Source organism: Mytilus trossulus, chromosome 11 (genome assembly GCF_036588685.1).
Source record: "Mytilus trossulus isolate FHL-02 chromosome 11, PNRI_Mtr1.1.1.hap1, whole genome shotgun sequence".
NCBI classification, from domain to species: domain Eukaryota; kingdom Metazoa; phylum Mollusca; class Bivalvia; order Mytilida; family Mytilidae; genus Mytilus; species Mytilus trossulus.
Window position 1 is genome coordinate 5,418,562 of NC_086383.1, and position 144,179 is coordinate 5,562,740.

General features: G+C 33.2%; 4 protein-coding genes across 7 annotated transcripts; 3 read left to right on the forward strand and 1 right to left on the reverse strand.

Moving 5' to 3' along the window:
- The first annotated feature begins 6,529 nt into the window (after window positions 1-6,529).
- Window positions 6,530-13,830, forward strand: LOC134690668 (uncharacterized). The gene is made up of 2 exons (XM_063550660.1): window positions 6,530-6,598; window positions 11,486-13,830. The coding sequence occupies exon 2, from the start codon at window positions 11,518-11,520 to the stop codon at window positions 12,862-12,864; it is 1,347 nt and encodes a 448-aa protein (XP_063406730.1). The 5' UTR covers window positions 6,530-6,598; window positions 11,486-11,517; the 3' UTR covers window positions 12,865-13,830.
- A 2,701-nt stretch (window positions 13,831-16,531) lies between these two features.
- LOC134690669 (tudor domain-containing protein 7-like) lies at window positions 16,532-90,696 on the reverse strand. The gene is made up of 27 exons (XM_063550661.1): window positions 90,588-90,696; window positions 88,930-89,083; window positions 88,155-88,260; window positions 87,382-87,487; window positions 86,527-86,823; window positions 85,596-85,692; window positions 83,062-83,151; window positions 82,521-82,676; window positions 79,069-79,143; window positions 73,034-73,122; window positions 53,584-53,717; window positions 52,324-52,459; window positions 51,732-51,775; window positions 50,871-50,982; window positions 49,800-49,910; window positions 48,977-49,117; window positions 44,566-44,656; window positions 42,881-43,030; window positions 42,308-42,411; window positions 41,268-41,417; window positions 40,690-40,788; window positions 40,123-40,235; window positions 30,603-31,263; window positions 29,868-29,951; window positions 28,924-29,025; window positions 21,759-21,876; window positions 16,532-19,685 (listed from the first exon to the last, which is right to left on the reverse strand). The coding sequence occupies exons 2-27, from the start codon at window positions 89,024-89,026 to the stop codon at window positions 19,465-19,467; spliced, it is 3,684 nt and encodes a 1,227-aa protein (XP_063406731.1). The 5' UTR covers window positions 89,027-89,083; window positions 90,588-90,696; the 3' UTR covers window positions 16,532-19,464.
- LOC134690670 (E3 ubiquitin-protein ligase TRIM71-like) lies at window positions 36,130-38,654 on the forward strand. Its single transcript, XM_063550662.1, has one exon. It carries the CDS (start codon window positions 36,150-36,152, stop codon window positions 38,247-38,249), a length of 2,100 nt encoding a protein of 699 aa, XP_063406732.1. The 5' UTR covers window positions 36,130-36,149; the 3' UTR covers window positions 38,250-38,654.
- Window positions 54,612-70,303, forward strand: LOC134690671 (BTB and MATH domain-containing protein 38-like). Of its 4 annotated transcripts, none has more exons than XM_063550665.1 (3): window positions 54,612-54,710; window positions 64,976-65,250; window positions 69,758-70,303. In XM_063550665.1, exons 2-3 carry the CDS (start codon window positions 65,001-65,003, stop codon window positions 70,300-70,302), a joined length of 795 nt encoding a protein of 264 aa, XP_063406735.1. In that variant the 5' UTR covers window positions 54,612-54,710; window positions 64,976-65,000; the 3' UTR covers window position 70,303. The 4 variants fall into 4 exon arrangements, with proteins under 4 accessions (XP_063406735.1, XP_063406734.1, XP_063406733.1 ...); XM_063550664.1 differs by lacking the exon at window positions 54,612-54,710 and adding an exon at window positions 56,810-56,902; XM_063550663.1 differs by lacking the exon at window positions 54,612-54,710 and adding an exon at window positions 63,355-63,684.
- Window positions 90,697-144,179: the final 53,483 nt, after the last annotated feature.

Below are 144,179 nucleotides of genomic sequence, written 5' to 3' on the forward strand. Positions count from 1 at the left end.
AACTTTGTAACATAAATGAACCAAAATTTTAAAAAAAACCAAAAAAAACAAGAGTAAGCAAGGCCTGAGGCTCTGGACATAGGACATGCGCAAACATGGAGCTGGTTTAGCATGTTTTGTGAGTTATCAAACCTCCCTTATTCCTCTAGCCCATGAAGAATAAACAAACACACAGTAATACGCACACTTAAACTCAGTCCAAAAGAAGTCTGATGTCAGAATAGATAACCGAAGAAACTAAGCAAAATGACAATTATAAAGTGCTGTTGTGTAATTCTTGTTGTAACATAAATTGTATTTTTTCTTTTGATGTTTTAATGAAATAATTCGCTTTAAAAGTGCGTTTATGGAAAACCATGGTATATTATATGCAAATTGATATTGTACCATACTTTGCTAATTAAATATGCAACTCAACTAGAATCTAAAGGAAAGGAAAGAAGGCGGAGCTTAGCTATGGTACAAAATATTCATGTTTATGTTATTCCATGGTTGAAGCTCCACCTTTTTATTTAAAGGTATCTGCCTCTTAAACATTTTGGAAACCGAAAAACGTAAAAGGTCAAAAGATCTTCATTTGTTTTCATTTATAACAAAGATCAATAAATCATGTGTACCACATCTTAAGAACCTTTTTCCAACTATATTGGATTGTTACGAGTTGCCTTAATTTTGGAAAAAATACTAAAAGTTTATTATTTCAGTTCTGAAAAAATTTAAAATGTAGTACTACTATGTAGTAACATTTTCTTTACGAAAATTCAATTTAATTGTGAATAAAAAAAGTGAGTGATTTGGGGGAGGGGGGTAACTATAGAAAAGGGAATAAATACAGGCTACACAAATTTGTGAAAAAAACATGTTTCTTTTTCCGATCATATTAGGGTACACTTTCTACGCTCCCTAGATCCACCACTGTTTAGTGTTTTATCGTTAAAATTGTGTTTGAATAAATAATCTAACAATCCATTTAATAAAATAACGGAAGAAAAGCAGTTTGTACGAAAACTTTAAATGAATAAACATGATAAATATGCAATTTCAATGAGATAAACAACCTGTAAAATATGATTACTTTGTATGATACCTTGAAAACCAAGAAAGAAAAAAACAATTCTTACCGTCATTAGAATAATTATTTAATCCTTGTTGCAGAATCCGACATTTTTGTTCACTTTAATGATATATATAATGATATTACCTGCGTATACGATTATACACGGGGCGCAAAATTTAAAAATGGGGAAAATCAGACATTTTCTTTATTTTCTGCAAATTCTGGGGATTTATTAGATAAATGGCATACAAGCAAGAAGCGCAAAAGTGACTTGCGCGAGCTTCCATTTTATTGGATAAAACTGTAACGTGATCAATTTCCAATAAAAGTTCAAGGTCTTCAAGCTGTCAATCATTTTATTTATATTACATTTTGTATACCATGTGTCTTACTCATTAACATATTTAAACAAACTCATCCTTCGGATTCGTTTGTTTAAATATGTTAACTCGTAGGAACTATGGTATATATAGTACTTGCCAGGTTATAAAATGTTTATTAATTTACAATTTAAAGGTGTCCGCTCTTTTGTCCGTAAAAATCTCCGCTATATACACGTTTGTAACGTCTACATGAAGCCATCATTGGATTTTTGTTTCGCTGTACAGGTAACCAAGAATGGCGAAGTGAATATTGTCATGAATTACAGATGATCTTATATAATATTGTTCTTATCTTATAGTGGGGTGACAGATCAGGAAAAAGAAGCTTGTTAACAACTTTAATGGACCTGCAGGCTAAAAACTATTTTTTTTGCAGAGTCAATATTTACCTTAAGGTAACTTTTTTACCCGGTCGTAGACATTTAATGTTGTGCAGTTTTTTTATAAAATGGAAAAGAAAGACATTCCGATCTTTTTTTTTTAATGTCGAGATGGAAAAAATATTGAATTTGGTAATTTTTTTTCTGTCTTTTGACATATGATTTTGCATTTTATACAGAGTTTTAATTGTTTATTCATAAGGTAAACCTGAAATTCCGTTTTTTCTATTTTGTTACCAATTTCACTCAGAGTAGCGAAAACACACTCTGTATTATTTTAAAGAAGTGGTTACAACATTTGTAAATTTAAATTAGATTGAATAATTCACGATTTTCCAAATTAAGATGTTTTTAACTTCCTATTGTAAAGTTTGGAAGCCATTCCAAGTCAGTATTTCTTATATAAATTAACTTTAATGAGAATTTTTAACTTTGCATTATAGCTCAATGAATATGATATGGACCACCTCGTTTTTTTGATGTTCATTGACAGCTTGTAGTAATGTTTCTAATTTTCCTGTCGACAAACTCCGAAAAGTCCTGGCAGTAACAGAATGCATACTTGCTTTAAACATAAACCTGTTAACCCCCATTTCATCTTGTTTTGGTATTACAATTACACCATGAATTTGGCTCTAATTTTTTTTTATCGAATATCTAAACTCTCAAGGTTTTTTTAACGGGGACTATAAAAATCTTTCATGTTGAATGATTCGAATACCAATCTTATGGAATGTTTACCTTTTGACAAGCCAACAGAACGGTATGGACTTCCTCGTTATTATAATGTTTATGGGAAGAGTATGTCTTGTTTCAACGAAAACCGGGATGAATCTGTCCTGTCTTTGGTATTTCTGCGACTTTTTCGAGAGAAAAGTTCGATTCGCTTCCTTTTTCTGCAGAAAGCGCTGAACAAATTGCTCCATTTTGGACCAGTTCTTACAAAAGGCTAAATCTGAAATTTCGTATGTAGCCTTTGCTCCGGTTATAGATGCAAAGCCTCGACATGGCAATTGTATTGACAACTATGAAACAATGTTTAGATATATCAAAACGTGCTGGTCAACAATATGCTGTGCAAACATTTGACAATTAATTGTATGCTGTTGCCCAAATGTAAAATGGTATATTTTAAACGTTTTTTTCTAGGATGAACTTTGGTATATGAGACTAGGTCTCAAGGCTGTTTTGTTTAATTTAAAAGCATTCTTCAATTGGTGTTAAGATGAAAATCTTTAGTTAATATTGGACCAAATGTAAGTAACAGTTCATTTGCTGAAACACCCAAAAGCACTGAAGGTATTGCACAGGTTTTTATTTAACATATGTTGCCATTGTTTGAAGAATTCAGGATACACTCTTGTAATCTGCTTATATAACCCTCTTTAAAATATATTATTTTTATCACATATCATTTATTTTTTTACGTCATACTTAATTTTGTCATTTCTCTTTTTAAAAGATATGTTTTTTTAATTACTTATTCTATTTTTTTTTATGATGTGAAACATTCGGATAATTTTAAACATTTTTAATATTTTACTATGTTTTTCAATTTGTATTTGTTAAATTTATTTGTATATATAGTGTCTCATAAGCCTTTGTAGGCTGGATATTTGTCTTATTTTATTATTGTCCAATGTATATTATTTAATCTGTATACAAATCTGTAGACAAGTATGTGAAAAATAAATTAGTATTATTTATTATATAAACTATGCCCGCAAAGTGAATATCGGTGATGATTACAAGGCGTTACGGAAAGCCCGTTAGCAACGTTTTAGTAAGAAGGATGAACCCATTTCAGCTATCACGGCTAGAAAAAGAATGTTGGTGTAAAATGCATGCGCAGTTGTTGGCTTATATCTCAAAAACCAATGCATTTAGAGAAAATTTGACACAGTTAAAAGTGTTCATTAGATAAAGATTTAGCAGCCCTGAAATTTTCAGACTAATCTAATAACCCTTTGTTGGGTTGCTACCACTAAAGTGATAATTTTAAAGAAATTTTGTAGTTTTTGGTTAATATCTTGAATATTATTAATGATAAAGATTTACTGTAAACCAGAAAAAAATTCAGAAAAGTAATACCCACAAATAAGTTTTATATGACCAAAACTGTCAATTGACCCCACAAGGAGTTACTGTAAATTCAGAAATTATTGCGTGCATTTATTATTGCGATTTTGTAATTTTACACTTGAATGCGATTTTGATTTTTACGATTTTGAGAAAAGTCATGCTTAACTCAGTTAAAATATTACAAAATGCGAGTTTTAATTATTGCGTTTACAACTCAGTCGCATTATTCGCAATAATAAAAACCTCGCAATAATTTCTGAATTTACAGTATTGAATTATCAATTTAAAAAATACCATGGTTTTGTTACAATTCGCCATAGGTACTTTTACTTTTCCTCGATTGCAGGAACAGACAAAGTTAAAGTGCAAACCAAATCTTTGTATCTATGGAAGAATTTTGTAAAAGACTTTGGTAATTTGTGTTAACGTAATAATTGACAAAACAATTCGAAACGAAACGTCACTGCGGACATGGGCATAGCGAATGAAGCATGGTGATATATAAACACTGTAACAAGATGTCAAAGTAACATATCATCATCCAAAAAAGGGAAATAACAATATGGAAAGAAAAATCGTGCCTTATGTAGAGTTTTTCGTGTGAAACTGAAATAGCTAAATCTATAAAATGATAGCTAGCGTGTTGCAAATTACTTCCTTTAAACGCAGTAATAGGCAGTAAAAGTTCAGATTTATAAATTAAAATCCTTGCCTACTGTATGTACTTTTTTCTTGTAACAGATTTGTAATATGTATTTTACTTTAACTCGTCGATGCATTCCTGATCGGAGCAAAACCACTAAGTTTCGATAATGTGACGCACATTATTACTATAAAAAGCAAGCAAGAAGGTTATAAATGTGGCAGTGGATATTTTGCCGGCACCGGGAATTAGGCTATTTAGCCGACTCTGATTAAAAATATCTTTATTCAAGCCGTCAAAATAGTCTATATAAATGCCTATTTGCCGGCACCAGCATTTCATAAACTAAGTAGTGAATTTGTTATTTTCTAGTTCCTAATAAGTGAAATTTGATATTTACTTTTGAAAAGTATTTCGAGAATGTTTACTGTGAACATAAACGAATAAAATACATGATTACTGATATACCAGTATATGATCGTTTTAAAACATTTGTTAGTCAAAAATAAATAACTAAGGTAAGAATTTATTACAAGAAATAAACAAAATGAAATTATTAAGCATCCATTTGTTGCAATGGAATTATATCTTAACATGAGCTGAAATTATTTCTTAAATCAGAATAAAAAATTCTGATTTTTTAACTGTATGTTTTATATAATTTTTTTTAGATAAAACAGTATACAATATAACAAAGTCAATCACATATAGCTTAAAAAACCTTGCTTTTGAAATATAAACTATAATGCTGGTGCCGGCAAAATAGCCATTCCTATAGAATATTGACCCATATTGTAATCCATGGCTTTTCCTAATATTCATGAATGATTGTCTTCGGAGTAAATAAATATTTTTGTTTCAGATCATTCTGAAAGAAAAACAGATTGTTTCAGCACTATGATGCAATTATTTTAATATCACTTTATGTTCTTCGTTCTAGGTATGATTACAGGATTTTTTCAATTCCTCAAGCATACATTTCAGATCACAATATGGATGATGGTCACATTAGTAACATGTCACAGGCCCTGTTGAAGCAGGTGTCCCCCCTAATATAAAGTCCTCTCCGCTTACACTAGAATGATATGTCTCAAACTAACGTTGGACCTTTTACTTCTTAGAACGGCGTTCATGCTTACTTTGGTTTTTCTGAACCGCTAATTGTTTTGGAGGTTTCAAACATTTTACTGCCCGCTGTCTATTGTGATGTCGATTTTTAAGTTTCAGTTAATGTTTTTTACAAATTACAGTTACAATATTATCATGGCAGGACACATCATTTTTAGTCTTTGAGTATGTTTGTTTTGTTAACGCATCGTTTACAATGTAATGGAATTTGATGCGACTGGCATACAAGTGAGAGATTTAGCTAGCTATAAAACTAGGTTCAATCCACCATTTTCTACATTAGAAAATGCCTGTACCAAGTCAGGAATATGACAGTAGTTATCCATTCGTTTGATGTGTTTGGACGTTTGATTTTGCCTTTTGATTTTGGACTTTCCTTTTTGAATTTTCCTCGGAGTTCAGTATTTTTTGTGTTTTTACTTTCTATTAACTCTGTACAAACAATCAAAACTGATAATAATAGTGTCAACTTGCCTCAATGCATTTATTTTACGCTAAAAGAAAAAAAACTCCAATGAGTATTAACATGATACATGTATTCAGGAAAATAGTTTCACACAAGACAGCTGTCAACAGTTTGCAACAAGTGCAGGAAAAGGTTGATTTTATCTTTTGATGTTTCTTCGTGAAAGTATTTATGGTGTATATATTATTTGTGTTGGAACAGATGGAACCATTTTATTGATATACTAAAAGTGTATGATGGATTGGACATAATATTCTCAAATTAAGCTAGATTGCATGTTGTGAAATACATAATTTTATTCAACGGAATTATACAGATACAGAAGGGGCCTCTTGTTTGAAAACACAATAATAAATTAGAATTGTTGCCCTTTGTTTATACTGCAGAATATTTCGAAATAGGTCATATAGATGTGAAATTTGTACGGAGAGAATGAGTGTCAACATTTAATGTAATATGGTATGTTATTATATAAATAAATACACAAACAATCTACACTATCCTTACAATTAAATACTTCTTTATAGTTTATATCAATATATAGATCGATGTAGATTTATATTGTGTATTAATAGATCAGCTATTTATAAATACAATGATTCAGGTCATCGGCAGGGTATAGGATTTCTACGTAGTATTTAACTTTGTTTGCATTCGATGTTTTTTCCATTTTTTTTGTATACAACATTATACGTATTATTATTTTTTAATATGTGGCATTAGGCTGAATTAACTGCAATGATCATTGAAGTTTCTTCATAAGGCATTGACCTCTTACAATGTACTAGGTTAGGAGTGAGCCACTTGAATAATAACTTTTTTAAGCTTCACTAGTTCGTGTAATTATACTAGTCCAAATAAATAAAATAGCCTTGCCAGACGTCATAATTAGTTGGACTTAGATTTAATCTATGATAAGGTTGCTGATTCAAACATAAATATCTAAAACTATTGATCGATCATAACTAGCATGACTAGATGTTAATATTTATTAAAGATGTTATAAAATTCGTAAGTGTATCAGGTATTAGCAGAGGCCGATTTAGGGGGTCAGGGGGACCGGGCCCCCCTTTTTAAGAAAAAAAATTGGTCCTTATATCGGAAATCATTGAAGCGTGACTGGAGCGGACGCCCTCTTAGGTCAGTCAGTGGGCCCCCACTTATGTAAATTTCGGGATCCGCCACTGATTAGCATTAAATATCGTTATATATAGCAACAAGTTTATATTTCATGAAAAAATTAGGATAGGGTACATGCATTTGAGTTGTTTAAATAAATAAATCCGTGGCGGATCCAGAAATGGTCCCACATACTGCCTTAGAGTGAGCCCACTCCAGTCATGCTTCAGTGATTACCTATATAATCAACCAACTTTTCCAAGTAAAACAAAAGGGGGGAGGCTCTAACGACAGGTAAACGTTTTCTTTTTAACGATATCGATAACAAATATTTTTATACAATCATTTCCTGATACATAAATACCTGAGTAACCCAGGTCTCACAGGTAAACTATTGAGAAAATGTAATATCTATTTCACATCTACAATGATACCAGATATTAACCTATAATGTAATGTAAAATTGAGAATAGAAATGGGGAATGTGTCAAAGAGACAACAACCCAACCATAGAAAAAAACAACAGCAGAAGGTCACCATCAGGTCTTCAATGTAGCGAGAAATTCCCGCACCCGGAGACGTCCTTTAGCTGGCCCCTAAACAAATATATTCTAGTTCAGTGATAATGAACGCCATACTAATTTCCAAATTGTACACAAGAAACTAAAATTAAAATAATACAAGACTAAAAAAGGCCAGAGGCTCCTGACTTGGGACAGGCGCAAAACTGCGGCGGGGTTAAACATGTTTGTGAGATCTCAACCCTTACCCTATACCTCTAGCTATATATATACAATGAACAAAAGTAAACGCATAACAATACGCACATTAAAATTCAGTTCAAGAGAAGTCCGAGTCTGATGTCAGAAGATGTAACCAAAGAATATAAACAAAATGAAAATAATACATAAATTACAACAGACTACTAGCCGTTAACTAACATGCCAGCTCCAGACTTCAATTAAACTGACTGAAATATTATGATTTCATCATATGAACATCATGCACAATCCTTCCCGTTAGGGGTTTAGTATCACACCATCATAACATATATGAGAAGAACATAACCCGTGTCATGCCAACAACTGGTTTTTGATTAAATGTGTTTAGTTCCTATGCAAAGACCCTATAAGTGAATCAATAATAACGCCAAAATATACAATCTTAAATGACCTGACAACAGTATCGTAACTATATCCCTTCTTAATAAGTCTATTCAAAGGTTTTGTTAGTTTTTGAGGTGAATACTGACACCTTTGTGCTTGATAAAGAATATTTCCATAAAAAATTGGATGCGAAATACCTGAACGTATAAGAAGTCTGCATGTTGAGCTATATTTACGAATGATGTCCTTATACCGATGATAAAATTTAGTAAATGTTTTGACTAGTTTGTGATATCGAAAACCCTGGTGTAATATTTTTTCAGTAATACATAAATTTCTCTCGTTAAAATTTAAAACATTGTTACATACACGAGCGAATCGTACAAGTTGAGATATATAAACACCGTAAGATGTTGACAAGGGAACGTCACCATCTAAAATGGATAATTAACGATAGAAAATGAAAAATCATCTCTTTTGTATTAAATTTTAGTAATCAGCTTTCCGTTAGTGATATAGATATCAAGATCTAGGAAAGGGCAGTGGTCATTGTTAGTAGTAGCTTTATTTAAAGTGAGTTCAACAGGATAAATTTCTTTTATATACATACTGAAGTCGTCATTTTTGAGAGCCAACATAACATCCAAATATCTAAAAGTATTATTAAATTTGTTTATCAGATGTTGTTTCGATGTGTCTTTGTGTATGTTTGCCATAATCTATATCAATGATTTGTTTCATTAACAATTTATATTTGTTTTAAATAAAGAAATACTTGGCATTTGTAAAGTTGAATCCTGTTCAGTACTAAAAACAAAACGTCATACAATCTTATAATAAGTAACCATGTAGCCTCTTGTTTCCAAAATATTTATAAAAACACAAAAAACATAATGGTACTTTGAAACACCAAAGATATTATGTTTATGCCTTTTTATTTTAATGCAGTGCAATGAAATGCAATGGATGTGTTTCCTACAACTGTCTATTTCTAAGGGAATATTTTTTCTACCTTTTTTCGTATGCACGGATGTGACGGACTATGATTTGTTGGTATTACACCATAATGTACTTTGTGCAAATATAAAGAAAAATGAATAAAATTGTATATCTTAACACAGAAACCGGAAAGTGTAAACTATTGTATGATCTTCAACATAAGATATTTTAGATGATAATACACTATTTACAGGTGGAGGGATGGAAAACGGGGTTCTGTCTTTCTATCCTTTTGTAGTAGGTGAGAAAAATGCATACTAAATCATACATAGTTGTGACATATTAGGCCATAGCAAAGTTAAAATAGATTTGATAAATATCGGATGCATTAACGACTGTAAATTTTATCACATGTTGGATAAAAGCAGCAACAGCGATTGTCTCAGAAAATCATTCCTATATACCTTAGTAAAACCTTGTTAAAATAAGGTATATATAGAAAAAATATTCGGAGGCATGTGTGAGAGTAGCATCTGAGTCAAGAGATTTTGATACTGATGACATAGTCAGCAATGCTCTGAATACAGTTCATTAAACATTAAAGAATCACAAAGTAATGGAAGATTAAACGGTACAAAATTAATTTGACATCTCAGAAACGATAAAATTATGTAGTTCAACACATTAGTACATCTAACATAAACTATAATATGCAACTATAGACAGACAACACGATAAAATTCAATCATGTAGCTTTGAAATCAAAAACAAATATTGTATAACACTACCAGTGAGTGATTTTCTTTTTTTTTAATTCTTAGCTTTATGTAAAACCTATCGAATTATGGGTCCTCAATACTCTTTAACTTCATTTTTTTGTCCTTTTATCTTTTTTGATTGGTGCGTCACTAAATATTTTTGTATGATGAAAATTGATTATCGCTTTGATTAATTGATTATCTTTTGTAGATGAAATGCGCGTCTGGCGTTCATATTTGAATCATGGTATCTATGATAATTTTATTTTCTAAACAACTCTGGAAAACAGATATGGCACTGTTCCCTTGACTTTTTTAATTTTGGAAATCATATTATTTATATTTTTTTTTAGGGGGTGGGGGTTCAGCACCTGAGATATATACTTTATGTCGCTGTCCGTACATTTATAAAAAAAAAGCATAGTTAGCGAGATACGGAGTTTTGAAATACTTTGTCTTCGGTACAGCAGAATCACAGGCACTCGTCTCAGAAAAAAATCCTATAGTAAAGTATATATATGGAGTAAAATTCTGAGACAAGTTCCTGTGAGCGGAGTACAGCTTGATTTTGAAATTTGCACATTCGAGAATAAATGCATAGTCAAGGATCAGAAATAGGTTTTCCTTTTTTTGCACTCAACTATAGCGCTAGGTCTCAGGTAGACTCAGAAAGGCACTTTGTGTCTCTTATCTACCATCGGAATACACATACATGTATAGTGGCGGACTCGGATACTGGACTCGAGAGCAATCCTTGGTAAAAAAAATCCTAATTTAGGTGTATCTGTCAACATTTAACTTGCAAGTCTTACCGAAAAGCTACCATTGACAGTTTGTACACGATAATTTCCTGAAGACAACCAAATTATACACATTTGTATGCCTCCACCGTAGCGGAGGGGGTATAACGTTTTACCCTTGTCCGTTTGTACATATGTACGGACGTACGTTCCTAGTTTTTTTTCAGTTCTCTACTTTAGCTTGCTTCAATTAAATGTTATAAACTTAAACAAAATGCTTATAACCACAAAATAAAGTTTGAATTTTTGGTAATGTCACTTCAACCTTTCTAGAGTTCTGCTTTTTTACCAATCGAAAAATAGAAATAATATATTCGATCTAAAAGTATTAATGATGTAATTATTAAATTTTATTTTTAAGATTGAGGTTATATTCCTTTTTCGATAATTGTAATTGATTCAACAATTGTACATATTTGTAGGTGATTCAACTACAATTATTGACAAATGAAGATAACTCCAATTTAAAAAAAAAATTAACTAACTACAATTTTTGACAAAGGACGACAATTATTAACCAATCGAAAATAACTTCAATTTTATAAAAATGATTTTAATTAACTACAATTATGGACAAAGGAAGATTACTCCAATTATTAAAATGAATTTCATTTTATATTACAGATGTTAATTGTGGTTTGATCAGCACATAACAGATGTCAAGTAATAGGAGAAACTGTTGCAGAAAATGCTGTGGATTTTTTGGATCAATTATCTGCCCAGGTCAAGTACCAGAAGAACATAAAACTAAAATAACTAATACAAACAGAGTCTATATTCTTTGGATAGTACTGATAGCTATATTTTTGACAGCTGGTTTAGTTCAGCTCCTTCATAAAAACAATCAATTTAACGTTATAACAGTCCAGGATCAAATGTACTATGTAGACTGGTTTTCTAATAAATGGTGCAGCGGTGTAAATATAACCAGTAAGGGGTATCCAGTCGAAGTGAATGCCTATCTGTTACCCAAACTAACATCTAGTAAGGACGTATGTCAACATTCTACAGATACAGTCAGTCGAATTAATAAAACACCTGTTCCGGGAAATGATATTTACTACCGAAAGGTGTCCCTTAAACAAGGAGACAGGATTTCTGGAAAAATTTGTGCACCTTCAATTGAAAAGATATACATATTTACAAGGTTTATGGACTTTAAGTCATGTATTCTGACTGATTCCTGGACGAGATGTGGAATAAATGGACCCACTCGTTACGTCCTAAATTCATCATGTACAGACTACAATACTTTTGACAACGCGTTTCAATTACCACCTAAAACAATGACTAAATCTGGAGATTTGTATTACGTTTTCTACAACAAGCTTGCAACCATATCTTTTGTGTCTGCCATTTTTACAAAACCTTTACCAAACACAATACTTTTAAATCGAGCCCAGAGAATTTGTCTGGATCAGACACTTTGTCAGCTCGACTACGGTTCTATTTATGATTCGTATGCTGTTTGTTTTGAGGCCGTTCGTAAAAGTCCGTTTTCATGGCACCCAGATGTTGACAACAATGTGAAAGTAGCATGCAGACGTCGTCAATGGTTTTATGTTTTACTATTTTTTGTCGTTCCTTTCATTATAGGGATATTAGGTAGTGTGTTAATCTGTTTATGTTGTAAACATAATTCATCAGTTGTTGATCGACATCGAATGAACTCTGCAGGTATAGGGTATTCCGATAGACATATAGAACGTTATACGGTAACGAACAATAACAACCGATTCTCGAATATACAAGATAATTATAGAAATACATTTAACAGACAGGAAGTAACAAATGATACCATTGGAGGTATCAGAGATCAAGAAACTATAGATCTAGACAGGGAATCAGCTGATCGACACGTGAATCATTTACCGCCAAGTTTACATAACCCGCCCCCATCTTACGACAGAGAATCAGCTGATCGACACGGGAATCATTTACCGCCAACTGTACATGACCCACCCCCATCTTACGATGAGGTAATGAAAGGAACCCCTGTCTAGCAATTTAACGCGGGGGAAAAGTAAGCAGGCGTTGAAACAGCTGGAAATGATTATCAGTCTGTGGGAAATTCCCACTACGTCTTCCAAGGGGAACCCTCTCTAAATCTGCCTCTGACCTGCATTATCGTGTCCGACTGAAACATCGACGGGACAGTATGTAAATGATCTATTAAGGAAGGTTTTTAGAAAAATAACTTTGCCTGTGACAAACTCAAATTAATACACTGAATACAACTGAGATACAAATTAATATTCTGCAATACAAAATCGGCAAACACATGTGTACAACAGGAAAAAAGATTTTAAGCATTGAAATTTCCGAATTATAGAATTAAGCATGGTTCAGTTGTTGATGTGTATTACCTTCAAGATTGATTTTTAGTAAAATCAGAAGGGATTGATATGATCACAACATGATACAGATCAAGGATATATGTTATTGGAAATAATTTATTCTTTCCGTTTTTAACATTGGTGTTGTTTTTTACACTTATAAAGCGTATACATAATAATATTTAAGTACATCTTTTTTTATTTCTTTTATTTTGTAATTTTCAAGAAACGCCTCCCTAGTTTAAATTCCGGCACTTGACTTCCCTTTTTTAAAGGGAATGACCATACAATTTCAAAGGGGGTTAGTTTTCCCCAAAAAAATATGAACGATATATTTACTTCTTTGTTCAAAACAGCTGCATATGTACTGATTCGATTGGGTCTATAATTTTAAACTACAATAATCTCGCACAAATTGAAGAATATAGCCGCTTGCTGTTATACGGATGGTATAATAAATAGGCGTGAGTGGTGTGCGGATGCTATTACAAATATGTGTGAATGTTGTACAAGTAGTCTGAATGTCAACATGTTATGTTATAGTATATTATTATAAAGTAATAAAAATGCTATTTTTTTACATTTTTACCTATTGTGTCTGTTTGTTTCATTGTCAATAAAATTTGAACTTGATGCTACTGTCATACAAGTGAGAGGTTTAGCTAGCTATAAAACCAGGTTCAATCCAACGTTTTCTACATTATAAAATGCATGTACCAAGTCTGGAATATGATAGTTGTTTTCCATTCGTTTGATCTCTTGATTTAGCCATTTGATAAGCATGATAAGGGACTTTCAATTTTGAATTTTCCTCTGAGTCAATATTTTTGTGATTTTACTTTTTTCGCATTTCTTTATAATTTTATAATACAGTAATATTTTAAATTTTACATATTACTTTTTATGAATACAGTAATATGAATATCAAACTGTCGAAGTAATATGCATATTGAGCAACACAAATTCGCGTAGGTACCGGATTTCTGAATTGTATTTTCAAAATATTAATCTGTTAATCAGAGAGGTTAATTTCATTCATAGCAATCATGTCAATAGATTGACTCAAACATCACATACAATTTACCTTCACAAATCAAAGGGGTTCATTTCATTCATAGCAGTCATGGTAATAGATTAACACAAACATAACATACAACTTCTATTTACAATAAACTCATCATAGATACCAGGACTAAATTTAGTATATACGCCAGACGCGTTTCGTCTACAAAAGACTCATCAGTGACGCTCGAACTCAAAAAGGTTAAAAGGCCAAATAAAGTACGAAGTTGAAGAGCATTGAGAACCAAAATTCATAAAAGTGTTGCCAAATAAAGCTAAGGTAATCTATGCCTGAGGTAGAAAAGCCTTAGTATTTCAAAAAATTCAAAAATTTGTAAACAGTAAATTTATAAATATAACCGTATCAATGACAATTCATGTCAGCACAAAAAGTGCTGACTACTGGGCTTGTGATACCCTCGGGGAAATAAATCTCCACCAGCAGTGGCATCGACCCAGTGGTTGTAAATAAACTCATCATAGATACCAGGACTAAATTTAGTATATACGCCAGACGCTTTTCGTCTACAAAAGACTCATCAGTGACGCTCGAATTCAAAAAGGTTAAAAGGCCAAATGGAGTACGAAGTTGAAGAGCATTGAGAACCAAAATTCATAAAAGTGTTGCCAAATAAAGCTAAGGTAATCTATGCCTGAGGTAGAATAGCCTTAGTATTTCAAAAAAATCAAAAATTTGTAAACAGTAAATTTTATAAATATAACCATATCAATGACAATTCATGTCAAAGTGGTTCATTTCATCCATAGTAATATTAAAAAATTGATACAAACATCACATACAACTTACATTTACAAATCAAAGGGGTCCATTTCTTTCATAGCAATCTTTATAAATTGATCCAAACATCGCATACAACTTACCATCCACAAATCAAAGGGGTCAATTTCATTCATAGCAATCTTGTCAATAGAGTGACTCAAACATCGCATACAACTTCTATTCACAAATCAAAGAGGTCCATTTCATTTATAGCAATCATGTCAATAGATTGACTCAAACATCACATACAACTTCTATTCACAAATCAAAGAGGTCCATTTCATTTATAGCAATCATGTCAATAGATTGACTCAAACATCACATACAACTTCTATTCACAAATCAAAGAGGTCCATTTCATTTATAGCAATCATTATAAAAGATTGATAAAACAAGAATGTGTCCCAAATACACGGACGCCCCATCCGCACTTTATTTTTTTTATGTCAGTGGACCGTGAAAACGTGATCAAATTTCTTATTTGGCATTAAAATAAGAAAGATCATATCATAGAAAACATGTTTACTAAGTTTTAAGTTGATTGGGCTTCAATTTCATCAAAAACGAGCTCGACCTAAAACTGTAACCTAAAGTAGGACGAAGGGACGGATGAATGAAGGAAGGAAGGGACGGACAAAAAGCAGACCAGAAAACATAATGGTCAATAAATGGGGCATAAAAATCACACACAACTTCAATTTACAAATTAAAGAGCTTCATTTCATTCATAGCAATCATATTAATAGCTTGTGCTGTTGTTTTGAATAATTTTTAATTTGAAAGATGGTTTCGTGCTTTTTTGTAAAAGTGTTTATTTTAAGATTGTAACTCAGTGATAACTGCTGTACCCATAATTTGACTATTTTATTTATTATGTCTGTTTTGTTCAAACATCGTTGTAAATATAAAGGAATTTGATGAGACTGTTGTACAAGTGAGAGGTTTAGTGCTATAAAACCAGGTTCAATCCACCATTTTCTACATTTGAAAATGCATGTACCAAGTCAGGAATATGACATTTGTCCATTAGTTTGGTGTGTTTTTTCTCAAATAATTTTGCCATTTGATAAGGGACTTTCCGATTGAATTTCCTCAGAGTTCAGTACTTTTGTGATTTTACTTTTTGGATACACATACCTCCCATTAATGTTTACCTAAAACTCTAAATAGCACATACAACAGGGAAAAAAACCAACAATAAGTGAAACTGTGAGCTTCTGGTTCTGGTAACTGGAGGTTGTTGAGTGATTAATCTAAAAATCCATCACACAGTGTAGCTGACTTATATAAACCCTGAAATCAAATTTCAGAAATCCTTATCTAATTATGATACAGTTTCTGAGAAAGATGCCAAGAAAAATATTCATGGGGAGATGGACAGACAGATAAACAGAGGTAAAACAGTATATCCTCACTATCACTATTTTAAAGCATGGGTATAAAAACATGTTCAAGATTTCAATACAAAGACACTAGATTAAAACCTGAACACACAATAGTAATTCATTTTATTGAAGCATTTATTGAAGTGATAGGTTTATAACAATATAACTGAACAAATAAAAAATCAAAACAAATAGTGTTCATACTCAAACAAATAGCCATCTTATAGCAATTCTGTACATATTTTAAACTCTACACATGTAGAACAGTTTATGTCTTGTTAATGAAAAATGACAACAGCAATTTATACAATATGAAAATGTTCACTATGAAAATTGATGATATATCATGTAGAGGAATTCAATGTCTCGGAATAGAACTTACTTTTGGATAATGTTTTTCAAGAGTTCCACATACATGTTTTTATCGGTTAACATCCTTGAAAACAAAAGGTATTTCAGTAAACGCAAAATATTACTGTAAATTCAGAAATTATTGAGATGTTTTTAATTTATTATTGGCGAAAAAATGCGATATGGTTATAATCGCAATAATTGAAACTCACATATTGAAATTTTTCATTTGAATAAAACAGGATAATTTAAAATTTTGCAAAAAATAAAATTGGATTTCAGTCTAAATTAACAAAATTGCATTAATAAATGCATGCAATAATTTCTGAATTGACAATATTTTCCCTTTCTGTATAACAACACTAAAATTAGTGATCTTTGATCATATGATGATTCTGAAATGGTGAATATAAGGTATATATACACCAATAAATTATTGTAGACCATTAGATAATGCAAAAAGCTAATTAAAAGAACTGTTGGGTATTTCCTATACATGCTTATCAATGTAAATCAAGGTTTATGATTAGAAAATTATTTTTCTTTTAGTCTGATTATCTGTATACAATCAAGTCATAATTTGAGTTTTATTTAATTAAATCCAATATCCAATGCAGTGGAAGTGGTAAGGTGATGCATAATTGGTTTTGAAAATGGGTGAATATTTACTGAAATGTATTTTGGATTTTATAAGAAAACATGATAAATATTCCATAAAAAAGGGGGCACCCTGTATGCCCCTACTATACACACCAATAAGTGTTGTATTGATTATTCATCGTTTGGTAGAAATTATATTCATGGTTCAGCAATATCTCATATTTTAATTATTGTAAGTTGAATATCAAGACTTGAATCAATTTCTCTTTTCATCTTAAAAAAAACACAGAGTAGATCATTTCTTTATGGAATTCTTTTTGGTATAAGTTTTGATAATTGTAGATTTACATTCTTTAAACAGAAATAAACTTATCATGTAAGCTTGCTGCCAGAGATATTCTAACATTTCTAACATATATATATAAGTCTATTGAGTTGAACATTTTTACCACTTTTATGCTTTTTTTTCTAAAACTGAAGTTCAAAGCATAAAAATGGAAACTTCTGACTTTACTTCAATGCCCATAAGATGCCCCAAAAAATCAATTAGTTGTGGAACAGACATTTTTGTATTGTATTTACATTAATAATCAAATGTACACCATCCCTTGTGCTTTGTACACTTATGCCCATTCAATGACCACTCCCCTTGTGGACAGATTAATAAACATTTAATGACCACTCCCCTTGTGGACAGATTAATAGACTTTCAGTGACCACTTCCCTTGTGGACAAATTAATAAACATTTAATGACCACTCCCCTTGTGGACAGATTAATAAACATTCAATGACCACTCCCCTTGTGGACAGATTAATAAACATTCAATGAACACTCCCCTTGTGGACAGATTAATAAACATTCAATGACCAATCACTTTGTGGACAAATTAATAAACATTCAATGACCAATCACTTTGTGGACAAATTAATAGACTTTCAGTGACCACTTCCCTTGTGGACAGATTAATAATCATTCATTGACCAATCACTTTCTGGACAAATTAATAGACTTTCAGTGACCACTCACTTTTAGACAGATTAATAGACTTTCAATGACCACTCACCTTGTGGACAGATTAATAGACTTTCATTGACCACTCACTTTGTGGACAGATTAATAGACTTTCAGTGACCACTCACCTTGTGGACAGATTAATAAACATTGAGTGGTGTCTTACTTGGTGGACAGATTGGTAAAGCAAATCTAACCTAAGCTGTAAAGATTAGGTAAAAGCAATTGTAAAATTCAGAATTAACAAGATGCTTCAGAAAGCTGCCTTCAACAATAAACTTTTCACATACTGTAACAAACATAAATACTGGCCATAACGAAAGGGACATTTTGTAAGTTAAGCTCTTAAGTAGGTGAACTTCTCTAAATTATCTTTTCAAGATATTATAAATAGAATTTTCCAGTGACTCCTTTGGTACTGCCCAATCTTTTTTTTTACTTTTTAAATTAGTTATGGACTCTTGTTATTAGGAAAAAGTATTAAGAAAAAAAACCAAAAAAACCAACACATCCTTTATTAACTACTCATGGCACATATGAAATCACTCAAATTATGCAATACATAGATATACTAATATTGACAAATGACCTGTGTTGGATCGTAATCGACTTTCTGCAAGAATATTTATACATGTACTTACTTAAGATTTTGGTTGATTTTGGAACTTTCAAAAACAGAATAAAGATGAATTTTACACTGTTTTGTAGGGTTTTTGGTTGATTTTGGAATATGAATGGTAGAATGTTTTGAAGGGTTCTTATAACATTTCAAACACTTACAGACTTTCTATACAGTGTTTTAACCAGAAATAGGTTAACAGAAGTTTAATATTTATTTGCATAAGGTCAATTTGTAACATACAAAAAAATGGCATTGGAAAAAAATGTTCTAATATTAAACTACATAATCTCAGTCAGGATTCTTAAAAAGGACTTATATTTTTATGTGTAACCCTCAAACAAAATCAGCATTAACGCAGAATATTGTGTTGATTTACTTCATTATCTCATTAAAAAAGGTCATTAAAATAAACGTTTCAAATATTCTACTCAATAACTCCAATCACGTGGCATATCATGAAGCTGGTTCAATTATTTGAGCCATTGCCAGGTCCAACAGAATTTCGTCTAAACACACATCTTTTTCACTTGTGGTATCTACAAGTCTAAGGGAGACAACTCCATTATCTTCTTTACCACAAACTAGTCCAACTAAATCTTTTTCCTCGGCCATCTGTTTCATTTTCAGTTTAGCACCTTCTGACCAAACCTGAGTTCCTTTCACTGGTTTTATTCCTGTAAAAAAAAGTTTATAAAATTGAATATTGAAATAAAATTATTCTAAACAAAACAAGCACAACATGAATAGCTGTCACACTGTCCCTACAACTACCTAGAGTGCATGCTAAAATAACTCAGTTTCTAAAGATTCAATAATTCATTGTGGGTGTTTAAACGCCACTTTTAAGCGCCACTTTTTGGCTACTTACTGCTGGTCTTTTTTAATTGGTGGTTGTCCATCATTTTTTGCAGAGGAGTGCTACTGGTAGACATAGTTACTGTGCAATATTTAAGGTTCTAAATGGTGTGGTCAGTTGTATACATCAGGTTATTCCTGCCATCCATTCTATGTATTAATGATAATAAGTGTCGCTCACCTGATTCTCCTTGGGATTTTGAAATAATATTAAATTAGATGTGTCAAAGCGACAAGAATGGCCCCATCTCAAAAAGTTGAAAAATCTGCAATTTCAATATAAACACATGTGGACACAAACAAAATGGTAATCTCACATCTCAAATCCAATTAACTGTGATTTTCAATAATTTATCAAAGTCCAAAGCTCGTAATTTCTGCAAAAATTAGTAGAGTAGAACGAAACTTAAACCTAATCTGTAACTCATCATGGTTAACTCACATACCAAAAATCAGCCCAATATCTGAAAGCGTTTAGAAAAAAAGTCTGTATAACTGTGATTTTCAACAATTTCTCTAAGTCCAAAGGTTGTAATTTCAGCAAAAATTAATGGAGCCGAAGGAAACTTAAAAACATGATTTGTAACTCATCATAGTTAACTCACAAACCAAAAAATCAGCCCCATATCTGAATGCATTTAGAAAAAGAGTCTGTATAACTGTTAATTTAACAATTTCTCAAAGTCTGAAGTCCGTAATTTAGGCAAAAATTAGTGGAATGATACGAAACTTAAACTTGATCTGTAACTCATCATGGTTAACTCATATACCAAAAATCAGCCAAATATCTGAAGGCATTTAGAAAAAAGTCTATAACTGATTTTCAACAATTTCTCAAAGTCCAAAGCCCGTAATTTCAACAAATATTAGTTGAGTGGAACGAAACTTAAGCTTGATATGTAACTCATCATGGTTAACTGATCACATACCAAAAATCAGCCCAATATCTGAAGGCATTTGGAATGAAGGAATGACGGAATTTCGGAATCACTGACAAGGTTAAAACTCTTTGCGGGGCCATAAAAATGTAAAAAATTGTAACAGATACTGATAATGATGTTTTAGGACAAATTTGGTTTAATATTGTTATGTTTGGTTTCATTTCATTCAGTAGTTTTCTTAAAGAAGACATTTGTATGTTTTTCTCATAGGGTCCTATGTTAAACTAAGTCCCCATTGGCATCCATCTTGGATTATGGATCGGCTACAAAGTAACAACACATGGTCAGCACCTCATAAAAAACATTCATGCAATGTTTGGTTTAATTCCATTTAGTGGTTCTCTAAAACAGAAGACATTTGTATGTATTTCCCATAGGGTCCTATGTAAAATTAAGTACCCTGCTGGCGGCATTCCTGGATAATGGATTGGCTACAAAGTTACAACACTTGGTCAGCACCTCATAAGGAACATTCATGCTATTTTTGGTTTCATTCCATTCAGTGGGTCTCTAAAAGAAGACATTTGTATGTGTTTCCTATAGGGTCTATGTAAAACTAAGTCCCCCGCTGGCGGCCACCTTGGATGCTGGATCGGCTACAAAGTAACAACACTTGGTCAGCACCTCATAAGGAACATTCATGCTATGTTTGGTTTCATTCCATTCAGTGGTTCTCTAAGAGAAGACATTTGTATGTATTTCCCATAGGGTCCTATGTTAAACTAAGTCCCCCCTGGCAGCCACCTTGGATGATGGATCGGTTATATGTAACAACACTTGGTCAGCACCTCTTTAGGAACAGTTATGCTATGTTTGGTTTCATTCCATTCAGTGGTTCTCTAAAGAAGTTCAAAATGTAAATAGTTTTTGCCAACGACGGACAACAGACGCTAAGTGATGAGAAAAGCTGATTTAGGGCCAGGTGAGCTAAAAATAAGATGAAAACCTTACCATGTAATTTACATTTAAAGGCTTGAAAAGGTAACTTCCAAAATCTCCATGGTAACGGTTTTATTTCTTCTACAGTCATAGCATTATATTCTCCAAAATCAACAATATAAACAGAAACCTGTTGAAAGAAACAATTATATAGTGTTATGATAATATAGACTAATATCACAATGTTTAGTCTCTGGTAATGGTTTGTTAATGTATATCATATTTGTACATTAGGCCTTTAGTTTTCTTCTTTGAATAGTTTTACATCTGTCATTTCTGGTTTATTAGCTTGCGACGCAGTAGTGATTTATGGATACATGTACCAACTTATTCTCAGTTTGAGAGTTGTTTCATTGGCAATTATATCGCATATAGAGGTTTAAAAAAAATTTCAAATATCTTTTTTAATCTTTGAATTGTTCATTTGAGCGTCATATAATTATAAGACAGCTAGGGAATACATGACATAAAATTTAATAAAGATAATTATGGTATTTGGTTTACACTTTACTATAGGACAGTACCTTCAAAATATCGGATGTAACAAGTCAATCCCTGTCTAACGGAACCCGAATTAACTGAATCAACTGTCTTAACCAGCACTTTTTCATAGTCCCATAGCTGGTCCGTTTTTAGAGCTTTTACTGTAGTAGACCATAGTATGATAAACTAACCAATCCAGGACCTACTCTCTTATTTATCCCCACCATGTACCAGGCCCCTGATGTAAACTTACTAATCCAGGACCTACTCTCTTATTTATCCCCACCCTGAACCAGGCCCCTGATTTAAACTTACCAATCCAGGACCTACTCTCTTATTAATCATCACCCTGTACCAGGCCCCTGATTTAAACTTACCAATCCAGGACCTACTCTCTTATTAATCATCACCCTGTACCAGGCCCCTGATTTAAACTTACCAATCCAGGACCTACTCTCTTATTTATCAGCACCCTGTACCAGGCCCCTGATGTAAACTTACCAATCCAGGACCTACTCTCTTATTTATCAGCACCCTGTACCAGGCCCCTGATGTAAACTTACCAATCCAGGACCTACTCTCTTATTTATCATCACCCTGTACCAGGCCCCTGATGTAAACTTACTAATCCAGGACCTACTCTCTTATTAATCATCACCCTGTACCAGGCCCCTGATTTAAACTTACCAATCCAGGACCTACTCTCTTATTTATCAGCACCCTGTACCAGGCCCCTGATTTAAACTTACCAATCCAGGACCTACTTTCTTATTTATCAACACCCTGTACCAGGCCTCTGATTTAAACTTACCAATCCAGGACCTACTCTCTTATTTATCACCACCCTGTACCAGGCCCCTGATTTAAACTTACTAATCCAGGACCTACTCTCTTATTTATCAGCACCCTGTACCAGGCCCCTGATTTAAACTTACCAATCCAGGACCTACTCTCTTATTTATCCCCACCCTGTACCAGGCCCCTGATGTAAACTTACCAATCCAGGACCTACTCTCTTATTTATCCCCACCCTGTACCAGGCCCCTGATGTAAACTTACCAATCCAGGACCTACTCTCTTATTTATCAGCACCCTGTACCAGGCCCCTGATTTAAACTTACCAATCCAGGACCTACTCTCTTATTTATCCCCACCCTGTACCAGGCCCCTGATGTAAACTTACCAATCCAGGACCTACTCTCTTATTTATCCCCACCCTGTACCAGGCCCCTGATGTAAACTTACCAATCCAGGACCTACTCTCTTATTTATCAGCACCCTGTACCAGGCCCCTGATTTAAACTTACCAATCCAGGACCTACTCTCTTATTTATCAACACCCTGTACCAGGCCCCTGATGTAAACTTACCAATCCAGGACCTACTCTCTTATTTATCAACACCCTGTACCAGGCCCCTGATGTAAACTTACCAATCCAGGACCTACTCTCTTATTTATCAGCACCCTGTACCAGGCCCCTGATATAAACTTACCAATCCAGGACCTACTCTCTTATTTATCAGCACCCTGTACCAGGCCCCTGATGTAAACTTACCAATCCAGGACCTACTCTCTTATTTATCAACACCCTGTACCAGGCCCCTGATTTAAACTTACCGATCCAGGACCTACTCTCTTATTTATCAGCACCCTGTACCAGGCCCCTGATTTAAACTTACCAATCCAGGACCTACTCTCTTATTTATCAGCACCCTGTACCAGGCCCCTGATGTAAACTTACCAATCCAGGACCTACTCTCTTATTTATCAGCACCCTGTACCAGGCCCCTGATGTAAACTTACCAATCCAGGACCTACTCTCTTATTTATCAACACCCTGTACCAGGCCCCTGATGTAAACTTACCAATCCAGGACCTACTCTCTTATTTATCAACACCCTGTACCAGGCCCCTGATGTAAACTTACCAATCCAGGACCTACTCTCTTATTTATCCCCACCCTGAACCAGGCCTCTGATTTAAACTTACCAATCCAGGACCTACTCTCTTATTTATCCCCACCCTGAACCAGGCCTCTGATTTAAACTTACCAATCCAGGACCTACTCTCTTATTTATCCCCACCCTGTACCAGGCCCCTGATATAAACTTACCAATCCAGGACCTACTCTCTTATTTATCAACACCCTGTACCAGGCCCCTGATGTAAACTTACCAATCCAGGACCTACTCTCTTATTTATCGTCACCCTGTACCAGGCCCCTGATGTAAACTTACCAATCCAGGACCTACTCTCTTATTTATCGTCACCCTGTACCAGGCCCCTGATATAAACTTACCAATCCAGGACCTACTCTCTTATTTATCGTCACCCTGTACCAGGCCCCTGATATAAACTTACCAATCCAGGACCTACTCTCTTATTTATCAGCACCCTGTACCAGGCCCCTGATTTAAACTTACCAATCCAGGACCTACTCTCTTATTTATCACCACCCTGTACCAGGCCCCTGATGTAAACTTACCAATCCAGGACCTACTCTCTTATTTATCAGCACCCTGTACCAGACCCCTGATTTAAACTTACCAATCCAGGACCTACTCTCTTATTTATCACCACCCTGTACCAGGCCCCTGATTTAAACTTACCAATCCAGGACCTACTCTCTTATTTATCCCCACCCTGTACCAGGCCCCTGATTTAAACTTACCAATCCAGGACCTACTCTCTTATTTATCAACACCCTGTACCAGGCCCCTGATTTAAACTTATCAATCCAGAACCTACTCTCTTATTTATCAACACCCTGTACCAGGCCCCTGATTTAAACTTACCAATCCAGGACCTACTCTCTAATTATCCCCACCCTGTACCAGGCCCCTGATGTAAACTTACCAATCCAGGACCTACTCTCTTATTTATCCCCACCCTGTACCAGGCCCCTGATATAAACTTACCAATCCAGGACCTACTCTCTTATTTATCCCCACCCTGTACCAGGCCCCTGATTTAAACTTACCAATCCAGAACCTACTCTCTTATTTATCAACACCCTGTACCAGGCCCCTGATTTAAACTTACCAATCCAGAACCTACTCTCTTATTTATCCCCACCCTGAACCAGGCCTCTGATTTAAACTTACCAATCCAGGACCTACTCTCTTATTTATCCCCACCCTGTACCAGGCCCCTGATGTAAACTTACTAATCCAGGACCTACTCTCTTATTTATCCCCACCCTGTACCAGGCCCCTGATGTAAACTTACCAATCCAGGACCTACTCTCTTATTTATCATCACCCTGTACCAGGCCCCTGATTTAAACTTACCAATCCAGGACCTACTCTCTTATTTATCGTCACCCTGTACGAGGCCCCTGATGTAAACTTACCAATCCAGGACCTACTCTCTTATTTATCCCCACCCTGTACCAGGCCCCTGATGTAAACTTACCAATCCAGGACCTACTCTCTTATTTATCAACACCCTGTACCAGGCCCCTGATTTAAACTTACCAATCCAGGACCTACTCTCTTATTTATCCCCACCCTGTACCAGGCCCCTGATATAAACTTACCAATCCAGGACCTACTCTCTTATTTATCCCCACCCTGTACCAGGCCCCTGATTTAAACTTACCAATCCAGAACCTACTCTCTTATTTATCAACACCCTGTACCAGGCCCCTGATTTAAACTTACCAATCCAGAACCTACTCTCTTATTTATCCCCACCCTGAACCAGGCCTCTGATTTAAACTTACCAATCCAGGACCTACTCTCTTATTTATCAGCACCCTGTACCAGGCCCCTGATGTAAACTTACCAATCCAGGACCTACTCTCTTATTTATCCCCACCCTGTACCAGGCCCCTGATGTAAACTTACCAATCCAGGACCTACTCTCTTATTAATCATCACCCTGTACCAGACCCCTGATGTAAACTTACCAATCCAGGACCTACTCTCTTATTTATCAACACCCTGTACCAGACCCCTGATGTAAACTTACCAATCCAGGACCTACTCTCTTATTTATCAACACCCTGTACCAGGCCCCTGATGTAAACTTACCAATCCAGGACCTACTCTCTTATTTATCAGCACCCTGTACCAGGCCCCTGATTTAAACTTACCAATCCAGGACCTACTCTTATTTATCCCCACCCTGTACCAGGCCCCTGATTTAAACTTACCAATCCAGGACATACTCTCTTATTTATCAGCACCCTGTACCAGGCCCCTGATTTAAACTTTCCAATCCAGGACCTATTCTCTTATTTATCATCACCCTGTACCAAGCCCCTGATTTAAACTTACCAATCCAGGACCTACTCTCTTATTTATCAGCACCCTGTACGAGGCCCCTGATTTAAACTTACCAATCCAGGACCTACTCTCTTATTTATCCCCACCCTGTACCAGGCCCCTGATGTAAACTTACCAATCCAGGACCTACTCTCTTATTTATCAGCACCCTGTACCAGGCCCCTGATGTAAACTTACCAATCCAGGACCTACTCTCTTATTTATCAGCACCCTGTACGAGGCCCCTGATTTAAACTTACCAATCCAGGACCTACTCTCTTATTTATCAACACCCTGTACCAGGCCCCTGATTTAAACTTACCAATCCAGGACCTACTCTCTTATTTATCCCCACCCTGTACCAGACCCCTGATGTAAACTTACCAATCCAGAACCTACTCTCTTATTTATCAACACCCTGTACCAGGCCCCTGATTTAAACTTACCAATCCAGGACCTACTTTCTTATTTATCATCACCCTGTACCAGGCCCCTGATTTAAACTTACCAATCCAGGACCTACTCTCTTATTTATCAGCACCCTGTACGAGGCCCCTGATTTAAACTTACCAATCCAGGACCTTCTCTCTTATTTATACCCACCCTGTACCAGGCCCCTGATTTAAACTTACCAATCCAGGACCTACTCTCTTATTTATCCCCACCCTGTACCAGGCCCCTGATTTAAACTTACCAATCCAGGACCTACTCTCTTATTTATCAACACCCTGTACCAGGCCCCTGATTTAAACTTACCAATCCAGGACCTACTCTCTTATTTATCCCCACCCTGTACCAGGCCCCTGATGTAAACTTACCAATCCAGGGCCTACTCTCTTATTTATCAGCACCCTGTACCAGGCCCCTGATGTAAACTTACCAATCATGGAACTACTCTCTTATTTATCCCCACCCTGTACCAGGCCCCTGATTTAAACTTACCAATCCAGGACCTTCTCTCTTATTTATCAACACCCTGTACCAGGCCCCTGATGTAAACTTACCAATCCAGGACCTACTCTCTTATTTATCCCCACCCTGTACCAGGCCCCTGATTTAAACTTACCAATCCAGGACCTACTCTTATTTATCCCCACCCTGTACCAGGCCCCTGATTTAAACTTACCAATCCAGGACCTACTCTCTTATTTATCAACACCCTGTACCAGGCCCCTGATTTAAACTTACCAATCCAGGACCTACTCTCTTATTTATCAGCACCCTGTACCAGGCCCCTGATGTAAACTTACCAATCCAGGACCTACTCTCTTATTTATCAGCACCCTGTACGAGGCCCCTGATTTAAACTTACCAATCCAGGACCTACTCTCTTATTTATCAACACCCTGTACCAGGCCCCTGATTTAAACTTACCAATCCAGGACCTACTCTCTTATTTATCCCCACCCTGTACCAGACCCCTGATGTAAACTTACCAATCCAGAACCTACTCTCTTATTTATCAACACCCTGTACCAGGCCCCTGATTTAAACTTACCAATCCAGGACCTACTTTCTTATTTATCATCACCCTGTACCAGGCCCCTGATTTAAACTTACCAATCCAGGACCTACTCTCTTATTTATCAGCACCCTGTACGAGGCCCCTGATTTAAACTTACCAATCCAGGACCTTCTCTCTTATTTATACCCACCCTGTACCAGGCCCCTGATTTAAACTTACCAATCCAGGACCTACTCTCTTATTTATCCCCACCCTGTACCAGGCCCCTGATTTAAACTTACCAATCCAGGACCTACTCTCTTATTTATCAACACCCTGTACCAGGCCCCTGATTTAAACTTACCAATCCAGGACCTACTCTCTTATTTATCCCCACCCTGTACCAGGCCCCTGATGTAAACTTACCAATCCAGGGCCTACTCTCTTATTTATCAGCACCCTGTACCAGGCCCCTGATGTAAACTTACCAATCATGGAACTACTCTCTTATTTATCCCCACCCTGTACCAGGCCCCTGATTTAAACTTACCAATCCAGGACCTTCTCTCTTATTTATCAACACCCTGTACCAGGCCCCTGATGTAAACTTACCAATCCAGGACCTACTCTCTTATTTATCCCCACCCTGTACCAGGCCCCTGATTTAAACTTACCAATCCAGGACCTACTCTTATTTATCCCCACCCTGTACCAGGCCCCTGATTTAAACTTACCAATCCAGGACCTACTCTCTTATTTATCAACACCCTGTACCAGGCCCCTGATTTAAACTTACCAATCCAGGACCTACTCTCTTATTTATCAGCACCCTGTACGAGGCCCCTGATGTAAACTTACCAATCATGGAACTACTCTCTTATTTATCCCCACCCTGTACCAGGCCCCTGATTTAAACTTACCAATCCAGGACCTACTCTCTTATTTATCAACACCCTGTACCAGGCCCCTGATGTAAACTTACCAATCCAGGACCTACTCTCTTATTTATCACCACTCTGTACCAGGCCCCTCCTTGATGACCTGCATATAAATGGCCGACTTTGATTTCATCTTGTTTTAATATCTACAAAGACAAATGGACACATAAAAACTGTATCTGCCAAGAGACGTGTGCAAATTTGGAGGCAGTGAAATAATATACCCATCTAATTATGTTTTAACTGATAATATAGGGTTTTGTCTAATATAGCAAGTATAACTGTGAGCTAATGCTTACCTATGATACCCTTGCTTTAAGAAATCGGTAAACAGGAAGTTGTTGATTGATGAATCTGAACTGCATTACACGTCACAGCATGCATGTTCAAAGAAGATTGATAATAAATGTCTGGAAGCTCTTATTTGTAGCTTATATTTAGATCCTCATCTTTCATTTTGAACAATTTATCAGTATAACATGAAAATGGAATACCAGCAGTGTATTTGATGTAATGGAATACCAGTAGTGTATTTGATGAAATGTCTCTGTCAAGTCAAGTTTCAAAAGAATCAAGACTAAGACAATGTGTTTTTCACCAGCTTTGCTCTTGTGTTGTCAGTAATATGATTTTTTTTTGGACAGTCAAGTCCTTAATTAAGGTGGTACCTAACACTACAGGGAGATAACTCTGTAAAATCAGTTTTACGTTTAAACTATGTTGCCTTGTGAAGGCAATATTAAGCTTCTAAATGATCAAAGTTAGTGTTTGTCAAACTGCTATATAACTAGTTTAATTTTTCTGATAAAATGAATGGTTCAAATTTTTTCAAATGGTCAAAGTTAATACTTTTTCAAAATGTTATGGAAATTAAAGGAGCCAAATTAATTTTAGTGAAGGTGTTGGGTATCACCTTAAAGACTGAAAATCTTCAAACACAATACTCCTATTTCTAATCGCTTAAAATTTAAATCATCAACCATCTTACCTTATTTTCACAGTGTAGATTAAAATATTCTATACAATCTTTCAACAACTGGTCCAAATCAGCCATGGATCCATATGGAATACACTAAAATTATAAAAAAGAACTTTGGTTTTCCTGTTTGAATGGTTTTACCAGAGTTATCAAAATCTTTTTATATCTGCTGGTCCCTGAAGAAAAACCGCTGGACCTCACTATAATATTTCCATTACAAAATACCAAAATTATGTCCGTCCTTATTGTCATTATTGAACTTAAATTCCATTTTGTCATCAGTAACAACATCTTAAAATTTAAAAAGCTTTGGTTGAACTGTTCATGAGTAAATGGAAGGACACGTCTGGAAACCCCCTTTTTTATTCTTTCAAGAGCCATAACTCCTGAACAGTAAAAGTCAAATTCATCATTATTGAACTTGTCCTCAATTTTGTCATCAGTCTGACAACAACATGTTAAAATTTTAAAATGAAGAACAACAAATATGGCAAACAAAAACCATTAGCACCACATATATTATATTACAAGGTTTGTTTCCTTTAAAATCTGAATATCATTTCATATCTCATATTTTATTGACCAACTGACAATAATTATAAAGCAGTAAGAGAAACTACAATACAAAACATTTGTGTGCTTAAAAAATGAGAAAAAAGTTCCTGGTATATATTCTGGTTAATTACTATTTGAGGATTTCAGTAGAAAACTAAATCTTATAAAGAATTGTTCTGATATACTTACCACAAAATTTGTAGGATCAAATACTTTAGATACATGACAATCGATATAATCTCCCCTCTCTGGAATATCCAGGGGCTGAGGAAGTGGGCGTTTCCAATACTCCTCATGATCCCACAAAGATGTCTCATCATCAAATTCCACTTCTGGAGCCCCACCCCCTTGACTAGATTTCTTCCAGGTATACAAGTTTTTACCTTCTGAATCAGGGGATTGTGATTGTGATGTTAACTTGATATTATCACTTAATTCATCAGAAGAAGTCACATTTTTCTTTGTGCTAATTTTAACCATGTTACTATTTTTATCCTTCCTTTTTTTCATTGCTCCTTTGACAGGAACAACCTCTTCCTCTTCCTCAGTTTCCCATGATCCTTCAGAATCACCATTTTCTTCTTCTACTTCCTCCTCTTCATTAATGTTCGAATTAAGTTTTTTATCTTGAAATATTTTTAGCGAGTTTAAAGCTTGTTCTAAATTTTTGGATTTATTTGATAACCCTTTCACTGGTGAAGTTTCCGTTGATATTGAGGCTGGTTGATAGTCACCCTGAGCCATCATTCTGGCTTCTGTTTCCTCCATTACTGCTGTTGCTATGACTTCATTGATATTGACATCCTCGTCATTGCCAGTGTCATAAAGTATCACAGATAAACCTTCATCTCTGAAAATACAATAATGAACATGGTATAAATAAATGATAGTCATTACCAATGTCATAAAGTATCACAGATAATTTTGCCGTGAAAAACTAAGTCCATTTATAAGTAAACTATGGAAAAACAGATACAAAATTTTAACAAAATTTCCATCTAAATACTAGCTTATGATCATAAACAAGCTTCTGTCCAAGTGTGGTACAAATCCAGGATAGTTTAAGAAAATTATTGAAATTTTAAAATCTTTAACCACAGAGTCAATGTAATGTTTCCTGGCAGAAACTAAATCTATTTATAAGTCAAGTACAGAAAAACAGGATTTTGTTTTACCAAATTAACTTCTGGATACTATCTTATTATAATAAACAAGCTCATGAAGCTTCTGTCCAAGTTTGGTATACATCAGGGATAGTTTAAAAAAGTAATTAAAAATTCAAAAAATTAACCACAGAGTGGATAATTGTGGATGCCGCTGCCGCCGCTGACAGTTTATAATCAAATTTACTATCAGACAGAACTTTAACAGAGCAATATATCTGACGTCATAAGTCATAAACTTCCAGTCAAAACAGAAACCGTATTACACCAACCCACTGTCCAACCGGTTGTTTTTCATGGTCCCGTTGCCGTCCTGTTTATACAGGTTTTACTGTACTAATATTTTAACAAGGAACAAAGAAAATAGATAAGAATTTTTATGATGAAAACATTGCTTAAGGTTCATGTTATTTTTCCTTATTATTTCAGTATACAACTTACTTACTCTCCTTACACATTCATTGGCTTAGTTTTAAGCACACATTAATTTCTTATCAATTTTTAAAAATTTAAATCTATACAAGATTCAAATAATCCTTGTTTTTTTCTAATTAATAATTGATTAAATTTATTTCCAGTAGGGATGTGCGACACCAGCAAGCCACAAGTTTTTATTTCCATACAATTATATAGATTATATCTGAAAAGACATATTCTATATCAGGTCTAAATAAACTATGATTTCACAAACCTATTGACAATACTATGTAACAGCTGTTTCTTACACAACCTATTTCATTAATTGTATTATTGAATTACAATAGTATTAAATACACTTTTTATTGAAATATATCATATCATTCTTTGATAGCATGATTTAGCATCCATTAAAGTACTGTAAATTCAGAAATTATTGCGAAAAATGCGACAGGGTTTTGATTGCAATAATTTAAACATGCATTTCAAAATTGGTCATATGAATTAAACAGGATTATTCTCAATATCGCAAAAATTATAAACGCATTTAAGTCTCAAATGTCTAAATCGCAATAATAAATGCACGCCATAATTTCTGAATTTACAGTAATTCATTTTGAACAACTATAACTGCTATTTCATTTCTTTTGCAACATTGATTTTTGATTTAAAAATGGAATCTGTTAACATTTTTTCAGTTTGAAACCATCTACAATTAATTCAGAAATAATTGAATTGACATGTATTTATTGTCGCAAAATATGTAACAGGTATATAATTGCATTAATTTAAACTTCCCTTTTGAAATTAAACATGATTTTTCTCAATATTGCAAAAATTAAATCGCTTGCATTTTAGTCTAAAATGACAAAATGGCAATTATAAATGCATAAAATAATTTCTGAATTGGCTGTATCCAGTTGACTAGATCCTCAATATAAAGAAGATATTATCTTATATTGCTGTAAAATTCAGAAAATATTGCTATGTTTTTATCAATGCGAAAAATTCCACAAAGTTGCAATATTAAAAATTTCAGTAGTGATTTTTATGCCCCACCTACGATAGTAGGGGGGCATTATGTTTTCTGGTCTGTGTGTCCGTTCGTCTGTTCGTCCGTTCGTCCGTTCGTCCGTCTGTTCGTCCTTTTGTCTGTCTGTCCCGCTTCAGGTTAAAGTTCTTGGTCAAGGTAGTTTTTGAGGAAGTTGAAGTCCAATCGACTTCAAACTTAGTACACATGTTCCCTATTATATCATCTTTCTAATTTTAATGCCAAATGAGAGTTTTTACACCAATGCCACGGTCCACTGAACATGGAAAATGATAGTGCGAGTGGGGACACATTCTTGTTCTTTACAAATTTTGCTGGTGGCATCTCACATTTGAACCAAGAATTGATGATTAGCAAGTTAATTCATGTATTTAGTTCTGAATTTTCAGTATATATACCAAAGGTATATGAGGGTCACCTCAGCCATAATCTATCATTTTCATAACACCTGGATAAGATTATTGCACTTTGACCAGGTATATAAAGGTAAATATTAGCTGCCCTTTGATCATATTTATCTATTGCAAATACATGTTCTTACAAATCTTGTTGATTACAGATACAAAAATATGTCCTTCGTTATCGATAGCAGGAAATTTGCTTATTTAAACCAATCATGTTTTGTTTGTTTCTCCTTCATTAATGAAGTAAGATTAATAAGGTACAAATGTATATGTAATACATGTATCATTACAAACAAGAATGTGTCCATAGTATGTGGATGCCCCATGCATATAAATATTGCATGCTCAAGAAATTAATTGAGTTTGGAACAGTAGATTCAGACTACCGTAATATATTTTCTTTCATAAAGATCTTTACTTTGAATAAACAATAATTAGACCGTTAGTTTTCCTGTTTGAATAGTTTTACATTAGTAATTTTGGGCCCTTTATAGCTTGTTTTTCAGTGTGAGCCAAGGCTTTGTGTTGAAGGCCGAACATTGACCTATAATGTTTTACTTCTATAAATTGTTATTTGGATGGAGAGTTGTCTCTTATTTATGATAAATGGTCGATTGTCATGTTTGATTAATGTCCAGTGGCAAACCTAGATACCCTTTGATTAAATTTATCATTTAAATACACACCCATTCAAATATTGTGTATTATAGATACACAGTTATGTCAATGAATACAAATAGCAGGAAACTGATGTATAAAACTTTAAACTATGTTAATAGTAAATACTAGTCTATTATTTAAATGTTTCTCTACATGGTGTGTTAAATATAACTGCTATCTACTAGCTAACTGTAAACCAACTTATTTACGCTGATACTTTATTTCATGTTTAGAACTTTCGAGTCCATTTCGTGGTGATTTTATTTTATGTTAATTTCTTATTAACTTGATGTAGTTAAATAAGGGAAGATCCATTAGTTATACATATCACAACAATTTAAATTGGCGTTATTTTTCTAGAAAGTAGCAAAAATATAATTTGCTTGCAAAAATGAGTTGGTTTACAGTATGTATAGGGCAACCATACAGCCTTCATTAATGAGAAGAAAACCCCATACCATAAGTCTGATATAAAAAAAACAACGTTGTGGGACAGTTTGAATTTCACAATGATATTGCTGTGTGACGTAGAGATAAAGATCAGCAATTAGTTAAATAAACTCATCATACATGTCATAGATACCAGGACTAAATTTTGTATATATGCCAGATGCGCATTTCGTCTACAAAAGACTCATCAGTGACGCTCGAACCCAAAGCCCTGTTTCTTCTCTTTTTGTTTGTTAAGTGCAATATGGAATTTGTTTCATGAATTCATACTCCTTGTTCATGTTGTTGATTCTAAGAACTTAATATTTTCCATTAGAATACAATGGTCTTTCTAGTTTAATGCTGGATTATATACAGCTATTTTGAAGAATAAATTCAAATAATTTTACAAGTTTGAATAAATATTTTTATTTATCAATTGTATCATACTTTATATTGATAATTGTGACATATGTTAGTAGGATACAAAACAATACTGTATTAAAATTATGCTTAATCCAATGTATCGAGTTTTCATCAATCCGAATAATTTAGTTAAAAAAATTTGGGTTTTATGTATAGAAAAAATTAACATACTAAAATTTCTATATTTATCAATAACTGCAATTGATGTAAAATTATTGATAAGTATATTTGATGTTAGGTCGACCAGAGTCCAGCTGACACACTCAGGTAAGTAACATCAGGTATAGATTACTTATCCTCATATACATCTGGGGTTCAATAAAGGGAAATATAAAGGGAAATAATTATCTGTCATCAACAAAAACCTTAAAATATTTCCTTCTGATATCAAAACAATTTACATATCATGAATCTATACCAATCAAATAATATTTAAAACATATATATAATAAACTTTTTTAAATTGCTAGATATAAGACCCTTATTATTGCCCCATTGAACTATCATCAGCAGAAAAATGTTGTCCTCAGTATTGACTAATACATACTGATGTAGCAGGCATGTTATCATATGTACTGAGGAAATTAACTTGTGTAAGTCCACGTCTTCATAAAGTTTACAATTTTTCATAACATCTGAGACTTTAAATTGTGGATAGAAAAAACTTGAAAAAGGCGCTAAATGTGAACTTACAAAAACTTTTCTCAGGTGCCGCTTCAGTGGGTAGCAGAAAAATTTAACAGAAATGTTCAAATAGGCAACAGAAATGTGCAACATAAAAACTTTTAGGATTCATTCTGTGTGAAGATGCTACCAAAAATATATGACAAAATTCTCTTTTTCAATTTGACCAAAATAGCAGAAGTTTGAACAGGGCTACTAGATAGTCTTTATTGAATTGTACACCATTCTGATTAGAAAAAATCCTGAAGAATTCAACATATTAACTCAGAGTTCAGAGAAAAGACATTTCGGATCTATAAGGACCCTTTCTGACAAAGAACATCTCAGGAAGTATACTATATACCTATAAACTATCACAAATGTTTAAATGTGAAACTAAGGCTTACAAGTGATTCTTCTGAGGCATAATATTAGAACAATTAGCCGGTGCCTGTAATGGGGTTAGTGCTGACAAGGGATATATTCTGAAGCATAATATTTGAACAATTAACCGGTACCAGTAATGGCTAGTGCTGACAAGGGGTATCTTCTGAAGTGTAATATTTGCCTAGATACATTACTATCACCTAGAGCTCTCCCATGTTTACATTCGTTCTGTGAGGAATGTCTTAAGAAGCATATACATACTGTCAAAGTTTCTAAGGGTACATCTAAAGTCCAGATACCTTGTCCAACATGCAGAACACCAACATTAATACCCAAGGACGGTGTCAGGGGATTTCCAAAAGATTTCCGTATAAATCAACTGAACGATATTTTAACGGCCACAGAACAGGAACAAAAAACACAAAAATTTACTTGTGAGTTATGTGAAATGATTGCCCTAGCAACCAAATATTGTTTTGAATGTAAAAAGTATTTCTGTAACACTTGTAGCATGAAACACTGTATGTCTAAAGTTTTAAATTCTCACATTCTTAGTGATGTCTTTAACAGAGATGAAAATATAGGGGTCTGTGAAAAACATAAGAATGAACCAATCAAATTCTTCTGTAGATCATGTGACTTTGGCATCTGTCTCCATTGTGTATTAGGGGACCATGAACAACATCTAATTTCATCGCTTGATGATGTAAATGTGGACGAGAGGGAAGAGCTTACATTTTGTTTGAAACATGTGGAGAACCAAATATCTTTTCTTAAAGATCAAATTTTCAATATAACCTGCTTGGAAGGTAAAAACAGGAGTAGCTATGTGGATGAAATCTACTCTGATAGGACAAAGCAATTGAGACTGAACAAAACACAACTTTGTCATCCACAAATAAAACAAAACCAAAGTTTACAGAAAGAGAAAGATAGATGTCACATGTATTTACAACAGTTTGAAACAATTCAAAACAATCTGCAAAATATAATAAGAAATGGGAATTCAAAATATCTCAATATTTCTCATTCTCAAATTTTGCATGAAATATTGAATATAAATGTGAAGATAGAACCTGTTATGCCTGGTGATGAAATCAAAGCAGTTGCACACAACAATTGGAGACCTGGAAATTTTCAAGACAGTAAACTTGGAGTCAGCTACAGTAGCAAACGCCCCTTTTTTCCCCGAAAAGTACAAATTCCAGGAGCAAATAACTCTTTACAATCTTCCTTTGTGAGGGGAAATAACTCTTTACAATCTTCCTTTGTAAGGGGACATAACTCATCATATACCTGTCAGGTGAAACCTAAATATAAAAGTTCTTTTGCTGACCAGAATCCATTAAATAGATGCATTTATCGTTTATCAGCACTGTCATTACCAAGGCAACCATATGATCCAGCAAAATACCAAAATGAAAAAACAAAGAAGGTAAAATTCCTGTTTAAGATTGGAGGCTATGGACAAGCTCCTGGATGTCTCAATCTACCATTTGGGATTTCATTTCTTAAGAACGATATTCTTGTGGTAGCAGAAAATGGATCAGGACGCATTCAAAAATTTGATTCATTTGGAAAATCTTTTGAATGCATTCAGTTGAAATCTGGATATCCAAGGTGTATAACCACTGGACGCAACAATGAAATTTACATAACCGATGAATTTAATAAATGTGTCAAAATGGTCAGCAAAGAAAAAGAAACAATTATAACTCGTTCTATTGACAGCTTACACTTTCCTTACGGCATTGTGGCCCTTGACGATGGGACACTTGCCGTTTCTGATATGATATATGAACGACTTAGTATTCTCAAACCTTCAGGAGAAATAGTTTCACAGTTTGGTTGCTATGGAAACAACAACTCATCCCTTAACAACCCTTCATATTTAGAAACTGACAGAGAGAATATATTTGTTTCAGATTCAGGTCACCATCAGATTAAGATGTTCAATAAACATGGAAAATTTTTGCAAAAACTGGGAGACTTTGGATCAAATATTGGCGAACTGAAATATCCAAAAGGTATAGCAATAACAAGAAAGGGAGAAATCATTGTTGCTGATTCTGGAAATAATCGAGTGGTAATGTTCTCAAAGACAGGAGATACTGTTACAACTCTATTAGACATAAACGACATTATAGATCGGCCAATCGATGTCGCCTGTACACCGTCAGGATTATTGGCTGTGGCTATCACAGACAGACATGAAGTGAACGTTTATAAACTGTGATCAGGAATTCTATGACATTAAAGATCGTCCAATCGATGTCGCCTGTACATCATCGGGATTAATGGCTGTGGCTAATACAGACAGACATGTAGTGTATGTGTATAAACTGTGAACAGGAATTCTATGACATTATAGATCGACCAATCAATGTCGCCTGTACACCGTCGGGATTATTGGCTTTGGCCATAACAGACAGACATGAAGTGTACGTGTATAAACTGTACTAATAAATATGTACAGGAACTCTATGATATTCAATGCAAAAGAGGATACAAAAAGATGCATAGAAAGTATAATACATTTAGACATATCATGAACAGTGGAAATATATACCTGCACACATGTTATAATAAAAAGCAACAAAAAAATAAGATGAAATTGCAAATAAATACATGTAGGTTAATGTTTTATGCAATCGCTTTAAGAATTGCAAATAAATAGGTTAATGTTTTATGCAATCGCTTTAAGAATTGCAAATAAATTGGTTAATGTTTTATGCAATTGCTTTAAGAATTGCAAATAAATAGGTTAATGTTTTATGCAATTGCTTTAAGAATTGCAAATAAATAGGTTAATGTTTTATGCAATTGCTTTAAGAATTGCAAATAAATAGGTTGATGTTTTATGCAATTGCTTTAAGAATTGCAAATAAATAGGTTAATGTTTTATGCAATGGCTTTTAGATAGTTACGTGATCTAATATTGTTAAGGGAAGTTATTGTTAACTCTTATAACTTGACATTATTTAATAAAAAACTTTTTAGCTTCTTGCTATAAAGGAACCCACAGAACCATGAGGAAATCTTTTTTTTTTTAATTGCAGATTTTCACATTTTTGCTTTTGAGATCTATCTAGGTCACTTAACATGCTTAAAGAGGTGCTACGTTTTGCATTTACATATATCTATAAACTTCATTAGATTTGTAAAATGGGTATATTTATCTATTATACATAGTTGTTCATAATTTTAAATCATTTTGTGATTTTGTACAACTGGAAGCAAATTTGTTTCTAATAAAACTTTTTGTTTTGTTTGTGTCATTGAATTTAATTGGTAAACAAATTGCTAGATTGTTTGTCTCTGCATTGTCAGAATCTATAACGAATCAAAGTATCGTGGGACAAATTATTGATAAACAGGAGGAAAGTTAATATGATGATGATCACATGTAGAATAATAGGTTGTTAAGTTTTTGATACTGACTATATCATGTGGAATATATAGACGAGCCCGATAGGGCGTGTTAAGATATTCAACATGATATAGTCAGTATCAAAAACTCAACTACCTATTATTCTGTTTATCTGTAATTATGACGTCACACAATGTTATGACGTCACGCAATGTATTGCCTAATATTTTCAGTGATACAGCGAGTACGTTGATACTCAAAAATATTAGGCAGTAAGATCAAAGGAAAAATATATGAATTACCGATAAATTATTATCATAGTTAAATATGAATGTACAGTCAACCTGGCTTAAGAGACAACATGTATTAGGCAAAAACCTGTGTTATAAGAATCATGAATTTTAGCTGTAGTGCATTTCATATAGATTAAACCTGTATTAAAAGATCACTTTTTTGCTCTCCCTGGGGTGGTCTCCTAACACAGGTTTCACTGTATATCTAACTACATGTACCAATAACACAGTGGCGAATCCAGGGGGAGGGTTCTGGGGGTTGAACCCCCCCCTTTTTTTTGGACAATCAATGCATTTGAATTGGGACATATAGTTGGAACCCCTCCCTTGTCCTGGGTTGGAAACCCCCCTTTTTTAAATGGCTGGATCCACCCCTGACACATTAGAGTGTAGAAGCTACAAATATACATGCAACTTTAAGCAAAACAAGTAAACACAACACATACCTTGAGATGATTTCAGCCACACAAGTTTTAGCCAGAGCTAAATCTAACAGTTTGTCTACAGTTGTTGGGTTGGTGGCTATTTCCTCTAAACCATACAAAGAGACTTCTATTGCCTACAACCAAAAAAGATACATACATTATTATATGTCAATGACAATAAAAAAATAAATACCATCAAGAGGTCAACAGGTGCCTGCACCAAGCCAGACAGGTGTTCAGTATTCGAGGGGCCGTGGTTTTAGAAAATTGTTATTCAATCTTAATCATTACCTTTGACTTAACACAGCAATTTTGTTAAAATATTGTCTTTTAGAATTAATCCATTCTGGGTAATATTTTCAAACGTTTACATCAACGTGTGGTTATATCTATAATTGAGAATATATTTGAACCTAATATAAAAATCAGAAAGCTGTGATGTGATTGCTAATATAACAGCTATCCATAAAACTCCAAATGATGTATATTCATTCAACTATGGGTCACCATAAGGCCTTAAACAATAAGCAATTAACGTTTCTGTATCATGACAGTATGGTATGGTATGGCATGGCAGACATGGCTTACCTGGTATGGCAGAAGTTTGTTGACTGCAGGATCTAGAGTCTTCAGTTGACCTTTGTTGACCTTCTCTGTATCACCATGGTCTAAGAAGTAGACTTCTATCTGTATACAAAAAAAACCATGATCAAATATAAACACAAAAAAACTCATACCATATACCATAATGTGGCATAGAAAAAACTTAAAATTAGTCTTTTAAAAAAACAAGAATGTGTCTATAAACAGACATCCTATCCACACTTTAATATTCTATGTTCAGTGGACCATAAAATTGGAGTAAAAACTCTAAATTTGGCATCAAATCATATCATAGGGAACATAAGTTTAAAGTTGATTAGACTTCAACTCCATCAAAAACTAAGCTACCTTGACCAAAGAGTTCAATCTGAGTCCAAATGGATAAAGGAACAAACGGAAACACAGACCATAAAGCACAATGCCCCATGCTAAGTGGGGTAAAAAAATTATATGCATTCATAGAAATGAACTCATAACCTATAAATAACATCACAATTAGCAAGTGACACTGTAAACTGCACGAAATATCTACAGATAGCAAATATATCTAAAACAATACCTACCGTAGTGTCATCCATGATAGATAATACTCTGACTCTGTGGTATAATTCATCTATCAGTGCTATGTATAGACCGTCTACCTCCACAGAACATACTGTTGAACAGGTTTGGTAACTCTTTTCTAATTCATTGTCAAATTCATCAAGTTTTTCCTATAAATCATAAATCAAACACTGAATAAAATGTTTACAATCAAAGTGCTTGTAAGCACTGAGGGTAAAGATTGCTTCAATTTATCAGTAGGAAGTAAAATTAAGTACTGTAAACTCAGAAATTATTGCATGCATTTAATATTGCGATTTTGTCATTTTAAACTAAAATGCGTTTTTCATTTTTGCGATTATGAGATAAATAATGTTGAAATCATATAAAAAATTTCAAAATGCGATTTTTAATTATTGCGATTATAACCCTGTCGCATTTTTCGCAATAATAAAAACATCCCAATAATTTCTGAATTTACAGTATTGCATTGGTTGTAATTGATTAAACAGCAATTCTATACAAAGGAGGATAATTCTAAGTCTTAAAGATGTCATGCAAGAGTTCTTTACGTGTAGAGAGCTTGACACTCATTCCACTTGAGGCATCAGATTTAACATCCCCATTCTGACCTGACGTGGTTGCTTACTTGATACATCCAGCACCTCCAAATGGAAGCCTCACTTTGACAAGGGTTTAAATACTGTAGTGACCATATTTCTATTTCCTAGTCGATCTTTGGGATCACAGAGATAAAGGATTGGTTTATAAAGTAGTTCATATACAATTTGGAAATTAGTATGGCGTTCATTATCACTGAACCTGTATATATTTGTTTAGGGGCCAGCTGAAGGACGCCTCCTGGTGCGGGAATTTCTCGCTATATTGAAGACCTGTTGGTGACCTTCTACTGTTGTTTTTCCTGTGGTCCAGTTATTGTCTCTTTGACACATTCCCCATTTCCATTCTCAATTTTATCATTTGTACAGAATAATTTCTCCAACTACTCAGAGCATCACAAAGTTATAGGTTTTGTTTATAAAGAATAATTCATACGTACAGAATAATTTTCTCCTACAAGCCGGAGCACCACAGAATTAGAGGATTGGTTTATGAAAGATATGTAAACATCCCATTCATTCTCTTCTGGTAATTTAAGTTGCTCTAAAATGAAATAAAGTTATAACTAATAACTAAAAATATCTTATTCATACACATCAGTAGCAGATCCAGAACTTTTAATAAGGGGGACCTGCTCCAGTCATGATTCAGTGATTCACTAATTTTTCTCACAAAAAGGGAGGCCTGTTGAAACTGTACTTTGACCTATAATGGTTCACTTTTACAAATTATGACTTGGATGGAGAGTTGTCTCATTGGTACGCATACCACGTCTTCTTATATCTATTAAGAAAATGCCAGTCAGGAATATAATTTTGCAATTTGACCAGGCACTTTCTGTTTTGAATTTTCCTTGGAGTTTGGTATTTTTGTGATTTTACTTTTTTCCAATGTTAAAGATATCAGGCTTTTCAATTAATATAATGCGATTTCGATGCTTAAGATCTGTCTTAGCACCAAAAGCAAGGCAGCATTCAATAATATTTCTGTGAGTTGTTGTTTTAGTATTTACCTGGTTCTATGTCAGACCCTGCCTCTGAGATGCTGTCTTCTATCACGATTTCTTCCAGAGGTCGTACCAGTCCCAGTTCTATCAACTTTTGGTTAATAGAGATTTCACTGTCTTCTTTTAAGTAAAGGTCTACTTCACAAATCCCATCATCTAAAAATATACATAATCTATGTGCAAACTTCTTTTGTTTAAGACTGATTTATATTAAAATTAATCAAAATGTTTCAAAAAAATAATATATTGTTATCCTGTGTTAATTTGTTTGTTCTTTCAATTATTGTGTTAATTTTTCTTCACTTTGTTTGATTTATTTTGATATTGTGACTCTATAATGTAAGTTTAATCTTATATAATATAATTCTTTAGATAAGATCACTTAATCTTGTGAAAAAACATAATTCTCTACTAGCAATTTTTTTTTTTAATTAAAAAATCCTCAACAAGGAGTAAAATAATAGAATCTATATTTCTCCAAAGGAAATAATCATATAAATAGACAGGGTGACTGATGGAATTTTATAAAATACATCATGCCTATTCATGATAATAACAATTTAGCAAAAATCGAGCAACTTAATAAGGATTGTCTCTTTTTCAGTCAGGCAAATATACTTTTTAGGTAAATTTTTTTTGACCAAGTATCATACAAAATTTAATACGTGAAATTTAGAGATTCAAAACTATCAAAAAATTGTTAAAATTTTCAACAAAAAAAACACATTTCAAATCAAGGGCAGATAATTATATAACAATATTTTTTCAATTTTATTTTTCAAGAAAGTAAAAACCTGTGATCACATATCTTTTTTTTCTAGGAAAAGATTAGGTAAAGCAATTCTCTCATTGGACTCAACTAAACTATGGAGAAATTCAGTTTCCACGATAAAGGCTATATAACACATATAAAGTATTTGTAATTTACTTAATTTCTATATATTTTACAAAAAAAATAGGTCTATAAAACCCAGTTTTGAAACAGAAATTTGAAAGTACATTTACCCAGAAGTCCTCAGCAGAACTTTTAGAAAATATTTATCTTCAAACATCTAGACAATGATTAAAACATTAAAAACATTTCTGAATTACAATGTATAGAAGATAAAATTATTGGAAAATAAAATGTTCGGTTTTTTTCTTCCAGGAGATGTATACCAGAATTGATGTGAAAATATTTCTATTGCTTTTATTGAACTAGATATGATGGGTAAAATGAAAGCCAAACTTTATATATACAAAAAGAAAGCTTTAAAATATTTTTTCTCTAAAGTAATTATATATGAAGATCCAGTTTTAAAGCAGAATAACTCAAGGTATCTGAATTTTAAAAAAAAAGAAGGTCCCAGTAAAATCCAGGAGAGGTACTGTAGATTTATTATTATTAGTGGATACAAAATTTGTGGATTTCATTTGTTCGGGTTGTTCAAGAAAGTAATGATTTTCTAGAGGCTTGTATGCAGACCTTGGCAAAAATCAGGATATCAAACATCTATGGAAATACAATGTTTCTTCAAATCTATTAAAAATTGGTAACCACCTAAAATAAATGAATTCACTGTATAAAACATTTGAGAAACTATGTACAGCAAACAGCCTTTAATACAATTCAAATAGTTATTTGTCATAACATAGAAAAGGCAATCAAATAGAGAATTGAAATGGGGAAAGTGTCATAGTATTTTTTGTACCTGTATAACTTTGGGTAACAGCAATCAAAGCTTCTTCTTTGACAATATCTCCAAATTTTGTTTGCACATTTTTCGACCAATCATCTTCTCCCTTTAAAATAAATATTTATACATTTAATATATTTTTGACTTATACTGAAACCCATACCTATGTAGCAATAATATTCATATCAAATAAAATGTATGCTGTATGGGCTTTGCTCATTATTGAAGGCTGCACAGTGAACTTTAGTTGTTTAATTTCTGTGTCATATTGTCTCTGGTGGAGAATAGTCTTATTTGCAATCATACCACATCTTCTTTTTTTATATTATGGTTGTTTAATTGATACTTCCATATGACAACTCAGAGGATGATATCTTGGACATGGAATAGTGAGATTTGAAAATTCTGGTATTTCTAGATTTAGATTGCCATAGATATATTTGGCAAAATGATCAAGAAATTTTTTGTTCTTAAATTCTCTAGAACTTCTTACTTTATTTGGTGTTTTAAACTTTTTTTATTGAAGTTCACTGATGGGTCTAATGAAGGTGTATCCTTCTGGCGTACACAATATACATCCTGGTTTATATGAGGAGTTTCTATACCTCATGGTACGTTGTAATGTCAAATATAATTTGAATGTCCTTAGGTGGGGCAAAAAAAAATATTTTGCAGTTAAAGTATCAGACTTTGCAAAAATCACAGTTTTTGTATAAAAACATTTCTTATGTCATATTTTAAAATACCTGAAGTGGCTGTATACCATATACACAGTGTACAAGCGGACAGTGACACAAAATGGAAGTTGCTGATCTGTCCGACGGCGATCAGCTCGTTGTTTTTCAAAAAAATATAGAATATCAACACAAAGTGTCCCATAATGGATTGTTCAGCAGCTCAAGGTAAGTGAATAACTACAATGATGTATTTTTGACCATTTAAAGCTTATTTTATGCTTTTAGCATCAACCGTCTTTTTAAAATAACTCCTGATCATGAAGAGGGGTCAAAATTTTGCGATTTTTCGAGTCATAAATCTTAACAAAACTCCGAAAATTCAAACATTTTCAAGATTTTTAATCGATACATAGTTGAATAATCATATTCCGCATACACACACAAAAGTTTGGTTCATTTTTTTAGCTCACCTGGCCCGAAGGGCCAAGTGAGCTTTTCTCATCACTTTGCGTCCGGCGTCTGTCGTCGTCCGTCGTCGTCGTCGTCCGTCGTCGTCCGTCGTCGTCCTGCGTTAACTTTTACAAAAATCTTCTCCTCTGAAACTACCAGGCCAAATTAAACCAAACTTGGCCACAATCATCATTGGGGTATCTAGTTTAAAAATTGTGTCCGGTGACCCGGTCAACCAACCAAGATGGCCGCCATGGCTAAAAATAGAACATAGGGGTAAAATGCAGTTTTTGGCTTATAACTCAAAAACCAAAGCATTTAGAGCAATTCTGACATGGGGGGTAAATTGTTTATCAGGTCAAGATCTATCTGCCCTGAAAATTTCAGATGAATCGAACAACCTGTTGTTGGGTTGCTACCCCTAAATTGGTAATTTTAAGGAAATTTTGCTGTTTTTGGTTATTATCTTGAAAAATATTATAGATAGAGATAAACTGTAAACAGCAATAATGTTCAGCAAAATAAGATTTACAAATAAGTCAACATTACCGAAATGGTCAAATGACCCCTTTAGGAGTTATTGCCCTTTATAGTCAATTTTTAACCATTTTTTGTAAATCTTAATTATCTTTTACAAAAATCTTCTCCTCTGAAACTACTGCGCCATATTAAACCAAACTTGGCCACAATCATCATTGGGGTATCTAGTTTAAAAATTGTGTCCGGTGACCCGGTCAACCTACCAAGATGGCCACCATGGCTAAAAATAGAACATAGGGGTAAAATGCATTTTTTGGCTTATAACTCAAAAACCAAAGCATTTAGAGCAATTCTGACATGGGGTAAAATTGTTTATCAGGTTAAGATCTATCTGCCCTGAAAATTTCAGATGAATCGAACAACCTGTTGTTGGGTTGCTACCCCTAAATTGGTAATTTTAAGGAAATTTTGCTGTTTTTGGTTATTATCTTGAAAAATATTATAGATAGAGATAAACTGTAAACAGCAATAATGTTCAGCAAAATAAGATTTACAAATAAGTCAACATTACCGAAATGGTCAAATGACCCCTTTAGGAGTTATTGCCCTTTATAGTCAATTTTTAACCATTTTTCGTAAATCTTAGTTATCTGTTACAAAAATCTTCTCCTCTGAAACTACTGCGCCATATTAAACCAAACTTGGCCACAATCATCATTGGGGTATCTAGTTTAAAAATTGTGTCTGTTGACCTGGTCAACCTACCAAGATGGCTGCCATGGCTAAAAATAGAACATGGGATAAAATGCAGTTTTTGGCTTATAACTCAAAAACAAAAGCATTAAGAGGAAAACTGGCATGGGTTAAATTGTTTATCAGGTCAAGATCTATCTGAAAATTTCAGACGAATCGATAGTCAATTTTTAACAATTTTCATAAAATTTGTAAATTTTTACTAACACTTTTAACTGAAACTACTAGTGGGCCAATCATTATAGATGGGGATATATGTACGCAGCAAGAATGTTCAGTAAAGTTAGATCTACAAACATATCACCATCACCAAAACACAATTTTGTCACGAATCCATCTGTGTCCTTTGTTGAATATTCACATATACAAATGTACCAAGGTGAGCGACACAGGCTCTTTAGAGCCTCTAGTTTTATTATATTGTCACAATTGAATCTTTTCTATTCAAAGTGTACTGTCCCCCTCGTTGCCACCGTATGTTTTCATACTGTCCGATTCGTTGGTCATATTCATGATCGATATCTTAAGCAAAAGTAAGATTGAAACATGCAATTTATCCACATTCATGACCGATTTCCTAGGAAATATCAACATTTATAAAATGTTACTGATTATTACATATAAAAAGCATTGTTAATGCATGCACATGAAAATTTAATATACGTTTCTCTAGTTTGTTTTAGGAAAATGGGGCATGTAGGTGATTTTTATGGTATATTTATTCATACATTCATGTGGAACATTGTTATTTTTATCACTTAAAAACATAAATAGGGGTAATAACTTTTCATGAAAAATACAACCATGCAACAAAAGTTATTTCTAGGCCTTTTATAGCTGACTATGCGGTATGGGCTTTGCTCATTGTTGAAGGCCGTACGGTGACCTATAGTTGTTCATTTCTGTGTCATTTAATTTGTTCTCTTGTTGAGTTGTCTCATTGGCAATTACACCAAATCTTCTTTTTTATATTTATAAACGTTTGACACAGAAAATCAAAACAATAGTTTTTTACACCCAGTTTGCGTCTTATTTCACCAATAATCAAAAAAATCTCATGGCTTGGAATTCAAGTCAAAAAGAATCAATTGCTTTTGCTTAAGATATCGATCATGAATATGACCAACGAATCGGAGAGTATGAAAACATACGGTGGCAACGAGGCGGACAAGGTCCGCAAACGATGAAAACGAGCAGCAGACATGAGTAAAGGTTCTGGAAGAGTGACCAATGTCCCCCTTTAATTGACACGAGATCCAAGCTGAATATATAATCTATAAATATTTTCCATATATAATCATAGACAGTATCTGTGTTGAATAAAGTTTAAATGTGGATAAATTGCATGTTTCAATCTTACTTTTGCTTAAGATATCGATCATGAATATGACCAACGAATCGGACAGTATGAAAACATACGGTGGCAACGAGGGGGACAGTACACTTTGAATAGAAAAGATTCAATTGTGACAATATAATAAAAAAAAATGAACCAAACTTTTGTGTGTGTATGCGGAATATGATTATTCAACTATGTATCGATTAAAAATCTTGAAAATGTTTGAATTTTCGGAGTTTTGTTAAGATTTATGACTCAAAAAATCGCAAAATGTTGACCCCTCTTCATGATCAGGAGTTATTTTAAAAAGACGGTTGATGCTAAAAGCATAAAATAAGCTTTAAATGGTCAAAAATACATCATTGTAGTTATTCACTTACCTTGAGCTGCTGAACAATCCATTATGGGACACTTTGTGTTGATATTCTATATTTTTTTGAAAAACAACGAGCCGATCGCCGTCGGACAGATCAGCAACTTCCGTTTTGTGTCACTGTCCGCTTGTACACTGTGATATAATGTGCAGTAAATAGCTTGGACGGGGTATTTATACCTGAAGTGGCTGTATACCATATAATGTGCAGTAAATAGCTTGGACGGGGTATTTATACCTGAAGTGGCTGTATACCATATAATGTGCAGTAAATAGCTTGGACGGGGTATTTATACCTGAAGTGGCTGTATACCATATAATGTGCAGTAAATAGCTTGGACAGGATATTTATACCTGAAGTGGCTGTATACCATATAATGTACAGTAAATAGCTTGGACAGGATAGGTTGATATTTTCTCTGACAGCCATCGTGTATTACAGGACTCACACTTCTCATCATTACCAAAATCAACATATAAAACATTTATCACAGACTGAAAAGAGAAAAAGTAATTAAATTCACACAATAACCTATATTTCATACTGTGAAATGTAAATTCGTTATTATTCATGGAATACCAACTTTTTGTGGATTTGGTGGATAAAGGTAAATTCAAATGTTCAACAAAATATAAATTTTCTATAGGCTTGTATCAGGGGTCCTGATCCCCAAATCCTGGAATTTAAAAAACATGAAATCCTGAAGTCCAGAATTTAAATAAATGTAAATCCCGACATCCTGAAATTTGAAAATAGAATTCCTGGATCCCGAAAGGGTCAATCCCAAAATCCTGAGCTTAAAAACAACCGATTCCCGAGTCTTGATAAAGGTCCTATCCCCCCTCATGTATGCAGACTTTTGGCAAAACCATAAAATTAAATATCCACAAAAATGCAATATGTACAGAAACCATGAAAATAAATGAATCCCCAGTAAAATAAAATAAATTTGCTTTTAATGTGTGTATTATCATCAGAAGATACCAAAACCTTGATCACTTGATAAATATTCTGTATCAACTTCACAAATAACACATGATGGTCTTTAAAAATTATATAGATTCTTGATATAATAGGTAAAATGTCCATAAATTTTATTATTGTGGCTTGTTCGACAAAATAGTTTTCTACATATTAAAATAAGCTTGATGCAGTATATAGTGAAGATGTGCTTACATTTTCAGGAGAATCAGACAAGATTTCTGCTCTACTCCAGCTACCATCAGTACTGTACATAGCTGCCACAAATTTACCTTTAATTAAATCACTTTTTAAGGGGACTGGTTCCTTAAAAGAAAAATATATTATATTTATTCAGAAACTCCCTTTAAAACACATAATATTATCTATTTCAGGGCCTAATATTGTTAAATACCAATTCTAAAATTGCTAAAAATCTACATGATTCTTACATACAAGTCGTCATTCAGTAATTACAATGGATAAGCATTTTTTTTTTTTTTTTCCAAAACTCATCTTTACTACAAACATTTATTAACCACAGACAGGAAATTTTAGATTTTGATGCAAATTACTAAGTTTTATGAATTCTCTGCCTTTTGATACTTTTTCCATTAACCAAAAAATAGTTGATCTGTTGCTTATTGTACCTGATAAACAATGTGAATAAAAAAAAAAAAATTAACCAATTAACCATGAAATTTAGGTCAAGGTCAAATGAAACCTGACATTCAGACATGGTGTGTTAATTTACATTTTTTTATTGAGCTAAGTCTTACAATTTTATTGATAATTTATCATGTTTTTTTCTATGTTGTACTATTGTTTCAGAAAAAGGGAGAAGGTTTGGTACCATTAAAATGTTTAATCCTGCTGCAAATGTTTGCACCTGTCCTAAGTCAGGAATCTGTACAGTAGTTGTCGTTTGTTTATGTAATTTATTCGTGTTTCTCATTTCTCATTTTGTTATATATAGATTAGGCCTTTGGTTTTCCTGTTTGAATAGTTTTACACTAGTAATTTTGGGGCCCTTTATAGCTTGCTGTTCAGTGTGAGTCAAGGCTTTGTGTTGAAAACCGTACCTTGGTTTACTTTTATAAATTGTTATTTGAACATGTTGCATGGAGAGTTGTCTCATTGGCACTCATACCACATCTTCCTATATCTATGGTACAAGCATTTTTGAATACACCAATCTAATTCCATGGTTCATTTTGCAAAAGGTGGACCTAAGTCTTCATGCAGCAATTGTCAGCAACCATAGCACTAATACTCTATCATAAATACCTTTTCTATATCGGCTAAACCTTCAACAATCTCATCTATGGGACTATCTTCCAACTGGACACAAAAACACCCAATACTGTGTATATAGGTTATGTAGACAACAACCCTCTCTCTGTAAAATATAAAACTTATATAAAGCATGTTGTTTATAAAAGTCTGACAATCAAAATTTGAGGTGTTTCAATTTGACTAATCTGTAAGATCTAGGTGATTAAGTGTTGTACCAATATGACAACTATCTAACCTAGTCAAGATTCAGACAATTTTTCAAATGCTTGTCATAAAAGATTTTTGCGCAGAAAGTAAATTGTATTGCGTGATAAAAAACATGTAATATAACAATAGTTTGGTTTAACTGAGATGGCCATGGCACATATGATTCAGATTCAAATATTTTACATCCTTCAGCTTTGAAAAAAAATCAAAGGCATTTATCCTCTAATTCAAAAAAAAATGAACAACTTTGACTGGTCTATATTATTCACATTTTTGGAGTTCTTTTTTTACATTATACACCAAATTTCAGACTCCATTTTAAAGAAGAGATATTACTTCTCATTAACATGACAAACGTAGAGGGTCCAAAATGAAGAAAGGATTTCCTCAATTGATTGAGTGTGGAACTTTTGTGATTGTTTTCCTTCTGTAAAGAGTTTTATTTAGAAACAAACATAAGATAGATCTCAAGATTAAAATAACAGATGTAAAAAAAGTCCCACTTTTGATTTTTATTAAAATGCCTCAGAGGAAAGAGTAAATATTTAAATAAGACTATGTATTGAACTTCCCTTCGGATTTTTTTATAACAAAATAGCAATCCATTTATTAGATTTTTTTCCTTCTCAACCTCGTTAAACTTACCCCAGTGGAAGTGTTTTCCCTTGTGGAATTCTGAAGTCTTTTCTCTGCAATCATAAGACAGTAGAAATATTTGTATTCATTTACAAAAATATCAATACGTTGTGTTCTGTTTATATTTCTAAATACTCTACAATCATCACCAACCTAACAACACCAAGGTTGTGAGTCCAACTCAGCTTGTCTGTGACTTATATCTATTTAATTTACTAAGATCATGGGTTTTTCTTCTGGACATTAAGCAGCCATCCTGTTTTCTGCTGAAGTTCATTGACACTCTCTTTAGGGTTTTTCAACCAATAAAAACTTTTGTGGATTTATTCGTTTTCATGAATATCCATTTTCGTTGATTGAGGTCAGAGGAAAAATTGCATTTTCCTGGATATTTGATTTCATGGTTTTGCCAATCTTTGGAACTGATAATTTAAGATAAAAGAACTATCTTAGAATTAAGCTTCATACTTTATTTGACCTTTTTAACTTTTTTGGAATCGAGCGTAACTGATGAGTCTTTTGCACACACTATGTGCATCTGGAGTAAATACAAAATTTAATTCTGGTATCTCTGATGAGTTTAGACAGGAAGTAGAATTACCTGAGAGCTTTGTTGGACAGGAAATGGAATTTGTGTAAGAACTGGAACATCTTTCTTTGGAGATGGAATGGTTTGTACAGGAGGTGGCCATGTTTCTTTTACAGGATAGAATACTTCTGTATTTGTTAATGTGTTACTGTAAATAGAAAATACTGTTACAATAAACTGTGTTTTTGTAAAAAAATACATGTACATAAAATGTGCTTTCTGTCCATTAATATAAAATCTAAAAATGTTGTCTGTACCCTTCTGGAATTTTTTATTATTATTGAAATTACAGATTGTGTAATCTGACTTTTTATAGGTTGTCAGGTATATGTTAGGTGTTATTGACAATTCTTACCCCTTCATAATATAATATGCAAATATGTATAGCAGGTTTTGTTCAGGTTGCTTTCAGAAGCTGAGCATTATAGTATTGTGTACTGTTGATTTGTTTGTACATGTTGTCAACTTTCATACTGTTTTACAGGCTACTTTGAGACCTTGCACATAGGTATGTGGCTGACCCAAGTCAGAAACCTCTTTATGGTTTGATTTTGTAAGATCTGCAATGTTTTTGTTATGTGTAAATCTGTGATAGTCTCTGTATAGGTGATACCTAACACTACAGGGAGATAACTCTGTAAAGTCAGCTAAATGTTTTAATTTTGTTGTGTTGTAAAAGGAATATTAAGCTTCTCAATGATCAAAATTTATGGTTGTCAAATTGCTATATAACAAGTGTAATTTTTTTGACAAAACAGTTGGTTCAAAGTTTTTCAAATTTTTATATTTTTGTTAAAGTGTCAAAAAAAATACCTTGACAAAATTTTATGAAAATTAAACGAGCCAAATAAATTGTAGTGAAAGTGTTGGGTACCACCTTAAAACAATGTTTAACACTTTGAGCATGCAATGTTGAAGGGACATCTGTCACTTTTAAAAATTCATAAGTTGACACAAATCAGTCCAGTTGCTAGTGATGAACCGATTATCAGGTTGTCTGCATGTTGATATTGTAAAAGTTTAGTTCAAACATTATGGCGTCACTGATAAACCCTTGTCAAAGTTATTAAAGCTGAGTTAACATATTTGACGTCACAAAGCCGTGATATGCTTTTTTATTAAGAGAGCTGAACAGAGTGATATAGACAGTGGGACGACCAATAAAGAAAATAATCACATCACAACGTAAGTTTAAATATAAATTATGAAATTATTGATAATCTTTCATCATTATGACCATGTTGACAGGATCATTACCACTACCAAACTTACAATTCTACTCGAGACAAATCTTTCCAAGCCTTCACTAAATCTAGTAAGTTTCCTGGAGGATCTTCTTGGAATCTTTCTTTATATTCTACAGGAAATCTAGTGCTCCACAAACCATTGGGTTTGGATTCAAGAATCTGTGAATAGAAAAAAAGATTGTGCAATGGTGATTATTATAAAAGGTACATGTCAGACTTAATTAATACAATATGTAAGGCACATGTTTTGTCAACCAAATCGGTGTCTATCAGAAGTCTGGCAAACCGATAACTGTATGAAGCATTGGAAATCAAATATCCTGAATTGTACAACTGTATAAACAAGAATGTGTTCATTTATTCAGTACACGGATGCCCTCTTGCACTTTCATGTTCTTTGTTCAGTGGACCGTGAAAATGTGGTAAAATCTCTAATTTGGCATCAAAATTAGAATCAAATCAGAAAGAACAATTGTGTACTAAATTTTAAGTTGATTGGAGTCATAGGACTTAAACTTCAACTTCATTAAACTACCTTGACCAAAAACTTTAACCTGAATTTCACAGAATTGAAAATAACACTTCTGCACAGTACATCAACTGATACACGATTACAACTAGAAAAAAAGCTTTTTTAAATGTCATATAGAGAAGTTAGGATGTTTTTATATGAAATACTCTTCTTGTGTTGTGATTTGAATAAAAAGAGATGAGGGGAATTACTTTTGGTTTAAATACCATCTTATCATATTAACTACAGTTTATCTTTAGTGTCACGAAGTTGTGTTATACAGCTGAAGACCAAAAATACTAAACGGCAAGGAACGATTTGTCAAACAATAAATCATATCCCGTTGAAACCTATTATCTATTGCAAACTAATTCCATGTTACAAGTGAAATGTGAACAAAAGTCATTATCAAAGATCAAATACGTCTAAGGGGTTTTGATCTCAGATTAATATGTAATCTAAATATATTAAATAAAAATTGATTAGGAATTTCTGTCAAAATGCCAACCATATAAGTATAATAAATTGTAACTAAAAGTTGACTTTTATTCTGTTTATAATGACCTTTGTGTTAGTATTTAAATAAAGGTGATTTTATTAAGAAGAAACAATTCATCCCTTGTTTGTAACACATATTAAAGGTAAGTCACCCTCAATGTATTAATTGTATTTTTAAATGTCCTATTTTCTCTCACAGGGGGGTCTCAACAAAGAATTATAGGTATAAATGTGTAGAAAAAAATCCTCACCCATTCATACATTGAGGTCCTGTGGAAATCTAATTAATCACACATACAATTTATTACTTTTTTTTTCATCCATTTGAATGAAATAAATGATATGTTTGTTTGTTTGTTAGTATCTAATGCCATCTTCAGCCACCATATAGCTATATCATGGTTGCTAGTTCTTTTTGAGTGTAAGATGCCAAAGTTCCCAAAGAGAACTATCATTACTATCATTAGGTATGTGCCTGTCCCAAGTCAGGAGCCAGTAATTCAGTGGTTGTTGATTGTTTATCTGTTACACATTTGTTTTTTCGTTTATTTTTATATATAAATTAAAGGCTGTTAGGTTTCTCGTTTGAATTGTTTTACATTGTCATTTTGAAGTCTTTTATAGCTGACTTTGCGGTATGGGCTTTACTCATTGTTGACGGCCATACAGTAACCTATAGCTGTTAATGTCTGTGTCATTTTGGTCATGTGTTACATATTTGTTTTTCGTTTCTTTTTTATATATAAATAAGGCCGTTAGTTTTCTGGTTTGAATTGTTTTACATTGCCATTTTGAAGCCTTATATAGCAGCCTTTGCGGTATGGACTCTACTCATTGTTGACGGCCATACAGTAACCTATAGTTGTTAATGTCTGTATCATTTTGGTCTCTTGTGGAGAGTTGTCTCAGGCAATCATACTACATCTTCTTTTTTCAAATCATCTATGACAGGAGAAATAGCTTTCATTTTCAACTAAATTTAGAGTGAACTACTCAGATTACTAAGCCACTAAATTGATAGAGAAAACACAATTAAGTGAAGATTATAGAGTATATAATGAAGACCTTTGAAATTCTGTTTGCAAAGATTGTAACACAATATTTTTATCATTAGGGAGGACATCAAAAAATCAATGAAGGATAAAAAAGTTAATTCAAATAGTTTGGGGGTGGGGGTCAAAATTGCTGCAAGTTTTGTTTTGTTTAATTGACATTGATTTTATATAGAAACCTTATTGGTCAACCAAATCAAGTTAAGAGGTAGGTAGGGGGAAAAACTATATGAATGAAGTTTTTTTTATCCTACATCGACCTTTTGATGTCGTCCCTTAGAAAAGTACATGTTTTCTGTGACATAATATAAGTTTAACCCCATAAAATCTGGATGAAGAGATCATAAAGATAAAATAATTCAACAACAAGTAAATAAACAAATGATTCCAGTTTATTTACATTGAAGGTAAATCAGATAAAACCTAAAATCTTCAATACACATAACTTATATAACTTCTGATAAATAAATAAACAATAAATCACAGTGTGGAAAGACAGACTGGGGGAACCCAGGCAGATGATTTTATCATGTACAGTTGATTGCTTAGAAAGCTACATAATGAAGCAAAACACCTTCTAGGTAAAAGATAATTGAAAATCAAATTTGAAGAAAAAATGAAGTCTTATTGTTACACATATGGTCATCTTTGGCATAAACATTCTAAAAACAAACAAAAATAACATGGTTTCAAAAATAGTCATATTTTTTTAAAGAACCCTTAACCAAGAGCTAGATACTGACAGCTTATGATAAGTTTTGTTATAAGAATTAATCAAACCCAATTTGTTTTCATAGTTTGAGAATAATGCTGCTGAAGAAGTTTTTCCTATATATCATGCATATATGACAACATTTTCATACTTAGTTTTCTTATTCACCACTCATAATATAACATTCTACAAGAGAAGCATTTTTACCCTCCTCCCTGAAATTAGGTCCAGAAAAATTCATGGCTCAGCATTCCAAACTTTTTTCATATGTATCAATTTTACTATTTTTAACATCCAGATAAATTTAATGGACCCATAATTAAACAAATATTAAAAAATAATTGTAATAAATTTACTTTTCTCACACTATGCTGTCAACAAAAAAATATTTATAGACCTAATTCAATAAATGTTATAAATTTAAATTTCTGACTTATATTTATACAGTATACATTTGTACTTATTCTGTAATGTATACCTGGGTAAAATCTTTCAGCATAAAGTAATTAAATTTCTCACCTGGTACTTACCTGGGAAATATATTTATATATGGATGTTCAATAATTCAAAGGTAAGAATGAAAATTGTTGATGCTGCAAAATTTATTTTGTTTAATTATATTTAAGGTCATGAATTTTAGTCATATAGATATACCTTAATTTTATCCATAAATATCTATAAATGGTTAATCTTATTCACAATGTTCATGCTTCGAGTTTTATGTACATTAATAATCATGATTATTCTAATTGACTCTAGAAGGGATAAGGACTGGCAATACATTGTTTTAGAATTTAAACAAGTCAATCATTTTACAAAGGGACCCTGTATTTATCAACATCTATTTAACTTTTGAATAGCAATTCCATCTAACTTGAAGATTTAGTAGATATATATATATAGAATACTTATTGACTTAAAACAGGATACAGCAGATTGACAATTTTCTTTCAATTTTTAAGACTTAATAATCCTACTCAAGGATAAATATTTGGAGAATTTTCCAGGGAATACAAAGTAATCACCAGTAAAATATTCAAATTATACAAAAAGACAATCTTTTCAGGAAAACTGCAGGTTTCTATCTACACTCTATTTTGTTATAAAATCATATTTTTAACTAACTTACTAAATTTTCAAGTGTGAAAAGAAGGTTTAATACATTGCATAGAACGAGGCTGAAATTTCAATTTTTCTTCATAATTTCGGCAGTAGTCCTTTTGCGCCAATTACTGTTTTTCAGGGGTATCATTTGCGCCAAATTTTAGTTTTCAAATGTATCATTTGCGCCAATAATCGGAACTTATTTGCGCCAATTTACCTGTACACATATCTATCATAAATATTAATGATTAATATTTATTCTTATTTTTGGCTTAAAAAGTATCATATGATCCGATAGATTTCACCATGAAGATAAGCATCTGGAGAGAAATGACTTGAAATGCAGTAGACAGTCCATGTACAGAGAGAGAAGAAAACTTATTGTTTTGCTGAATATTTTATACAAGATATGCCCAAAAGAGAAGAAAATATAAGCTTTTGCTGATTATGTTTTAGCCAGATACGTTGATGACACACTACTATGCTCTCACCATCCGTATGGGATGAAACTCTATCTACCGCAAGCCGTATTAGTAATGGAGCAGAAGCCTTCCACGGGGAATTATGAACTGCATGTTTTATACATTTCATCCTTCAATGTTTGTCTTTTTAGACAATAAAGTGAACTTACAAGCTGCCCTTGCAGAAATAAATCCTGACATTTTTTTTAATCAGGATATCTCAAGATTATCCTGGGATATCCTGAAAATATCCTGTGAAGCATTTAGCCCTTTTTCTAGGGAAAAAAATCATGGGAGAATTTCAGGAAATGTCAGGACTTTCAAATCAAGCAGCTTTAAACTAGGGGAATTCTCAGGACATCTCAAGACTTTAAAAAATAAATATAATATAGACCAGGATATGTCAGGACTTTTCCTTCAATATTCATCCAACTTTCAGATACTTTACAAATTCTTTCTGAATGCAAAAAAAATTAAAGTCCTGGATGATTCCTGGTATTGAGACTTAAGAAATAATATAATCTATATCACAAATTCAACTAAATAAGAAAGAAAATCTTTGGGATTAAAATTATCTGTTGTTTGTTAAAAAGTAAATATTCACATGAAAATAGTGTTTTAGCCAGGATTTGTGTAGGGTAAGGGAATAGTCATTAGTGGGAAGAAACTAAAACTATTTTGTCAAACATTTTTGAAATACACAAGTTATTAATGGCATAGTGCAAAGATTATTGGTGTTAATTAAAGATATTAAACATATTTTGACAGTTAACTTATTTACACAGTTACTGCTATTCTTCATGTTCTTCCTGTTCATGGAAGCATAACGAGGACAGTATTCCAAAGTAATAGATTTTTGCAATAAAAACAGCAGGGTGTCCGAGAAACTCCAAAGCTTGTCTATCATAACAGCCAATTTACTTCAGAGTAATCATTGGTCTATTAGCCTAAGCAGGTCACGGGGAGGTCTCTTCCTATATAAAGGTATATACATATGTGCCGCTGGAATGGGTCCCTTTTTTGATCCATCAAATATATCAATGGGGTGCAATTTTACCGAGGAAATATATCAATAGGTAGTAATTGACCGATTGTGATATATCAATGGGTCATAAATATATGAATGGGTTATGATTTCGCTGTGAAATATATGTATAGGTAGGGAATTCACAATTATTCAATATATGAATGGGGGGTGTTTTTAAAATCCCAGCTGCACACCTGTACCCAAAATCCCATGTTGAGACCCCCCCCCCCCCCCCCCCCCCCCCCCCCCCCGTGAAGCAGGTTAAGATTATAATTTAAATGACACATCAATAAAAAATCACATTCCGAACTATTTTGGAAGTGTTGAAAAACACATAATTTAGTCATTGCCGTATATATGCAAAGTGTTGGGTTTTATTTACAATACTGGTGGTACATTTTATTGTTTTAAAACTGGTAACACTGCGTGTGGGACTGTCACTGTCGTTACTGGTTTGCTGCAAGAAGTTTTTTTTACTCTTCCTTTCCCTAAAGATGTAAATTCTGATTTTCTCCAAGTTCACATATGTGCCTTTCTATTAATTGTCGTCCGGCATATAAATAACTTAGAAAAATATCAGATCAATGATAGATAGGCCCACGACAGACGTTTCTCAACGTATGTACAATGTAAACAAACATTGACCTCGTGGTTTTAATCGTACTGAACAGTTCGGCCCTAAAATACCTTCCAAGTGAGTCCACTTGTTTATTCACATGCACCATGTGCCGTTTAAACTAAAGGTTATTTTTTTATTATACTTAATAAAACTGCATATTAATAAATATTTGTTTTGACACCCTTGATTTATTTTCATACTTCCGTTACGGCACAGATCAACTTCTGGCCGATATTATCTGGGGCGAGATTGTCACAGTCTCAACGTCAGCGTAAGTGCACTCTTGGGTAATACGTCACCAAAATGGAGATTACGCTGATGGAAACACGGAAAAGACATTTCCAGGCAGAAAGATTTCAGATAAGTGCATTACAAATTTAATTTAACATGACAGACATGTGTATATTATTATAAAATATAATTTGTTGAGGAACTATGATTTTTTTTATGGTTTCTTTGAGCAAAGCAACATCAGAAAGTCTGAAAGCATATTTGAAAATTTATTTTTAATTATATAAACAAAATGAATAATTGTTTCCACATATGCTTATTGGTAGTTACCTAAAATTTATAGTTTTTGAATTGTTTGAATTGTTCTTTTGTGAAAATAATAAGTAGCCAGTTTTTTTAATCTTCAGGGGATAAAAAGGGGGAGGGTTTTGAAATGAATTTGATTCCTTAACAGCTTCCGATGTAGTGTAGAAACAGGCAACAACATTTCAATTGAATTTTATTGCTTTAAAACATCTAGAACAATTGATTCTTTGTGGAATTTTTTTTATACTTTTCATGCTTTTAGGGGATTGGAATGATTAAATATCAAAATGGAGCTGCCAGTTTTGATAGTAAAACAGATTCCGTGGAGATTTAAGTTACATTTATCCAGCGATTCTACTTGGAAGAACAGAGACAACAAAATATTACAGAAAGAAGCAGAAACTTTACATGTATCCTTTTATATTATTATATCTGATGCATAGTTACTTTAGTTTTAATATTGGGTGGGTACAGGTGCAGATCCAGCCATTTTAAAAAAGGGGTGGGGTTCAAACTATGTACTATAAACCCTTTCATATGCATTGATCTTGCTAAAAAAGGGTGGGTTCCAACCCCCCCAGAATCCTCTCGTTGATCCTCCACTGGCGTACCATTTTTATGCCCCACCTACGATAGTAGAGGGGCATTATGTTTTCTGGTCTGTAGCTCCGTTCGTTTGTCCGTCTGTGCGTCCGTTCGTTCAGGTTAAAGTTTTTGATCAAGGTAGTTTTTGATGAAGCTGAAGTCCAATCAACTTGAAACTTAGTACACATGTTACTTATTATATGATCTTTCTAAGACTTTTGACTTCGATTTCACGGTCCACTGAACATAGAAAATGAAAGTGGAAGTTTCAGGTTAAAGTTTTGGGTCAAGGTAGTTTTTGATGAAATTGAATTCCAATCAACTTGAAACTTAGTACATATGTTCCCTATAGTATAATCTTTCTAATTTTAATGCCAAATTAGATTATTACCCAATTTCACGGTCCATGGAACATGCAAAAGGATAGCGCGAGTGGGGCATCCGTGTACTTTGGACACATTCTTGTTATTGGTAATTTAAGATAACAATATGGGCATTAAGCAATTAAATATGACCAACAAGTTTGCTTATTAGTACTAGAATCTAATTTAATAGTTAAATAATCATTAAATACAAGGCATTTTTTTTAATCTGAACTTCAACAGCCTTTGAGATAAGCTATTTAACATGGCCAATACAAATACTCATTTGTACTTATTTTTCATACAACTACAATTCTTGCTTTAAGGTGGATAAGGATATTTTGTTAAAAAAAAATCCTCCAATAGATTTCTACAATATTTATCATTTTGCAAGATTAGGGTGTCCTCAGCAAAATATGAAAGTATTATGACCACTTTCTTGGTAAATAAGGGAGATAACCCACCATGAGTTACCCCCCCTAATGATGATTTCCCCAATTTCCCAATAAAACACTAATTTCATGTTAATTTTTTATTTTTTTACAATTAAAACATTTTTTTTCTACATAATTATAAAAAATACATTTGTTTCATATAATAATAATTGGATGTGTGCTTTACTTTCAGTTACAATCTGTGAACGGGGTAAAAATAACACATTTTGATGAAAATTTGCACTTCTGATATCTTGCATTAAATAGGATAGTGACCGCCATTGACAGTAAAACCTCGTTCGACTCACTAAACAAGCCCCTGTGTACCAAGGCAAACATCTATCTTATCAGTGGCATAATCAGGGGAGGGTTCTAATTTTTTTTTGATAATCAACGCATTTGGATAGGGACATATAGCTGGATTCCCCTTTATCATGGGTTTTGAACCCCCCTTTTTGAAATGGCTGGATCTGTCCTTGATTAGAATAAGTAAATATGGATTTAAAATAATTTAAGAAAATATTTGCAATAGAAAAAAATGTGCATTTAAAAATGATACCAGGGCAAACACCTACCTTATCAGTTGTGTATTCAGGGGAGGGTTCTGGGTTTTTTTTGTGGACAATCTATACATTTGAATAGGGACAAATAGTTGAACCCCCTTTTATTATCCAGGGTTGGGAACACCCCTTTTTGAAATGGCTGGATCTGCCCTTGTTTAAAATAAGGAATATGGATTCAAACTAATTTAAGAAAATATTTGCAATAGAAGAAAAATGTGCATTAAAAAAGGATTTTACTCAAATTTTGTAATTTCTTATAAATAGAATTCATGCAAGACATTTATTGGTCCTGAAGTAAAGACATTCTAAGGATATTCACAGGATATTTTCAGGATATACCAGGACCAACTAAATGCAAGCAAATCTAATCCTGACAAACTAAGGACATTGTCAGGATATTCACAGGATATACCAGGATTATCCCAGGGCTTACTCAATGCAAGCAAATCTGTAAATTCTGACATCAGGATAATTTCCTGAGACCAGGACCTGAGGAATCCTGAGCACAGGATTATCACAGGATTTTCTGCTAGGATATTTATGGTCTGGACTGTCTCTGGATATCCCTGGAATATCCTTGTTCCAATACCGTCCCATGTTTAACCCTATCTCAGGATCAGGATATCTCAAGATTGCCCTGTGATTTTTCTCAAGATTATCCTGAGATATCCTGGGGATATCTTGTGATATCCTGCACCATTTTCGCAAGGGTACTACATACATTAAATTAGGATGTACCTACGCAGCAACAGTAAGAAGAAAGTATGTTTGAGAAAAGGAAACATTTGCCGTGTAAACTGCCGGTTTCAAGTCAGAATAAAGTGGAGGGAAGTCAATTTTCTTCTAATTGGTGCAATTGTATATTTTATTTTTGGCGCAAATGATACCATGTAATTTTAAAATAGGTGGCGCAAACGTAGCATTCGAGAAAAAAAGTCGTGGCGCAAAAGGATGCATTTTTGGCGCAAACGGATCTCTCCCATAATTTCAATATAGCATGGAGCTATGTAAAACAATTGTTAAATGGCTTCAGAATTTCACAATCTCTTTATTACTTGACTAAATGATCATAGACAGCATCAAAATCCCTACCCAGAGCTCTCTCATCCTTTCCCCTGTAGTGATCCCACCCTACCCCCTGTAGTGATCAAAACAACAATAATTTTAGCCTTTACATTCTTCAATCTAACAACAAAACTACAATGATGGATTATTTAAGTTCAGAACTTTAAAAAACAAAATACTTTAAACAAATATTTACAATTGTTAAAATGTAATACTTCTATTGTGAACACAATTGTGACAATTATACTCAACATATTTTGTTTTTAAAGTTTGAGCCTAAAGTTTAGTAAAATATATACCAAAGATAATAGATCTTTGTGAAGGATATAAGAAAATAGGTGGTTTGACATTTGTGTAAATCGCAAAAATCAATTTTGTAAAGTTTAAAGTGCACATTTTATTTGATTTTTATATAAACAGATACTTGAAATCTATAATTTGCAAATTACCCTAGCTAGAAATTCAATTTCAATTTCAAATTGAACAGTTGATATTATTCTAAACCACAAATATTCAAGAAAATGTGAATCTTTTTAAAAAAGTTTAAAACTATAGAGTTTGGAGTAAAGAAAATTAGTTATTTCAAATTCTGAAAGGTAAGTACAAATAATGTACATGTAAATAAGATCAAAGTTCAAATTAATATTGATACAGATAACTTCACAATTGTCTGAGGATCAAGACAACAAAAAAACATGAAAAGACTCTACAATTCTAAAATATCTCATTTACAAATTAAAATAGAAAGAATTCTAAGTGGTAAAAATAATCAATTTCGGGATTGCTGTGAAACTTTCTCAAGTAATCTGTATCTGCATTAGAAATAAATAGATAATGGTCTCCCAAAATTTGCTTTGAAAGTTAAAGCACATATTTCCTTTTACTAAAATTCATTCTGGAGATATTTCTTTGAAACTGGCAGGCTAGCATCATTCTAACAATTTATTTCCGATTTAATATGCTGATACAGCCTGATCATTTCTTAGGTTCTTTTGCAGAGTTGACAGGGGGGAAAAATCATTTTCAACATTGAATTCAATGTATTGTGGTTCAAATTTTGAGTATCTTTGAATGTTATGATGAACATAACATAAAGAATTCTCCCATTGGACTGTTATGTGCAAGAACAGATTTATCTCATGATTTTTCTAATTTAAAAGACTGTAAGTGTTGGCAAATATTGAAAAAAAATATATATTCCCCAACTCACAAATTTCACTTGCAGTAATATTGATATTCAGAGATATTTATCAATTTCAGAATTAATGAAAGCTTGACACTATTTCTGCCCATTATTTACGTTTCAATGAAGTTTATTTATCTACAGCTAATCAAATTGATTAAAAATCCTCTTCAAGTTTTTAAAGTTTGGGCGTAAATACTATAGTAAAATATTGATTTTTTTTCTGTTTTAAATCCCTCTCACATTATAAACAGAATACTTACAACTAAGTTTGACACTTCAGTTTACTACATGCGATTTGAGAATATTTCTTAACAATGCATAGAATTTATTGATCTTACACATGTAAGTAGTTTTATTTTTCCAACTTATACATTTTTCAAATTATTATTAGATTCAAAAGCTTTTAATTAAGGAACTCTATAGGCCCCTTGACAGTGTCATATATGTATGCCTTCCCATTGTTTCAATAAAACTTTACAAAGTCAGACGCCTCCCTCTTTTTTTAATATAATGAATAGATTGATTGTTGGTTGCTTAGTTTCTAAAGGCAAATAATACATGCATGTTCAGGACGATAAAGACAGTATATACAATCGGTAATCTATGTATTGGTTCCATCTAATTTTTTTTGCATGCTTTTTTCCCTGGTAATTTTGGACTTTGTATTTCAATTATGGTGTATTTTAATTTTTATTTTAAAGATCTCACTCAAGATGAAGAGCAGCAATGGATGACTCTGTACTCCATGATTTTACACAGCCAGATCAGCTGAGTGACCTAACCCTGATTGTCGAGGGTACTAACTTGTTTGTACATAAATCTTACCTAGCCGAGTGGTCAGGAGTATGGAGGAGGATGTTTCTAGAGGATTATGGGAACCCTGAGGAAGCCAAGGAAATATTTCTGGCTGACAAGAAACTGAATGAGATTACAGAACTACTGCATTGTATCTACGCAACCCAGAAACCAATATCTGGTAAGTCTGACAAGAGTTACCTCCCATTACAACACAGAAACCAATATCTGGTAAGTTTGACAGGAGTTATCTCCTATTGACAACACAGAAACCTATACCTGGTAAGTCAGACAGGAGTTATCTCCCATTGACAACACAGAAACCAGAAGCATAATCTGGTAAGTCTGACAGGAGTTATCTCCCATCGACAACACAGAAACCTATAGCTGGTAAGTCAGACAGGAGTTATCTCCCATTGACAACACAGAAACATATAGCTGGTAAGTCAGACAGGAGTTACCTCCCATTGACAACACATCAACCAATATCTGGTAAGTTTGATAAGAGTTATCTCCCATTGACAACACAGAAACCTATATCTGGTAAGTTTGGTAGGAGTTATCTCCCATTGACAACACAGAAACCTATATCTGGTAAGTCAGAAAGGAGTTATCTCCCATTGACAACACAGAAACCTATATCTAGTTAGTTTGATAGGAGTTATCTCCAATTGACAACACAGAAACCTATATCTGGTTAGTTTGATAGGAGTTATCTCCCATTGACAACACAGAAACCTATATCTGGTAAGTTTGGTAGGAGTTATCTCCCATTGACAACACAGAAAACATATATCTGGTAAGTCAGAAAGGAGTTATCTCCCATTGACAACACAGAAACCTATATCTGGTAAGTCAGAAAGGAGTTATCTCCCATTGACAACACAGAAACCTATATCTAATGAGTCTGACAAGAGTTACCTCCCATTGACAACACTGAAATCTATATCTGGTAAGTCAGAAAGGAGTTATCTCCCATTGACAACACCGAAACCTATATCTTATAAGTCTGACAAGAGTTACCTCCCATTGACAACACTGAAATCTATATCTGGTAAGTCAGACAGGAGTTATCTCCAATTGACAACACTGAAATCTATATCTAGTAAGTCAGAAAGGAGTTATCTCCCATTGACAACACAGAAACCTATATCTGGTAAGTCAGAAAGGAGTTATCTCCCATTGACAACACAGAAACCTATATCTGGTAAGTCAGAAAGGAGTTATCTCCCATTGACAACACAGAAACCTATATCTGGTAAGTCTGACAAGAGTCATTTCCCATTGACAACACAGAAACCTATATCTGGTAAGTCTGACAAGAGTTACCTCCCATTGACAACACAGAAACCTGTATCTGGTAAGTCAGAAAGGAGTTATCTCCCATTGACAACACAGAAACCTATATCTGGTAAGTCAGAAAGGAGTTACCTCCCATTGACAACACAGAAACCTATATCTGGAAAGTTTGATAGGAGTTATCTTCCATTGACAACACAGAAACCTTTATCTGGTAAGTCTGACAAGAGTTACCTCCCATTGACAACACAGAAACCTGTATCTGGTAAGTCAGAAAGGAGTTATCTCCCATTGACAACACAGAAACCTATATCTGGTAAGTCAGAAAGGAGTTACCTCCCATTGACAACACAGAAACCTATATCTGGTAAGTCAGAAAGGAGTTACCTCCCATTGACAACACAGAAACCTATATCTGGTAAGTTTGATAGGAGTTATCTTCCATTGACAACACAGAAACCTTTATCTGGTAAGTCTGACAAGAGTTACCTCCCATTGACAACACAGAAACCTTTATCTGGTAAGTTTGATAGGAGTTATCTTCCATTGACAACACAGAAACCTTTATCTGGTAAGTCTGTCTCTGGAGAAGTTACTTCCCATTAAAAACACAGAAACATAATATGGTAAGTCTGACAAGAGTTACCTCCCATTGACAACACAGAAACCTGTATCTGGTAAGTCAGAAAGGAGTTATCTCCCATTGACAACACAGAAACCTATATCTGGTAAGTCAGAAAGGAGTTACCTCCCATTGACAACACAGAAACCTATATCTGGTAAGTCAGAAAGGAGTTACCTCCCATTGACAACACAGAAACCTATATCTGGTAAGTTTGATAGGAGTTATCTTCCATTGACAACACAGAAAACACATATATCTGGTAAGTCAGAAAGGAGTTACCTCCCATTGACAACACAGAAACCTATATCTGGTAAGTCAGAAAGGAGTTACCTCCCATTGACAACACAGAAACCTATATCTGGTAAGTTTGATAGGAGTTATCTTCCATTGACAACACAGAAACCTATATCTGGTAAGTCAGAAAGGAGTTACCTCCCATTGACAACACAGAAACCTATATCTGGTAAGTTTGATAGGAGTTATCTTCCATTGACAACACAGAAACCTATATCTGGTAAGTTTGGTAGGAGTTATCTTCCATTGACAACACAGAAACCTATATCTGGTAAGTCAGAAAGGAGTTACCTCCCATTGACAACACAGAAACCTATATCTGGTAAGTTTGATAGGAGTTATCTTCCATTGACAACACAGAAACCTATATCTGGTAAGTCAGAAAGGAGTTACCTCCCATTGACAACACAGAAACCTATATCTGGTAAGTTTGATAGGAGTTATCTTCCATTGACAACACAGAAACCTATATCTGGTTAGTTTGATAGGAGTTATCTTCCATTGACAACACAGAAACCTATATCTGGTAAGTCAGAAAGGAGTTATCTCCCATTGACAACACAGAAACCTATATCTGGTTAGTTTGATAGGAGTTATCTTCCATTGACAACACAGAAACCTATATCTGGTAAGTCAGAAAGGAGTTATCTCCCATTGACAACACAGAAACCTATATCTGGTTAGTTTGATAGGAGTTATCTTCCATTGACAACACAGAAACCTATATCTGGTAAGTCAGAAAGGAGTTACCTCCCATTGACAACACAGAAACCTATATCTGGTAAGTTTGGTAGGAGTTTTCTTCCATTGACAACACAGAAACCTATATCTGGTAAGTCAGAAAGGAGTTACCTCCCATTGACAACACAGAAACCTATATCTGGTAAGTTTGATAGGAGTTATCTTCCATTGACAACACAGAAACCTATATCTGGTAAGTCAGAAAGGAGTTACCTCCCATTGACAACACAGAAACCTATATCTGGTAAGTTTGATAGGAGTTATCTTCCATTGACAACACAGAAACCTATATCTGGTTAGTTTGATAGGAGTTATCTTCCATTGACAACACAGAAACCTATATCTGGTAAGTCAGAAAGGAGTTATCTCCCATTGACAACACAGAAACCTATATCTGGTTAGTTTGATAGGAGTTATCTTCCATTGACAACACAGAAACCTATATCTGGTAAGTCAGAAAGGAGTTACCTCCCATTGACAACACAGAAACCTATATCTGGTAAGTTTGATAGGAGTTATCTTCCATTGACAACACAGAAACCTATATCTGGTTAGTTTGATAGGAGTTATCTTCCATTGACAACACAGAAACCTATATCTGGTAAGTCAGAAAGGAGTTATCTCCCATTGACAACACAGAAACCTATATCTGGTTAGTTTGATAGGAGTTATCTTCCATTGACAACACAGAAACCTATATCTGGTAAGTCAGAAAGGAGTTACCTCCCATTGACAACACAGAAACCTATATCTGGTAAGTTTGATAGGAGTTATCTTCCATTGACAACACAGAAACCTATATCTGGTTAGTTTGATAGGAGTTATCTTCCATTGACAACACAGAAACCTATATCTGGTTAGTTTGATAGGAGTTATCTTCCATTGACAACACAGAAACCTTTATCTGGTAAGTTTGATAGGAGTTATCTTCCATTGACAACACAGAAACCTTTATCTGGTAAGTCTGTCTCTGGAGAAGTTACTTCCCATTAAAAACACAGAAACATAATATGGTAAGTCAGACAGGAGTGACCTTCCTTAAACAACAAAGACACCTATATCTGGTAATTATAAGTCAGACAGGAGCTACCTTCCATTACAACACAAAAACTGTTTTAGAATCTAAGGTAAATTAGTGATGATATGATTTGTTTCATTAATGATTAATAAGCTATATTTACATGAAAACTAACATTTTCTGTGAGATTTGAAAATTATAATAAGCTGCATAAACTAAAACCCGAGTAAAAATTCCAAAATACACAAAACAATTACATCATTCATTTATATTGTGTTTGTGTGTAAATATTTTTTTTATAGATAAATGATCATAAAATCTGTTTAAATAAAACATTCCTTGTTTAAAGCTTTTATTCATAAAACTATGTTCATTATAAATTGTTGGAATGACTGTAGTTTACTTATTTGATTTTATTTGTGTATTTTTGTATTTGTAATGAAAAACATTTTATAGTTGATAAAGAGTCTTGAACTCTTCAATTTAGGTCAAATATGAGCAACAGAAGACAGAAAAACCCTTTACTGTATACTTGGTATGAAAAGTAAAGATACAAAAGAAGTGTGGTACACTAAAGAGTGTATGAAAACAGTAACCCAACAACACTAACAAAAAGACTCATGTTTTATGAAAGTCACGGCAAAACTTAATCTGAACATTTTTTCTTCAAGGCTTAGTGATTCTGATAGTATTTCTTTTCTCATTTTTCAGAGGAAAATGTGAGTTATTTATTAGAACTATCAGAAGAATATGAGATAGAAAGAATAAAGAAGAGATGTGAAGAATTTCTATTGAATCAGGAGAGATCGATTCAGTCTCTCTATCTAGCTCAGAAACATGGATTAAAAAATTTATTCAAAGTCTGCTTTGAGTTTGCAAAGACACGGACAGTTGAAGAGCTTGAAAGTTCACCCGAATACAAACTTCTTGACAAAGATGTGGTTATCAAAATATATAGTGAGAAAGTAAACATAATGAGGAATTATGCTAATGATTTGAGACAAAGTGAAAGTAGACTTGAGATCACATGTGATAAACTGAAAGTAGAAAAAGAAAATATGAAGAGAAGTTTACAATTAGTTCAGGACATTTGGACTACTCCTAACAAGAGGTGCTATAAACATATAACGCAGGAGACATTTGATTTCTCCTGCAGTGATTGCAATGATAAAGTTCGCTGGGAGATACGGAGGTTATGTGTAGAGGGACAACATGTACGAGTGTACTTCCCTTCACAAAGTAAACACAAAAAGTGATAGCTTTTATATTAAATTTATTGCAATAATTTGTTACTTTCATAAATTGGAAACATGATTTTTTTATTAAATATATTCTAAAATTAGCTAAAAATATATTATAATTGAAGTAATTTATCATGTTCATTGTGCGCAATAATGAGATTATGATAACCTCTGCAATTATTATCTTTTATATTGGTACAGTCCATGTACCTTATATAACTTTCCAAAATATATATTACAAAACAGATGCATAACTTTTATTAATACAACCATTTATGCCAATATTATTGTAATATGACATTATTTTTAACTCATCTTTGATGGTCCTATCCACATAATTATAGGTTCCATAATGAGTGAAAATGTGATATAAAATTGAGAAATCACTTGATATCAATTCAAGTTATCTAATTTCAATATAATAATTGAGCAAGCCTGTAGCAAGTTTATTATTACAATTTAAATTTAATAGTGAGAGTTGATATCAAGCGATATCATATTTTCACAAGTTGTTAAAACAATTGTCTTAACCTTTGAAAGTCATCATTGACCTAACAAATAACCAATGGAAATGCTGTAATAATGTCTTGTGATGCTGGATAAGCCAATCAACATGACCAAATAAAGGCTGGAAGTCAATCAATAAAGTCATGAGTGTTATTCATTTGATAAAAAATACACCTTAATACATAATGTTACGTCCTACCAATTAACTTATTCATGTTATCATTGTTTTCTATTTATGCACCATGTTTATAATGTTGTTTTATCATTGTGTATATATATAAATAATTATTCTTGTTGACCTGTTTACCTATAGGAAACAGGTTTATATTTGTTTCACATGATTGACTTTATGTTGCTGATTTACCTTGTATGAGTGTATTATGATATCACGTGACTGGTCAGTTCTACTATAAAAGGCTTCTGAAATTACATTTGGGTGTTCAGTCTGTCGATATACACAGAACGCTACGAACCCTTGGTGAAGGCAGCCATGACAATTATAATTAAGTTATGATTAATTAGTAGACATTGGTTACAACCCATAATTGTGGTTAAAGATACCCAATTATTGTGGTTAATGATAACCAGGAACTGTGGTATAACTATACCAATAACTCTGCCGGTTATAGTATCCCACTAAATATGGTTAAAGTATACCAATAACTGAGGTTAAACTTTACCAAGAATTGTGGTTAAAACTATACCAAGAATTGTGGTTAGGTGTGACCAGTTGTTTTTGTCATTGTTACTATTACTATTACTATAATTAATGCAGTCGATACTATCCGACCGCTAATAAAATCACTTATCCTTAGAAGATCTTGAGTTATCTAGCCATATTAACGATATTGGTTCATGCTTGCAACTGAGACACTTAATGCACTGAACCCAAAATTGTAGTGAAAGGCGAGCTCGTTACAATATAAAGGATAACATGACCTAGCGGAAATATTAGACAGTACAAGAGACTACACCAACAAGAGAGAAACTATAAAATACTTCTCCATCTGGCAGATCAAATCAATCCTACGGAAGATTCGACAATGTTTGATATAAACAATCTATTCCCGTTTGAACAAATATCTTAAACTTTATTTGGTCAGAAACAATTATTGTAATATTTCTTCCAGTGGAATTAATATTTCAGATTATTTCTTTCATTAACAACTTATTATAAACGAACTTCTATATCATGCCATCTCTACCTTAAAGGAACTATGCAGCCTATAGTTTGGGTAACATTATTCTCCCTTATAAATCCATCAGAGGAAATATTTGTTGATGTCCTTTATGTCTGATATATACAGTTAAACAATCAAAATTCTTGATAATACATGATAAAGATGCAGATAACTTTGTTTAAATACACCAGAAGTCAACATGGAAACAACGGTATCCTATTTGTATTATATATTGTTTCAAAACAATTGAATATTTTAAATAAAATTTACCTTATTATGGTAATTTTTGGAGTCTCATGTTCTTTTTAACATGCATGTGAACCTTATTTTAAGCTGTGCCTCTTATATTCATTCTTGAAGGCCGTTCAGTGACTTATAGTTGTTTATTTTTGTGTCATTTTGTCTCTTGTGAAGAGTCGTCTCTAGACAGTCACACCACATTTTCTTTTTTATACTTATTATAAGAAATGAGTCTTAAAGAAATACATTTGTATGATAGAAAATGGAAATCTTTTCAATCAATTTTTAAGAACTAAATGAAAGTGGATTAAAAAGGAGGCTACAGTCAGGGTACTATCTAATGAGGGGCATCCATATGGCTGTGCTGATAAAGAAAATTTGCTACTTTATCTGTTTAGGATACACCTCCAGGATTCATATACAAATAATAAGAAACTTGGACATGAAATATCCTAAATGTGTGATATTTGGTGTGCCAGTACAGGTTTATCCTCCATTTTTCATTGTAACAGATGAAAAACATGTCAGCAACCATGACTTTCTAAAAAGTCAGCATCAATAAAATTGAGAATGGAAATGGGGAATGTGTCAAAGAGACAACAACCCGACCATTGAAAAAACAACAGCAGAAGGTCACCAACAGGTCTTCAATGTAGCGAGAAATTCCCGCAGCCGGAGGCGTCCTTCAGCTGGCCCCTAAACAAATATATACTAGTTCAGTGATAATGAATGCCATACATACTTCACTGGCCATTGATCTATTGACCTGCATGTGTTTTACTGTATTTCACTGGCACTTGTAAATAAACAATACCTACCTGTTTGACCCTTGACTTTACAGCCTGGTTAGAATCTGAGTGATTGTCGGGTGATATTATATTTTGTCCTGAGATTGGTATAGGTGATTCTGAAAAAAAACAGGTAAAATTTACCAATTCACACATCTAAAAGTAATGCTGGTAATTGACATAAAACAACATGATCATGAATGTAGGAACCATGCAAGACTTCATTTAAATTACATACAGCTATCCATCTTTTTTTTTAGGTATTAGTCATCCATTTATACTTTTTACAAAATAGGATGTAGGTACTTTATCAAATTACAGAAATTCTTTCTTTCTTTCTTCAATTAAAGGTCATCCTGTTAGTCATGTTAGTAGTTTGGATTATCATGGTTTTCTTTTTTTGTGAGGAAGAACCAAAAGACCATTGAGCAGTCCTAAAACTAATGCTCAGCTTTAGTGAAAAAAAACACAAGTCATGTCTTATAAATCCTTCTTGGTGTATTGAAGGGAAATAATCCAGTCTTTAACAAATAGCATTAGTCCAGGTGTAGAATTTTCTTGTTGTGTTTAAGACTCTAAGCTGTTTTCTGCTCTTTGATTTGTTGATGACTCATTACCAATTCCATTCTCAATTTTATTAAAGACATAATATTCCTTATTATATGTTATACTTGATCCATGCGGATTCAAAATCTATATGTCTAGCAATTTTACAGATTTAATCAAAAATTGTCAAACATACATGACTATGCAGACACAGTCATTATATATTTATTTATTAGATGACTATGTGGTCTGTGCTTTGTTCATTGTTGAAGGCCGTACAGTGACCTATAGTTGTTAATGTCTGTGTTATTTTGGTCTCTTGTGGAGAGTTGTCTCATTGGCAATCATACCACATCTGTTTTTTATATGGATTTGTTATAAGTTGTAATTGGCTTTCAGCCTAACAGTGAGTACTCTAAAACTGAAAGTTAGTCTCTTAATTTTTTTGTTGTTTTGTGCTAATGTCTCCATCTGATTAATTGAAGCTGACAGATTTGATTCAATTTCTATCCTTTAAAAGTGTTATTTACAATATGATATATATACCTAGAAGGATATAGAATAAATCTTATAAAATTTCAACATTAAACAAACAAGAATGTGTCCAAAGTACACAGATGCCCCACTCGCACTATCATTTTCCATGTTCAATGGACCTAAGAATGGGTAAAAAAAAAATTTGGCATTAAAATTTGAAAGATCATATCATAGGGAACATGTGTACTAAGTTTCAAGTTGATTGGACTTCATTTTCATCAAAAACTACCTTGACCAAAAACTTTAACCTGAAACTCCTACTTTCATTTTCTCTCTGTTCAGTGGACCATGAAATTGGGGTCAAGAGTCTAATTTGGCTTTAAAATTAGAAAGATCATATCATAAGCAACAAGTGTTTAAAGTTTCAAGTTGATTAGACTCCAGCTTCATCAAAAACTACCTTGACCAAATACTTTAACCTGAAGTGGGATGAACGGACGGACAAACGGACGGACGAACGAACGAAAAGACAGACGGACGCACAGACCAAAAAACATAATGCCCCTCTACTATCGTAGGTGGGGCATAACAAAATTCATAATATCTGATAATATCTTTATTTCACCTGATATGTTAAAACAAGAATGTGTCAATAGTAAACGAATGCCCATATCTCACTATCATTTTCAATGTTTAGTGGACCGTGAAATTGGGGTCAAAACTTAAATTTGGAATTAAAATTATAAAGATCATATCATAAGCAACATGTGTACTAAGTTTCAAGTTGATGTGACTTCAACTTCATCAAAAACTACCTTGACCAAAAACTTTAACCTGAACTTGATACTATCATTTTCAATGTTCAGTGGACCGTAAAATCAGGGTCAAAACTTTAATTTGAAATTAAAATTAGAAAGTTCATATCATAGGGAACATGTGTACTAAGTGTCAAGTTGATTGGACTTTAATTTCATCAAAAACTACCTTGACCAAATACTTTAACCTGAACTTGATACTATCATTTTCAATGTTCAGTGGACCGTAAAATCAGGGTCAAAACTTTAATTTGAAATTAAAATTAGAAAGTTCATATCATAGCGAACATGTGTACTAAGTGTCAAGTTGATTGGACTTTAATTTCATCAAAAACTACCTTGACCAAATACTTTAACCAAAACTTTAAACTGGACTTCGCACTATCATTTTCTATATGTTTAGTGGACAGTGAAATTGGGGTCAAAACTTAAATTTGGCATCAAAATTAGAAAGATTATATCATGGGGAACATGTGTACCAATTTTCAAGTTGATTGGACTTCAACTTCACCAAAAACTACCTTGACCAAAATCTTGAACCTGAAGTGGGACGACCGGATTGACAGACGAATGAATGGACAGACAGACCGACGGAGGCACAGACCAGAAAACATAATGCCCCTCTACTATAGTAGGTGTACTATCTAAGGTTGGGCATAAAAAAAGACTGAAACAGATTTATTGTAATTGTCAATGAAACATGCTAGTTTTAGATGTATGATATTTGTAATCAGTTGTTATTGGCTTTGAACCGCCTGTTAGTAACTAGAAATACTCTCAGACCTGTACCTAGTGTCTTTTTGTTGCTGGTATATGTACAAGTACCAATCATTGTCCTTGACTATGTTATTGTTAGATAAATTTTTATTTGTATTCATCTGATGAGTTCAGCCTTTTTCAAATGGTTTTTATATTTCTTTCTTATGTTGTACTGTTACACCACTGTCCAAGGTTAGGGGAGGGTTGGGATCCTGCGAACATGTTAAACCCCACCACATTCTGAATGTGAGTGTCCCAAGTTAGGATCCTATTATTCAGTGGTTGTCGTTATTTTGTACACAAATTAGACCGTTAATTTTCATGTTTGAATTGTTTTATATTAAATTGTCAGGGCCTTTTATATCTATGAGGCATAGGCTTTACTCATTGTAAAATGCCTCACGATGACCTATTGTTATTTTAAAATTTCTGTGTCATTTGGTCTATTGTGAAGAATTTCACCATGCTCATATACCTTTAATTAGATTAGGATATAGAACACATGTAGAAACTATTGTAGTAATGGATAATTTTTCACAGATTTTTTATATATTAAATGTCTGAAATCACTGGTCTACACTATTAAGGTTCATCATACAACAAAAGAAAACTGTGCAATATGCAGTTCCTCTCCATCAACAATGGCAAGTTCTTTATCGTTTTTGAAGCAAAAACTGGGATACAACAAAGAAGCACCTTCCATGTTAATTTTTTTCACAAATTTTCCATCAGAATTAAGAATAAAAAGGCAGCCACTTTTACACAATACAATAATACTGCCTAATGGTGTAGACTTTACATCAACAGGTTGAGCAAGTTCTTGCTGCCATCTTAATTTCCCGTCTTGGCTGATAGCTTTAACATTATCTAGCATACTAAGAATTAAAATATCTTTATTCATATTCTCTGTCATTTTAAATGTTTTAAATGTACTATGATCATTTGGGGGTCTAAATAACAACAAAAATTGTTCTTCACAGATAATTCTTTTCACTGAATCTCCATTTCCAGATATTACTTCTATGTAACATTTCCTTGACATATTCCTTGGTAAAAATACTATGCCTAAAACATTATGAAAACATTCTGTAAAAAGAATCATAATATTTCCATCTCTATTTCTACAGAGAGCAAGAACTGATTGTTCCATTTTTGGTAATGTAAAAAGTGTTTGGATTTCGTCATGTTCATTCTTAACTTTGACGGAATCTTGAGTTGCAAAGACCAGCTCATTTGTCTCTAAAAATAGTATGTCAGTAATTTCATCTTTATAGACTATAAATTTAGGTCTTTTATCTGGTTTCAATTCAATTTTTTTATTTCTATTTGCAATCAATATTGTCTCATCGCTTGCTATAGCTACTGATATATGGTAATAAACTTGATCCATTAAACAAGGTAAATTATATGACTTTGTTATTTTACATTCCACATCTGCTGTTAGGTCATAATTTTTTAAAGTTCCAAAAATACTAATAATACTTTCTTCACTAAATTTTTCCACTGAAAATTTCTTAGCTTCTTTTTGTATAAATAATGGAATATCAAGGTGCTTAATATTGATAGACTCATTGCTGACATCGTTTAGAATCTGTTCTATATCATCTTTAACTGTAGACTCATTAATGAATTTAATTTTTTCTTTCAATTCCTTCTGAAGCTGTTGAAGTTTAACTTTCTCCTGAGAATAAATATTAGCATTCTTTACTAAAATTTGTTTGAGCTCATGCACCAGATTGTCTGAACATTCTGTGATCCATTTTTTCAAATCATCAGCGCGTTCTAAAATTTTCTTCTTTTCTTCTTCAAATATACTATCATGAAGAGTAGACCAATCCTTCAATGATTTTAGTTTACGAGTTACTAAGGGAAGGAGGTTTTGTTTTATGCAAATCTTTTCTGACTCCAATTTTTTCAGAGTTTCTTCATGAATTGTATTAATAGTTTTAAATTTATGTCCCATATGACAAGAATTTAAAGACACACATTCAGGACATACCAGGCACCTGCACTCAATACAATAGTTAGTACAGTAATGGTCCTTGTGGTCCTTACAATTAACTTTCTTTAGAATTTGTTTCTCATTGGCACTATTTTCCAAAGGGACAGCCCTCACAATATTATGATCTTTCCCTTCCAAAGGGAAAATCCTCACAATGCTATGATCTTTCCTTTCAAAATCCCATAAATGGCATCTTTTACATTCGTAGCATAATGGTTTGTCACAGTCAAAACATATCCACTCAGTTATTTTTTCCTCTTTACAAAATGTACATAGGGGGGTTTGTATCATCTGACTCAATGGAGAAGCCATTGTCCCAACTTACATGAACTAACACCACCAAATTTTAATGTTTTATCTTAACAAAATATTATCTAGTTTCTGATATCTATTTCAACAAGAATGAATGTCAATTTGAATGTTCCACTTACATTTTGGACTGGTGATATCAACTCCAGATACATCCAGATACAAATACAAATAAATAAATTAAATAATCTATCACATGAGGTACAAGGTCATGGTACATTCATATTAAAGGCAGTAGTGCACCCGTTAACAGCCCTCTGAACAATTTATCGATATATAGGATAGTAGCCCTATCATTTTTTTTTATCTTTAATTACAAAGTACATGTGCAATCACATAGATAGTGTCAGTTTACAACACAATACTGATTTATAATAGTAAACTAATACAAGTATGGATAAAATGCTGGATGGTATTTATTTCCCTTAGTTCATTTATTTACTTATTAAATAAATGAACAGATCTACTTACTGGACAAACGAAATGACCAGACTTCAGGATATAATATAATCAAGGTAATCGTATAAACCTCATTTTGGTTTTGATCACTATAACCTCTGTGCAATAAAAAAAAATGTTTTTATTCTTCTTTCCTTACAAAATAAATAAAAGATATTTAGCAAAGTGAATCAAGAAATTTGGGAATTTGTTTACCTGTCTGCCATCATGTTTTACTTCTAATTGAGTGAGATGTTTGGCTAGCTATACAACCAGGTCTAATCCACCATTTTCTACATAACAAAATGCTTGTACCAAGTCAGGAATAACTTTGTCATTTTTGATGTGTTTGAGCTGTGGACATTGCCATATGATTAGGGACTTTATTCATGTCAAGTTTCAGGAAACTGTCAATGTTACATTTGTAAGTTACACAGAGTTTGTCCCCACTTTTCCCTGCCTACTCATCTGCCCAACATCATTGTAGTATAAGCTGGTTTTCGACTTTGTCCAGCTCATTACAATAATGGCAGTTGCATTTGTATCTTTTTTGTATACATTGCATTAAACTATCACTGAAAAATGATAAAAGTCCTGAATTATATTAGGGAATAATTAGGCATACATGTTTTCTCAACATCAAACTAACTGGACATAGCAGTTGAAAACATTATGAATGAACTAGAACTATAAGTACATTTAAATATGTAAATATTTACCATTTAGGAGTCCTAACTCTACACAAGCAGTTCGACAGGCAGCAAACTCTGCTTCTACACTAGATCCAAATAAATCTGGAATTAAATAACTGAACTGTAAACACAAAGATAAATCACACCTTTTTGTTATTTTGATAACACAAATGTTATAATTAAAATATCAAAACTTTAACATGCAATGCAAATATTCAAAGTCAATGAACCATGAACATGATATGTGCCAATGCTAATACAACTTTGCAACAATTTCTACTGGAATCTGATTTCATCAAACCTAAATACAAACATTAAAACTTGTAACCTATGTAAAAGTTTCAAAGTCAGTGAACCATAATGAGTGTGTGGGGTTATATAATCTGCATGGAAAATGCCTATATATATTTGCATACCAAATATCATTGAAACTCATCATAATGATACAATGCTAATGCTAATTGTCTATTTATTGATTGTTGGTTGCTTAAAGTTCAGTGGCAGATATTTAATATCTGTTCCAGATGAGAACAAATTAACAATAAATATAATATATAGGTCCTGTAATGGAGGTTGAGAAAATGAGGATATTTGTACATCCCAGGCCACAATTAAAAGAATGTATGTTTCCCCAAACCCCTACCCACATTTTTGTAGGTTGGTAGGTAGGTAGGGTTTTTTTTTTTTTTTTTTTTTTTTTATCTTGATATTTTTTTTAATATCCAACAGAGCAAAACAAATCGATTATGTGTATGTCTGGCATATATAGCCATCTGTAGCAACTTAAATGTACGTGTTAAATTGTCTAAATGTTTGTAGCTCTCTGTGTCAGGTGTCAACTTGACATTAATTTTATTTGATTTTATTTGGATTTGTATCTCAGAATTGTTCATGACTGTGATTTTTTTCCCTCTTTGACAGTGACTACTAAGTAGCAAACTGTTTTAAATATATATATGCATGTACTGTAGTTGTTCAACCTGAAGAATGTTCCATCAAACAATTTACCCAAAACATTAATGCTTTAAAACATTCTTTATTTTTGTCTAAGTTTTCATTTAACTCCTGTGTAAAAAACTGATCTTTCAAACTAGAACATAGGCGGATCCAGCCCCCCTTTTTTTGTGGAATGGTTGATGATAAAGGGAATCATTGAAGCATGACTGGAGCGGGCCCCCTCTTAGGTCAGTCAGCGGGCTCCCCCTTAGGAAAAGTTCTGGATCCGCCACTGTAGAACTTAATCCAGAGGAAAGTTAAAACATTGCTTTAACTGTACCTTATTAAAATTGAACATGTTGAATATGTATATATCCAATTTAAGTTAATTAAAGCTGTAATCCATGATCACAAATTGAATGCTATGTTTACAATTGTTGAAAGCCATGTGCTTTTTTTGCGGGGAAAATGCGGACCCCCTTAACAGGAATCAGTTAAATTTCATTGTTACATTTATTTATAGACAGTAAAAATAATTTTGGCAATCATTTTGACTAACTGCTAAGATTTTATTATTCATGAAAAATTTTCTTCGGGTGAAACTGTATATACCTTAATTATCTACATCTGCCAAAGTATTTTTTATCCAATATACAAGGAACATAAGCTACAAATTGGTCATTGTACTTTCAAATTATATACATTTTACAGACTTAAGAGGTATTGGGTGAAAGTAACGTATATCATGTATATTCATCATTTGAATGCATTTAAATAAATTGGTACGAGTTAGCAATGGTTCAAGTTTTTTTTTTTTATGGTACGAGTTTACAATGGTACAGGATAACTATAATTCGATAAAACACAATAAGTACATGGCTCATACACTTGTAACAGGGATTGGCTATTCTTTAAGTTGAGTGACTATTCAGATTGTTACATTTTGCATGTGCAGTTGAATTAGTTTAGAGAATAATACTATCCAGCTGTACCAGGGTTACCGGCCAAAAATGCTTGAGACTCGCGCATGTTCATGCTTTTTTTGCAACAGTATTCTTGGATCTATTTCTTTCCTCTTTGATCTTTTGAATTTTGGCCAAATCTCATGCATTTGTTTAATGAAAATTTGGCAGAACTGCTATACATGTGTCAATGAAAACTATGGCAATCGTATCCCTCAGAGCATTCTGCTCTTTGATTAGAGGTTGTGTTTGATAATTCTATATTTTTTAAACATTTGAAAACGTGCCACCAGATAAGTTTGTCAAGATTTGACAATACTTCTTTTAGGTCTTTCCCTCCCAAATTATCTCCCTTCCTGGCTGATATAACTTCCTGTTTACATTTGTGGCCTTTATAGCATTAAATACTATTCCTAATCCAAGCCATCCTCTGTTTACATTAAATTTAAAGCAATATTAAAACAATAGATATTGATGATTGGTTGACAAATATCGATATTTCATATATATTTACACAAAATTTTCGTTTTGTTTATTCCCTTATCCATTTGAAAAAGAGCCACGGATGGACAAGTAATCGTAATATACGGGCTTATAATGAATCCCTTGATAACAGGGTTGCCTCCTTCAAACAATTCAGGTTTTACAGTTTGGTAGTAAACGCGAAAAAGTAATGATATAGTCAAAGATGGTTCAATCAATGGTCGAGACCACGTTGTCAGAGAAGGGGGTAACACTTCCCTTATATTTGTTAGAAATGAACTTTTCAGCACCCGAGACATGCATTAAATGTCTCTGTCCATTCCTTTCTTAAGTTTGGTATCTTTTAAAAGCGAAAAATTGGAGGAAGGAAAGGTTAATTTGGCAGTAAAAGTTTTGCAAATGGCGCCATTTTGATCATTTATTGAACTGGTCCCTTCGATATTTGACATCGTTGGGTGAATTAACGATCTCTCGGTTAAATAAACCAGTCGATCACGTGATCGGAATGTATACAAAATAATACAGGATGTTTGAAATTCAAAAACAATACCGCTGATTTTTGGTCACCATAAAATGATCATCGGCACCGGAAAAAACCCCGAAAAATTTCCAGAAATTAAAAAAATATGTTGCAAAAAAACGGAATAAAAACTTTTGAGTCGGCGGGATTTCTCTAAGTCGGTCGGGCGAGGGGAAACAAACCATATTTTTATTTTGGCCCCATACATCTAAACTGATGCCCCACTTTGGTGACAGGTTGGTCGTAATAAAGTTGTCTTATTATATTTGTAGAAGAATCTTCACACATTGTTGTCAATATAATGGAATTTTTTATGAGTCATACAAGTGAGAGATTAATAGTGAGCTTTAAAACCAGGTTCAATCCACCATTTGTTACATAAGAAAATACCAGTACCAAGTCAGGAATATGACAGTTGTTATCCATTTGTATGATGTGTTTAATCATGTTGATAGTTTGATTATGCAAATTGATTAGAAATCTCGTTTTGAATTTTCGTCCTAATTTGGTATATCTAAAAAATGTATTTTTCAGTATGAATTTACATTTTGTATATAATGGTTAGACAAGAATCTCACCTCCACTGCCATAGACTCGTTTATTTATGTTGGTTGAGCTGGCATAACAATAAACTTGTCCTATCCGACTTGGCATAGTTTCAAACTTCAGATCACTAACATGGTTAGACTTACAGTATTCAATCAGTGTATCATAATATTTCTTCCCATCTTTAACTGAAAAACAACAAAAAAGCAAAAGATGATTAGCTGTGTAGTAACCAATCAATTTTATTAAAAGTAGTGTCCAATCAAAGTACCTGAAAAATTCCAACAATCTTAAAAAGTAAGAAAAAAAAATGAAAATCAATCAAGATAAAGACAAGGCCAAGTAAAACTAAGCTGTTACTGTAAAACATACAAACAAAAGAAAAGCATATTGCAGTATAAAATGTCAATTTCTAGCTCTAAACAACAAACTTATTTATGCATGTAATGTATTCCATCAATGATATATGGTTCTCTTTGAAGTGACTTATGTTACTATTGTGGAAGATTTTGTCCTTCATAGATTAAATCTGTTTATATTGTTTAGGTCAAAAGAATTATCATCATTACTTACTTTTTGCCATATCTACTGGTTGTACAAATGTTTTAGGAGAGGTCTTTTTGGGGGATCTTGATGGTGAAGATGCACTTCTTGGCGGTGAAGCTGAAATAAAATAATATATAATGATTTTTTTTTCTTATAAAACAGATAGAATTTGTGAAGGGTGGTTATTAACCCCAGTTTCGACATCTGGACCAAAAATTTATCCCAAAATGAGTACGAAAATGAGACCCCCCCCCCAAAAAAAAAATTAATTGTGCTTGTTGACTTGTTTCCATTTATCTGGAGATTAAAGTCTGACTTAAGAAATGAGTGACCGGTGAAAAATAATGTTATTCCAATTCTAGAACCAATGCATACAAACATCATAAACTTAGTCTTCTGTGCAAGATTTTATCATTTTTTTCGCATAAATTTCGTATAATCGTCATTTTTTTTTGGTCAGTGTTGTTGCAAAATATGGCAGATAATTAAAGTTCGTGTTTTGAAGATGAAGTTTAACGATTGTCACTTGTTTGTCAACAATCAACAAAAAAAGCATGGATATTGAGCACATGTTTAACATGTGCAATCAGATTATAGTTTATTTTAAGGACATCCATGCATATTGCCATCACCGGATTTTTCCGAGACGGGTCAAACTGAGGTCACTTGCATACGAAAAATATGTCGGGGGAATTGCTTCCTGGAAGGAAGCATTGAAAATAAAGTAAACTTCTTCTAAATATGGACAAATCAAAGAATTTTCTTCAAAAAAAAGTATATGTACATAACTTTTATAATAAAAACTATCCATTGAGTTATAAAAAAACATATGCATATTTTTTTTTAATTTGAGGTTTCTTACATTGTCTTATGACTTTAAAAGTGATCACAGGTAATATTAATTTTGATTGGCTAATTATTGTCTCCAAAGGGTAATATGCTCCAATTTCCAAATTAAAAGTGTGATGAAATCAAATAACTATACACGCAAGTGAATATTAGATACTTGTGCAATCAAGGGTGACAATAACCTCATTGATTCACAATACTTGTTGAAATTATAATAGAACATAGTACAAAGGGAGATAACTCTTACATACAAATGACACATCAAAAGAGTAAATTAACACTGAATCCAGATTCTATGAAGATTCTAAATCATCAATATAACCAATTGTCATTAATCTATAGGATGGTGACTGGTAAGGAATGATTACCAACAATAAATTATATTTGTTTAAAATATTTAAAAAACAAGAATGTGTCCATAGTACACGGATGCCCCACTCGCACTATCATTTTCTATGTTCAGTGGACCGTGAAATTGGGGTCAAAATTATAATTTGGAATTATAATTAGAAAGATCATATCATAGGGAACATGTGTACTAAGTTTCAAGTTGATGTAACTTTAACTTCATCAAAAACTACCTTGACCAAAAACTTTAACCTGAACTTTGCACTATCATTTTCTATATTCAGTGGACCATGAAATTGGGGTCAAAACTATAATTTGGCATTAAAATTAGAAAGATCATATCATGGGGAGCATGTGTACTAAGTTTCAAGTTGATTGAACTTCAACTTCTTCAAAAACTATCTAGACCAAAAAATTTAACCTGAAGCGAACGGACGCACAGACGGACGAACGAACGAACGAACGGAGGCACAGACCAGAAAACATAATGCCCCTCTACTATCGTAGGTGGGGCATAAAAACCTACTCAGAAAATGCACATACAACTTGATGTTCCAGGCTCATATAATAACCTGTAGAATCATTAGGGCTAATCCATTAAATGTATGAGGGAGGGACTGGAAAGGGACTTTCAAAATATCCCTACAACCACAATGAACTAAGAACAATTTTCAATATGATTTCGTATAAAATTAATAGATGCATACTGAAAAGACCCATGACCCACATTCAATAATTAACTTCCCTTCCTACCCTCCTACATACATTTTAATGGAATATCCCTTATATAGAAGTTTTAAATAAAAATGCAGATCGTTAACATGCATCAACTTACCAAAATAAAGATAAAATTAAAGCCTGAACATTTAGACATTGTTCATGTTGTTTATTCTTTTAATATTATCCTATTTTCCAGTTAAGATTAGACTAAGTACTAATATCCTGATATTACTACATAGGGCCATTGAAAATTGAATTTTAGTTTTCCCTACAACACTTGGAAAGGGTAGGTAGATAGGAAAAAAAAAACTTTTTATTTTATTTATTTTTTTTGACAAAAGATCAAATGACATCTATGCAGTTTTGATCTACAAAGATTTATCTTAATCACTAACAGGAAATTCTTGAAAAAAACATGCTTTGACATTATATCTTGATCTATATCATGTATATATATTGTAATTAACTATTTTCAATAAATGAAACATTTTAAAGAAATAAAATATAATTGTCTGAATAAAGAGTCTTGTTTTTTCCATCTATAGTTCATGTTGATCAAATCACTAATGTATAATATAGTATGTAATTTTTTATTTTTTTATATCTAATTGAAGATTATATTTTCCCTTTATATTCTATTATACCTTTTTTAACTGGATACTCTGTAGTTGGTGTTTGTTGTTCTTGAAGTTTTCTAAATCTTGGGGGCTGCTCAAATCTGTTAACTGAGTAGCTTTGTGTCTGAAATAAAAAGTCTCTTGAGAATTGTCTTACACTGTGTTAAAAACATGATGGTCAATTTGGTTACAGATGTAAATGTTTAATAACAATTTTAGTGTGCAAGAAATTTTCTTATTTTCTTATTTATCTTTGTCATTTCACTTTCAAGGCCTTTTATAGCTGACTATGTGGTATGGGCTTTGCTCATTGTTAAAGGCCTTACGGTGACCTATAGTTGTTAATTTCTTTGTCATTTGGTCTCTTGTGAAAAGTTGTCTCATTGGCAAGCATACCACATCTTCTTTTTCATATTGAAACAAGAATGTGTCCGTAATACACAGGTATCCTACTAGCGATATCATTTTCCATGTTGAGTGAACCATGAAAATAGGGTAAAAATTCTAATTTGGCATTAAAATTACTGAAAAAAAATAAGTCCTTGCAAAATAGGAATATAAACTTCAAAAGGAGAAAATATACAACAAAATTCACCACATCTGTTGATAAACATGAATTTGTAGCAAACACCGCAAAATGCAGCTGTGTTTTAATCATTTGTAACACTTATATGATTGCAAAAGCATAGAGAAATATTTCTCATTGTTTAACTAGTATAGCATGTATAGGAGAAGATTGTTAATAAACAGATGGACATCAGATAAATGAAGTTTTGCCACATCTATTTTTGATTAAGAGTTTCCAGTAACAATCTAGCTGGACCCTTATGATAGGTGTTGGACAAGAACATACCAAATTAGATGTAAAATTTTCAAACAAGATGTGTCATTCCTCCATAAGTTTTAACTTAATGTTATAATATTTGCCTTAAAAAATATTATTTTATTATAGTCACACCTGTTTTTGATTTGGAGTTTCCAGTAACAATCTAGCTGGACCCTGGAAGTCAACTTTTCTCCTTCCTCCATCGGTATGTACTGTCAGGTGATGGTGCTGTTGTCCAGTGAGGTTCCTGCCATACGGTCGTGTCTGAGACTGCTGTGTATTATAGTCCATCCCATGGGACCTTGTTGTTCTCTTTGGGGGTGGTCTCTTACCAGGCCATGGTCTCAGGGGCTGAAGTACTATGTGTTGCTGTGGTCGCCATGGGGAATAGAATGGTGCCGACCTTGGCGCTGGTCTCCTCCTTGCTGGCTGTAAGAATAAAATGTAAAATAGATATAAAGAAGTTTTAAAAAATAATTATTGACTTTTTCCATTTCAATTCATTTTTTGTATTTTTTATATATATGTGCAAAGGAGCCTCAGCTTGGTGGCCCAGTGGGCTTAGTAGTCTAATGAGTGGAAGTTATCTCAAGTCTTAATTGACTAGGATTGTCTGTTTAGCATATCCAGAATGAAGGTTTGCATTGATCAGCTTCCTGCTCAAATAAGTACTAACCTCCACAAAATATATAGCACAATAGTTCTGGAAGTTGTGCACAAACAATAATCAATACATTAAAACAATTAGTTTTCTTGCAATGTAACATGCATGACATGATGGACACCATTATTGGAGCAGAAATAGCTTAGTACCCTTCAGGACCATCTGAGTTTATTCCATTGATTTTAGAAGTTCATTTTATCATGTTTACTCAATTTTCATTTTCTCTAGTGTTATGTGGACTGAAAATTGAAACAACTCACCCAATCAAAAAGTATGCTTTGATCATTAAATATGTATAATCTATAACACTATATTTTCCTGACCTTTAAACTTTTCTTTTTCTTTATAGTACGTTGTTTAGACACCATTTTAGCTATATGAGCCGTACTCTCATCTGCCACAGCATGATAGATTTCACCTGTGGGAGTTCTAAAAATCAAATATAAAATTAACATATAAAGTATAACATGTAACAGCCTTTTACAACTGATAATTATAGTTTGTTATACTGTAAAACCACTATCCCAGGTAAGAGAATCAAGGGTTGGGCACCCGCAAACATGGTCAACCCTGTCACATTGTGTATGAGCCTGTCCCAAGTTAGGAACCTCAGTAATTCAGTTGTTTTTGTGTGTGGCTGTGTTACATACATGTTTTTTTGTTTATTAAAATGTACATTAATATAAAAGCAGATGGTTTTCTTGTTTAAATTGTTTTACCTTTGTCATTTCAGAGCCTTTTATAGCTGACTATGAGGTATGAGCTTTGCTCATTGTTGCAGGCCAAACAGTGACCTATAGTTGTTAATTTCTGTGTCATTTTGGTCTTTTGTGGAGATTTGTCTCATTTGTATTCATACCACATCTACTTTTTTATATTTAACACTAAATATTAATTTATCAATAACAGAAAAGTCATGAACACTTAATAGTTTCAACTAACAAAATTGAGAATAAAAACAGGGAATGTGTCAAACAGAATGAACAGACAATTACCCAACCAAAGAGCCAAAAATAGCCCAAGGCCACCAATGGGACTTCAACACAGGGAGAAAAAATCCACACCAGAGACTACTTAGTCTTGACTTATATCCTACCTGCTTATTTTAACAACATCTGGCATGCTCTCGATGAAGGCATCTAGATTACGGTAACCAAACTTCTGGTACGGCAATGATTCAAATGTAGCTTCTCTGTAGTCTCCTGTTTAATATATAGCAATACATATGTTTGTCATAGTAATTAAGTTATTTATAGAATTAGCCGTAACTAGCTTCAGACATAAATATATATATAGACTTAACAACTGCATTGAGTGTGATAAGATATTTATTTACTCAAGACAGCTAAATTTTCAAAAAATTGAAAAACCAGAGGCTTGCCAACATTTTAAATATTCAAAATTAAGTGTTTTTTAAAGTGGATAATTGCATGCGATTAGGTGTTGAAATCTGTTTCTTCATGACTTATTCGCAATATGCAGACCATCTTAACACTACCCGCAAAAAGATGTGTTCTTTCTATGTGACGTCATCAGACACAGTCGCCTTTTTCCTTGACGTCACAATAGGAATTTAATGAATTTCACAGGTAAGCAAGAAAATTTGACATCATAATCAAATTTTTAAAATACTAAGCCGTAGTTGGCTACAGACATGTGCACGATGTATCGTGGAAGTCATTTTGTCAAGCTTAGTTTTTCTATAAATTATGTGAACAGAACACTTCATGGTGTTTGAAGTGTGTAACTCCCCCTTTTTAATATGACTGGATCTGTACCTGGTTTAGTCATTGCTATGATTGATTCAGCTGTTACTATTCTAAGATCAGGGTTGACTTATGACCTAATGCCTATATATATAAATGACTTACTTTGGAGAACATGAGCTGGCACACCTCCCTTTGATGAGGTCAGAACTGACCTCAACATGACCTTGACATTGTTTAGCTCCTTCTCATTGCCCTCCATGATTAATTCTGCTGTGTAAACTGGTCTGCTATCTCTTTTTAACAATTATGAAATAAACTACAATAAATATATTGTTATATATATATATCAATGGTGTGACAGTATGAAAAAATAGAGCTCTATATTATTCTGATATAAACACAAGGCTCTGTATAGTTAGCAATAGCATTGAATAGGCCAGTTCCTGGATATGTTTTTTCTGATGAATCTGTCATGTGATTACCATCACCACATGACAAAATGTATGGGTCGTCCTTTCCAACACATGTTATGCAAAGTTGAAATTGTTTGTTTTTTAAGTTTTGCACAAAATATTTGAGAAATTAAAATCTAATAAGATCGACACCCTTGCTAAGTCGCATGGGAATCAAGATTACGGAACCTCAATTATTTATAAACTACCCTACAAAATGTACATTATGATTTGTACTGGAAACATTTAATAGACATGATAGAGGAGCAGGGATACAGGTGCTTTCTTTCTGGTTAATGTCTTTAATGAGGTCATGAAGGCAAGCAAAATTGATGATCTTTTCCGGTTTAAAGTCATCATTCCAGAAATGCATATCTAGACATCACCATTGGTTTCACATAATCCAGGCCTGTCTTCACCAAAAACTTTTTCAACTACTAGTCTGAAGACCAATATTCTGACATTTTTCTTATTGGTCCAAAAGTTTTACAAAAACTTGCTAGTCCAACTGAAATTTTACTAGTCTGGGGTATCCGACTTTGGGCTAACACTGCAGACTTTCACATATGTGACAAATATTAAATGCTCAAATAGATATAAATAATGGCATTTTATCAAGGGGACAATTGAAAATGCAGAAGTCATTAGTGATTTTAGGGCCTTTAAAATGTTTTATAGCTAACTATGTGGTATGGGGTTTGCTCATTGTTGAAGTAATGGCATGGCATCCACTAGATATAATAATTGATACACCTTCTGCAGAAAGGAAAAAAAATGCCCATCAAAAACCAAGAAAGATTTTATCTTTCTTAAACACAAAATGCATTTAACTTTTATATATCTAGTGGATGCTAGGCATTAAAACTTTCCAAACAGCTAAGGTAAGTCTGTACACAGAGTAGTTTTTGAGGTAAAAATACGGCCATATTTGTCCATTTATTATGATGAACCTTAATTACTCAATGGAACTATCCGTTTTTATATGTGGGATGAGTTAGCAAACTAGAGTGGGCCAAGTTGGTGAATAATTGAGGCAATTTGCCAGTGTTGGGAATTTCCTTCTAGAACTTTAGTGTGCTAGTACATGTAGACTAGTCTTGGTAATGGGTAACTTGTTTAGCTTCTTCTTCTTAAAGTTAATGTTACAGTTCAGTTGGTTTACTGTACTAGGCACCCTGTCATGGAAACCGAAAAGTTCAGATGTATTTTAAAAAAAAAAACATGTATCATGCTCTCAAGCTGCACTGGCACTGTCCACGCTGTAAGACATTTCCATTTACAGTTTACAAACTCACTGCATGCATGGCATGTCTAGTTTTTCAAATGTCAAAGAAAGAAAACAAAGCAAACAAGTCTTAAAAATTGTACCTCATTCAACATTCAATCAGCTATCAATCAAGGAAGTTTTAGAAATTGTACTTTTAGTTTCCCTTTCGTTTCGCAAAATCATAGAAACTTCCGGAAAGGGGAGATAATACGCAAACACGTTGTTTTTGAGGCGGGAAAAAAGAACTGTTGACTATACTTTAAAATCTATGTATCCCTTTGGGAGTGCTCCTGAGAGAGGAGGAAATTACCAGTAACAGTAACAGTAACAGTTGAACAAACACGTGAACAAAAGTATGGAAGCCGGTTCGCATATTATATCAACAAATTTTCAAGAGCTTATTACAATGGATTCAGTAAAATAAAGAATCCTGGATCAGTTATATAAGAAAACGTTTGCCTTATCTGTTACTTGATATTAAAGGGCAGTCAGACCTGGACAGTTTTTCATAGAATTTTGGCATTAAATAATGTCCACCCACATGACAAGTTTTCATAGTAGTTGCTACCAAATCACTGAGTCAGAGGCGGATTTAGTTGGGCAGGGGCGAATCCAGCCATTTAAAAGGGGGTCCTAACCCAGAACAAAAAGGGGGGGGGGGGGGGGTTCCATCTAGACGTCTCCATTCAAATCGATTGATCGTCAAAAAAAAATGGGGTCCCAACCCCCACCCCCACCCCACCACTTCTGGATCCGCGCCTGGGGGGCCTGGGTCCCCCTTTTGAGAAAAAAATGTGATTGTTTATATAGGGAATCACTGAAGCGTGACGAAATCGTGTCCCCTCTTAGGCAGCCAGTGGGCCCCCACTTATGCGGAAAATTTCTAGATCCGCCACTGATAGTGTCGTGTCATCGGAAGCAGGACAAATCGCCCCACTGGCAAAACGCCCCACACCTAATCGCCCCACTTTTTCATAAACTCGACCCCTTCTAACATTTTCTATGTTTTCCATGTTCAGTGGACCGTGAAATTGGGGTAAAAACTCTAACTTGGCATTAAAATTAGAAAGATCCTGTCATATATATAGGGAACATGTGTACTGAGTTTCAAGTTGATTGGACTTCAACTTCATCAAAAACTACCTCGACCAAAAACTTTAACCTGAAGCGGGACAGACGAACGAACGAACAAACGGACGAACGAACAGACGAACGAACGAACGAACGAACGAACGGACGGACGGACAGACAGACGAACGAACAGACGAACAGACCAGAAAAAATAATGCCCCTCTAATATCGTAGTTGGGACATAAATAAATGAACGGAAAAAATATGTAACACATCAACAAACGACAACCTCTGAATTACAGGCTCTTGACTGTATACAGAATGTGGCGGGGTTAAACATGTTAGCGAGATCCAAACCTTTCCATAGCCTAGCTGGGACAGTGGTGTAACGAAATGGAAAGCACTTTTATAGGTTACTTTTTGCATGGTCCGGGTTAAGCCTTTTGTTGTTATTATCATTATTTAGTTTAGAACTATATTTATGACTATCGGTTCTAATATCCCATGGAGAAAAAAAAACTTGAAAAGTATGCTCTTCACAATAAACTCATCATAGATACCTGGACTAAATTTAGTATAAACGCCAGAAGCGCGTTTCGATAGGAGCACGTCATATTAGAATAATTTGTAGAATACCAATTATTTGTTATCACATGAGCAACACGACGGGTGCCACATGTGGAGCAGGATCTGCTTATCCTTCCGGAGCATCAGATATCACCCCTAGTTTTTGGTTGGGTTCGTGTTGCTTATTCTTTAGTTTTCTATGTTGTGTCATGTGTACTATTGTTTGTCTGTTTGTCTTTTTCATTTTTAGCCATGGCGTTGTCAGTTTATTTTCGATTTATGAGTTTGACTGTCCGTTTGGTATCTTTTGTCCCTCTTGTGTGGCTGATTTGTCATCCAAGATGGCTGCCAGCGTAGGGGGATTAAGATTAACATAGGACCCTATGGGAAATACATACAAACGTTTTTTTTCTTAAGAACCTCTGACTTAAATGAAACCAAACATGACATGAATGTTCCTTATGAGATGTTGACCAAGTGTTGTTATTTTGTAGTCGAACCATCATCCCAAGATGGCCTCCAGCAGGGGACTTGGTTTTACATGAACTACAAAACCAAAGTAGACCTTTTGAAAATAATGAAATATTGTTTAGCACTTTAATTGGTATAATATATCTTTATATTGTTTAATGTTATATGACATGCTTTATTTGATCCGTTTTTAGAAAGGATAAAGGGAGACTGAAAGACAGATTCGAACTGATCTGATATTAAGTATCTCACAGCCTGTCAGGTAACTGCTGTCATTTAAAATATAACCACCCAAATAAGACTTATTGCTCTGTCCAGTATTAAAATAATGAACAAACGCGTGCAATATAGTAACTTACATTTCGTTTGTCATACAAGAAGGCTAATTTCATATAAACTTAGGACAAAGTGAAAACATAATAATCAAACGAAAAAATGAAGGAAATGGACACATATCAAACTACTAGGAAACTTTTATTTTACATGGGTTGTTATATATTCAAAGACAGGAAACTAAGAATTAAAAGATAAATTCACAAAACAGATAAAAACGAATTTTCTGATTCCCTAGTTGATGAGGATTAAATATACAATTATTATATGCGTATAAGCAAGGTAGGCTTTTTTAGAAAATGATATATAAACTATGGTTTTGCAAACGTTTGCAGACAAAAATAAGCGTAAGTTCTTTTAATCATTGCGGAGTAATGTTCCACTTTTGGCCATTGATTCCAGTTCGGGAACCAACCGTTGTTTGGTTTTCGTTTATTACCATCGTTATAGGTGGATCTTCATTTAAATTCGATATTGTTGTGCTATTTGAGATCCCATCAGATAGATTGAGCTGAGAGTTGTTGCCAGCTTTTACGGTAAGAAGAATCGCATTTTCCCGAATTTCGACGAATCTGCCATCTTCTTCATTATTTATTGTAAATATGTTATTGCCCTTTGGCACCAACTGCCATAAGGCTTTTTTATCACCAACCGGTGCCCTGCCTGTATCTACTGCTATCGCACCACTATTTACAACCAAATGAAAATCATTGTTTTCGGTGTTGATATGATGTGACATCTTGTATCTGAAATAAAAAAATAAAACAGCTTTGCGATTACCACGTTTAATTTCTGTATATAATGAAGCATACAATAAAGAGAAGGAAATAATATTTTCGTTAGTTGCCGATGGAAATATTGCTTTTATTTATATCATTTGAATAAAATTAAAACTGGAAATTGAGAATGCGTCAAAGGGACAACAGCCCGATCAAAGAACAGTAAATAGCCTAAGGGCACCAATTATAACTCTATCAAACAGCGAGAAAATCCCGCACCGGAGCCGGATTTCAGCTGGCACCTAAACACAAATTATACTTGTCGGTGAAATTAAACTAAACTATAAACTCCAAAACATATAAATGAAATAAAATTAAACAAAAAAAAAAACACAAGACTAACAACTGCCAAATGCTACTGACTATATATAATGAAAGTAAATTGAGGTCAAATATTTCAAGAAATAAATTTTAATATTTCATGTAAAATTTCCATGTTGTTGTAGAAAATAACTAAATCTTGTTTAAAGGTTTTTGTATAAAAAGATATAATTAGAAAGTCTATAATGTTATCTAACTTATGATGTATAAGTATTTAATGTGAAATTCTTCCTATTTGACACTTATAGCGATATAAATAAGGCTTGACAGCTAAAACTTTCACAAGTTTTTTCTTAGCAAATAATGATTGAATTTCTTTGAATGCCTGTACCAAGTCAGGAATATGACAGTTGTTATCCATTCGTTTGATGTGTTCGAACTTTTGATTTTGCCTTTTGATTTTTGATTTTCCTTTTTGAATTTTCCTCGGAGTTCAGTATTTTTGTGTTTTTACTTTCATTGTTCACCTAGAATTATATCTTACCTAATAATCGGATTGCCCTAATGGTCGTAAAAAAATGTATTAAGTATTTAAAAATAGTAAAGCCAAATTATGAAAACATATGTGAATTAGCTAAAAGAGATCTAACCAATAGAAACTGTTCTTATAAAATTAATTATTCTAAACAGAATTGTGATTGGCGAATAAAACAAGTCCAACCAGCACGTGTTCCTATGGCTTAATATAGGAAACCATAAGGAATCAACTTTAATTAATTATTTACTCTTATGGTTGGACTCGAAATAAACATATTTCGGACATCTTGTTTTATTCATCAAGACGACTCGAAAGAACGCAAACGACAGTCCCCCAAATTGTCGTAGTTTAAACGCAGTATTCTATCCCTCTTTTTTGTTCATTTACATTTATAAATAAAGTATTATAAAAAAAAAAACACAACAAAATATCGATATCTGTTTTACTGTGCTCCGTATACAAAACTGCTCAAACAGAGTTATGAAGAATGACTGAAATCGACTCTATAAATGTAACCATCGAGAATATATATGACCGATACGATGTATCTGTGACATGTTTTTGCAGAATAGATATTGAGAGATCACAAAATTTCTTTATCTGTAGTTTTTAACAGTAGTGTCGCGGTGCAATATTTTGAATAAATTTGAATCCGCACGGAGGGCAATACATACAAAACAGGAAACACTTACCGTGCCGACGTAATTGTCTATCATAAAATGATAATATAGATCCAAAGCTCTGTAATGATGAATTTGATGTGGGACTTGTCAGTAAAAAATAGATTTGGAAAAATATCGCCTGTTTGTTAGTTTAGCCTTTGTATAACCTCAAAGATTTCTTGTTGTAAACAAGATATAAACCCGCCGTTATTCAATAAAACTTACAATACGACCGACACCAGTTTAAAAAGACAAATAAGCAATTTTTATACAAATTTAAGAGAAGTGAGGGTTTTCAAATTAACCAAAAGCTACGAATGCGTCTGAAATGACAACGAATTTATGAACGACGGTCGACAAATTGAATAAAAGCCACAAACAGCAGGCAGGTTGCAGTCTGGTCTTGAAAAAAGTATTTAATATATCAGTTCGGTGAAACAGACATTCCGGTCACACATGCAAACCCCTGCCATGCACAAAAAAAAATGTGCCCGTTTTATTCATCATGTTCATTTAATGCTAAATAATTCTGTTGGAAATTTTCGTTTCTAATAGCAAAAACAGTGAACAAGATTATTTTTTTCAAAAACATTTTAAGGCAAAAATCAGAGTCATTTTTTTCTCTCAAATATCTCAGTCTCCTCAAATCAAATGGTTCGTACATTTGTACCTTAGACATAAAATATATCTAGAGCTTATACTGACTGTAGATCATTATTAAGCTATGTTATTTTAAAATAGGCTGGGACGTTTAGGGTTAAACATGTTTTCGTAGGTAAATAATATTCCCGCAGAACTTTTTTCATGATAATCCAGAGACTTACTTTCTGTTTGGTGAAAAAGTGAAATAGAAGTCAATACGTTCTTGCTCAATCCTATGTCGCTTTGAAGGTGTCATGAGTGTCATCCTCAGCCTAGGCAATGTGTTATTGTAAAGAAATGAATTAAAAATGACTTAGCGATGTTTTTTCGACGCACTGGTCAACTCCACCATAGCGAATCACAGTAATCGACAATCAGTAAATTCCAGCGAAAAGTATTTTTATAAGTAAAGGATTGTCTCATATAATTAAATACTAGAGTACACGGGAAATTGCAAAGTTCATGAAGACTAGTCTGATTAATCATTTTACAAAAAAAAAGTCCGAGCGTACGCCCTCTACGCCCCCTCTGATTCCGCCACTGCGTTCACCCAAAGAGTTTTTTTAATTGATTTTACCACGTATGATCTACAGATTGCAGCAAGCAGCAATAATTACCAATACCATGTAATGCTATTTTGGACATAAAATATGTTTGCAAAATTTTGCTATTAGGGTTAAAAGGGATCTAAACTGACCAAAAATCTTCAAGGTACCATAATTCCTTTGTGAGAGTTTCTGGATAGCACGTTAATCAACATTACAAAATATAGGACAAAGTTGTCTTTATCTTCATGTCCATATAATTAGGATAGCATTTATCGCTAAAGGATGTGCATGTCAAGAAAACATTCTTATTGACTGAGTTTTATTCTACTTCAGACACATACGACATTTTTATTACAACAATCTTAAGCTATATCTGACATCATAAAAAAATGATTTCAGCTAATCTATTGTTTATTGTTTCGACCTTTCTTTAAATATTTGGCGAATTTCGTCTTGTTATTTTCTGGTAAATTTCAGTTAAATCATGACACCAATGCGAATGAAGCAACAACAAAAACTTACCGCCACAAATTATCTTACATAAAGTGGCATAAAACTCCTGTCAATCAATTAATCAAATGAAGCACGCTTGTTAAAATATTACCAGCTAACGACCAAAACAAGCTGAACAAATGATGCTGCATTTTTGGCGTTCTTTATCCAAACTGATTCTTTTTATTGTCATCAAGTATTTTCTTCATCAAAATGAAACCCTATCTGTTGTATAATATAATAAACAAATTAAAGTTAAGTAATGTACTTACAATTTGGTCAGTCCTTAGCTAAAGGAAATTAACAAAGAGCTCGTTTGAATTGGGATCCACAATCTAGTTCCTTTTATATTTGAAAGCAAGAGGCGTGGTTTTCTGCGTAAATGAATATTTAAAAATTCTTGTATATTTTTAGCAAGTTAGGAAAATTTAAAATTGCGCATTAACTATCTTTCTTCACAAGAAATCATTAACGACAGCTTCACCAGTAAACTTCAAAGATAATTGCACATTCATATTATTAGATAGCACTCTCTGTAATCCTTTCCTTGAATTACAAATTATGATATGAAAACGGTTAAAAATAAGTAATAATATTATTGACAAACTCTGACAAAATCATGCACATGATTAATGACTAATCTTGGTTGTAGCAAGATTTTTTTTATTACACTTGTATTTTTTGGGTTTTTTATCTTCATGTCAGTATATATCTACTAGCAGGCCTTTGTTCATTTATTTTGCTTATTGTGATTTTGCTTACTTGTTTCTTTTACCTATTGTTTCAGCGGATTCGGATTTCTTATACATTAAATGTTACTGTGTGTATTGATGTTTAACTCCGCCGAGTTTTTGCGCTGTAACAACGCAATTCAGAAGCCTCCTATGTTTGTTAGGAATTATAGGTATGTGTTTGACTTTCGCTGAACTAGTGCTAAGGACCGTCTTAAACTTGCTGTGAGGTGACAGTTTTTTCCCTCTCTCCGTCTTAAGGCCTCACTGTTATTGGAGTGACAGATCAAGAAAACTGTGCTTGTTTTACGACTTAAATGGACCGGCATACCTGCAGGCTAAAACCATTTTTTTTGCAAAGCCAATACTACATAAAGCTAACGTTTTTGCCCGGTCGTAGACATTGTATGCGGGCAATTTTTTATAAAAATTTCAACATGGGAAAACATTTGAATTTTGTTATTTTTTTTTTTACTTTTGACTTATGATTTTTCATTTTATACAGAGTTTAATTGTTTATTCATAATGTAAAAAAAGATTTCCTTTTCTTTTCTTTCTTAATTTTGTCCATTTTACTCAATTTAACGAAAGCGCACTCTGTATTAGTTTAAGGAAGTGGTAGCAACATTTGTAAATTTAGAATAATAATTTTCCGAATAAAAATGTTTTAAATTTCCTATTGTTAAATTTCGAAGCCATTCCAAGTCAGTATTTCTTATGAATTAAATTTAATGTGAATTTTTAACTTTGCATTAATATTCAATGAATATGATATGGACCTTCTCGTTATTCTGATGCTCATTGACATATTGCAGTAATGTTTCTAAACTTCCTGTCGACAAACTGCAAAAAGACCTGACAATAACAGAATGCATAGTTGCTTTAGGAATAAACATGTTAACCATATTTCATCTTGCTTTGGCACTACAATTACACTATGAGTTTGGCTCTAACATTTTTATTGAAAAATCATGGTTTTGTGCATCCTATTCTGAAGTAAGTAGATATCGGACTAGTTTAGCAAATTTGGAAATAGACAGAATCCAAGACATATGACCTTATGGTATAATATATCTATTTAGAAAAGGTGGCCGTATTATAAAGGAGGGAGCAGAAAATATCAACTTACAAAATTAGACAATCGATGGTAAAAATGCAATTGATTCAATGACTAGAGTTGTATTTCAGTCTCAAAACAAATCATCAAACGTCCACATAAGTTCGATAAAGGTTAAACGGGGACTAGAAATATCTTTGACGTTGAATGATTCGAATACCAATCTTATGGCATGGTTACCTTTCGACAAGCCAACAGAACGGTATGGACGACCTCGTTATTCTGATGTTTTTGGGAAGATTATGTCTTGTTTCATGGAAAACCGAGGGATCTCTGTACTGTATTTGGTATTTCTGCGACTTCTTTCGAGCCAAAAGTTATATTCGGTTCCATTTTCTTCAGAAAGCACTGACATTTTTTTTCATTTTGCCTGTAATTCAGTGGTTGTCGTTTGTTTATGTGTTACATATTTGTTTTTCGTTCATTTTTTTTTTAAATAAATAAGGCCGTTAGTTTTCTCCTTTCAATTGTTTTTCATTATCTTATTGGGGCCTTTTATATCTGACTATATGCGGTATGGGCTTTGCTCATTGTTGAAGGCCGTACGGTGACCTATAATTGTTAATGTTTGTGTCATTTTGGTCTTTTGTGGATAGTGGATAGTTGTCTCATTGGCAATCATGCCACATCTTCTTTTTTATAAATTCTTTTAAAAGGCTAAATCTGACACTTCGTCTGTAGCAAATGCTCCGTTTATAGATGCCAAACATAGCGACATGGCAATACTATTTACAACTATGACAAAATGTTTAGATATGTCAAAACGTGCTGGTCAACAATATGCTGTGCAAACATTTGACAATTAATTGCATGCTGTTGCCCAAATGTAAAATGGTCTATGCCATATGTTTTCGAGGATTATCTTACTAGTATCATGGCTCTTTTGTTTGATTTGAAAGCATTCTTCCATTGCTTTTAAAAATTAAAAAAATCGTTTAATTAATATTGGACCAAACATTTGATTTCATACGCGTACATGTAATTTGATTGTCGCAGGTCATTTGCTGAAACACCCAAAAGTACTGAAGATATTGAACAGTTTTTTCTCTAATTTTGAAGAACATATGTTGCCATTGTTTCAAGAATTCAGAATGCACTCTTGTAAACTATCACAAACTTTCGCATTTTGGGGTATGTTTCTTCGCGCAGTTGAGAGATTGTTACAGAACGCTAGGAGCTGAACGGAATTGGTTGTGGCTTTCACATCTGCAAATGATAACTGCAATGTTGCGATGCTTTTTAATAACAAATCAGACAAACTGTGCTAGGTGGACTCCGGCCTACGTATATATGTGATATGTTGAATCTGTCTGAAACGGTGAAATCTGTTTTTATGTCAGGTGTGTTTTCAATATATAGAAATGTTGTAAATCTGATAGTACCATATGGAAATGTGATATAATTCACCTCCTTGAAGATGTTTGCTCCACTTTCAATCTTCCAAGTTATGACAGTGTTTATCAAAGGTACCAGGCTTATAATTTGACGCACTTCCCGTTCCATTTTCAATGTTATGATTAAATGTAAAATATGGATCCGGAAAACGTATGAACAAATTTTGGAACTTTTAGGGGAAAGAGCCAGCGAAAGCGCTTATAATATAATATATAAGCTGACTATGCGGTATTGGCTTTGCACATTGTTGAAGGCCTTACGGTGACCTATAGTTGTTAATTTCTGTGTCATTTTGGTCTTATGTGAAGAGCTGTCTTATTGGCAATCGTACCTCATCTTCTTTTTTTTATATTTAATGTTTGTTATACTGCAATTACCAGTTTGTTATTTTTTCTAATTCGATTTATGAATTTCGAACAGCAGCATACTACTGTTGCCTTTATTCTGTAATTACCAAAAGTATTAAACCAATAATATCAAATTTAAGTAAAAATGAAACATTACAGTGAACGACGTCATAAGAGAAAAACACATTCTTGCATGCAAAGAATTATAAATAGATTGGGTAAAGACTACTAGTATGTGATACAGTGGCAAACATTAATTTACATATTATCAAGACGTGGTCATCTTATTGTGACATATCCTTACATGAAAACATTCATATTCACAAAATAAAAAAAACCTACATTTGTCATGTTTGTAGTTGCTAGCAATAACGGATGGCACCCATCCCCATTGGCAGGGTAACGGCACCATTTTTTTTTTAATTTCCAAAGTCAAAGAGCGCATTATAAATATTTTTGAAAAGTATTATTTAGTTTGGAGCATTTGGAAATATTTGACATTTTTGCTGTTTCCACGGTAACTGTGGCCATTTTGAACATTCCGAAGTCAAATTGCAAATGACCACATGCCAGTTACCATTTCTGTGAAGTTTCGGTCAGTTTGAAATACTTTTTTTAGGAAATTTTTGACTTCTTTGGTGTTTCCGTGGTTACAGTGTAATTTTCAAAATTCTAAAAGCAAACATATGGGCGTCAAGTTGGTTATTTATTCCCTATTCCCTATTCATTACCTATTCCCTATTCATTACCTATTCGTTACCTATTCGTTACCTATTCCCTATTCCTTATTCGTTACCTTTTAGTTACCTATTCCCTTTTCCCTATTCGTTACCTATTCGTTACCTATTCGTTACCTTTTCTCTATTCCCTATTCGTTACCTATTCGTTACCTATTCGTTACCTATTCCCTATTCGTTACCTATTCGTTACCTATTCACTATTCGTTACCTATTCCCTATTCCCTATTCGTTACCTATTCGTTACCTATTCCCTATTCCCTATTCCCTATTCGTTACCTTTTCGTTACTTATTTGATTTTTAATACCCTTCCCCCTTTTAAATTATGGCATAGAATGGTTTAATATGGCTGCCGTTACCATGGAAATGGCATAAATGTGAAAAAAAATCAGTTTTTGGTTTTAGGTGAACTGTTTGGATATGCTTCAACTCAGAATCATCATATTTTAAAACAATGTAGGTGCCCACTATATACAGGTGTTGGATGATTTTGGCGATCATTGGAACTACTATGTTGCCATGGAAACTACACCAAAATTTTCAAAATTCTCAAAATGCTCAAAACTTCATGAAACTTCCCAGTAATGATGAGCAACATTGGAAGATGTGGCATTTGGAGTTGGAATTTCCAAAATAGGTCTTGTTACCATGGTAACAATGCAAAAAGGTCAAAAATTAAAAAAAAAGAATTTTGAGCAAACTGGATGAAACTTTACAGGAATGGTAACTGGCATAGGCAGAGTTGGATTTTGAAGTTGGAATTTTTAAAATGGCCGCCGTAACCATGGAAACAGCAAAAATATCAAAAATTTCAAAATGTTCAAACTTGATGGAACTTTGCAAAAATGTTACTAGACACCTGTAGTTGCTCTCTTTGACTTTGGAATTGTCAAAATGGCTGCCGTTCACCTGGCAATAGGGGGAAGGGTACCATCCGTTATTGCTAGCAATTACAAATCTAGTTGTAAAATACTCTTATATCTGGTAATAGTTCTAAATTTGTTGAGGTAAAATGATTTTTTATGACCTATTTATATGTGTTTGTGCTCAACCGATCTTTTTACTTCATGTTCGATACGCATTTGTTCCTAATTTGTTTTTTATACGTTCTACCTTTTAACTGCTTTATGTCCGTATGTTCGAAGATGGATCTTGGTTCAACGGGATGAAATCACCGTGTTAGCGCTTGCATAAAAAAGAAGATGTGTTATGATTGCCAATGACACAACACTCTACAATAGACCAAAATGACACAGAAATTATCAACTATAGTTCACTGTACAGCCTTCAACAATGAACATAGCCCAAATCGTGTAGACACCTATAAAAGGCCCAGCCATGACAACCTCACACAATTCAAACAACAAAACTGACGGCCGTATTTCATATACAAAAAAATAAACGGAAAACAAATATGTAACACAAAAACAAACGATAACTACTTAATTTCAGGTTCTTGTCTAGAGACAGGCACATACTAATATAATATTATTATTATTATTATTATTATTATTATTACAATTTTTCTATAGCGCTAAATCTAAAACAATATTACTCAAAGCGCTTTACATCACATGTTAAACGAAATATACACACAGACAGTGATAAAAATATAAAACATGAACACACAAAATAAATATTTAAGTGTTAAAACTTTTCTAGATAAAAGGATTAATAATGTGGATTTTTTTTACAAAAAAAGTGGAATATATATATATCAATGAATCAAAATAAAATTATACTGAATAAAGTTGGTAAAATAAAATAGCCAAAAAAGTCTAAAATAAGATTGCTATTAAAAATTATCAAATATAAGTTAAAAATTTGAAAACGTATTCAAAAGATGAAAAAGGAATATTACCACGTAAAAATATAATTACTGAAATGAAAACATATGTGTGCTACTAAAACATACAATGTACATATTATAAATGAAACATATCTCCAGTTAAAAGAAAGGTTCGATAAATCAAAAGCAGGCTAACGTCTATGGCACAATGTATCACAGAAACGAATTTAAGGGATTAAAAATGCTTGTCGAAAAAAGTGAGTTTTTAAGTTCTTTTTGAATACAGGCACCGACTTTGCATTTTGAAGTTCTTTTGGTAATGCATTCCAAAGGATGGCCGCAGCTTGATCAAATCTTCTATTGCCGTAGGTTTTGGTTCGCACAATAGGAGTTACGAGTGTTAAGTTGTTTTTAGACCTTAATGATCTTGATGGCCTGTATAAATTTACAAGTTCAGTAAGATATAATGGCGCTTCATGTTTCACGGACTTGAATACATATAATAATATTTTGTATTGCACCCTGTATTGCACAGGCAGCCAGTGAAGAGACTCAAGTGTCGAAGTAATGTGTTCATATTTCTTTTTTCTTGTAACCACTCGCTCAGCAGTGTTCTGAACCCTTTGTAGTCTCTGAATCATGTAAGCTGGTATAGTGGGGTTAAACATGTAAGCAAGGTGTACACCGTTTCGGAGCATGCTATTACCTTGTTTAATTCGTTCCATCACTCGCTTATAATTCGCTTATAATACGTGTATCATACGTTGCACCTTTTAAAACATGATTTGCAATTGTTTTGTTGTCTCTGGTGGTAGATTTGGGTTCGTAGAGGTGATATAACTCTATAATTAGCGCATTTGTACCCGTTCCAGCGCTCGGTTAATTCCCTGTTACCTATTCGTTACCTATTCACTTATAATACGTTTGTTGTACGTTGCACCTTTTAGAAAAGGATTTTCAATTAAATTCATATCTCTGGTGGAAATAATGTGTTCTTATAGATGAAATACCCCTATTAGCGCGTATGTACTCGTTCCAGCTATCGGATAATACCCTGTTACTTATTCGTTCCTTATTCGCTTTTAATGCGCGGGGTATACGTTGCACCTTGAAATAAATCGTTTTTTAATTGTGTTCATGTCTCTGGTGGTAATAATGTGTTCTTATAGATGAAATACCCCTATTAGCGCGTATGTACCCGTTCCAGCGCTCAGTTAATACCCTGTTACTTATTCGTTACCTATTCGTTACCTTTTCACTTATAATACGTTTGTTGTACGTTGCACCTTTCAGAAAAAGTTTTTTAATTGTCTCCATGTCTCTTGTGGTAAAAATGTGTTCTTAGAGATGAAATTACCCTATTAGCGCGCATGTACCCGTTCCAGCGCTCGGTCAATACCCTGTTACCTATTCGTTACCTATTCGTTACCTACAGGGTATATGAAAAAATGTATCATTTGCAAAACCATATCCATTATTTCAAAAAACGAAATGCTGTCAATAGGTATTTCTTGAATACCGAACAACATTGTTAATGAAAAACACAAATAAAAAACATGTTATACAAACGTGACTTTATACTATGAAACATGTACAATAATGACTTGCAGAGAAGATAAATATTCAAAATGGTCAACCCGGGTAATGACATTAAGGTGTCAGACCACCAATTAAAGGTCCCTATCTGTTCAACCAAATTTTGCAGTTTTCATAGCTTTCCTAATTTTCTATCTTGAGTTTAACCTCTTACAAACCAGGTATCACCTTTCTTCATGCCAATGTTCAACATAACTTTAACATGTTTTAAGCCATATCAGAAGAAGGGACCTTCCGAACTGATGTACCACTAACAATAACCCCTGTTTTTTTAAAAATCTTAAATTAGTATACTATTGAGCGCATTAATTCTCATTTTTTAATGTCATCTCATAGACATGTAAATTTGGGCTCAAAATGGTCATAGTATATTTCTCTTTCACCAAAAGTTTCATTTTTGTCCGAGTAGGCCTACTTTCTCATACGTTCTAAATTGAGGGAGTACTTGGTGGTGTGACACATAAAGAGACAAAAAAGTTGTTTAAAAAGTTTCGTTTTGCTTTATTCTTAATCATAAGTCAATTTTTAGTTAAAAACAGCCTATCTGAGCATAATGCGACTGATATTAAAAATTTCACAGCTCAATTTAAACTGACTGTTATGTATGACTTTGATAGAAAATATTTGAAAATTTCATTTAGGGCTACAGGAACATAAACTTTCAAAATTAGTTTTTTGCTGATTTTTCCTTGTTTGTTCTATTACTTTTACGACTTTTCACACTTTTTGCAATGAATTAAGTAAAAAATCCAAGGTATTGAAGTGTCAAGGAATATTGACTCTCTTTTTTCATCCGGTGTCAGTAAAGTACTACAAATTGATCAAAAGTGCAGTCATGGTCATTCAACTGTTTTATATATACATCAGTTAATAAAATTTAAAAAAATAAAAATTTCAAGAGTAATAAGTGGTACATTTGTGAGTTTCTGCAGTGTTTATATTAGGCTATGCTATCTGCCAAGTACATAGTATGACCTGATGACGCAATGGCATAAGGAGTAAAAATCATACAATTTCATGAAATCTGCATGACAAAATTAGTTTTGGGGTAGTAAAAAAACTATGATTTAATGTTTAACACCTCAGAAACAACGTGATGTGCATTTATAACTATGTAGGACATTTCATTTTATATAAAAGCATATTGTCAAGACTGGAAAAGCTAAACATAGCACAAACTCAAGTTTTATGCTCTAAATTTGCAAAATGTGACATTTTGCCCCTGAAAAGATTGAAATGTTATTACTTTTATTTCAAATGATCAGTTAAGACAAAAAAAAATTGTTTTCTCATTTTGATGTTTCTCTTAAAGATGTCAGACCACCAATTAAAAGTCCCAATCTTAAGTTTAACCTCTTACAAACCAGGTATGTCCTGAATCGAACAGGTATTACCTTTCGTCATTCAAATTTTAAACATTCCTTTCAAGCCATTTAAGAGAGAAAAGACCTTCCGAACTGATATACCACTAAAAACTACCCCAGGTTTTCTTGAAATCTTAAATTAGTATACTATGGAGCGCATTTATCCTCAATTTTTAATTTCAATTTATAAACAAGCAAATTTGGGCTGAAAATGGTCTTAATATATTTCTCTTTTACCTAATGTTTCATTTCTGCAAATTTGTTGGGTATTTTAAGTAAACTATGACATCAAATGCACTATTTTTTTTTATTTTGTCCGAGTAGGCCTTGTTTCAGGGAGTAGTTGGTGGTGTGACATCTAATCAGTACCAATTTTCTGCACCAGATGCGCATTTCGACAAAACATGTATCTTTAGTGATGCTCCCGGCCAAAATATTTGAAATCCAAAGTTTATATCAAAGATGAAGAGCCATAATCCAAAAGGATTATAAAAAGAATAAGGGTTGTTTCTCGAGAGGAATAACCATTATCTTACCTCCTATACATTTCTAGGAATATGATTGGTTAAAAGCGACCTCGTGGAGACCGTGTATATTCAATATTAGGTTAGTAGGGAGGCGGGGCTTATTTCAATATTAGGTTAGTAGTGAATTTGCGACTTAGGCACTGTTTGATTATTTCAAATATTGAAAGTTCTTTTTAATATTGTTATATCAAGGTTGTTTATTATAAATATCTATCGTTTACATTAGTTTTTTTAGTGCATATCAATTGAAGTAGGTTCTTAAAATTGAACACCTGAACACTTTAATACAGAAATAAGGAGATGTGTTATGAAAGCAAATAAGACAACTTTAGTCTAAATTCAACACTTAAAGATAGTCGGTAAGATAAATTCGTTACATAGTGTGCTAGTGACCTAATATGATATATACAGGGTCAGTAAATTCCATATGGGGTGAGAGCGAATCACCCCATATGGAATTTACTGACCCTTTATATATCATATTAGGTCACTAACACACTATGTAACTAATATTACATGGGTTGACCATTTTTGATATTCACCGACATAATTGGACGATAAATATTTTATTTTATCTTACCTCCTATACATTTCTAGGAATATGATTGGTTAAAAGCGACCTCGTGGAGACCGTGTATATTCAATATTAGGTTAGTAGGGAGGCGGGGTTTATTTCAATATTAGGTTAGTAGTAAATTTGCGACTTAGGCACTGTTTGATTATTTCAAATATTGAAAGTTCTTTTTAATATTGTTATATCAAGGTTGTTTATTATAAATATCTATCGTTTACATTAGTTTTTTTAGTGCATATCAATTGAAGTAGGTTCTTAAAATTGAACACCTGAACACTTTAATAAAGAAATAAGGAGATGTGTTATGAAAGCAAATAAGACAGCTTTAGTCTAAATTCAACACATAAATTTAGTCGGTAAGATAAATTCGTTACATAGTGTGCTAGTGACCTAATATGATATATACAGGGTAAGTAAATTCCATATGGGGTTCGAGCTTCGCTCTCACCCCATATGGAATTTACTGACCCTGTATATATCATATTAGGTCACTAACACACTATGTAACTAATAATATCGACCGAACAATTAAAAGAAAAATATTGTAACAGATTATCAATAAACTTATTATTGGATGAAAATTCTAGGGACTGAATTTTCGGCTCTCCCATGACACCATTTGCGAGTATGGTCTTGAGGAAACGATGATAGTCCGTCGGAAGGGGACGATAAATGGCTGACCCGTGTTAAGAGAGAGCATTATAGTTTGCACGTTAAAGACACCCTTGTAGATTTCGATTAAGAGCAGACTAATGCCGCTACAAGGCAGCATTCGCACCCTCAAAGTGGAAAGAGATTCAATTTGCAAAAATTGTTTCCCAATCCACTATAAATAAATATATTTAAACTGAAACTAAACTTATTATGTGTCTATTGACATTTCGCCTATGTACAACATAGGAAGATTTTTTCTGTAGTAGTTATATGGCCCTGAAATAGATATCGCCGATACTAGATGAATTTCCAAGGCATGAATGGTCTTTTGTTTTTATTCATCTGACGTTATGTGACGTCATACTTTATTGAGTAAACTCGTGATCATCAAGTATGACATCATTAGAGATACCAGGGTTATTCACCGGTGAATAATAGGATTATTTAACGGAGGCTTCAATCTGTCAAGGTTATTCACCAGAGAATAAAAGACCTAAAAGGATCAATTTTCGTGTTTTTTTTTTTTTTATAAAAATACAACCGTTAACCATGTTAACCGTAGTTTACCACTGTTTGAAATTCATAAATCGATCGAGAAAAAATCAAATCCGGTTTACAAACTAAAACTGAGGAAAATAGATAAAATATAAAAAGAGGAGAACTATATACAACAGAAAATATCAATCATAACTTTAATAAACTGAGAAGAGAACCATTAAAGGTACAATATAGCTGTCCTTTCAATTATTTCAAAAATAAATGGTTTTATACAATTAAGAAAAGGAATTGGGAATGTACCTTAGAGACAACAGCCCGACCAAAGAGCAGAAAGCAGCCGAAGGACACCAACGGGTTTTCACTACAGCTACAAATCCTGCACGTGGAGATATTTTTCAGCGACTTCTAATTACGTCCTAGACAAATGTTTTTGTTAAGTGAAAATGGACATCCACTAAAATCTGAAATATTAAAACGTCACAAAAAAACAAAAAAGACTAAAAAAGGTAAAAAATTTGCAATACCCAGTTTATATTTTTTAACTGCATGTCTGATATGATTGCGTTTTTCACTGTTATTTCCAAAATATATAGCCATTTCTTATATCTGAAATAAGAGGTATACTCTTCTACTCCCGGTTATAAAGGGTTCCTTTCATTCTCAAATAATAGGTTTATGTTTGCCCATCTCGTGTTAACTTTGTTTAAGGTCATAGTGTCATGCAAAATATTGCAAGCTTATCGCTTTATCAAGTACCAATAGTTATCAAAGGTACCAGGATTATAATTTAGTACGCCAGACGTTCGTTTCGTCTACACAAGACTCATCAGTGACGCGCAAATCAAAAATATTTATAAACCCAAAGTTCAAAGTTGAAGAGCATTGAGGATCTAAAATTCCAAAAAATTGTGCCAAATACGGCTAAGGAAATCTATACGTGGGATAAGAAAATCCTTAGTTTTCAAAGAGTTCAAAGTTATGTATACAGGAAATTTATAAAAATGACCGCATTATTGATATTCATGTCAACATCGAGGTCTGTTGAAACATTAAAATTAAACATCTCAATAGCTATAAGTCCTTAAAGATTTCGTTGAATTATTTCAGGGCAATCTTATCATATGTAAAACCGCAGTGTAGGTGATGACAACTTTTACAAAAAAAACCCACACAGGATGAGTAATTAAAGCGCAATAACTGTCAAAGCGTTAATTTGGAAAGCAAATTTATACCGCACGAAAAGGGTTTGGCAGAAGATGAAAACAAATCATAAAATAGGAACAAAACCAAAATGTCTTTCCACAGAAGAGTAGAAGGACCTAATAACTCAAGACAGACTTCAAAATCTAAACAATGATTTCTATATCAGTTAATCCACTGTCTACTTCCTCGTGGAGGTATTTGAGGATATCAGCTGTGGTCTGATCATCTTTTTTCTCAAGATGTATCTTAAGATGTACTTTCTCGATCCCTGAAAAAAGATCAAGATGTGTTATTGTGTGTGCACACAGTATACTGATGAACTATTTACATTACAATCAAATTTAATAATACATAGAAAAAATTCAAATCACCAAAAGCTCAATTACACCAAACAAATTATCAACAAAAGTCGTATTGCGTTCTTGCTTAGGCATTTTAACCTGGTTTTGAAGCTACACGAAACTCTCAATTGTATTACAGTCTAATAAAATTTCATTATAATATTGAAAATGCTATGGGTGAACAAAACAAACAGACATTATAGGTACAAATGTCACAAATAGGTTGAAAGCAGTCAACATGATGTTATAACCTTTCATCACTACAAAGACAAACAAAAATATTTTTAAAAGAAACACAAAAGACATACAGACAAAGCACATTAGCAACAATGGAAGATAGGAGTTCAAAAAAATGTTCCATATAACAATAACATAATAGATATAGGAAGATGTGGCCATGTGTGAGTGCTAATGAACAACTCTCCATCCAAATTACAATTTAAAGAAGTAAACAACAGCTATTAAATTCAACTAAAACACATCCCAGGGATTTAGTATTTTAACGTCATGAACAGTAAGAGAAAACATGACTTGTACAATGCCAAAAATAAATGTATCGACAGGTAGTAGGATGGTGAGCAGCAACTTCTATTAAGATAAAAAAAATAACGTGTATGTGTCGCGATACACCCCGCCTCAAAAGAAGATACAATCTAGTTATGTTTTAATTTGCTAATGACAAATAATGACGGGATGTTAAAGTACAGAGTCATGTCATATATTTAAAGAAACACAAAAAAAAGAAGTGTGAAACCGTTAGATAAAAACATATAATTTACTTTACACCTTTATGGTTTAACCAATAATGTGTGTACCACGTAAGGAATTATGACAGTTATGTTCCCTTTGTTTGAGTACTGATTATGATAAGGAACTGTCCGAATTTTCCCCTTTGAGATCGGTTATAAGGGTTTTCAAATTATTTTTTTATTACTTTAATATCGGTTCTATACGTTTATACAAAATTGAAATGCATATATTGTTTCATTCCTTTTAATTATTTTTATTAATTCAATTTCACTCATTAACATAGAATATTAGTATTTGATAGAATTAAATACTTCGCTGAGCGCAGTCTGGTACGACCGTAGATGTTGAACCCTGAACAATTTGGACAACTTTGGACACGACATTAAAGCTTAATACTGTCCTAAAATGAATTGTGTTAAAATAGGTTTTTGACAAAAAGTAAATGTTATCATAGATCGTAAAAGTCTATAGCGCATTACAATGCAATAGACCACTTTCGAGTTCATCCGTCACCGGCAAAAACTCGTCAATTATGCACGCCTTTATGACGTCATTTACCAGATAGAGGGGCTCGCCTGTATCCCTGCACTATTTACGTTCATCAAGCGTCTTAGTGATCGTCTTTGTGCAGGATAAACTAGAAATAATGGTTGCTCTGTAGGTACTTTCTGACAATTCCCTAATGACAGCAGTGTTGATTGTCAATTTTGAGAATTCAATTTGCCGAATAATTCGTACAATATATAATTATAGTTTTCCAACCACTCGCTCAACATTGGAAGGGAAGTGACGACGCCCCTAAACGCACAAATGACGGTGATAAAGGCGCGTATAATTGACGAGTTTTTTTCCGGTGACGGATGAACTCGAAAGTGGTCTATTGAGGAGTTATGAATTTAAAATTACAAAAATTTGGACAAAAAAAAGCTTGAACTCTCCCAAAAAATTGCCCCCCCCCCCAAAAAAAAAAACCCTACAAAAAGGCTTGTTTTTGCTCCTTTGTTGCCCCTAACTCCTCACCTGTAGGAACAATAACCTATTAAAATCAATCTCAACCTTCCTGCAGATACACTGTACCTGTCTCTTAAAACTTCATAGATATACATTCTACATATTTTGCGTGTGTAAAAAATGACAAATGATATCGAAACAAATGATTTTGAGAAAAATGAATAATCTCATGTCACAAAAGAAAAAAGTTGAATTTAAGAAAGGCAGGTCTTTTAATTACTTTTCAGTTATCCAACAAAAAAAGAAAATTATCTGTAAAAGGATTTAAATGCCTAAAAAGTCTGGCCTTATTTTATTTTATCACATACTATTATTAAAAATAAATTAAACATATCAATGATGAAAAATATTTAGCAGTATGGTTCAAATTACTTGAAATGTTCAATAATTTTTTGTCAACTGGTTTAGATAGATAATCTTAAAAATAATGTCCAAATCTTATTTAGTTAAACTTTTGTATAACCTTATGATTAATTTCCCTTTTTCATTGTGATATGGTAAACATCTAGTTCATAATCAATGATCATCAAAAAATGATGTTGTGAGAATAAATAGTCAGTTTCTTTGCCGAAAGTCGGTTATTCAATCCAGCTTACTTGATGAAAAAATTTCCGCTATAAAATATCGATAAATCATTCACTCAGGCTAAAACTACAGTTTACTGTGGATTCATTATTATTCGTTGGATTCCCATTTTCGTTGGTTCCGTTGGAAGAGATGAACCAAGAGTTCAAATCTTCTACGAATTACAGATTGTAAGTAGAGATTGACAAAACCATGAAATCCACTATCCACGAAAATTTAACAAACGACAAGAATACCATCACCAGACAGCAAAACACAACATAGAAAACTAGAGACTGAGCAACACAAACCCCACAAGTTTTCACTGAGGGTAATCATACCCTCGACTAAATATTGCACTCGTTGTGTTGTTTATGTGAGTCCCAAGGTTGGTTTATAAGAGACCATATTTGATTCGAGTAATTGGTGCAGCTGAGAGTTACTATATAACATTAAAACCTATCACATAAATACTCTAAATAAAATTAAAATTCATCAAGTCAAATGCCTTCCATCCTTGCATTAAATGTGAAAAAAAATGCCCAAGTCAATGCTGATAAAAACAGAATTAATGATTCATAAATCGTTTCTAACATTCATGGACAGACAAAGCAGTTTAACACTGTGTGTGATATCTATGGCAATCCTTTTTACTATAAATTCGAATTTCATAATATAAAGTACATAAAAAAATGTATCTTGTGCAGAGACTTGAAATAAATTCTGCATCTTCGAAATTCTAATATAAAAACTCATCAAAGTTTTAAGGATAAAGAGTTTAATACTCCAGTCGTGTTTTTTTTCTAGAAAAAAAGAATCATCAGAAATTTAAAAGGCCAAATAAATTTCAAATCGATAGAGCATTTAGGACCTCAAATCCGGAAAGGTTCTGTCACTCTCAGCTAAGTTAATCTATTCCAGGGGTAAAACATCATCCGTTTATCGAAATATCTATTCAGAGTTTTATAAATCCTTTTTACTATTAACATTTTGTCAACAAATCGAATGATTGATACTACTTTCCCTTATCAAAGAGGTAATATGATTGAAAAATTGAAAGTTTGTCTGTTCGAAAAAAAAATTATATTTGTAATGTGTAATCTTGGATTATGTATGTGTTGCATAGCCATAAGTGTTTAAATACCAATTTAAAGTTTGCTGCTTTGCATTTACTCATTTTGAATAATATATATCCCTATATTGTTAAATTTTTTTCATCATCTAGTATAATTGTTGACCGAATCAATTAAAATATCACTTCAACTATTTTGTGCGTCCAAATCACTTTTTGATTTCAAGATAACCTTAAAATTCAGTTTATGAAAATGCAAATAGGTCAGGTAAGCGGGAATATAATGGCCATCCAATTTATTTACGAATTAGGGAAACTGTGCAAAAAGGAGTCGAGTGTAGACTTCAGATACAGCAAATATTTATATCCTTTTACACTATATCGCAATATATATCATAGGTTTGACATTTGTATGAGAATAAGTTGATCTTTAAAATAGAGAAATTCTTTAGGATATATATAGTCATCCATGTCATGATGAAAGGAACGTTGCTTTCATTGCACACACTGATAGCATAATTTTTTTATTTTTTTTTTGGAAAAAAAATATTCAGTCACTTTCCAATAAAAATGGTCAAATAGGTTAAAAAAGATAATATGCAGTTAGAGCGCATTTAAAATCTAATTTACAACTAAAAAAATATGTTCAAGCGAGAATCCTTTATACATCAAACAAGTTTTGGAAGCAGTATATTTATAATTTGACCATGTATATCCATGTTAATACGTGAAAAAACACTTAATTTTATGAATATGGCTGCATGCATGTTAATTTATGTGAATTGATAAGTTTAGGGTTTGTAACAGGTTTCTTGAAATATATGTTGAAGTTGGTATACAGTTTCAAAATGCAATATGTCTGGAAAAACCTGCTTTTTTGGTATAATTCTAGAGATGTAATTTTTTAAAACTGTAATCTACAATGCCGTCATTCCAGCAAATTGCATTTCTATCAGCTATGTGATAAATAAAAATTTAACAGTAAAATAGAAGTCATGGTATTATTGCCAATGAGACAACTATCCACAATAAAACAAAATGACACAAACATTAACAATTATAGGTATCCGTACGACCTTCAACAATGAGCAACGCCCATACCGCATAGTCAGCTATAAAACGCCCCGATAAGACAATGTAAAACAATTTAAACGACAAAAATAACGGCACTATTTATGTAAAAATAATGAACGACATACAAATATGTAACACATAAACAAACGACAACAACTGAATTACAGGCTCCTGACATGGGACAGGCACATACATAAATAATGTGGCGGGGTTAAACATGTAAGCGGGATCCCAACCCTCCCCTAACCTGGGACATTGGTATAACAGTACAATATAAGAACGAACTATAAACATCAGTTGAAAGGGCTTAACTCATCAGATAGACAAAGAATACAAATGGACCTGGCTGGGTATTTATACATCCCGACACAAAAAGACACAATTTATAGATCTGTTCGTACTCGCATTTATCTGACAGCTAATGTAAAGCAACTAACAACTAATAAAAAAAATCATGCATCTAAGACTTAACTTGTACATAAAGGCGTATCAATATTATAAAACTAGCAAGTTATCTTACAGTTCGATAACAAGTTGCCGTACGGTAAATTTGTCGCCAGGAGGAAGTTGCCGTACTCTAGATTGAAAAAAGTAAAAACACAAAAATACTGAACTCCGAGGAAAATTCAAAAAGAAAAGTCCAAACACATAAAAAAAAAAAAAAAATGAATAGCAACTGTCATATTCCTGACTTGGTACAGGCATTTTCTAATGTAGAAAATGGTGGATTGAACCTGGTTTTATAGCTAGCTAAAACTTCTCACTTGTATGACAGTCGCATCAAATTCCATTACATTGTCAACGATGCGTGAACAAAACAAACATACTCAAAGAGTAGAAATGTTAAAAATAGGGGTACAGCAGTCATCATTGTGTTATCATCTTAATGACAATAAAAACAACAAATGTAACAAAGAGGCACAAAAAAGCATACATCAAATTTAACATCCTCATTTTGCTTATCTTATACGATAGTATGTATCTATTTAAAGTCTACCCGTTGAATTTGTTTTAAATTATATTCCTGATAATTTTTTTTTTAGAGAACTAACGTTTAAAATGATGAATTCTTCTGTCATAATCTAAAACTTTATCACAAAAATAATGAAAAACAGGTTTCATATGTGGACAACGGGCGATAGAGAGCGACCAATCTCCAAAATGTCAGGTACCTAGTGCGCTGTTTTTGAGCTTTATATATGAGAAAATCATTTCAAAAACATTCACCTCATCCAAACGGTAGAAAAAGTAAAAATTAGAGAAATTCTAACTTGTTTATCTATTTGTTTTTTTCTTCGCTTCTTTAGTACCCAATTAACGGTGGCGATTATACAAAGAGATACAATCCCTTTATCGAGTGAAAAATGACCAAGAACTACCTATATTCATATTGTCTGTCTGTTTTGTTCACGCAATATGAAGGAATTTGATGCGACCATAATAAAAATGAGAGGTTTTGTAAGCTATGAAAATATGTCAATCCACCATTGTGTATATATGAAAATGCCCGCACCAAGCAAGAATATGACAGATGTTGTGTTTTTGTGTGATGTGTTTTGGCTTTTGATTTTGCCATTTGATTAGGTACTTTCCATTTTTTAAATTTCCCTCTGCGTTTTGTGATTTTACTTGTCATATTTTTTTGTTTCTGAATTTAAAATGTGCGTCCATGACAATTTTAATTAGATATAGGAAGATGTGGTGTGAGTGCCAATGAGACAACTCTCCATCCAAGTAACAATTTAAAAAGTAAACCATTATATATAGGTTAAAGTACGGCCTTCAACACGGCGCCTTGGCTCACACCGAACAACAAGCTATAAAGGGCCCCAAAATTACTAGTGTAAAACCATTCAAACGGGAAATATATCAGTCTAATAAACAGAGGAACGGAATTGTTTCTGCTTGAAACCAACGAATAGAGAATTAAATGATAAAACATCGACTAGCAATAATACGTGACAGCTATCAATTAAATTATTTCAATTTTTATGTAAATGAATGGTTTGCAAGTTAACCAGGACAAATCGTAACATTATAAGGACATAACTGCAGTTATATTTTGTATCTATCGAGTTGATTATACAAATAATGCCTATTGTTCTGAAAGGTATGTTTATTTACTGAAACGCAATTATCATGATTATGAATTATTTTTAATATATTACCTTTTATTTCGCCATCCTTCAGCAACCATTTAATATTTCTCATATTTGATTCAAAAGAGTCTCCCCAATAATAACTTACTAATGGGTTTTGAATTTTTACTGTCAAAACAAAACAAAATAAATGGCAAAGAGGAATCCGAATTATTACATTGAATTTAACTATATTTCTAAATAATTCAATTTCGTACAAATATTAAATAAACACACAACAAATCACAACTCATTGTTTAGTCTTAATAATTATACACCGGTATATGTGAAGATTTTTTCTAGAATCTTGTATTTCTTAGTTATTTCTTATTCGTTTTTGTATGTTTTTTTTCTATTTATGGCTGAGTTATTTAACATGTTTAACTAAATAAACCAAACAATTTGAATACTTGTACTTAAAGGATTACTTGTTGACTTGAACTCAATAAGTTGCTGACTCAATAAAGAATATTTACATTCCATTTTATTTTATTTTTTCTTAGTATTCAAAATTGGATAAGACAAATATTCTCCATTGTTAAATGAGTTTGAATATGAAAGTCCTACCAGTTCGAAAGACACTCATTGTCGATAAACTATTTTTTTCGCTATTTTGTGCTGTTTTCCTTTGATCTTTTTTTTGTGATAATTTTTCAAATCATGCTACTCGCTTCACATGAACAATTATCGCTAGAAACTAAGCAGGCACGTGGCGTTGCTAACGAAATTGACATGTGAAATTGACAACGTCGTCATAGGTAAAATAGCGATAAACAGATTATCATTGATTGCCTTTCTCGTTTTTGCCGTCTTGGCTCAAGCGATAAAATCAATCTCGTTGAGATGATCAACGATAATCTATAAGTATTTGTCTAAAAGTAAATTTTTTCAAATGTTGCAATTACAAAAACCTAGTATAAATGTTTTCTTACGTTTAAATGTTGTCATCTCACTCAGGGCATTATCATATTTGCTTTGCATTTCAATATCCGAGCTTGGTGACAGATGTTCAGTTATTCTATCGGCATAATTGGTCTTCTGGTTAAAGTACGCATCAATTCTTTGTCCAATTGCTGGAAATTCTGAGGCATAATAATCGAGCTGACTTTTTTCAATATCAATATTGGAACACTGTACTAAATCATATCTGTACATACGAATACGTTTTAAATCATCAGTAATGTGATCACCAAGCACACGATAATTATACATATCATTATATCCGAAAAGTCTAAATATTTGCACAATGCTAAACAATGCATTGAATCCGAGAGAGTTGAAAAATTTTTCCCACTGTTCTTTCAATATGTATGCTCTCTGTTCGTGTCTTAAGAAATGTTTAGAACTCAGCTCAGGTAAACGGTCTTTTGGACATGTTGACTGAACCATGTGTCTTAGAATGTCTTCAAAAACATCATTTACTATAAGGTTTAATTTAGAAAACAATCCTTTTTTATCACTACCATATGATATATCAGGATCCATATCTGACGCTATAAAATATATAGGAATAAGTATATTTGACATAATCATCAAAGTGGTTAATGCCCTTGGAATAACCAAAAAAGTTATAATGAAAAAGATCGCTATCATTAATGTGCATCAAAATATATTCTGTGTTCAAGCTATTGAAATAGATTTATAGTTTTCATTCCAAGTTTAAATCAAAATTGTTTTTATCATAGTTTCTGATGTAGAAATGAAGAATAAGACTGACAACCATGCATCGATTATCATTGTTTTACAGACAAAAGTATAAAAATGCAATATATATAGAATAATACATATCGTAAATAAATATCGAAATGTAATGTTTATTGGTCGTTAAAATTACAATTAAGTAGAATCTTAGAGTATCAATGTAGGGTTTTACGCTTGAGAACGAGTTGCACAGATTTTGATATTTGGCGGAAAGGTCAGTGATTGGGTCCAAGGGTATGAAGGTGTTTGAGAAGGATTCTTGTGTTCGGTATCGGGAACATTTAGAGAACACCTCTATCCAGTACATACAGTATTCGTTCTGGTGTATATTAGAGGGTTAGGAACAGAATTCTGGTTCTGTCGATATTCTTATTAAGAAGACCAGTGTACAAGAATAGGCACGTTACATAGCTGTAACTGGTTCTGCAGGGGGATACTGGGTACAGTTTGATCCTACATAGGACGTTGGGAAGACAAGCTGTGCCAGCAACACTATGTTGGGTAATAAGGGTAAAAATTATTTTTCATTTTTCAGAGTAATATATCTTTAACATGTTTAATGGGTTTATAATAATCGAAATACATTCTGTTATTAAATACCATACAGTGAGGGACCAACGGATCAAATCTATTGCAGGGGTGTCACTGGTTCAGACGTACTTATAATATAATTATTTTTGTGACTGCATCCTGTATCAATTTATGAGATCCTTTACAATAGATAATTCGGCTGATCTGATAAAATTCCATCTTCAAGCTTTATTTTAAATGAACCGTGTTACGACCCTAGAAAAAAAGGACGAGGAAAGGTAACACCAAACCACCAAAAGCTATATTAATGTAGAGCCTAGGTGGTCCTAGTGCGACGGACATAGTGCAAGAAGATTAAAAAAAGAGGGACGAATCATACCAGAAGGACAGTCAAACTATAGGTAGCCTAAAAAATCTTTCAGCAGCATGAGTTCGAGTCCGGTCAAGGGAAGAACAAAACATTAGCTTTCTCAAATTTAAAGATCTAAGATTGTTGGTATGATGTTTAGAAAAACATATTCCTGTTTCACTATTTTTATCTTCTATATAACAAAAATGACACACTTTGATATGTACAATGGAGATGATGTTTTTATCTGTTTGATAATTTGTTGCAATCTTTACACATACCTGAAGACTGGTAAGTCATGTAGTCACTGTCTGTACCTTCTGATTCGTCTTCTAATTCCGTGTCTGTAAATGAATCGAAAAAATTGATCACACTAAACAAAAAGGCATTGCATCATATTCTTAAACTGTGAAACCAAATACGTGAGTAAGTACAAAAGCACGTCTGTTTTCTATAAAATCAAGAACCCTAGTAAACCATTTTAAGGTCATGCAATGCACACACATACAGAAAATGCACACACCTGTATATAAATTTTAATAAACAGACTCGTAAAAACATAATTTAAATGAAGAGCTAGCTGTATTAGGAGCGTATGTTAATAAAATTGTTTCAAGAACAAAATGAAGAAGATTTCCGTGTGCGGGAATTGCTCGTTGCATTGAAGACCTATTGGTAATCTTCTGCTGGTGTCTGCTATATTGTCGGGTTGCTGTCTCTTAGACACATTCCCCATTTCCATTCTCCATTTTATTTAAAAATCGGTAAAATACTGTATTATGATATTAGCAGGCGTATACAAATTGGGATAAAACTACTATGAAAGACATATTGCGATGATTCCAAAACCGAAAAGAAGGTTGCTGTGACCTATTCTAATACAATTTTACTTCATTGATCCCTAAAAACGATACCTGTTAATCAGTCCGTTATATCGATTAAAAATAAGTAAAACTTACAAACTTCAAGGAAAACTTATAACGCAAAGTTCCTTAAAGAATGGCAGGTCAAACACATGAAATGAATGGAAACAACTGATGATTTATAAAAGTTGGGAAACAAATATCTTTCTTTTACAGTCTCCCAAAAGTCTAGAACCACGTATTTAAAAAAAAAACCAAATAGAAAACATTCATGTAGCAATTTTGCAAACAAATACCATAGCCAACATGAACAAACCACGAATATAGTTTTGGTCACTTATGAAGGTTCTAAGCATTAAGGTTTTGAGTTCATAGAAATATTGTAAATTACAAAAATCAGAAACCGAATTCAAGTTTCACTGTTTAGTTTTTACAACAGTTATATCATAAACATTTTCTACAAATAATCTTTGGTATGTTCTTCAAATCAAATATCAATATTTGAGTCAATAGCGTGTGTAGTAACCTCTCTTCCGGTACAGTTCCATAACACGATGTCGCATACTAGGTACAAACGTTCATAACTACAGTTTATGAAATTTATTTTATTCAGTAAAAGAGGGACGAAAGATACCAAAGGGACAGTCAAACTCATAAATCAAAAACAAACTAAGAACGCTTTAGCTAAGACTAAAAAAAAACCAAACAGACAAACAATTAAATTGAGAAAGGAAATGGTGAATATGTCAAAGCGACAACCACCCGACCATAGAGCAGACAACAACCGAAAGCAACCAATAAGTCTTCAATGTAGCGAGAATTCCCGCACCCGTAGGTGTCCTTCAGCTGGCCCCTAAAAATATGCATACTAGTACAGTGATAATGGACGTCATACTTAACTCCGAATTATACACAAGAAACTTAAATTTAAAATCATACAAGACTTACAAAGGTCAGAGGCTCCTGACTTGGGACAGGCGCAAATATGCGGCGGGGTTTAACATGTTTGTGAGATCTCGATCCTCCCCCTATACCTCTAGCCAATGTAGAAAAGTAAACGCATAGCAATACGCACATTAAAATTCAGTTCAAGAGAAGTCCGAGTCTGATGTCAGAAGATGTAACCAAAGAAAATAAACAAAATGAAAATAATACATAAATAACAACAGACTACTAGCAGGTAACTAACATGCCAGCTCCAGACCTCAATTAAACTGATTGAAAGATTATGTCTTCATGATATGAATATCAGCCACAATCCCTCCCGTTAGGGGTTTAGTATTATACTATCATAAAATATATGAGAAGAACATAACCCGTGTCATACCAACAACTGTTTTTTAGAAATAAATGTGTTTAGTTCCGATGCAAAGACCCTATCAGTGAATCAATATTAAAGCCAAAATATGCAATCTTTAATGACCTGACAACAGTATCGTAACTATATCCCTTTTTAATAAGTCTATTGAAAGGTTTTGTTAGTTTCTGAGGAGAATACTGACATTTTTGTGCTTTACAAACAATATTTCCATAAAAAATTGGATGTGAAATACCTGAACGTATAAGATGTCTGCATGTTGAGTTATATTTACGAATTACTTCCTTATACCGGTGATAACATTTAGTAAATGTTTTGACCAGTTTGTGATATCGAAAACCCTGGTGTAATAATGTTTCAGTAATACATAAATGTCTCTCGTTAAAATCTAATACGTTGTTACATACACGAGCGAATCGTACAAGTTGAGATATATAAACACCATAAGATGGTGACAAGGGAACGTCACCATCTAAAAATGGATAATTAACAATAGGAAATGAAAAATCATCTCTTTCCTTATTCACTTTTGTATTAAGCTTCCCGTTAATGATATATGTATCAAGATCGAGGAAAGGGCAGTGGTCAATATTAGTATTAGCTTTATTTAAAGTGAGTTCAACAGGATTAGTTTCTTAAATATACATACTGAAGTCGTCATTATTGAGAGCCAATATATCATCTAAATATCTAAAATTATTGTTAAATTTTTGTATCAAATGTTGTTTTGATGGGTCTTTGCTAATGTTAGTCATAAATTGTAACTCATAACAATACAAAAACAGGTCCACAATAAGTGGTGCACAGTTAGTCCCCATTGGAATTCCAAAAACTTGACGATAGACGGAATCTCCAAAGCGAACAAAAATGTTATCAAGTAAAAATTCAAGCGCATTAATAGTATCAAAGCATGTCCAATTGACATAGTTCTTTTGCTTATTGCTACTAAAAAAAAATATAAAAGAGTTTGAACATATGTACTCGCATTTCGACTTTTTAAATGCCCAGTTAATAAGGCATGTGAATTTTTTCTTTATAAGAATATGAGGCAAAGTGGTATATAGGGTAGAAAAATCAAAACTTTGAACAGATTCAAAATCACCAATATATGCATGCAATTTATCAAGTACTTCCAACGAGTTTTTGACACTCCCAAAGTAATTAATTCCACTATTTTCAAAGACCTTATTTGAATAATTTATTATCAGTTTTTTAATTGTACCAAGTGTACTAGTAAGTAAAACAGACAATTTAGCCGTTGAACAATGGCTAGAAGATGAAATAAATCTATATTTGTAAGGTTTTCTGTGCAGCTTCGGAAGCCAGTACATAGTTGGGAATTTCATTGTGTTTAGTTCTGCTTGTAAAGAAGTAGCTAAACGTTTGTGTTTGTTACAGATGTCGTTTTCTGAAAATGAAGTCAGTTAGAATGTTGGTGAATTCGTGATTTACACATGCCACAACATATAAAACTAAAGAAAACACCACACGAACCCCACCAAAAGCTAGGGGTGATCACAGGTACTCCAGAAGGGTAAGCAGATCCTGCTCAACATGTGGCACCCGTCGTGCTGCTTATGTGATAACAAATCCGGTAAATAGTCTAATTCGGAAGGTCACATTTATGAAAGGGAAGGGGGTCGTAGTTACGACGTAAGGAACATATCCGATATCATTCGTGAAACGGTTATTCCATAAAGGTCAACCAACTCGTGACGGCATCCGTACAATTTACGAAGAGATGATTTCAACTTCACCATTTGTAACTCTTGATTAAATAGCTTCCTTGTGAGAAGCAACTTTCTAAACAAAAATCATGATATGAAATACAAGCACGGGCATATCGTATCAATTGGGAGATATATACCCCGTATGCAGGTGCTGCTGGAATGTTGCTACTTTTGTTTCACAATTGGAAAGCTGATATAATCACTTGTGTCGTAAAGTTTTGTTTCCAACCGATCCTCATTGTCAATTTCTAGATGCAAGTAAAGATATGAAGCCGACTTAATTGTATTTGTAGTATCCTTTATCTATAGTTCGATGTGATAAATACGTTCCACATAGACACCAAATTTTTAATTATTTAGTGAAAGAACATCATCTTTATAACGGAATTAATTAAGTAGAATTAAAGGATATTGCTAACTTCTTGTTTTCTTCCTAAGAAGTTCCTGCATGAGGTCAGCCTCATAATAGTAAAGAAACAAGTCGGCAAGTATAGGGGCACAATTTGTTTTTATTGGAATGCGGACAGTCTGTTGAAAAACATGTCATCCGAACGTAACGAATATATTGTCAACAATTGACACTTTTAAATCTACAAGATTTTGTAAAGGTTGATCTCTGTGATTGAAATTTCTGACAATGGCATCCCAGACAAGTTCAATAGTGTTTATATATGGAGACATGAAAGTCGAAAAAATAGTGTAAATGGCTTTTCGCTCTTTGGACTCAGTTACTATCTTTGTCCTGTGTGATCCATGGTTGTTTTTAGGCACTAAATCTCTGTATGTGTGTCCGTTTATGTTACCCGGCAGAATATGTATACCCAGCTTACAACGGTATTAGAAGCAACTTCGTACTGTAATACCCCCAGCACCGAATGCAGCCATTGGGCAAATTATGTTTTAGTCATAGGCCGTTTTATTTTCCCGCGAATATTGTATTATGGCGTCTACTGGTCGTAACAGAAACCGACTCTCATCTGACCAGCATCTCATGTTCTATATTTGTTCCAGCAACGATAGTCTTATCACATTGAAACCTGACTGTACATTGCCTGCCTTTTGGAGTAGGTATCTTGACAACAAGACTTGCTATTCGGTTACCTCTATGATGTCGAAGGACCAATATTCGTTCACAAACACGACCACCTGGAGAAACAGTGTATTTTTTAACGCGCAGATTCCCTTTAATAAAAAGTTGCTTGACTGGTTCATCAGATTTTAGTCTTTTTGGTCGTAATGAGTTTTCGTAGTGAATCTAGAAGGAAATTTATAACACCAAACATAAATATTTGTTTCGCAATAGTTTAAACAATATTGTCAATTATATTTCGGTGCTGCTTAACTTTTGGCGGACAAATAAAAACCAACTGTACAGCCTTCACCAATGTGCAAAGTCATAAAGGTAAAGTAAGCTTTATCAAGACACAATAAATATCAATTCAAAAAAGAACACCAACGGCCAAAGTAATGTAAAAACATAAACGTAATTCAAATATGACAGACGAACCAACGAGCGCTCCGTCTACCCCGATCCTGCGACAGTGCTTAACAGTACAACATAGACATAATAGACATACAGTAACTTTCAAGAAGTAACAGAAAACTACTTCAATGTACGAGATAATTAATGAACAAATCTTGTGTTCCTAAACCAATTTATGAGTCAATATAAATTCAAAAGATTCAGTGTAATGACGTCATAGATAGTTTGAGGAGAATTACCATAACTTATTGAGCTTTAAACATCGGTATACTGCTGTTGCCTTTATTGCAAGTTTTTAGATATCAGTATTTGAAGGAGGTAAACCCATACTGTTCATTAATGCATAATCAAGTCAGTGATTAATATGTGAAACATTGCGTTTATCTTATTTCGTTTGTTTTTTGGAAAATCGATAAATTTTGATCTGTTCTTACCTCTTCACAAAATGTCAGAGACTGTCAGGATTACTGTCTTTGAACAGTTAAACACAAATTAAATCGGAAGTTTAGATGAAAAAAACATGAAATATATTACAATATGTACAAACTGTTTCTATGAACAAAAGTGTGATAAAATCTTATTGACCAATTGATATGTTCAAAATGTGTAACCTTTGCCATATGTCGTACTAACTGCATAATGTTACTGCATAGATTAACCCCAATATACTGCAAAGTAATTAGAAGTATGTGCATATCTTTAAAATCAACAATTTTTTTATAGCACGTATTCAAAACGTTTTATTTTCATTAATTGAATATGTAATTTTTTTAAAATTGTATAAGTTATAAGATAAACACAAAATTCTGCTTCTTATATATTGACAAAGATATAATACCGTCTATGAATCGCTCCAATGTATACCATCGACCCTCTCTGATACTCTTCTCCAATTGTGTAATCTCTATGTCTTTCTGCTCACAACCTCTACAGAAGGGTATATGTTTTTGCCTGTTGTCTTTTTCCTTTTCTGTTGTATCTACAACGATACAATAAATCATGACACTTTATCTGTTATCAAAATATTCGTTAAATTGGAAGTAATCTAGGTGCATAAATACTATATATACAACAAATACGCGTTTTAGCCTTAAATGCATGATTGTTTTTATTTGTTAGTTGCTTTGAACTAGCTGTCAGATAACTACGAGTACTCTCAGATCTGTTCATTGGGTCTTTTTGTGTCGGGATGTATAAGTACCCTGCCACGTCCACTTGTAATTTTTGTCTATCTGATGAGTTAAGCCTTTTTCAACATATTTTTATAGTTCGTTCTTATGTTGTACTGTTATACCACTGTCCCAGGTTAGGGGGATGGTTGCGATCTCGCTAACATGTTTAACCCAGCCACATTCTTTATGATTGTGCCTGTCCCAAGTCAGGAGCCTGTAATTCAGGAGTTGTCGTTCGTTTATGTGTGACATATTTGTTTTTTTGCTAAAATTTTTTACATAAATGAGGCTGTTAGTTTGCTCGTTTGAATTGTTTTACATTGTCTTATCGGGGACTTTTAAAGTTGAGTATTTGGTATGGGCTTTGTTCATTGTTGAAGGCCGTACGGTGACCTATAGTTGGTAATGTTTGTATCATTTTGGTCTCTTGTGGATCGTTGTCTCATTGGCAATAATGTTGTAATCGACTTGTCGGGATTTGATTATCACCGAACCCGGACATTGACCTATAGTGTGACTGTCAACTTCCTGTGGTGAGTACTAACCAACATTGCAGAATAACCAGAGAGCTTGATGAAAACAGACGTCTAATCCTCAACTCGTATCTGCCATTTGCCATACACTTACTTGGATAACTCAAGGTAGCCTTACTTATTATATCAGTCTAGTTGCAAATACTATAATAATACCACATCTTCTTTTTTGTATATTTGCTTTTCTTTTTATTTTGGATTCTAAATAATATGGCATTTTAGTGTGGATATTATTATTTACATGGTGTGTAAGTGACCTAATACGATATATATGGGAATTTACTAACCCAATATATATCGTATAAGGTCACAAGCACACCGTTCTGATCTCAGAGGAAAATCTAATCGGAAAGTCCATAATCACATGGCAAAATCAAATGACAAAACGCATCAAAAACAAATGGACAAGAACTGTCAGATTCCTGACTTGGTACAGACATTTTCAAATGTAAAACATGGTCGATTAACCCTGGTTTTATAGCGCTAACCCTCTCACTTTTATGACAGTCTTATTAAATTGCGTTATATTTACAATGATGCGTGAACTAAACAGGCATAATAAATAAAATAGTCAAAATATAGACACATCAGTCATCATCGTGTAATTTTTTTTAAAGGAACAATGAAACAGAACATAACAACACCTATCTACAAACAAATTTATTGATTCGCGTGTCTGACGTCAGAAAATGTCACATATATTTGTCGTTCAATGTATATATACACACAATTTTGAAATTTCACATGGGCAATATTGGCATACAGGGTTAAAAAATCAAAAGTATGTAAGAATTAATTTCAGAATTATACCGTTATCTAAAATAGTCCAAATGTTATATAGAATTTATCAGAACCCACAAATAGTTCATTGCACTGCGCGATTTAATTCATCTTACCGACTATCTTCATATGTTTTTTTTACTAGCGACCAATCAAAGTGATCAAGTATTCAATACTCAAAAGTAAGGTTCTTCTTTCATTTGTCTATACAGAAAACAATAACAATTTTTAAGCATTAAAATTTGTTTTTATAAATTTATGTCAATCGTTTATTACATGTATCAATGTCTTCGTTTGTTGAGAACGTTCCAACATTGTTAATTCAGTAAATGAAAACCCATACCAAAACTCACAGGCAAACGATGCCTTTGGATCACACGTTAATGGATTAAGAAAGGATAGGTATATTCATTACAGATAACGCAGTTTCAAAACAAAATTGCATTTAAAGTTCTGGACAAGCTTTTGAATTCGGCATTTAATATAATTTCAACAGACTTGGTTGTCGCTACTATTGAATTGTTCGCTCCCTCAAATTTCAATGGTGGACTGGTGGAAGCACATTTAAAAAAAATCAAATGTATCATAATTCACAGAGATATATCTTACAATTCTAACTGTACAGCCCTATGATTTACTAAGGACTTAAAAATAGAATGTACTAGAACACACCCGTGATATCATGGGTCCGTGACTGAATTAAAGTATATAACTATGCGCAAGCCTTATTTTAGTATTAGTATTGTCATCTGATAAAGTCATGCCGATTATAAGATACATAGTTTTTCTCTGCTTTCAAGAGTTTCTATTTGAACCCGTCGAACTGGAACTTATCAATTATTGGTATTATTAATAATTTGGAAAACAAAAGGTCCTGTAATGGAGCTTTTTTCAATCAACAGCATTGTCCTATATAAGTTATAAAATAAATTGAGTCATGCCCACTAACAAATTGAAAACTGTACCTATACGCCTTATTTTTAGTCCAGATTTTTAGTATTCGTATTGTTATCTTAGTAAGTTTTACTGATTAAAATGCTACAATAGGTAACAATTTGACAATTTAGTAGTGTCAACCCTGTGGTTATGACCCGTGTATATAGCATATTAATCCTGAATACCCCGTTTGGTGGTGCGCCTGTCAGATGCGGAACGTACACAGATAAGGTAAAGGTAACAGGTGAATATACTATTGGTATCGGTATCGGACTCGACCCGGAACTTCTTAATTATTGGCATTATTAATTACGTGGAAAACAAAAGGGCCTGGAGTGGCGTAATTTTTAATCTACACCTTTGTACTGTATTAGTTATATATAAAGTTGAATTCTGTGATTCGTCGTTTTTACGTGATGACGGCTGACAAATTGGACCTCGTAATTTTAGTATTATAGATACAAAACGTTCATGAATCATGATCGAAGTATTAGTACCAAACAGCCGCTCCATGGAAATACTAATGTTAAAACAACTGCATACAATTATTGAATTCTTTTAAATTAAAACCAACCAAAAGTGTCGAAGTCAATTGATATTGACTGGGCCACAGCATCTCAATGGTAATGAGATGTTCCAATGCCGAAACAATTGGATACCAAATAGCATTGACCTACTACTAGCAGTTCCCAATAAATTGACATAATTACAAACTAAAACATGTAAATTTAAATAAATGTTACAACATCAATAGACTCTGGATTGTTGACGTTGGCACAAGCAATCACCAATGTTAATACAACTGTGAAACACATATAATTGACCAACATGTAGCTCGCAGTTCATGACAGTGAGTTAAAAGCATATAAAAACTTCTGATAAAAACATGAATTTAAGACTGAAATATCAATGAAATGAAAACTGTGTAGGCTTCTCGTATGAAAAAAAATGTCGCAATAACAGTGGAGTACAAGAGCAGACTGTTAAGTATGGCTTACCAGTACAATTGATATATGATATTGCACAACTTATGCACCTTTGTTATTGGCCTTTCTTAACCGAATACTTCTTTTTCTTTTTATCTCCCCGAACACTGTTTAACTTGTCAGTGCATTTCTTCAATAACCGTTAAAGAAATCAACTCATTTATTTTACTTAATTGCTCAAAATATCCTCAAGAAGAAGGTTTGTCAAATTATGATTGATTAATTGTTGGTTGCATAAATTGTTTGGCTGTATAAGTATTTTGATTTGAGCGTCACTAATGAGTCTTATGTAGTCGACACGCTCATTTGGCGTACTAAATTATAACCGTTGAAAACTGTTTACACCATTTGGGCAACGCCGCTGCTGGTGGACGTTTCGTTCCCGAGGGTATCACCAGCCCAGTAGTTAACACTTAGGTCTGGACGTGAATATCAATAATGTGGTCATTTGTATAAATTTCCTGTTTACAAAACTTTGAATTTTTCGAATAACTAAGGATTTTCTTATTCCAGGCATAGATTACCTAAACCGTTTTTGGCACAACTTTTGGAGTTTTGGATCCTCAATGCGCTAACACTTTGTACATGGTTGGCTTTATAATTATTTTGACATACGCGTGACTGATGAGTCTGATGTAGACGAACCGCGCGTCTACCCTTTTTACACAGTTATCTATTTTATCAATAGTATTGTACTTTAAATCAAAAATTGCAAAACAATGATATAGCAAATCAAATCAAAATGAAAGAGGCACCTTATATAGAAGTAAAGTTAGGAGCCTGTTAAAGTTCTAACATAATATAACTTTTTAAAAGCATGACTTTAGATAGCCATAAAACCAGAATTATCGCATATTGTTTTCTTCTGAAAATGTCCTATACCAGGTCTGGAAATTGGCTGTTCTTATCAAATTGTGTGTTTCTATGTACGTTGATGTTGTTGTTTTTCTCTCATAGTTGATGTATTATCTCAGTTTTATTTTTTAAACCCGTATTTGTTTTCGTTTGATCGACTTATGAACTTTATTTATCAGCAGTATACTACTTTTAGCTTTATGTATTGCATTCAAGTATCATCAAACTTTGAACACGAAAACGCTGATTGGACCTTAGTGGCAGTTTGTCCACGGGTCGATACCTCTGCTGGTGGACTCAGTCCACGAGAGTACTGACATGATTTAACAAACCTTTCTACAATTTTCCGTTTATAAATTTTGAAATTATTAAAAAAGTAGGGTTTCAACTTCCTCAGGCAAAGTTGACTTAAGACGAATTTGGCTATTCATTTATGGGTTTTGTCATATATAGCTCTACAACTGTGATTGGTTCTTAGACATTCATATATATTTTAAATGTTGGCTTTCAGCATTTCGGATGAAGGTGAATCCAGAACAATGCTTCGGGCGCATGAAATTATTAAACGTGTTGGTTTTTTTCATCACATCATCAACGTCCCATCAACTACCAGGCCTTGTTTATAAACACTGCTTTAGCTCCTTGAAATATTTTTTTCTGAAACAATTCGTAATATTTTTTCCCATTCAACACATTAAAAGAAATATTTCTAATCTCCTGATTACAACTATATAGTATCCAAGCAACTGTCTAATCGAACAAAAAGTAATTAGTATAATGACCACTATTTCAGTTTACAGGGCGCTGTTATAACAACATCAATAAGAAGTGTTGATAAAATACGCACTTTTTTGTAGATGATAAAGAAATTAAATGATGTTGACGAATCACGTCTAATATCTTCCAACAATGACATTAACGACAATTATTTGACACGTATGACGATTTACGATAAGGATAATTGACGAATCACGGTTAATCGTTTATCAATTAGCCGCTAACGGTAGTCGAAAACGACAGTCTAACGTCTGACGGTAAAAAGAGTTACTACCCTCTCTCAGAAACAATGTTACCTCCAATTTAAAAAGAAATTCTAGATTAAAAAAAGAATGGTGCTCAAATATATAGGAATATTTGTCAACCACTGTTTGTATGCAACCAGATATGACCTTCTGTGATTTAATGACCTAAAGAAGATTTTTTGTTGATAAAACTGAATTTGATTTATTTCCCTTATAATACTGGTTATTTCAAGTATTACTATATTTGTTTATGCTATACACAGTTCAATAGTTTGAGAACATTCTTGTATTTTGTTAGAATTACGTCGATTCGAGCAAAATTTCTCCGAAAAATCCAAATCATTTTGATAAAATATAGTGTGGACCAATAACACAATTATTGATCTCCTTTGAATACGAACATGAGGTTTGATACAAAAGATGACTTTAGGATAATGAATGCAACTAATGAACCACTTTGTCCGTGTATACCTCTCATTGCCTCAAAATTTAAATCATAATTTGGTGTTAACTCTCATCATTTATGAAAGAAATGTGATAAGAAATTAAAAATTCAGATGTTTAGAAACAATTGAAAGGTCTTTCCTTTTTTCTTTTATTGATGCCTTCTTAGTTCAAAAATATATAAATACTTTTTTGTTCATAACAAGGGGTTGCTTAGGACAACAATTATTCCTTAGGATAAAAATATTACTTCCAGTATTAAAAATGTCATATTTACTATATATAGTCTTTACATTTAAAAAGGTGATTGGTAAGGACTCATCATGTCTGCCCTTGCTGGGGACAAAATGTCAATTCCAGTATTAAAAAAAAAATAACTTAAAAACATAAATGGTTGGTAAGGTATTGTAACAGTGTGTTCACTTATTTTGGATTCAACATAACAAATATAGATATCAACAAGACAACAATGCGATAACAAGCTAAGGTGGAAATCTACGTCATGACCTTGACCTTTGACCTTAGGTCATTTTTCATTGTCACGTGAATCAATGATCATTGGTGAAAATCCTAGATGACCACAACTAACGGTTTCTGAGTTTAAGTGGCCGACCGACATCGGTGAATTGATAAAGGGGCATAACTCTACCAATGAGTCGTAGATTTGTTTCGATCCAATGTATCGCTCTTGAACAAATTCCCCCTTTTGGTTTTTTTCTAACTATTATGGTTACGGTGTTTGAATGATAAGTCTGCGTTTGTTTTTTTTTATTTTGCTTGTTTGTTTCTGTAAGGGGTTTATATTATTGTGATACCGGAAAAGTTTCATGTTAAGTTTGGAAGGTTTATGTTTTAATTCCGGTCCCGCGCACGACTCTCGCGCCAGATTTAGGAGACATCACGTGAAGCGGCTTTATAATAGCGAAAACTTTTTTTTCTTTTTAGGTGAGGACGTTAAACAAGACAACATGTATAGAGACAACATGCACACAAATGCAATGTGATGTCTTTTGTCATTGTAGGAAATTGACATTTTGATCACAGTTCACGGGCAGTGCATGCTTTGAATTTAATTCATCCGGTGTAACTTTAAGCTGGGGTCACACATTCACGATTTTTACTACCGTTCTTGACAGGACCATTCCATAAAAGTCTGATCAAGATCCTGTGAATCGTGGATGGAAATTCAAACTTAAATTAAAATTTGTAAAAAAAATAATTTGATCACGACAACAATCAGATAGTGTTCAGGAAGCACCGATATTCAACCGTTTCTAAGCGAATAAGTCCCGATAATCCCGTTCTGAATCCGCTTCTAATCCGATTTGTATTTTTCGCCAGGTAAAATTCGACCGAGTCTGTCACGACTGCGTCCCGACTCTTCCGAATGTAATCTGACTGAGATCAGACAGTGACCAGACTGTGAACCGACGCTGACGGAAGTTATTTGTTCGAAAACTGTCGGCATATTCGGGATGATCAGGTACTGTCGGAACGTAATCCTATCACGGTCCGCTCTATCGCATTGCAAACGGCTTTGTCTGGTCTCAGTCGTATTGTATTCTGTAGTTGTCGGGACTCTGACGTGGGTATCGTTGACGAATTTCGTATTAATAACGGGACTGTTTCGGAACGGTTTCGGCAAAAAACGGTTCGCAATCGACAAGATCTGGATGCAATCTGGACTCAATCGGCAGAAAAACAGCTATGAAAAATTACTCCGGATCATTCCCGTTTCACAGGACACCGTCCAGAATACACAAGACATTGTTCGGAATTCGATCCGATACAGCAGAATCTGTCACGACATAGCCACGATTGTGATCCGATTAGACAAAATCGGCTGAGTTGCCCCGAATGTTACGGGACGCACCTAACTGTCGGGATGCTTTGCCGAACTATTCGGACCCTTCCCGATCCGTAGGAATCTGTTACGAACTAAAACGAATGCGTTCAGACAATGATAGGACATTCCAGATAATTGGGGATACCAATCCGACTTTTTCACTTTTCATATCGTATTGCTGTCTGATCTCAAACGGGAACAATAATCGGCAATGTGTGAACCCCGCATTAAAACACGTTTAATGATTATTTTCTTATAATGTACATTTTTCAGCACCAGTTTGTAACACAGATTAGTATTTCAAAAGAGGGACGAAAGATACCAAAGAAACAAACTGACAACGCCATGGCTAAAAATGAAAAAAGACAAACAGAATAACAATAGTACACATGACACAACATAGAAAACTAAAGTATAAACAACACGAACCCCACCAAAAACTAGGGATGATCTCAGGTGCTCCGGAAGGGTAAGCAGATACTGCTCCACATTTGGCACCCGTCGTGTTTCTTATGTGATTACAAATCCGGTAAATAGTCTAATTCGGTAGGTCACATTCATGAAAGGGAAGGGGATTATAGTTACGACGTAAGAAACATATCCGATATCATTTGTGAAACGGTTATTAAATCTAGGAGCGGACATTTTATTGTAGGATTTCACTGAAATTTACGGAGCTATTAAGCGATTTTTACGGCATTGCCATTTCTTTTCTCTAGGAATATTCTTGAGAGATATCTGCACCATGATGTTTTATGATTGATTGATTGACTGGTTGGTTGGTTGGTTAAACACGTTGGATAGGGTCAATTGAAACAAGTTAAGAAAAAACAGATCTTGCACCCTATATTAAACAAATGAGACGGAAACATGAATGCATTGATTGATTGATTGATTGATTGGCTGGTTGGTTGGTTAAACACGTTAGATATGGACAATTGAAACAAGCGAAACAAAACAGATCTTGGACCCTATATTAAACACATAAGACAGAAACAAGAATGCACTGATTGAGGGACTGATCGGTTGGTTGATTGGTTGGTTGGTTGGTTGGCGTTCAAACACACATTAAACTCTTTAAAAGTGCCAAAAACATATAGTTTGCCACTTTGTACATGACCTTGACCTCTGACCTTGTGACCTTTATCAAGGTCATTGCTCTACAATGTCATTGCAAAAGACCATATGGATCAAGGACCTTCTCTTAAAGAGTTTTGCCTAATAATGGCTTTATATAAACCATCAATGAAGATTATGTTCCTTACACAATGGTAAAACAAATACAGTTATAATGTAGCAAATTTGCCACTTGAAGTACCAAGCATTTTTCACTATGTAAACTTTTTGTTCCTTTAACCATTCAAAAATTATAAGGAAATCAAAGACAAATTAAAGTCTAAAATTTAACCTTGACCATGACATTATTTTCATTTTTTTGGACCAAGGACCTCAAATCAAAAGACCCTATCACTTACGGTTTACCAGTTAGAAATGCATATAACCTATATCAAACATAAAAGGGGGAAACTCTCATATGAAATATATATACAGCTTCGGTGAAAAAACAAAAACAGAACATCTTGAGGATATAACGAGCATTGTGGTAAATTAAATATGCGGTTTCTTTTACGGTTGAGACATATAAGTAATAACAAGAAAATCAGTGTTCGGGGAGATAACTAATAAATTGAAGAGATTTAACACGGTGTCAGATAAAAAAGAGTATTAACTGTTAGATTTCATATACCATATGTCTAATAGGCGAAATCTTGCGAAAAAAAACAACAGCAAAGGAAAAAAAGTTGACGGATGAAAAAAAAATATTAATTACAAACCATTCGGACACTACATGTTTTAGGCAAATACAAATGTCCAAATATTATAAAGAACTCTTAAGTTCCTGGACCGACTTACAGAAAATCCAAAAATCGGTCACGAAAGAGGACTTTTTTGAAGAAAATATTTTCGGCAATTGTAAATTTAAGTTCAAGGGACATGCATTATATTATGCAATTTTTGCCTCCAGTGGAATAAAAAAAAATAAAGATATATGGGACTTAAACAATAAATCCTTTAAAACTTCTTTTGATATTTTTAAAAGTCTTAAAGATAAAAGGAATTGGATTGCACAATATATTCGCATTAAATCTTCGTTAACACCCCAACAAATTGACGTTTTAAAAACAGATTCTAGCATACAAAGTCATTCTGATAGACCTATAAAAATATTAGATACTTTTATGAGAATAAAACAGCTCCAAATAGTCAGTTGAAGTGGAATTTACATTTTGGGAAGGAACTTCCATGGGATTACATTAGGGAAACTTTGAATAACAATTTAGCTTACAGGAAAATTAAACAATTTCAATGGAAGTTACTACATAATATAATTTACACTGAAGAAAAATTACAAAAAATGAATCGCTCAAACGGGAAGTGTCACTTTTGCAATGAAAAAGAATCACTATTTCATCTTTGTATTTATTGTAAACTGGTGGAACATGTTTGGCGGGAAGTTTTTGAGAAAATAAGGGAATTTTGTTCAAATTAAATATCTCAAAATTACAAAAATTGGAAATAAGTATAATTTTTGGGGTCATTAATGCAGATGCATCTTATACCCAAATTTTAGATACGGTGCTTTTAATCACGAAATGGGTTATCTGGAAAACTAGAAATATCGCAAAATATCAAAAGAAAGGAATAAGTAAAGCGATGATTTTAAATATGATAAAACATGAAATGCAGTTTTTGCACAAATATCTTAAAACGAATACGAAGATAGAAGCATTTTCCACTATGTGTGTCATTTTTTGTATATAAATATATATTTTGCGTGGTCAGGTCAGTGCAATGACCTCTTTGATACTGATTGAACAATAATATGTACACTGCTCTCAACTCCCTACATGTAATTTCTGTTGTGTATGTATTCATATATATCAACTTATTGTAACAAGACATGATGTATCATATTATAAACAAATATTTACTCACCATGTCTTTGAAATTAATCCTTATTGGGAATCAAAATCATTAATCCATTTTATTTATGAATGAACTACACATCCCTTTAACAAATCGCACGTGGTAAATGATCACTCGACCAGAAATTTAATGTAATTGAAATTAAATAACAAAGGACGTGATGTACGATAAAATTGAAACTGCTTAATAAATACAGGTAGCCTATGTGAGAAATAAATAATGATAAAAACATACTTTATTCAAATAATTATATATGGTGAGAGGTATAGATATATAGATCAATAAGGATTACATGTACAGGTACATTTGTACAAGGATAGATAATATTTATAAAGGTGGATGTTAATAATTTATAGTGGAAGTTTTTTTTTCTCATTTGCTTTTCGCCCGACAAATGAGTCTGTAAAAATGGGGCCCCCTTAGTTGTTCCCTGGGCAACTGAGGGTTGATGTAACAGGTGATTATCAATAAGATTTGTTAAATAAAAAAAAATAAAAAAGTGTAAAGACTTAGTATCAAAAGCACTGGAACCAAAAAAAAAAAAAAAACACATTGTTCAGAGAACCATTGATGGTCTTTCCACCACTTACAACATATTTTGATGTAAAAATATTAAAAAATCAGTTGATATGTCAGTTCCAATGACATTATGATGTCTAAATATAAATTTGGAGCAAAAATCCAAATCTAGAACGTCAAATTAACCTATGAGAATGACCTCAATTGCAAGGTCATAGACAAAGAATCTCAAATTCTTATAGGGTTGCGACATATATTTTTAACTTTAAGAAGCAATCATAGTTTATTATGAACTTGTCTGCTCAATGTAAATTTTTCTTGATTTAAAGTATGATATTTAAGCTATTTTCAGAAAATGTCAAAGTACAGATTTTTTAACTTTTTTGAATACCATTTTAGCCTATTATCAAAAAAATATTTCACAACCTCAACATCAAAATATAAACTTCAAATAATGCCTAATTATATGTTGAATTTTTTTTTCTCTAGAAATTGTCATTATCATGATATTGCTGCAACCAAAAAGTGGACATTTCCAATTTACATGCCTGATTTCATCATAAATTCCTCCAAAAAAATGGCTGCATGTTTCCATAGCAACCGTTCAACAAAATTTAAAAAAAAAACTTTCAAACTTTCTTTCCATCTTAGCTGCCTATTATATAAAAAAATAAAGCAGTTCTGAGACATACATGAATCACCCCCTGTCTGGATCTTACAAATAGCTGTACTTAATAACAAGAAAAACAGTGTTCGGGGAGGTAACTCTTACATGAAAAATATTTTTGTAACACTGTGTCAGTTTCAAAAGCGTATTTTTTACTGTTCGATATCATATACAATAAATACTGAGTGCCAATGAAAACGCAACACTTGGTTTTTCAAAAATAAAATGTTTATTACAAATAATAATCTTCCAAAAATTAAATTTATATTACAAATGATAATCTTTCAAAAATAAAATTTATATTACAAATGATAATCTTTCAAAATAAATTGATCTTGAAAAATAACAATTTTAACAATAGATCGATATCAAACAAAATTGTTTCATTGTCATCTTTCGAGTGCAATAGGTACACGAAACATCCAATGTCGAATCATCAACTCACAGTTCTAATAAAAAATGTTAAAACCTCTTGGTACAGCGCAATCTCGACAGTGCCGTGGAATTGATCATCCCGGAAGTTTAATGTGATCCCATGGTTTGTTATTCCACTTGTCCCGCAAAGCAAACTCAAGCTGACTTTATGGTATAGGTGGTGGTTTTCATCGTCTAAACCATTTCAAATCTTATGCCACATTTGCTCGATCAGACCAAAATCAGGCGAATAGCCTGACTTTTAGCCAAGGCGGGTACCAATTGTCTACGCTATCACCACTGACGGTTTTTGGTACATAATGAATGAGTTTTCGTCTACAGAATTCGATGTTTACCCTAGACGGCCATTTAAATGTCACTAAGGAAAGACTGTGGTGGTCTTTAACAGTTTCTGCGTAAATGGTGCTTTACTGAAATTTCTTCAAAGGTTCTTCAGTGGCCAGCATTGAACTCTCGTGACCTTTGGACAGCCATCAGAGTCGATATCGGATATATTGAAGACCAAATGCATCGGTCTTGTTGAGCACATCTTGCTTTTTGTACACCGGGTTGTGCCTTATCTTTAAATGATTCATTTTGGTTGAATTTGTGGATGATTTGGGTTCTTGTAACAGTCCGGAATGCGGTTCGATAACATTGCTCCCCTTGTTTATTTCGCTCTCCTGCCAAATCATGAAATTTCACTACCTGCAATGGTAGACGCTATAACGATGGGAATCAGCTAGGAATTAGATTACCATTGGTATAGGTGAGTTGTTTAATAGTTACTGCTTTGGGATAAATGCATGTTTAGGATTAATTCATAATCAGGAATAGCTGGAAGGGAACGAAACGTGTTGCTACGTGAACACGGAAACCGATTGAAGATTTTTTTTTTAAATCTAGAGACGATCGTTCTGAGTGTGCCACCTACACATTCAAACATGTACACACGCACAATATTCCCTATCTATGTAATGTGTTTTCATATTTATGTGATATAGGGCAAAAAAATGAAGCAGTTTTTTGTGTCTTGTTGTAAGCATTTCAAAGGGAGATAATGTTATTTTCACGGTGTGTTTGATAGGTTTGTTACATTGTAACATTATATAATACACACTCATAAGTGGTTTAAAATAGCATTCCACACTTAATTAACTGGATTTCAGTTATTCTTTTTACCGAAGAGCTAAAATATAACACTTTAATGAAGGTTCATATATATCACTCATATTCAACGTTTTTATATCGGATTTGTTTTACTATTGATGTTGAACGGTTCATAGTATAAAAAAAATCCGATAAAACCGTTGAATGTTAATAATATGAACCTCAGAAGTCTTATATATTGTCCTTTAATATAAGACCGGAGGTTTATATCATTTACATTCAACATTTTCTTATCGGATTTTTGTTTACTATCAATGTTGAACGGTTGAACGGTTCAACATTGGTAGTTAATAAAAAATCCGATAAAAATTAACGGTTCAACTTTGCTAGTAAAAAAAATCCGATAAACATGTTGAATGAAAATGATATGAAACTCTGAAGTCTTACATTATACTTAGTACTATCGCGTATTAGTTCTCTATCCTAATTAAAACAAAATGGTGATGTATATTACAAAACAAATGCGGGCGGGGGGGGGGGGGGGGGGGGTGTACCTTTAAAATGCACCAAAATACCATAACAATCCTACATTGATTTATGTGTATACAAAATGAGAGAGATATTTCGTATTCTTGAACTTATTTTTCTCACATGTTTGTTAGATATGTTGTAAAAACAGACAAATGTTTAGTACGCATATCCATCCCCTCTTTTTTTCATTTCATTAGTTAAAGATCCAGCTCTGAAGAATATGCAATAACTGCATATCCTAACATTGATAATTTAGCTAACAATATATTCAGTGCATTTTTCTTACAAGTGAAGACCAATGAAAACATATTTGATATGATTTGAAAACATGGTCAATTAAGTAGGATCTTGTGGTTTCATAAATGATAATTCGACATTTTCGATATATGTTTTTCTTTATTTCATATGCTTGGGTTTTTTTGTTTGAAGTGTCGAAAAGGGTGATAGAAAGCACTTGTATCAAGAAGTTATGTGGAAGTTCTGCTATACATCTGACAGTCAGCAATTATTCTGAAGTAAACATGTCCCAAGATGCATGGAACAGAGAGGAGAGGTTTTAACATACCAGATGCTAATCTGAGATTCAGATTTGAACTAAAGAAAGCAATATATAAAGATATGTAGGAGAAATAATCTATATGAATAAAATTATGCCACAATAGGAACTCTTTTGTTTTACAGAATTTGTCAAACCATAACATAAGAGATGTAAATGCATCCTTCATAGTCTTGATATACTGATGGTAATAATTTATATAATTTCTGAGATGATATACTATAACAGTGCCATTGGTTTCACTCTTCTCTTTTTCCAAAGAACTTGATCATGACATCTAAACCTGTTCAAGAACATATGCTTAATTTTCAGATTTTTTTTTTAAAACCATATTTAAAAAAAAAATAAAACAGGTTGTACATTCTACATGAAATATGCCAGTCAACCGTAAATGTTAACACCAAAAAATGTCTTTAATATAATTCAGTTTTCAACTTACAAAATATGTCAAAGGTTTAAGCATCCAAAACATTACCATGTGACTTGAGTTTTTGATTTGTCAATATCAAGCAAACTCGATATTTTCCATAACATCATAATAGTTCCGGTTTTATTATTAAAACAACAAAGGACTGACTCTTGTACAAAATTGTAACAGATTATCAAAGACTGTCTAGTAAGTACAATTTAACCCAAGCCGTTGGTTGATTGTAAGTGTTCAGTGCAGAGACCGAAGTCTTGATACAATAACATGGAAGTAAGTATGTATGAGTACAACGTTTTCAAGAACATCGGGGATAGGGGTGGGGTGTTCGGAAAAATATAGGGAATCACTGAACACTGGAGCGGGCACTCCTTAGCTTAGTCAGCCCCCCCCATGTAAAGTTCTGGATCCATCACTGAATATTGGTTTGCACAGTGCAAAGAGAGTCTTCAATTGTATATATATATATATATATATATAAAGATAATGAAAGTCGTTGCGCTGTTTATTTACAAACAGGAGAGAAAATTTAACTTCAAATTGTGAAATAAAGTGAGGGTAAGATTCATTAAAACAAACATCGCTCTGACAAGAAAACCATACCCCCTTTGAAGTCAAATGATTAACCCACTTCCTTGTTGAGTGATTGTTTCCTGGCTTGCTTTGGAAAAGTATTGTTGCATGTTTCCCACTCGAGTAACACATGTAAGCAGAGGCAGATAAAGATGGGTTTTCAGGGGCCCAGGCCCGCCCGTTTGTGGGGGAACAATGGTTGATTTGATGTGGAATCACTGAAGCATGAGTGGAATAAGCCCCCTCTTAGGCAGCCAGTGGGCCCCCTTAAGAAAATTTCTGGATCAACCACATGTGTAGTACATGATAAACGAAGACACTCGTGTACTACTAGTACTTGACTTGTAATAGTGAGCATGTATGAGAAAAATAGTGAGAGCCACCATATACGGTAAAAATTAATATAAGGGAACTTTGATATTCTTGAATCTGTTTCTGAGTTGTGAAGGATTAACAGTGAGACGGTTATTCAAGTAAAGTTCTATAATAATACAATCGAGTCTTTATGTGATGAACTATAATAAAATTATGTCCAATGTAAAACTGTTAAATAAGTAGACTCTTAATGTCTTGCAAATTTTCGACTGTAGATAAACTATTAAGATACAAAAAGATAAAGATAATATATTCAAATCGTATCAATCGTATGAATAATATTGGCGAACAAAAAAAATATCGTATTATGTCGACGGACAATTGTAAGATGCTATAAGATAAAAATTGAATAAAAATGTATCGAAAGTATAACACAAAAATTCAAAGAAATAACTAAGTGCAATCCCAATTTAAGATGCAAACACATCAAAAGATAATCAAAATCACCTTATGTTACCACATGACACAAAAACCAACGGCAATCAACAAATACACGCAAAGAGTCACAAGAAAATAAAAAAAAATCAACTACCGACTTATTATACTCTATGATCGAACACAAACATAGCCAAACTATGATACCAAAGCAATAAGACGCAAACTAAATTACAAGATCAATACATAATGTATAAAAAAATAATTCCGAAAGTACAGTTGGTTAACACAAACAAAAGGATATAAATCTATGCTACCCCAAAAACTCAACTTCACAATGGTCAACCAATCCTAGTTACTGTATAACTAAGATGTAACAAAATGTGTAACAAAACCTTTTTAAATAATACAGAAATTAAAACCGTCAGTGTAGTTGTAATTGTTCAAGAAGAAAACTTGTCAAATATGCAAGTATTATTAAAAAAAACACGTTTTAATCACTAAAAAGTCATGTGATGTTACATATGTAGGACGGGGTGTGTTCGATGCGTAAATTAGGTGTGCCACTTTGGGAATGGTCTTAAACGATTGACAATTCATTTTTCAATTTTTGTAATTTTCCCCAGATTTTTTCTATGTCGGGCAAAAAAAAGTAGCAGTTTATAAGAAGACCCTCCTAAATAACGTAACAACCTGACTTATGGTCGTTTTTAAAAACAATTTTTTGCAAGTTGCATTGTTAACAATTGTACAATATGAAAATTAATCAACGTGAATGCAAATATTTATAATGACTTTACGGAAAGTAACTTTTGTGACATCTTGACAACCGTATACAAAGTTCATTTCATTTTTCTACCTTCTAAACACAACAGGTCGAATTCTTTTGTTCTATTTAAACCGCATATCGGACTGTAAAAGCTACGACTTCTGTCTTCTCGTAATTGTACGCTGTAAAAGGCTTCACTGGATCATGCCCATAACTGCATGACTTTTGATTTTGCCTTTTGATTTTGGATTTTCCTTTTTGAATTTTCCTCGGAGTTCAGTGTTTTTGTGTTTTTACCTTTTCGCTGGTTGTCAAAAAGTAATGGCATTTACTCAGATGTTTATTGCAGTTTCTTAACAATAAGAGCGGGATATTTCATGACACGAACCAAGCTTTCAATGACAAAATTGTGAAAATGATGCGTATTTTGAAAAGCGGTGAACTGGGTTTATGTTCATTCAAAAAAACCCTTACTTCGCATTTGTTCTAAAAATCACTCATCCGTAAAGTTGTCGACAATTGTCTTAAAAGTCACTTTCAACCAACAATACAAAGTTCTTATATGAATAAAATAACAATAATGAGATTAAAAAAAAAAAAACGGTTGCGTTTTCACTGGCACTCAGTGTATCTTAACGACATCTTGTGAAACAAAAAAAAACAGCAAAGGATAGAAAATTAGGCGGAAGAAAAAAAATAATAATCAGAAGAAAAACCAATCTATTTTGATATTAAAATGTAAAAAATCAGTCTAATAATGTCAGTCTGGCTTGATGATGTATAGATATGATTTAAGCAAAGGTCAAAATCTAGAACGTCAAATTAACCTAAGACCTTGACCTCAATTTCAAGGTCACAAACTAACGATTTCAAATTAAAATACCCTAAGTCTCTAATATGTATGGTTAATAAGTTATATCATTTAACCCATAATTTTAGATATTATAGGGGCGAAAACTCCTTTTCATTGTCTTTGTACCCTTTCAACTAAAATTATTTCAGTTATGACATATCACAACTAAAAATTAAGTAAAAACAATTTGTCGATATCTTATAAGGTTAATGCAAATGAGTTAAAAAAAAAAGCCAAAATCAAATTTTAGAATATGACCTTGACCTTTGACCTTGACCTAGTTTTCATCTAGGAAAGGATTTTAAATCAAAAGACCCTAGGTCTCTATCACTTATGGTTTACCAGTTAGAAACGCATATCACTTATATCATATAAATAAGGGAGCATTACTATCTTATGGAGTCTCCGGATATATTCGAAATAAATCAAATCATCCTGAGGATGTCACGTGCAATTTGGTAAAACAAACAAATTCGCTGAAGAAAAAAAGAAGAAAAATTCAAGTGTTCAGAGAATAATCGAGGGTCTTTCCGCCACTAACAATACATTTTGTTGTGAAAATATGAAAAAAAAATCAGTTGATATGTCAGTTACTATGGCTTTATGATGTATAAATATGAATTTGGAGCAAAGGTTAAAATCTAGAACGTCCAATTAACCATTATCTTAACCTCAATTTCAAGGTCATAAACTAAGGATCTCAAATCAAAAGACACTAGTTTATTACTATGTATGGTTTATGAGTAATATCACTCTACGCATAATTCTAAATATAAGAGGGCCAGAAAACTCCTATTTATTGTCAATGAACCCTTTCAACCAAAATTTATGAGGTAGGACATGTCAAAAATAACAATTCAGTAAAAATAATTTGTGGATATCTTTTAAGGTTAATGAACACAAGTGAAAATAAGCCAAAATCAAAATTTAGAATATGACCTTAACCTTTGACCTTGACCTTATGTTTATTTTTTGGGACAAGGATTTTGAATCAAAAGACCCAAGGTCTCTATCACTTATGGTTTACCAGTTAGAAATGCATATTACTAATATTATATACAAAAGGGGGAATGACTCTCATGATGGAGTCTCCAGATAGCTTCGATTGTAATTTTGCCATTCCACCGGAGGATATAGCGAGCA

What these genes read in the sequence shown, in the direction of transcription:
- LOC134690669 (XM_063550661.1), bottom strand. Translation starts at nt 89,026, where the DNA reads ATGGAGGGCAATGAGAAGGAGCTAAACAATGTCAAGGTCATGTTGAGG. An exon ending in TAAAGTCAAGGGTCAAACAG is followed by an intron (nt 53,718 to 73,033) that starts GTAGGTATTGTT and finishes TTCTATTCACAG; the next exon opens with ATTCTTGAATCCAAACCCAA. An exon ending in AGGGTCTGACATAGAACCAG is followed by an intron (nt 42,412 to 42,880) that starts GTAAATACTAAA and finishes ATTTCATTTTAG; the next exon opens with AGCAACTTAAATTACCAGAA.
- LOC134690671 (XM_063550665.1), top strand. Translation starts at nt 65,001, where the DNA reads ATGGATGACTCTGTACTCCATGATTTTACACAGCCAGATCAGCTGAGT. An exon ending in AACCCAGAAACCAATATCTG is followed by an intron (nt 65,251 to 69,757) that starts GTAAGTCTGACA and finishes CTCATTTTTCAG; the next exon opens with AGGAAAATGTGAGTTATTTA.
- LOC134690668 (XM_063550660.1), top strand. Translation starts at nt 11,518, where the DNA reads ATGTCAAGTAATAGGAGAAACTGTTGCAGAAAATGCTGTGGATTTTTT.
- LOC134690670 (XM_063550662.1), top strand. Translation starts at nt 36,150, where the DNA reads ATGGCTAGTGCTGACAAGGGGTATCTTCTGAAGTGTAATATTTGCCTA.